Below are 144179 nucleotides of genomic sequence, written 5' to 3'. Positions count from 1 at the left end.
GGGAAAAGTATCTTACTATCAAGAGGTATCTAGGAATGAGGGAAGAGTGAAGAAATTCCAGTCGAAAAATGATTTCTGAAAAATTTGAGGTCATCTGAGCTGATATCTTATGTAGTGAAAAAAAGATTCATTTGTGAATATTCTCTCCAAATACACAGACAAGAGTTTTGTCTACTGACTGATGTTGAAGCATCATTTGTCTGCAGTTGTAAAGAAATACAGTTGTAAACAAAAATACCTTCTTATGTAGCAATGAAAAAGAAGTGTTTCATGATTTTTTTTTTCTAGTGTATGCACAATTTCCCTTTACCAAATTGATTACGGTTTATGAAATTAATGTGATTGTATTATTTGTAGGATATAGACACCTAGTATTTAGCTGGTTTGTATATAAACCCGTTCTACTAACAGTATTATAATGACAATATATTCTTTGTTTTTCTCACAGTCTCTTTTCCACTGCAGTGCATGTATTGTATGGCTGCTGACTTGGCGGTACAGAATATGATATTAAGCGTGATGTTTTATTGAGTTAGAACATGAATTCCGAATGACTTGTCTGACATAACGTGAAGTCATATTAAAATGGCATCGTAGTCGGAACAGGTTGTTGGAGGCTCTAACTACATACTGCCTTGATTAAATCAGGGAGGTGCGATTTATACTGTACTAAAATTGATTCTTAAGTTGTTTTTCTTTTTTATTGTGCAATGTCATTAAAGGCATACAACAAACTGCTCAATTCTTTCATTGATAATCGAATCACCAGACTAATGCAGTTTTCTAGTTTTGATCTGCGCTTTGCTATTCCAGTCTGTACTAAAAAGCTACTGTCGCCTTATTGTTCCTTGTTCTTTTATGTGCCATCTCTTGATTGTTTTCACCTCAACCTAATTCTTATTTCTGCACATGATAGCATATCGGGCTTCTTTAATACACATGATGATCATGACAGAAAATGGAAAATGTTCTAGCTTGATTCTGCTCCAGAATTTCCTGATTTAAATACTGATTGTGTTGTTTGTATTTGCTAACTTTGTAATGTTTGTCTCGGCTGCATGCAGCTGTAGGATACATAGGGCCAGTCTGCCACCAGGGCATGGCTCAATTGCAGTGGGTGTTGTAAACTTTTGCAGCAAATAGCCCTGGTTATTTTTCAGAATCTGGTGGATGCTTGCATTTTTGACTTCACATTTCTGGCTTCTATGTTTTATCTTGATTTTTTTTTCTTCTTTGGGTTGGATCGTTGTTGATGTTATGAAAATTATTTCAACTTTAACATGCGTTTATATATGTGGATACTGTGCCACACCTACAGAAAAAAAAAGAAATTTCTTCGGATGAAATATAATTTAGACAGTCCACATTACTCTTTAAAGCACCTATCAACGTTTTTTTTTTTTTTTTTTTTTTTTTTTACCAACAGAACTTTTATTTCCATTGTTTGATGATTCTGTGTGTTATGTTTTGTTTGGTTGAAAATTTTTAGCTGAATTTTGTTATTTCTTGATAAGATCATTTGACACAATTCAAGAGAGTAAGCCTGAAAGGTGATACTGCTTGCCAGTCTTATGCACAATTCGTGTTTATGATATGAATTTCAAGTTTTGTTTTTATTATGTCTGGAAGCTGGGTCTGGATATGGATGCTGTATGTAGCAAGCATTCATAAAATTTTGTAACCTGATTATCCCTTCACAAGCAGAAGAATATTCTATCAGGTTTATGATATACATCCTACTTTTTTTTTTTTTGTTCAAGAAATATTTTTCTATATTTTTTATTCCTTCTTTCTTGTCTCTCTGTTTTTCATTGAAAAACATTCTCTGGCAAAAATTTGAACAATCATCCCCCAGTATTCCTACTGATTTCCACTGATCAGTTACTAGCCATCCCCTTTAATTGCATTTTTTAAACTTCCACTTCAAACTGTCTGCTGTTTTTTGCCAGTGTCTGTGGATGTTCAAACCATTCATATAGGAGACAAAGTCTTTAAAAATATCTTTCATTCCCCTTTTGAAAAGCTAGACAGTAGATCTCTGAAGAGAAGATACTTGCAATGAAAGAAAGAAAGAAAAAAAAAGATCTGAAGGATTTGAAAAACAAATCAAAGTGAACAAAAAGCCTCTCAAGGTTCAAAATAGAGCTTGCCTGCACCACAGATAATCCAGCGGGTTTCTATGTCTGCCTGAAAGGGGTGAATGAATGGTTTGACATGCACATCTTTACCTTGAATGTGCACACGTATACATTAATGTGTGTTGTACAGTGAGGAACGAAGCTGATTGTAGAAATGTATATTGCTCGGAGGTTGGGAGTAAATCCGATTATTTGACTAGTGTGCTGCAAGGTCAGAGCACGTGTTATTAAATTCAAGTGCCATGATTTCTAGTTTTTGAAAAAGCAATAATTGAACTGTGCAATCATAGCAAACTTTTGTAGAAAATGTAGCGAGGGGGTCGGGGAGAAAGTCATTGGTACATCAGTACCTCTTCAGATCTTCTCGTATAAATTTTGTGTTGATTTTGTAAATGTCAGAATGAGGCTTGTTTGTCAGGTGTGAATCGGTACATCAGAAATATGATGAGAAAATAATGCTTAGCAAATCATCGCCCCAAATGTAAATGTGGATCGAGTGAACTCATTAGTATTATAGTAGAACACATCGTTGAAAGTTTGAGAAAAATCAAACAGTCGATTCAAAAGTTATGAATTTTTACATTTTGGTATCATCATCACTGGATAAGAGACTAGTGTACACTTCATGACATCATTGTGGACAACAAAATATAAAGAGAATTCAACATATTTTTGCATTTCTAACATTTTGAGAGCACTCTTGACTTTTTATCTCTTTCGGAAAGCAGGGGGAATAATATACCCTTAACATAAAATGTCCGTAACAAACTGATGGAATGTGTACTTAACATGAAAAATTTGTGGAATTCTCCTTGTAGTTTCTTGCAATATATTGTTGTCCATAAGGATGTTATAAATTGTAGTAGTCTCCTTTAAATCCATGCAGCGATGACAGCACCAAAACTTTAAAAATTCTTAACTTTTGAATCAATTGTCTGATTTTCCTAAAAATTTTCAATGACGTGGTCTACTATACAGCAATTTTGCTGCTTTCACTCGATCTACAAAATGGGTATTGGTCTCCTTTAAATCTAGTCAATATTAAGCATAAAAGCACAAACAGGTAAACAGGAAGGACTGTCAGGCAATTGCGTTGTAAGACATGGATACTTGTCAGAGCAGTAAATAGCAGCTTCTCATCGGGCAGGGGCTGACTGTTATGGCCATAAAATTGTTAGCAGCGCAAATTCGTGTTCATAGACCTGGTACACTATCAGATGCCAGATTTCTTCAAATGAGACAAAGCGCTGGAAGAGAAAGTCATGCCAGTAAAACCTTATCGATGTCACGACGGGATGACATGGCAATGAATGAAATGGGGGGAAAAAAAAGACACAAAAAAAAGACGGCGAAGTTTGACTGTCGTGTGGAAGTATGTCCATGTGTTCGGGAGTTCAGAGAGGTGAGTAATAGTCATCCTGATGGGAGTATGCCATGGAAAGACGTTTATAGACATCATGAGTCATTCCCATGCTGCTTGAGGGGAGCTCAAATCACCAGACGGGCTAAAAACAGGCCAATGGTGGGTCTCCGAGCTCCATTCAGCCTGCCTGCCTGCCTGCCCACCCATGGTAGAGACTGCCACGCACTTCTCCGCTTCTTGTGTCACTCTGGCATTTCTTTAGCTGTTTGTGTTCTTGGGGGACAGGTCCGGGAATACATGGAGGATATTGACGTTATCCATTGTTTACTGGCTCGATTTGGTGTTGCGCTTAAACGGCTTGGCCTCTAGAGGACAGTGACATCACAGTGGAGTAGTGCGAATTGTCTGCATTCATACACAGACCACAAGTGTAAACACGGTGGTGATAAACCACTCACTGGCACTTGTTGGAGTGAGGCTGATTTCTCTGTGGACCACACACCATTGAAGAATGGAATAATTGGAACATATCATTCATTGGTAAATGTATCATCTGTCTGTGATGATTGATCTTAAACTTTGTCATTCACCTTTTTTTTTTTGTATTGTCCATCAAATAATTTCTATTGCTGTTAAGAATGACTACTACAAGTGTATTGCTTCTTCTTCTGCTGCTACTACTACTACTACTACTACTACTACTACTACTACTACTACTACTACTACTACTGCACTACTACTACTACTAGTGATTACTACTACTACTACTACTACTACTACTACTACTAGTACTACTAGTACTACTACTACTTCTACTACTACTACTACTACTACTACTACTTCTTCTACTACTACTACTACTACTTCTACTCCATGTATGACTGTTCTACATTATACTTGCTGTCCATAATATACAAACTTGTATCCAGACTGAACTTATTTGTATGAAGGATATATACTCATCTCTAATATTTTTATCTACTATAGTTATCTGTAGGAAGCTGGAATTGGATGGTAACAATATGAAAATCATCTAGACTGTGTAGTAGAAGATATAAGCTCTATAGGTTGTATTTCTATGTTTATTTTTATAAGGGTTTTTTTTTTTCCGATGTACTGGTACTGAAAGAATGAGTAATGTGATATTCTCTCGCAGGTGTATAGCATGAAGCAATGCCAAAGTTTCTGTAACATCTTGTCTATTCCTTCTTCTTCTTAGATCCTGGTAGCTGTTTTTAAATTTGCACCAGCTTCCTCTTGCAAATTAAAAAAAAAGGAGAAATTATAAATGACATTACGTGTCATGAGTGCTATCATGTGATCATTTTGCTGTACATAAAGAACAGGAATTCATTATTTTTGGCTTGAAATGTACATATTTTCCTAGAAGTGGACTGAATAAGTCGGGTCAGAATAATTTGAACATCTACCGCCGTTTCAATATCATCTATGTTCTTAAATGATCATAGGGAGAGAAAAACAAGACAGGAAATTTACGTGAAGTCCTTCACTCCTCAACAATGTACTGTATCTGAGAAGTGTGAGGGAAGTTGGAGCCTTTACATCAAATTACAACTTCAGGTGTGAATGTGCCCGAACTCTTGGTAACCCTTGTGAGCTTGAGTGGCTTCTCGCTCCAGTGAGCAGCGCACTTCGGATAAAGTTCTCCTGCCATACAATAGGTCTGCTATCTGGGTAAATACAAACCACAGTACATCTACATGTCCCCATTGACGTATAGGTTACGTCTGTACGCACGCATGCCTCTCTTCCATATATGGCACCGAGCTTTGTTTAGGCCATGTGAATTGTGTAGCATAACAAAACTGAGCAACAGGACACGGGGCGTAGGTGTTCCCCCATACAATTGAGCTAAATCAGGGTGACCTGTGTCAGTAGGATTTGTGTGTTTGTAATTGTAGGACCGGTGATATGACTTCTCTGAAATTGTTTATGATTCATTCTTGAGTATTCTTGAGGGCACCTATTTCAGTCCCATGACATGGTGCAGTCTCAAACTGGTTTGAGGTATACTGTAATTTTAATCTGTGCTGGCTCATGATGTATATATTTATAGCAAGGATGAGCTTGAGGAAAACAGTTACCAATCAGTGCAAGGCACAATCAAGATGAGCTGACAATTACATTACAGAGTGGTTTGTCTAAAAAATTGGAACAACCAGTTTTGGATTTACACACGAAGTGACCCGGAGGAGTTTAGCTTAAGAGAAGTTTTGTGGAATAGTCGGTTCACTGTTGGCTAGCAGGCAAAATCCAGACATCAAATTTATGTAAGTAAGCAACATTTACCACTGCATGTAAGAGCACAGAATTTATGTTCTCTGTCTATAGGATAGTGAGAGATCACCGTAGATTTGTGAACACAAGTAAAGTCTGGTTGACATTGATAAGAGAAGTTTTGTAAGTCGTTTGATTTTATCATGTATTGGGCACCCAAAGAGAGATGCATGTTTTCAATTTTATTACAAATTTATTTAAAATCATCTTTGATTTCTCACTTTTCTTATCTTTTACTTGCCTGACACTAAGTAGGCCCTATAAAAAAAGATTAGAAATAATAATTTCTCAGTACTCTTAACAGTTTAGGCCAATTAAAGGCCTGTTTTTTTTGTTTTTGTTTTTTTTTATAGGTTTGTTACCGTACATACACGTATCTTGGGTAAAAGGCATGGTGATTCATGATTATTGATTTAGACATTTTCAAAACAAAGAAGAACAAAAATTTATGCTGCCTCACGCCATTAACACTCAACCCAGCACTATCTCTGCTTCGTATCAGGGAGATGAGATTCTCACCTCCCTGTTCATATCCATACATAATACAGTAGTCACATTGTGTGTGTGTTGCTTTAAGACATGCTTGTGATTACTCGAGGTTTGCTCTCTAAGCAAATTCTAGTTTCTACACATTATTGGCTCTCTTTTCCACACACCTTTTCTTATTTTACCCTCATTTATGCTCAGAATTTTTCTTGCCCAATTGGTCTAGTAAGGTTCAACCATTTTTATATATATATATTTTTTTTTACTTGCCGGACATTTTTTTTTTTGGGTTGGTAGTAATGACTTTTAAATGCAAGCAAATTCTGCACTCAGTTGGTTACCTTAGGGGAAGGTCTTTTCTAATTTTTTTATGATCGTAAGTTTACTTGCCTGTTCGAAGAAGTAAATTTCTCCGTTTTCATATTTTACTTGCCCTGCCCAAGCAGGAAAGTGCTAGTGTTGAGCTCCGGATCACATCCTGCAGAGTGATTATTTTGGTGTATCCTTTGAATACAATGACTATGAGGAAAAAAAAAAAAGACACACAAAAACTTCAAGCATTTAGAACAAACTTCAAGCTGTACACAATAACATTATAGGTGTAGTCATATGCTTGAAATTTGAAAGATTCTGTGTCTGGAAAGATCTTCATGCGATGTAAGCTCTATATTCTATGCATCAAAAACTGTCCCTATAATCATTACCCCCCCCCCCCCCCCCCACACACACACACACACACTGCAGTATGTGTCTACTAATTTAAGTAACATCTTCCACATCATTGATTGAGTAATCTCATAATTCAGGTGTGCAGTGGAGTGTTGATGCTGTGACCCTATGTGTTTGTGTAGACAGTGCATTTGTTGCCAGGTTTGGCGGTCTCTGCTCATTAGCGATGATTTCTATCGAGACCACCCGGTCCTGCATATGTCACTGTTATTGAGAAATGCGCAAGGAGTAGCATGTTGAGAGCATGCTTGGGACACTCTTTGGATGATTATTAAAGGTCCTGTTTACCTTTGGGAACAGTGATTTTAAAAAATTTCAAGATTTGAAATTTAATGCATATGTCTACGTGTAGGCCTGTTGTACTACTAAACATCCTTTCATATAAAATTTTCGCGATAAACCCTAAAATATAACGAGATATCTGTATTTTTCTTAATAAACCGTAACTGTATACGGTTTAGTCTGGAAACATTTTTATTATAAGTATTGTTCACATTTTGTATATTTAACAATACTTAACACTGATTTTACCGATTCAAATTTTTGCAGTGGTTGCTTCTATCCCTAACACACATTTTAGAACTATTTTAAAGCACTAATGCTGGGTTTTTGTTTCATCTGCAAATGGTAAATTATGCCTTTAAAAGATATTTAAGGATTTTACTCTTACAGAAGAACTCTCTCTTTTTTTTTTAATGACATTTCTTGGAGCATGTTTGGAGAGTAAAAACTCCAGAACAAATCTCCTTATTCTGACTGCAATGGTTATGTGCACATGGAATCAAGCACATCTTAACTAAGTAATATTTCTGGACCATGATTGACCAAACAATGAATGTGTATTGTGAGAAACATCATTCAAATTGAGATTTGGAGTTGCCAAAAAAAAATTACTCATGTCACATGAAATCTGTTTCTAAGCACTTCAGAGTCACATTTGTAGTTTCTCATAAAAGTGGGGGTATCATTTCCACTATTAGTATTGCATATACATTTGTTCCATACAGAAATAAGACAATGTCTAGAACTTTTTGTAATTGCCCATTAAAACAAATTTCACGAGAGTTCCTGTTGGATTTACTCCTTATATACTAGATAACTTTCAACTAGTTGTTATTGAAGTCTTGAGTTTTTTTTTTTTTATTAAAAAGTCAGAGAAGTTCTGAAGAGAACAGACTCATTTCATTGTGTGACAGCACACTTACAGTGTAATTCCAATCCCGTATGCATTTATCTTGAATTCATAATGTTGAAATGAATTGCATGATTTATTGAAAGATTTCAGGAAGTGCAGAACAACGAAAGTATTAATCATGCACCAGGCATTCTCATTTGTAATTTGCAAATTGGAGAGTAAAGATGACCCCACTTGGTGACAAAATAAAAGCTGTTATGATGATTGTAATGATGCAACTGACTGGCATTTTGCACCTGGAGCCATAATGGATCCTCGTGGTGGTAATAATGTGTAATATTAAATGGGTTAATCAAATACCATTTGTGTGATTGGCTAAACGCAGTCATGTGATGGAGGCACATTGGTTATGTTTGCCCATGGGCAGAACATTTTTGTAATGTTCTTCCATGGGAAAACATTTTCATGTAACAAATGACAAACGATACCAAACGATTGAAGGATCATTTTTTTTTTCACGCAATCGATAGAATAAATTTGCCTATTCCATATTACAATGTGAAAAAGCAGATGACCGATTATTGTAATGCGTACGAAAGTGTAATTTGAAGGACCCGCGCACAGTGAATTTGGCTCTGCGCGAGCGATCGAGTGCGTTGTATTTGACTAACCCATATAATTTAACAGATGATGACTTTTGTTGTCAGGAACATGTACCAAACGTTCCACCCTCAGGGTTTGAAATGCTATTTTGGGAGGCTGTTTCTTATAAGTCCCTCAATAGCATTTCAAACCCTTCGGGTGGAACATTCAGTATGTTCCCTCCCCACCAGTCATCATCTATATAATGTAATGCCTTTGTGTGTCGATTGTTGTTGAACATATATGTATTCTACAGTGTCCATTTCCCTAGCCACATCATCGATAGGAACAATTAAAATTCTTTGTTTACTTAATGAGCCATTCTTCCTCACCACAATGACTTGTGGGAACTCAGTAAGTGATGGCTACTCTATTTTGAGACTGTGGATTGCTTTGTCTTTGTCACCGGAACAACAAGAAGAAATCCTCTTCTTTCTTTCTTTTCTCTTGTTTAAGTGCAAGAACCATTTTTCTGACTCACAAGACATACAAAATGTACATTGTACAATGAAAGTGTGCTTGTGTTTATGTTTATGTAGCCTGTCCACAGATTGTGGAGATCCTTGTTACTGACATCTTACTGCTACAATGTACACCTGTATATGATTCATAATACTAAAGTGTACATGATAGTGTATAGTACTAAATAAGGTTAGAAATACAAAAACCAGTTAACCCAGAATTTAAGGTAAAGAACTTTGGGAGCTGCACCCCTTAATTCTTGCAATTTCAACCACATTTACATTTGTTATAAAGGATACAGTATGTCATCACAGTAATAGCCCACTTTGTAAAGGCAATAGAGGGGTATTAATATGTAAGCTGTGTATTAAAGTCCTGTAAATCTGTTCATTGTTAATGTTTCCTGATATGTAAACTTATTGCAAAATCTACTATCAAAATTAAATCAAGCAGCAAAATCTACAATTTCAAACACCTGAACCAGCTGCATTTCTTGCTGTGAATACATGTATTACATAATGAAGGTTACTCCAATCTTTGTACATGTTATCATATACAAATAATACACAGGTGAGAGTGCGTTAGTGGAGATGTAGCGTACTCGAGGATATTTACAATTGTGAAACATGCACTACATTGTAAATACCCAAGAGTGAGCTGCATCGCCACTAACGTCACGACCTTAAACCTGTGTATTATTTGATTTATAAAATGGGTCGAAAACTAACAGCATTTTTCATGTACCTTTGTGGGTCAATACCAGTCAGCTACATGTAGCACTCGCTCAAAAGTCAAGATGTCCGAAGATGTTCATCCCAAACATTTACACACGTCGCACTCGGAAATCGCGCACATGTACTAGTAAGTACGCCACATGTTATGCACAAGAAAGGCCAGCTGGCAGTCCGAACTTGGAGTTGTTTACAGGATTGACAGCGCGTATACAAAGTTGTAGTAGCGCGCGAAGCACTTGTAACAACTGATTGAGTGCGCACTGCTAGTGTAAACATTGTGACGTCAGTTACGCTTTCTCTGCAATGTCCCATAGGATAACACGCCGTGCATGTTAGTAAGAAAATCATGAGCGCACACGTTACTCATTTCAGCGTTTCCAATTGGCTACATTCTTGAACCCATTTTATAATAAGTTTTATCAATTATGTTTTTCTGTGTGTTTTTACAGTCTTTTCATGTGTCTTTTTACAATACTGTTAGGATTTTCTTAATACCATAGAAAGTGGATGTATTCTATATATTGTTTCAAATACAGCTTTGAGATTTTTTGTTGTTGTTGAAAACTCTAACTTTGTACATACGTATGTGGAAGAGATAGTAATGTCGATATTTTAATAAGAAATTAGTATTTCGGAACTATGTCATACTTGCATTCATTAGCACTGTAAAAACTCTCATATCTTATCTTCTGTTTTCTTTTTTTTTCCAATCAGTGCCGTAGGGTACAAGTGTCAATGTAACAAATATCATGTTGTGCCATTGACTGATAAATGAAGGTGAATCCGATTTTTTCATTTGCGAGTGGAATGGACGAGCTGGCTGCATTTTAATACAACCGTTACATTCTATTCCTTGAGGGCAGATTGAAGGATGATATGGTGGATGGGATTGATGTTGTAAATCACAGCCTTCCTGATCCCTGATTCTATGTTTTATGAGGCCAAGATATGATATGATCTATTTTATGCAGTGATTGTGAATGTCACCATTGTTGCCCTTAGGTGAAAATGTGAGGAACCTAGAAATACTCCACACCATGCTTATTATCTGCGCTTTTTGAGAGCTCTTCAATGAGATTGTCACTGTTACTTTCAGAGTTGCTATGTTTTTCTGTGAAGAGTACAATTTTATCTTCCCCCTATATCTCGCAATGAAGATATGAAGGACAGATTATGTGCATAATTAGATGAATTGTGTATTTTGCAAAGAAACTTTGATGATTTGCCCATCCTGATGAACTTCAATTTTGTTTGAAGACATTGACAAATGGTAGAAAGTAATACTCATGAATCAAAGTGTGTATTGTAACTATTATACATTTTCAACATATTTCATATTATACATTATTACAGAAAGACTTTCATTTGTGGAAATGTTACTCTACTGCATGACATCACTTCTGTCTGTGTATTGCTTCTCAAAGAGTATGAAACAAATCATTTAATGACGTTTTAATGAAATCTACTCCGGTTTACAAATACTCTACATTGTGCTTGATAGAGAGGTGAATATTCTTCAAAACTGGCATTGTGATAATAGATTGCTGCATCATTTTAGTGCAGTGCTGCAAGGAAACAGATTACAGACGTGAGAATGTCAATCTTGCTGATAGATATTGACTGATTTTGTGACGCGCTATGTGTATTTTTGGCATGGGCAGCGCCATTATGCGGTGTCTCAGCCGACCCCCCCTCCCACTCCCCACCCCTCTCCCTACATTAGCACACGCGCAGAACGAAAAACTGATGCATGGTTGCTTGCAATAGCCAGGGCTGCACACTGGCGCCGGTCCGATGGTCAAAGACCGGTAAAAGTCACTGTCGGACCGGTAACTTTTCAGGAAATCCACAAGTTACCGGTCCGACATGACCAGTACAAAAACAAACAAACAAACATTGGTGGGGTCAGTAGAAAGAAAAAGAGCAGCCCCGATCAGGGAGAAGCAGAATGCAAGATATCGCACTGTTCAACAAGTTTTACGCAAGTTTTCGTTTATGTCTACCGGTGCAATTTGTACAGTAAACGGGATTAGTTTTGAGCACTAGCAGTCGACCAGTTATCGGAGTCGCGCTAGCTTGCGCATTTGGCGCTGCTCACGCACTGCATGCAATGCAATACATGCAAAGCATGTATACAGTGTAACTGCTTTTCGATTGCTTGCGATCGGCGGTCATGCCAGACAAGAAGCATTGATAGAAGCGCACGCATTTCTGGGTCATTTTACTCATGATTTTTAACGCAAGATCGATCCGATCCCGGCCTCGCTGCAGCGTGGCAGTTATGTTAGAACTAATATACTAGTGTCGATTTTTAGAAAAAGTAAAAACACATTCGATATTCAGTGATACAGTAAATGGATCTGATTGCGTATATTTTCATCTTACACAGTCATTTCACAAATGAATATTTTCATTCGCTCAGAATGGTCTCATAATGAAGATAGGCGCAAAAAAGGATCACGAAATCGGCCCTTCCGTGAACTTTTTAAGAACGCATGCACAAAATGTGAAGAGATAATACTAGGGAGAAAAAAAAAATCATGAAATCATGGCAGTCCCGCTTACATATTTGAGGTAGAAATCGTCCCAAAAAGGATCATGAATTCGACCGGCCGCGTCGTATCTTTCAAAAGCTTATGATGTACGAAATGCGAAGAGATTATAGAGGAGAAAAAAAATAAAGGAAACAGTTTGGTGAGTGCATCATAAAAGATTACAGCCGAATAACAATTCATGAAATCAACGCAATCCCGTTGAAATTTGAGGAAATAATAGGCGCAAAAAGGATCTTGAATTCAGTCCTGCATGCCGTGTTGTTCATCAAAAACGCATGCACAAATGCGACGAGATTGTCGGGAGAAAAATAAAAAACACATTTTTACCCTTCTGGTGCGTGCATTACAAAAGATAACAGCCGAAATAATTAATGACATGTCGCAATCCCGCTGATATTTGATGTAGAAATAGGCGCTAAAAGGATTGTGAATTCGGCCGTGACGTATAGGCATGTACGCAATGCGAAGTGATTATTGGGTGAAAAATACAGGACACATTTTCAACCCCTTTTGGCCCGTGCATCATAAAGATTAGAGCCGAATAATAATTCATAAAATCATCGCGATCCCGTTGAAGTTTGAGGAAACGATAGGCGCAAAAGAATTATGATTTTTGGCCGTGTCGTGTATCTTTTAAGAACGCATTTACGAAATGCGAAGAGTTTATCGGGGAAAAATAAAGGACACATTTTCAACCCATTTTGGCGCGTGTATCATAAAAGATTGCATCCGAAGTTATACATGTAATCATCACAATCCCGCTGATATTTGAGGTAGAAATAGGCGCAAAAAGGATCGTGAATTCGGCCGTGTCGTATACCTTTCAAGAACGCATGTACGGAATGCGAAGAGATTATGGGGAGAAAAATAAAGAACGCATTTTCAACCATTCTAGTTGGTGCACGCATCACAAAAGATTACATCAATTCATGAAATTGCCACAATTCGGTTGATATTCAATGTAGAAATAGGCGATAAAAGGATCGTGAATTCAGCCGTGACGTATAGGCATGTACGCAATGCGAAGAGATTGTTGGGAGAAAAATACAGGACACATTTTTAACCCCTTTTGGCCCGTGCATCATAAAGATTAGAGCCGAATAATAATTCATGAAATCATCGCGATCCCGTTGAAGTTTGAGGAAACGATAGGCGCAAAAGAATCATGATTTTTGGCCGTGTCGTGTATCTTTTAAGAACGCATTTACGAAATGCGAAGAGTTTATCGGGGAAAAATAAAGGACACATTTTCAACCCATTTTGGCGCGTGTATCATAAAAGATTGCATCCGAAGTTATACATGTAATCATCGCAATCCCGCTGATATTTGAGGTAGAAATAGGTGCAAAAAGGATCGTGAATTCGGCCGTGTCGTATACCTTTCAAGAACGCATGTACGGAATGCGAAGAGATTATGGGGAGAAAAATAAAGAACGCATTTTCAACCATTCTAGTTGGTGCACGCATCACAAAAGATTACATCAATTCATGAAATTGCCACAATTCGGTTGATATTCAATGTAGAAATAGGCGATAAAAGGATCGTGAATTCAGCCGTGACGTATAGGCATGTACGCAATGCGAAGAGATTGTTGGGAGAAAAATACAGGACACATTTTTAACCCCTTTTGGCCCGTGCATCATAAAGATTACAGCCGAATAATAATTCATGAAATCATCGCAATCCCGTTGAAGTTTGAGGAAACAATAGGCGCAAAAAGAATCATGATTTTTGGCGGTGTCGTATATCTTTTAAGAACGCATTTACGAAATGCGAAGAGTTTATCCGGGAAAAATAAAGACACATTTTCAACCCATTTTGGCGCGTTATCATAAAAGATTACAGCCGAAGTTATTCATGAAATCATCGCAATCCCGCTGATATTTGAGGTAGAAATAGGCGCAAAAAGGATCGTGAATTTCGCCGTGTCGTATACCTTTCAAGAACGCATGTACGGAATGCGAAGAGATTATGGGGAGAAAAATAAAGATCTCATTTTCAACCATTCTAGTTGGTGCGTGCATCACAAAAAGTTACATCCGAAGTAATTCATGAAATCGCCACAATTCCGCTGATATTTGAGGTAGAAATAGGCGCAAAAAGTATCATGAATTCGACTGTGTGGAACATCTTTAAGAACGTACTTACGAAATTCGAAGAGTTTATCGGGAAAAAGTAAAGGACACATTTTCAACCCATTTTGGCGCGTGCATCATAAAAGATTACAGCCGAAGTAATTTATGAAATCGTCACAATCCCGCTGATTATTTGAGGTAGAAATAGGCGCAAAAAGTATCATGAATTCGGCCATGTGGTGCATCTTTTTAAGAACGCACTTACGAAATTCGAAGAGTTTATCGGGAAAAAATAAAGGACACATCTTCAACCCATTTTGTCTCGTTATCATAAAAGATTACAGCCGAAGTTATTTATGAAATCGTCACAATCCCGCTGATTATATGAGGTAGAAATAGGCGCAAAAAGTATCATGAATTCGGCCATGTGGTGCATCTTTTTAAGAACGCACTTACGAAATTCGAAGAGTTTATCTGGAAAAAATAAAGGACACATTTTCAACCTCTTTTTACGCTTGCATCAGAAAATATTACAGCCGAAGTAATTTATGAAATCGTCACAATCCCGCTAATATTTGAGGTGGAAATGGGCGCAAAAAGTATCATGAATTCGGCCATGTGGTGCATCTTTTTAAGAACGCACTTACGAAATTCGAAGAGTTTATCGGGAAAAAATAAAGGACACATCTTTAACCCATTTTGGCCCGTTATCATAAAATATTACAGCCGAAGTAATTTATGAAATCGTCACAATTCCGCTAATATTTGAGGTGGAAATAGGCGCAAAAAGTATCATGAATTCGGCCATGTGGTGCATCTTTTTAAGAATGCACTTACGAAATTCGAAGAGTTTATCGGGAAAAAATGAAGGACACATTTTCAACCCATTTTGGCGCGTATATCATAAAAGATTACAGCCGAAGTAATTTATGAAATCGTCACAATCCCGCTAATATTTGAGGTGGAAATGGGCGCAAAAAGGATTACAAATTCGGCCCTGCATGTCGTGTGCCTTTCAAGAACGCATGCACAAATGCGAATAGATTATCGGGCGAAAAATAAAGAACTCCTTGGAGCGCGTACATCAGAAAATTTCACAGCTAAAATAATTCATTAAATCGTCGCAATCCAACTGACCACCAAGAGTAGGTTACGCAGCAAGTTCGTGCGCCGATGTTTAGAAAAAGTCACAAACGCATTTGATACAATCTAATTTTGTTCATTATCATTTTACACTGTAATTCACAAACAAACATTCTAGTTTTTCCTATCTTTTTTTTTTTATTTCTTGTGCAATAGATAATGCAAGTTAAAAAAATATTAATCTGTAAAATGTACATGGGTAGGGGGGGGGGGGATACGTCCATAAAAAACAAGAAAATAAGTTTATTTTTTAGGTTGTCGTTGTTGACCGGTAAATTTTCTGTTGAGACCGGTAAAAAATGTTAAAACGGGGCATTTACCGGTCCGACAGAGACAGGTTGGACCGGCAGAAAAAATGGGTTAGTGTGCAGCCCTGCAATAGCCAATGGGCGTCTTGTACTGAGTGCGCGAATGCTTGCTTAGTGCGCGAACCTTTGTTACAGGTGCGCGATAAACATGTTGCCCTGGGGGTGGGGGAGAGCAGGGGGGTCGGCTGAGACACCGTAATTTGAGCTCATGGCTGTGCCCAGTGCCATAAAATGTCTGCTGCCCTCAACGAACCCGAATCGGTCAATAGGGAGAGAAAAAGACTGATGAGTACTCTCTATCATATATTGTAAGATTAACTGTGAAATACTATGTTTATCAATGTATCTCTATTGTGTGTATGTATGTTTGTGAATATGTATGCAAGCAAGGTTTGTCAACGACTAAAGCTTCCAATCAATCCCAGCAAGTTTCAGATATTTACAAGACTATTCATACCTACAGTATAAGCAGCAGGTCCCTACACTTGCAAAAGAAGTGATCATGACACCACCCCCCCCCCCCCCCAAAAAAAAAAAGGGGGGGGGGTCATCCCTTCAATCTGATCATATTGCTTGTGAAATACTCATACAATGTGTACATGGGCCCTGGAAGGATGAGACTGGACTGTCATTGTATTCGTCAGCGAGGCCCGGCCATCGCCATTGCTCATTAGTCAAATTGGCAATCATGTCTGTAATTATAGCCAGCTGTATGTCTGAAATGGTGTGCAATATTGTTCTTTTGACCTGTCAGTCGAGCCTAATGCAGAAAATGCCTGCAGCAAATAGAATGGAGATGAATCTCAATTTCAAGAAAATCTGGACTATCTGCCATCAAATTTAATAGAACCTTTTTGTATGACAAGTTCAGATATATTTAAAGTATTGTGCTTGTGTAATGTGAGAGTGCAGTCTGGTGTTGTGTCTCTGGTTTTATTAATCTCCAAAGAGCTATGAAGCTGTTTTTGCTCAGGGCAAAAATGAGCATGATATCTCTCTGTTTGTGTATGTATGTGTGTGTGTGTGTGTGTTTTGGGGGGATAGGGGAGGGGGAGGTAAATATTAATGGCTGAACAAATCCTGTTGAAATTTCTCCAGGGAGTTTGATTTTTAAGTATTACTGTTGTTTCTTTGGAGCTTGAGCCATTTGTACCTACATGTGTATTTTAGGTTTGCCACAATTCTTGGGGGGGGGGGGGGCGGGGGGGCTGACAGCTGACTTGTGAAACCATCCATTTCTGTAATGTGCTTCTGTCTCCTTCTTTCTTTTCTTTTTCTTGGGACCTTGCTATTGAAGATGCTGTTTTGTTTGTTTTTGTTTTTGTTCTGTGAGATACAATTTCTGATATTTATACCTCACTGTGGATATCTTGAATTGATTGAAAAAAAAGAAGAAGATTAAAGTTCTTGGCAACAGATGCATGTGAAAAATGTTTCTGTATCTTTTGAAAGATTTAGATTACATGCACATGATGATCCTACTTTAGAGTTGTGTACCGGTCAGGATATGAACTAACTTAAATTGAAGCAAGTTTTTATTTATAGTTAAGAGGCGTTTATGTAATTGGTGTTGATTAATAATTTTCTTGTTTGCTAGGATGGTGGTGAATGCTGAATTTTCTATATGTGCGGTATAAATACTAGGGGAAGATCCTAATAAATAAAGCTTGTCTCACTTCCTTATACCAAATAAAAATGATATCTGAAGGCTACATTCTAATATATACATGGGCAAAACATGATATGATGAGACAGGTTAAAACCCATAATGCATGTGTGTTATAGGTTGAGGAGGATGATAACAGACCATACTATTCTTTTTTATACTCCGCTGTCTATAGTCATGGAGTGCTGCTCTGTACTATACACAATATTATGTGCCCTAAAAATATGTGTGCCCAATGGTGTGTTTATCATTGTGTGAAAATTAACACACCATGTTTTATAGAGTCACATGTTTGTGTGTTTGTTCCCTTCTGCAGCAAAAATGTTTGTGTTACCTTCCACTGCTTGATTCAAAGTGTAAGTAATATCAGCATGGCAAAAACGAAATAGAAGTGGTTGTATTTCTAGGAGAGAAGCCAGAAAGGTAATGTTTCAGTATGGTAATTAGACAAAAGAAGATTGTGCAATCACAAATATGAGATGGACTTGACAAGGCAGTGTTCCAGTCATAACCTTCATATTTAGAAATTATGTAAGTCTTCCAGAATGTACATGATCCCATCTTATTCCATGTCCTGCTTTAAGCATATTTTCATTTTTTCTTTGTTTTGTTGTTGTAGTATTTTTTCTCAAACATTAACAGTTTATATATATATTAAAGTATTATAAGCCCAGAAAATGCTTAGAATTGATTGAAATACATAAAACTGCACTTCAGTGCACTTATTGGTTGCATGCTCCAGGGTAAAGGAGATCATGCCTGGTACTTAGGAGGGTGATTTGAAAGCGATCTAAATTGCATCCGAACCGTTTTGGTGCCTTGCTGATAAAACTCATCATGTGATATTAAAAAGCATGCATTTCTCTCTCTTCCTCACTCTCTATCTCGTTCCATGCTCTTTTCGATTGTGAGTTAAATTTCAAACTCACTCTTAAATCTTGCTCCCTCTCTTTGCAATATTCCCGTTTTTCCTCCACCTCATTTAAAAGCTAATTGTCATCATGCTTCCCGTCTTTAATCAAAGAAGTGCCGTCTGCAATTTTTTTTTTTTTTACCGATATCTGATAATTTACAAATTATGCAAAGTTCATTGCATTCAAATTGAGCGGGAACTGGAAGCCAAAGTTCACATCTGTAAGCGCTACCTTTGATCTCCTATTTTGCTTACGGACAGTCCACAATACCACAGCTACCATGTGCCGCACTGGCACAGTGATGCCAACACAGATCTCATGTTGAGATAGTTAAAGGACAAGTTCACCTTCATAGACATGTGGGTTGAGTGAATGCAGCAATATTAGTAGAACACATCAATGAGAGTTTTAGGAAAAATTTTATCAGACAATCCATTCAAAAGTTATGAATTTGTGTGAAGTTTCTGCTCAGTCATGGCTGGATGAGAAGACTACTGTAGTTTGTGATGTCACTTGTGTGTACAACGATATAAAGAAAGTATAAAGAAAATTCAACATATTTTCACTTTTCTCGCAAAGCAAAAGAACATTCAACTTCTCTCTTTAAGAAGGCAGGGGGAATAATATTATCCTTTACATATATATCAATAACAAGTCAAAGGAATGCACACTTTTATTCAAAAAGTAAAGTTTTGTGAAATTCTCTTTTTATTTTCCTTGTATCATTGTACGCATGTGACATCATGCACTGTAGTAGTCTTCTCATCCAGCAGTGATTGCGCAGATACTTTAAAAATGCACAACTTTTTAATGGATTGTCAGATTTTCCCCAAATTCTAACTGATGTGTTCTACTAGTATTGTTGCATTCACTCAATCCACATGTATATGAAAGTGGACTTAATGCCATGCATAAGTTTGCTCATCCTTGGCTGTTTTTCTCATTGCTGATGGGCAAACTGTGCTTTTTCTTAATCTGTTGCCGGTGAAATGTAGTCATTCCCCCACACGGTTGATTCGGTTTCAGCAAGCTGAGGGTTAAGTGTGATAGGTCACCGAGGTGATTGGGGTCTATTGCTTCAAGACCGAGTTCTGCAGTATTAACCTGCTCTAAATGCTACCAATCTAGCAAAAGCTCATCAGCTTTTAGGTTTTTGTCCAGTGACTAGAATAGATTGAATGGAATAGTTCAGTGCTAGTATTTAGTACCATTGTAAGTTGTCAGAATTGTGAATCTGTTCTATGAACAGTGGTACTGTCGTCGAGGATACTTAGTCCATTGCAAACTTTTCGAATAGCCACACCCACCCCCACCCCCAGCAGTAGAGAAGACCACCAAGCAGGAAGTGTTATCTCATAGGAGCAGAGAGGCATGATAGGAGAGCATATGTGTGAAATTTGATATCTTATTATCACCTCATTCATTCTTTGACACTAATGTCTAGAGGGCCTGTGACCCACCTGAATATGTAAAAATTCAATTTCTATTAAAAATGTTTATTTAGATGTTCTCAGTACTGAAAAATATACATATTTTCTTTCATACTACTTTTCACATGAAGGACACCTTTTCATTTTATCTCACCCGAGCCAAAGGCTTGAGCTACTGTGGCTATTGCAATCATACATTGTCAGGTGTCCTGTGTGTTTTTCTTCTTAAAGTGTGCTGCGTCTTTCTTCTTTGGTGGGCACTCTTTTGGTATATTTGGCTTATTCTTCCCCCTCGACAGATTTTCACCAAACGTTCACCAAACAGGAAGCATCCTTAAGAGTAATATTTGTTCCAATGGGCACAATGCCCCCCTCCCCCAAAAGTAGTATTAAAAAAAAAAAAAAAACGAGATATGAAACTCGTCAAACTGACGAGTTAGGTGATACGCTTGGAGTCATCAGATGTCGGTCATCTGTGATCGACAAGGAAAAGAATGTGATATAGGCACATTGAAGTTATATTGAGCGTGCATGCAAAACCGTTTCTCTAACCTCTCGGCCACGGGACATCCACGGAAATGGTAAGGCAAAAAAGAAATGTATAGATATTACAGGGAGAAAAGTCAATGCCCACTCAACCAACGTGGCCGCGTGAACATGTATTGCATTGCTAGACGGAAATGCGGCCTTGTAACTACTGATGTCGCTATGCCATTTCTGGCAACTTGGGAAAAATACGTGCCGTAAACATAAAACTTATAATCGGCTGGTTTTGATACCTTGCCTTTAATCACAATTTTCAGTGTGATGACGTCATCAAAGTACAAAACAATGACATGGGCCCCGTTGCAAGAAGGTTGCAATCAATTGCAAATAATTGCTAATTTTGAAGCAACCATTCTGATTGGCTCAGGGTCTGCCCTATTAAGAAGACATGCATGCAACGATGATTTTGATTGGCCAGTGAGAATCAGTTGCAAGTTGCGTTTAAACGCAAAGTTTCTAGTAACGGGGCCCTGGTCTTGAAAGACAATTGTTCAAAGTACAACACCTCCGTCGTCGTCATTACATACTATGATCGGTTTGACAAAGTCAGCCTGCAAAATTTTGCAGCAGTCGAAGCAATATGGTCTCCAACACAAAAAGGAGGGATATGGTGTGTGGTGTGTGTGTGTCTGTATGTGTGTATAGGTGCGTTTATATACGAATGTGATTTCTACATGGACGAATATGTAATACAAAATTGAAGAAAAAAAGTAAAATAGATAAGTATTTTGTTTCGTGATCTTGTGGGGTTCGAACCCGCACGTGTGCAACCTCACGTCTCTGAGACGTCGCCTTTAACCACTCGGCCATACGTCTCGAGGAACGTAAACTTATGTATGTGAAAGATGAATCAGGAATCGTTTTGTCCACATTCCATTCTAATTTTCAGTTTTAAACTGCAAAATTGTCAAACTGATGAGGAGATTTCAAAGAATAAAATGCATGATTACTGCAGCTTATTGTTCCTCTTAAGTTACAGAGGAAATGGAGCAAAATCAGCTGTGAGATAAAGGTGCTTAAACGTTGTCAAGTCAATGCACATTAAAAAAAAAAAATCACCTCCCATAGACATAACACGTAAACTTGTCTGATTTTGAGTCTTTACCTTTAATAACAATTTGAAGTATGATGGTAAGTCTTCTCGAACCAAGAGTGTGGAACGTAAGCTTCTACGTGAAAGATGAATCATGACGATCACCCGTGACCGACACATCTTCAAAGGGATCAGTTATTAGAAGTGGAAGCCCTCGTGCCAAGCATATTGTCTCAGCAATTCCAAAGCAATGATACCCTTACATTTAGACATACCATAATTTCCCTCTGAAATCAATGGTAGGTATTATTCATGTACAATTGCTTGCCTTGTACATAAACTTTGCTTTACAAACTTTCAGTGAAACGTGTCATAACATCATTCTGTAACTCCATTAGCAGTGATTGACTACATAAAGAAAGATATATCAAATTGAACGCTTAGCGCGTATAACTAAGGGGGATTTTAGCCTGATGCTCTGTTCTTCACTGCTCAGATACCAACAACACTCATTACCTACGGTTACGTATAGAGAAACAGCTATGACGAAAATAAGTTTTTCCTTTTCTTTGGCAGATAGACACACAACCCTTTTAAACCACACTATAATTGACATGGAGGGACATGAAAAAGTTCATTACTACTACTAAACAGTGATGCCTTCTACTCATGTGGCACAAGATACCTCTATAGCAACATAAAACCTGTCTACAACTCCGTTATTGCGTCAAACAATAACATCCTGGAATTTCAAAGAGATGAGCGAGACGCCATACACCTGGCCTAGAGTTAATTCATTCAGTTGCCATTCCTGCTCCAGTTGAGTTATGTAAATTATTTTCCGACCTGTCTTGTGACAGTGTAACAGGAACAAACGTAGAGAAAAGGAAAGAGAAAAGGAAAGGTGGCAAGCGGGGCACTGTACCAAGGGCAATTTAAACAATATGTATGATAAATGAAGCAAATCCAACCTCCAGCCTCCGACAAAAAAGAAAGGAACTTGAGTGACTGTGTGTCGTGGGGTAGTATAATTGATAAGATAATACGATAAATGACATCGATCGGAATAAAGCTGAACTGCCAAAAGAAAAACAAAGAAAGAGAGAGAGAAAAAAAAAATGATAGCGTCCTGCGGGTCTCGAACATCTCGTCCTAAGGTAGTGCATAATGACCATGCAGCGCGATAAGCGACTATAAAGCCACACGGCTGTACCGAAGATTGGATGTGAAATGTATCTTTAATATTTTTTATCTATATATATTATATATCTTAAATCTTTATACCATTTACAACATGAAAAAGTTCATTACTACTTCTAAACAGTGATGCTTTCCACTCATGTGGCACAAGATACCTCTATAGCAAAATATAACCTGTCTACAACTCCGTTATTGGGTCAAACAATAACAACCTGGAATTTCAAAGAGATGAGCGAGACGCCATACACCTGGACTAGAGTTAATCAATTCAGCTCCCATTCCTGCAAGTTATTTAAACGTACATGTTCCTACCTATCCTGTTACAGTATAACAATAACCAATGAAGAGAAAAGGAAAGAGCAAACGAAAGTGGGCAAGCGGGACACTGTAACAAGGGGCAATTTACAACATTAAGTGTGACAAAATTAATGAAGCAAACCCAATCTCCAAACTCCAATACAAAACAAGTGAAATAGAGCAGCCGCGTTCACGGGTTACGTACACTTGATAAAATAGTACGATAAATGACATCGGAGTAAAGCTGAACTGCCGAAAAAAAAAGAGAAAAAAAGAAAGAACGGATAAAAGTCCTGCGGGAGTCGAACCTCTCGCCTTCCGGTATGGCGTTATGAACAACCAGCGCGCTAACTGATTATGCCACATGGCTGTCCTGAAGATCGAGTGCGAAACTTAAATGTAAATACTATCGTGATAGTGTTGACTTGTGATGGCGCTATTCAACTTCCCACAAGTGGCAGCGTGGATTCGATCAATATACAGTTGCAAAGAAAAATTGGGAATCGTTCCGTACAGATTGCATTCTCATTTTAAGTATTAAACTACAAAATTATCAACCTGATGAGGAGATTTGAAAACATAAAATGCATGATTACTAAAGCTTATTGTCTCAGCTACAACATATTTATGTTTCAGAGGAAATGGAGCAAAATCAGATGAGGTAAAGGTGCTTAAACGTTGTCAAGTCAATGCATGGTTTGAAAAAAAATCACCTCCCATAGACATAACACGTAAACTTGTCCGATTTTGAGTCTTTACCTTTAATCACAATTTCTAGTATGATGACGTCATCATATTTCAAAACCATCACATGGACTTGAGAGGCAAATGTTCAAAGTACAACATATCTGAATTTGGGATAATATTGAGGTTAAACAACAGAGATACAAGCAAATGAATGTCAGAAACAGTACCTCAAAAAAATCAATTCCACTTTTTTTATATAAAATGACGATATGATGACGTCATCGCGTTTTCCTGGTAATATTGATACTTGGAATGTTATTTACAATTCATATGCTTTTGTAATATGCAATAGAAATATAGGTTCAACGGACGATTTAAAGAGCTATGACAAAATAAACAAAGACATGTTTTTCCACTATATTTGCAGAAAGACGCGCGTGCGGAATTTCAACTTTGACGCCTATGCATTCTTTTGTTATGGGTCGAAATCGATCGGAAATCAATGGATATTGTTACTCAAAGTATCAGGAATCCAAATCAGTCAAAAAAATTGCATTTCCATGTTGCTTACGTGCTCTGCGCGCGAAATTGCGCGGACGGACGCGCACGCGAGAAAATGTTTGAAACGCTTAAAATTGTCTGAAACTTCAAGATTTCCCATTGGGAAGTCGTTTTGAGCCTTTTAAAATTTTGACGCGCGCTTGCGCGCGCCTAATGATGACCTGGGTAACTAGCGTTAAAAAGTAAGATAGAGCGTGACCTGAACTTTATGTCCAGCGAAAATGATATAGAAATGACATCTAGTTATGAAGTTATGATCGATCATGTGACAAGGTCCGAAAATCACAAAATGGCGCCTAGATGACGTCATAGACATGTTACTGTCATGAAAACCTTATTGTGGCTAGATTTTGTCATGAGACATGTTGACTGAAAATGTCATGTTATTCCGTAATGTCATTCTTGAGATATTGACGACACAAAATTGTCCAGAAAGAAAGAAGAATAAAAAAAAATAAAGAGAGATTTTGACAATCACAATAGGTGATACGCTGATAGCGTATCACCTGAAAAAAACAACAACAGAGATTTGCTTTGTTTTTCTCAGGTATTGATAATGCATGGAAAGCGAACTTCCAATACTCAAGTGAGTGTTTAAGTACTACTGTGTCTCATGTTTCTCTCGATAAGAGCACAAGGTACAGAATGAGTGTGTCACTTTTTATTGCCCTCGTCATTTATAAGACCGCCCACGATGCTATGTAAGTGCTAAACTCTGAATACTTATGTTTACCCAATCTATATTTTTAAGTTGTTATCTTTGAAAACTCACTGTTTGACGGAGGTTCCATCTCCCTCCTTACTCAGCTTGACGCTACGTGGTTTAGCCTTTGTTAAAGGCACTTAGGCTGTAATGAAATTGTAAGATCACATGATCACATGAGACCGAGTCAAAGCCACCAGTGCTAGTGAGGAGCTTGCCCCAACTAGAAGAGCATGTAGGGACTTGTGCAAATCTCTGGATTTATGTTGTTGAATTACCAAATTTTGCTACCAGGGTTTTTGAGGCAAAAATGACAATTATAAATGGAGTTCTGTCATTTCACTCTAATTATGGTCTTCAAGTTTCAAGTAAAGGCCCAAATTGGCTTAATTGTATTCGATGTTCGCATCCTATTCAAGACTATTAACACCTAGACAAAGAGTGAATTTGATTCTCCTCAATATCTTAATTGAAATAGTAGTGCCCAATGAGGCACCTTATCATCCAAATGACATCCATCTTTGTTCAGTGTGCAGATCTTACGCAACTGAAGACAATGCATTCTGTTGTTGTTGGACAAGACACACATGAGTCTTTCCTGTGTGATTGTTAAATTATGTGATTTACATTTGAGATAAAACAATTGTCCTCGTGATTGGATTAAAGGGTTTCACGTCATTATACGTTTTTAGCTATGTAAGAATGTTGTGTTTGACACTATGTGGCATACTATTTGCAAAATAACATCACTTTGGAATGACATTTTCCAAATAGTATATACTACGTTGTACTTGTAAAATGATGTCATGAAGCAATTGTGACATCATAAAGCAATGCTGATATCACCCACTCCTTTGCATTGTCACTCTGAAATGTCACAATTTCAAAAAAAAAAAAAAAAAGATTGTGACTTCAGGAAGCAAATCTGACATTGTTGGCTGCTTCTCACAGTCAGTGTAGGAACGCTCCACATCATCGCATCCACCACACGACTTCTCCCCTCACATTTCCCCCCTCTTTATACCCCCGCCAAACGAAGTTTGAAGGGGGTATATAGGAATCAGCGGACGGTCGGGCGGTCGGTCGGGCGGTCGGGTGGTCGGTCCGTTGCAAATCTTGCGTCGCGAACTACTTCCTCAGTTTTCAACCGATTCCCATAAAACTTGGCACAGATGTGTGCCTTGGGTTGTAGATGTGCAAGACGTATTTTTTGACAGTACCCAAAAGTACGTTGCCATGGTAACGGCATATTATGGGCAAAAATGGGTACAAATCTTGCGTCGCGAACTCCTCCCACAGTTTTTGATCAATTTTTATGAAATTAGGTACAGATGTTCATCTGAATATGTTAATGTGCAAGACACATATTTCCGCAGTGGCAAAAAGTGCGTTGCCATGGTAACGGCATGTTATTGGTAAAATATTGGGCAAAATGCTTCATGGCAAAACTGCTTCATCAGTGTTCTTCCAATTCTCGTGGAATTCATATTGAATGTTTGTCTTAGGATATAGGTCAGCATGACACATTTCTTGACAGTGACAAAAAGTATGTTGCCATGGTAACAGCTCACATATTATGAGCCAAAATGATGGAAAATTTTGTGTTGCAAACTACTTCCTCAGTTTTTGCCCAATTTCCATGAAACTTGGTACAGATGTGTGCCTTTGGTTGTAGATGTGCAAGACACATTTTTCAACAGTACCCGAAAGTACGTTGCCATGGTAACGGCATATTAATGGCAGAAGATCAAGGAAAGATCTTGCGGATTTAACTACTTCCTCAGTTTTTTGACCAAAGCTTATGAAATGTTGTTTTGACCAAAGCTTATGAAATGTTGTTTGGCGGGGGTAGAACCACATTTCTAGTTTGTTATGCCTCCGCCACGAAGTGGTGCCGGAGGCATTATGTTTTCGGGTTGTCCGTCCGTCCGTCCGTACGTCCGTCCGCTTTCGTTTACGCGATAACTTGAGTAATATTTACTGGAATTTTACCAAACTTGGTCCAAGTATGAAGTATGATGGGGCAATTATTTGAATAGATTTTGGGTGAAATCGGCTGAAGGTCAAAGGTCAAGGTCAAATCATGAAATTGTATCCGTTTACGCGATAACTCAAGACTGGATGGAGCAAATTTCACCAAACTTTGTTGGAGGATGATGTATGATGGGACAATTACTTGATTTGTTTTTCAGTGAAATCGGACAGAGGTCAAAGGTCAAAGATCAAGGTCAAATCCTAAAATTTATCTGTTTACATGATAACTCAAAACTGGATGAAGCAGCTTTCACCAAACTTGGTCCAAGGATGATGTATGATGGGACAATTAGTTGAGTAGATTTTAGTGACATTGGCAAGAGGTCAAAGGTCAAAAGGTCAAGGTCAAATGTTGCAATTTCCCCCATATCTATGCAATGCCCGAAGGTATTTTCTTGAAACTTGGTGTGGACATGTACTACTGCGTAAAGATTCTCCAGAGAGAGTTTCATGTCATAAGGTCAAAGGTCAAAAGGTCAAAGGTTAGGTGAAAATGTTGCAATATTACTTTTCTCTCAAATGCTTCAATGTACATCTTCGTGGAACTTGGTACATATGCATGTACTGTCTGGCAGGGATTATCTAGGGAATTTAGGGGTCATGGGTCAATAGTCAGGGGTCAAAGGTCAAGGTCAACTCCTCAAAATTTTACTATTTCCCTCATATACTAGTATATTTGCAATGCTTGCATTATTAGTTTCAAAACTTTTACATTACCTAATGGAGATTCTCTGGGAAATTTCCAGCCAGAAGGTCAAAGGTTAAGGGTCAAAGGCCAGGTTTCAATGCCCCCCCCCCAAAAAAAAAAAAAAAAAAATTAAAAAAATTTAAAAAAATCAATTTTGTACCGTCATCACACTCTTTCTTCGTACCTTGGAAATTACTCATTGCATAAGCTTTCCCAAAATTCCCCAAATATGTGTACCTGCACTCTTAGAAAATTATAGCAAACCCAGTTCAAGACATTTCTGATAAACCTGTCATTTCAATATTTTGCCAGTTATGTGAAACTGTCATGGATCACACATTGTGAAGACATTGTACTATACGCCTATTGGGAGAATCATGCATTATGGCGGAAGCATCAGTCGCCATAGCGACATTTCTAGTTTCAATTTTTCATCCAAAATACATAACGAATATATTCTGCCTAATTCTGAGTGTCTGGTTAAAACATTAGGCCTCAGTGCCTTCAAAATAATGCTATTTGTTTTTGGGCTGTGCCCCTTAGTGAATGATAGTCGTTTGGAGTTACTTCTGCCTATAATTTAACCATAAACTCTCAAGGCAAAGTGCAGTCGCTATGGTATGGTTACATTTTGATGCATTAAGGTATCACTTCATCAGTTGTATTAAAAGTGTGCAATCCAAAATATTTGCTTAAAAAGAACATAGACACCTCTGTGCCCCAAAGTTCCCTGTGTGATAATATGAAGGACACTTGGGAAACGACCAATAATTAATTGCAGTGAATTGATGCACTGCTGGTAGGCTGCTACACTTAACATGAATGATGCAGATATTATGCGTTGTAAAATTATTCATTAATGCATGGTTTAGGGAGGGGAATTAGATGAAAGTCTGAAAAAACAATATGCAGTTAAAGGCAATATTTAACATTTGCAGATAAAACAAAAACCTTGCTTTAGTGCTTTAAAATAATAAAATGTGAGTCAGAGAGTAATAGAAACAACCAATATAAAAATGTTAATCAGTATAATCAATGTTAAGCATTGTTAGATTTAGTATGCAAAATGTGAGCAATACATTGTAGTTATGATAAATTTGTTTCTCGAATAAACTGTATACGGTTATTGTTTATTGAGAAAATTAGAGATATCTCCTTATATTTTAATGAATACAATAAATTTTTTAATTTGTTTTATATTTTAGGTTTTCTTGCAAAATTTTTATATGGTATTATGATCTGTAATACAACTGGCCTACACATCTGCATTTAATGAGAGAACTCAAACATTTTTTAAATCACTGCTCCCAATGGTAAACAGTACCTTTAGGCCTTCACCACTTGTTTTGGCATTCTCCACTGTGACAAACCAGTCTTGAGTAAGTCATGCGATGTGGAAAATGAATCTAATACCCCTTTCATAAACTCATCCTCCCATTATCCGCATAAGAATAATGCGGACAATTCAATAAAAAATGCGTTCACAAACTCTGAAAATAATCCGCATTATTTTTACGAGCGCCCGTCCTGAAAAAGGCGGATAATCGTCATGGTGACTGCACACGTCCCTCCTGCGGGAAAGACAGGTGACGTTTGACCGCACCCCGGCAATTATCCGCATTATTTGGGTTTGCGTTCATAAACTCAAAATCTGGTCCCGATGCTGCTATTATGCGGATAATAGAAGGGTCGAAATAATGCGCATTATTCTTTCCCCGCTCCGATTTTACGACCAAATGTTGCGGATATTATCCGCATTATTGAGTTTATGAAAGGGGTATAAGCCACTCTGCCCTATGATGGGAAGCAACTCTATAGGCTAATGTGTGACTCGAGCAGTTCTAGTAGTCAAAATGACTAATTTGATTAGTCAGTGCTGATATGCAGTAGAAATGATGCACAGGTAAAGCTCTCCCCTGGTTCATGAATAATAGTTTATGTGCCTGCAAATCTCAAAAGGAGCTAGGGCTGACGCACTAAAAAGCTTCAGCTTTGCAGTTTGATTCGCTCGCAACTGTTCATGCCTACAAAAGCATGAGAAACCTTTGAAAAAAGCTATTCATTAGGCAGTCTACATTACGATGAGAATAAGCCTTTCCAAATTTGGATTACTTTGTAACTGATAATGGAAACCATAGACATTGCCTTTAGTGCTTTTTTTTTTTTGTCAGCATTCTCTGTGGTGAGGGAAAGTCCCCATGGAGTGAAAAAAATTCACACTGGTGATAAAAAAACAAAAACAAATATTGAAATAGGATGTAGGTGTTCAATGTAGTCCAAGGGATAGAGGAAATACACTGTATAGCTTGAACCTCCTGCAGAAAAAAGAAAAAAAGAAAATGGGAAAACGTTTGATCTGTGTATGTCTGTACATTTACAACGTACCTAAATAGATCCATGTGTGCATTGGTTTGTATGTGTGTTGGCATGTATGCCTGTCTATGGTTATGTGTGTATATGTTTCTGTGTGTATGGATATGTCTGTTTGTGTGTGTATGCATGTGTGTGTACTGGTTATAATAGGGATAATGTTAGAGTAAAAATTAGGGTTAGTGTTAGGTTTAGGGTTAGAGTTTGGGCTAGGTTTAGGATTAAGTTCAAGATTAGGATTAGGGCCCAGGGGAAGGGTCCAGGGTAATTGACCAGGAGGTATTTGCAGTAGACTCATACTGTGACACATGATTACCAAAATGGTACTGGTAGTTTGTATGTGTGTGTGTGTGTATGTGTCTGTGTGTTGTTTTATAGGCCAGGCTGTGTGGGTTGCTGTCATCCTCGAGGCTGAATTTTCCTTCTTTTGCCCTTGACGCCTCATCTCTAGGACGGTCTCCAGTCTCCCGTGATGTAATGCTCCAGTTTTCTCTTTCAGAAGGTTAAAGGTAGAAGTATACACGTATTACACCAAAGTTTGTCATATAATGCTCTTGTTTTTCTCTTTCTAAGGGGTTAAGGTAATTCTGCCGCTCTGCACACCTTTAGTTTCAGTGCTCTTGTTTTCTCTTTCAAAAGGTGTGAGGTACAAGTAGACTTCGATCAAGATGTCAACTCTAGTGTTTTCTCTTTTGAAAGTATGGAGAGACAAGGAGAGTTTTACTTGTTTTTTTCTTTGAAGGTTAATTAAGGACAAAGGTTAGAGGTTCTAGTACACCTTTAAGATGTGATGAGCAGTGCTTCATCAATGGTAATGTCCATTTTATGATTTAGACAAATTTTGCATATATATTTAAATTATGTGCGAGAAAATGCATTAGGGCCTGAAAGGACCAGGGATTCTAGTATTGGGCCAAGTTATTAACTTAAAACAATCTGTGATGGACAGAATTAACATTGAAGATATTATGCATCATTTTTTTTTTTTTTTTTTTTTTAAAGAATAGAATAACAGTTGGTATTGTACCTTCAAAGAAATTTAGCACATGATGTGTTAAAAGGCTCTTATTCTCTCAGCACTGGTTTTATATACATGTATATCAGGAGGAAGGACAAAAACATGCCAGTGCATTTATGCTTTTATTGTGAGAGATGTGTATTCACTATATTTCAGGATACATGTACTTCTCGAGCTGTAGGAAATATTGTGTGTTAATCTTTTGTGGAAAATGTCTAAAGATTTCCATCTTGTATCCTACCTGTGTGTATTTTTTGTTGACTTTTATGGCCACCACAATTCTCTAGAGGAGAACTTTTGAATTATCTGGAAATAGCAAATAATGTGGCTTACTTCCCTGTGAATTATTCAAGTTCAGTGCATTACGTATGCCATGGCAATAGCTGAGCTGCACCCCAGGGTTGTGGTGTGATTTCAATACTGTTTTTTTTGTACCTCGACCCACCCCCCCCCCCCCATCTCCTTTCTCCATCTTCCCTACACCATCCCACCTCCCTTCCCCTCCCCTCCCCTCCCCTATCATCGATAGCTTGGCTCACAAAAGAACAATGCCATCTTAACACACACCGGCCTTCTTGTTTTACACATATTTGACACATATGTGGTTAACAGATCCCATCGTTGCATTGCAATGTACTGCTGACATGGTAATCAGCTATTTGGTGAATCAGGAAGCTGGTAAGGTTAGCGGAGGGGAAATCCGCAGGTACACTGCGCTAGGAGACTCAAGGCTTGAGCTGCAAAGAGCTGTTACCTCATTGCCGGTTGCCAAAGTGAAACGATTGACGGCAATGCTGTGCGGAAAAGGCCTCCTTCCTCTGCGGCTGCAGTTGCACCAACGCGCAAAAACACAATATTGGCGCAAACATTTCTTCCAATTACCATTCAGAAAACAAAGAACTGAGGGGCTGTCCCTCCTCATATCAAAATAAAGGTTTCATTATATAGCTCTGCTTCACTTTCTGTCAGTATCTGGGCCCCGTTTTATCAAAAGATAAAATCGATTTTAAATTTCCTTACCACACAGTCTGCCATAGACTTACAGTTGAAATCAACTTTATAATCGATTTTAACTCTTCATAAAACAGGGCCCTGGTCTCTTAAGTCCATAATCCGCAGTAAAAAAAAAAGAAGAAAAATGAGTACAACTTGCAAAGGAATGGGGAACTGAACTCAAATTTTGGTTCATTGGAAAACAAGAATTGAACCATTTAGCCTATGCTTATGACAAGCGCATATCTCATTTGTAATAACTGAGATTAGTTTAGGTATATATTCTATTCATCATTTTTTTTTCCTGCTATCTTTTTTAAGACACTATAGTGTATTGAAAGTTACGCTCTACAGCTACCAATGTTGCATTTTTTTTTTTTTTTTTTTTTTAGTTTGAGCACCTCTCTGTCAGTTTGGAGACCAATTTTATGTACTCAAATAAAGTGAGAGCTGAAGTTTCTTGAAGCAAATTACACTATATGCACCAACCTTTCAGAAGCAAAATTGCATTGAATGATGTTCCACTGTTCGACTCACCAGGCTCTCGTGAAAGGCAATTTTTCTTTCCCAAAATCTGATTTACTTCTTAGATGTGAAAGAGGCCCACATGCTGCTTGCATGCAGGTGTAGTCTCTCCTTCCCTATCATGATTATTTGAAGAATATTGTAAAAAAAAAAGAAAAAAAAGGAGGCATTTTGTGATATCAGCACAATGTAGCCTGTGGTGAGTCTATCAGGCAATAGAGAAGAGAGAGAGGGGAAAGGGATTTGTATCAAAAGCCCTCAGAATACGCCCAGTATTCTGCAGGTGTTCACATACTATTAACAAAATAGGGACTTGAGATATTGCAGGGCAAAAAAGAGTCACAGGAAATCAGTCACATGTACAAGCCACCGCCTCCCACACAAAGGAAGTCACAGCTATTTGTCTCCGTATGCAATTAAACATACATGCCATGATTGTGCAAAGCACAAGGGTGATATGTGTCGTTTTCACAATACCAGAGTTGATTTTTCTCAAATCAAGGACAAAAAAAAGAAGAAGAATCCTTGCTGCATGCATTACTTCATGATTACATTTATTTGCGTGGACATTTTAATAATAAAATATATTAGAGGAAGGAAAATTGCACTGATATGGTTTCAAAAGGACTTCATAAGGTTTGTATGTCTTTATTGGGTTTACAAATAATGCTTTAGGCTGGCATTTAATAAGTAGGGTAGTACAGTTCAGCAATACAGGCTATAAAACCTTCCCCCACACCCACCCTTGTACTGCATCATACGACAGAAGCAGAGGATGACAATTCAGCAAATTATTGCTCAGGTTTGAAAATGGCAAACAAAATTTCTAAAAGCTTGGGCAAGAAAGTAGATGTTATTTTTCTTCTTCTGTAAGCAACCAACTTTGTTTGAATTAATTTCTAATTTGCAGGGTAAGCAACAAACTTCTTTTTGTAATTATTTTTTAATCTTGAGGTTATAGAAACTCATCCTTGAAGTAATTTTTCCTGATAGAAAAATGATTTTTGTGAATACCTGTACTTGCTCACTTTTATTGATGGCAGTGAACACTGATATGAATTAGGCAATATTTGTTGACTGAACTGTCTGTAATTTTCACAGTTTTTTTGCTTACAAGATCACAGGGATGAACAGAAAAGAAATCAACAAACAGTTATTATTTTCCATAGGAGCCCTGACATACAACATTTTGAATGTGAAAGATGATTTAGTTTTACTTGGCAAGGATCCTGGCAACGGACTATGATTTGATTGAGTGTTCAGCCGCAGGTCTTTGACGAGAGAGCATCCAGTGAGTATCGAGGGTGATGGAAACTAGAGCAATTAAAAGCTTTGGGATGAAATATCCCCGAGGGATTAATTCTGATATTACACCCACATGATGGATTATGGCTAGATGGCTGTTCTATTTTCTGAAAGCTTCATGGGAGGTTTTATGAGTAATAGCTGTCCAGCTTCCAGAGTATATTATGCTCTTTTCCCCAGGCGTGCTGATTTTCGTATTTACTTATCATAGTAGTAATTACACATACTCTGGTTTCTAGGTAAAGCTATTTCTCCATGTTTGTTCCCAGGCACCAAATGCTTCCAGTTTCACTTTATGTAAGCACAAATAATTTCTATTAAAGTACAAATGACTACAGGGTGGTTAATTGTCATTAATAGAGGATACTTGGTAGAAGTTAATGCATACTGTGGCAAAACCATTATCTGTAAAATACTGTATGTGGTATCAGAGATATATCATTAGTTACCCTTATATTTTCAGAAGTCACATAATACTTTTTTGCCTGAAACGGTACTACATTCTACTTACACAGAAATCAAGACTTGTAATGTACTGCATGCATAAAATCATTATCTGTTCGTGCACCAGCCTTTGAAACGACTGTATTGGCTGATGATTCTGTTCCCTACGGAAGTGTGTTAGATTCATAGCAACATGGACGCAAATTTGCTGATGAGTATCGCGCATTTCATCCAGGCATGAATAATATCTTGCGATGGTGATCAAGAGCATCACGGAGCCCTGGACACATGTTGTTTCATTTTGTATGGAGAAAGAACAGATTTGCCAACATCGGTTTGGATGGAAGATAACCCAAGAAGCCGGCACTGCAGGCATCAAAACATCCATAAAAACACATTTCCTATACTACACATGCGACTTTGCTATTGTGACCTGGACTGAGGTGCACTGTGATTAGATGGTGCATTTTGTGCTAGAACAACGCAATTGCTTGTGAGCAAAAGATTGAACTAAAACACCTTATGTTTATACGATCATAATGCAGAAAATAATGGCGGCTAATTCAACCATGGAAAGGTGTGATTACCAGTGTCATTTCACAGAACCTGTTTAATTAATGATGGACAGATGAAATGCCTATATTTTGTCTAAATCATTTTCCGCCACGCCATCCTGCTTTCCTGGAAATCATGCAGACTTGTCAGCGCAGGGTTGATACATCTCATGACAAGCACTGCACAATGTACATTGAATCCAAGAGCTCTGTCCTTGCACATTTCTGATTGATCTGTTTTGAAAGAGCCCCCCCCCCTTAAAGGGAAACTCAATGAATACATTGTATGTGTGTGAAGATTCGCTAATTGTTGGAAGATCAATGATACACTCCATGTGGGTTAAAGGAGCATTGAAAAATTGGTAGTAGCTCAGTTGTAAATTCTAAGGTTTCAAAGTTTTGCTAATTTCATATGCCTCTTACTAGATGGGAATTCTAATATTTGTGTCTTCAGAATAGTCAAATGATAATTAGAAAATAAACAAAGACACTTGTTTATCTGAATTTGTCATGAAAATGTCATGTTCCTTGGCCCTGTATCTGAGATAAACAAAAGACTTATTATTGTATATCTCCCTTCTTAAGGAGAAAACTCTAATGCTGATCTATGGTGTATATTTGAAAAAAAGAAGAAGAGGTTTTTGTTAATTCTATTTAGTATTTTCATACATTATTTTGCAACTGTGAAATCACTGCATAATGGAAGATTTCACCGTAATGTCACACCATTGTCTTCGCTAAAAAAGAAAAGAAAAGAAAAGCAAACAAACAAAAAGAAAACAGGACATCTGAATCGATGATCTGATATTCCCAATATTTTAACCAGGTGTTAAATTTATCTTTTGTGCATTCACTGAATCCACTTTATTGGCCTAAATGTGTTTGGGATGAATTCCCCTTTCAATGAATCTGTTATATTGACTGAATCCACACAGATATGTTTTGGATTTTTTTTTTTTAATTTTATAAGTTGAAGACTTGTCCGTGCACTATAGGACGCATTACGTGACGAGCTCGATCCTCCCATAATGAGTTCTCCAAAGAGCTTTGTCCTTGCACATGGCTGATTGATCTGATTTAGATGTGTGTTCTCTCCTCCCCCCCCCCCCCACTTCATTAATGTCATAACCATTGCCCTAGATAGTTCTGTATTCTCATTTTAGCATCGAATCAGGTTGGCTCCTCTGTGGTCATCTTTGCAAATAAACTGAGACAGGTGGCATAATTCAAAGCCATTGAAGGTATCATTATGACTGAGTGCCTTGGTACCTTGAACTGTACAGTCCCTTTCACATACATCTGAAAGTAACGACCTTAAATACTCGTTTTTGCAACGTGATGCAAAAACTGTTTAATTCTTCTATGTGGACACACACCAAAAAATTGTTAACTCATATGAGATCTGCCTTGCAATGGAAGAATAATACCATTTTGATATCTGTTTGTTTCGTTTTTTTTGACAACCTCGGGATGATTTTTATCTGGCAAAGCATGTGTGAAAGGAGCATGAATAAAACTGAGTTTTTGACTCCATTGAATGACACAATTTGTCACTTTGGTAGGTCTGTACTCTAGGGTGCACAAGGTCATCACGCTCCATCATTGCTTCTAAATGCATGGCTGTGTGCAGAGATTTCAAGTGCCCCGCTTGCTTCAAAATGTTTCAGTCTATCTGTTTTCTTTTCTTTTCTTTTTTTACATGTGAGAATGATGGCAATATAAATTTTGCAATGCAATCCTAAATCTGAGTACTCATTGTGTGTGAATGAGCCTTGTACTGTGTATGCGAAATATTTTGCAAGGTTGTTATTTTCACAAATTTTGCGATCAGATGCTGTATATATGCAAATTTAGAGACACACGAAAATGTTCACTCGAATCCGGATACAAATGTGACCTGCGCATACACATTTTTCCATTTAGTACTGTACTCCACAATCGCAAATTTAGCCACTCGCGAAATCCTCGGGAAGTCCCAATTAATGAAAATTTAGACTCTCTAAATATATGCCGTATACAGTATGTACAGTTTCTAGGCTGTTTCTACAAGTATGGGTGGGATAGCAGGCAAAAGTGATTTATCTTTCACATTAATTCAAATGGATTTACTTAAAATTGAAATTCACTGTTTCACTGTATATATGTAATTTATATCGTAGTATAGATCATTCAACATTGCTAACATAACTTAAGGGATAAAAGCAACAATTTCAAAAAATAAAAGTGAAAGGCATCGTAAGTAATGAAATGTGACTTTAACACATGTAGGCATTTTTTTAAATATTTTAGAATACTGTTTTCCTGCATAATTATAGGATACTAGAGTCTTATGCAGGCAGATTTGCATTAAAAGAGGCACTTGTGGTTTTGATATATCAAGTGGTAGGCCTATCAAATGATACAGTGGACACCACTTGCACTTCATGAGACTGTGTCAAGATTGAATTCATTCTTGAAGGTGAATACTCCGCGCTTGTAATCAAAACTTGTCATTACAATAATATGACTCAGTGTATTTTCAGCTGGTGTGCTGGAGGAATAGTGGTGGGGTGTCATGTGGCATTGTGATACTGCAGCTGGTCAGGGATCAGTGACCAAAACTGACCACTTGTGATATATTTTCGTCCTCATTAATGCCAGCTTTGCTACAGTTTTGATGGTGTGGTGACGATGTCTTCTAATGCCCTGGAATTCAGAACATCTGTAGAATGTTTTTGTTGTGTTTTTCTTTCTGAGAAGTGACCCAAATCACACAATAACCCCCCCCCCCCCTCCCCCACTGTCACATTGTGATGAATTTCTGGACATTTCGTAAGAAGTTTGGAATTTGTTTTGCCACAGAAAAAAAAAGTTCTTATTCACCACGGTAAAGTGGTATTAGGACGATAAAAATGCTTTTGTGTTTTGCAAGACACAATAAATCATGTCAAATGATACAGTTCATTTTCTGAATGAATTATAAAACCTCTAAATGCCCATTGCAGTCAATACTGGCTATACCTGCATTGTTATTAAAAGAAATATCCAGAGATATGTGAAAAAGATAGAAAATAATTTTTTGGTTATCAGAAAAAAAAAGTCAACATAATGCTACTGTGCTTTCTCCTCCTGTATATACACTTTATTTCAAAGCATAAATTGATATCACAGGATATTCACCAGAGAGAGGATAACAAGTGAAACTACCTTTGTTGTGTGTTTAAAAATCACAACAAATATAGGCAGCCAAATCTATGAGCATGATGAACTCTTGGAAATAGCACAAGTTTTTATCATCTGTTCTTGAAAGATTGTCATGCACATGTAATACTACAAGCATATCTTGTAGCAAGGTGTTTTTTTATTTTTTTATTAATAAAAGCAAGGTAGTTGATATTCATTTGCAGAATATCATTTGAAAATATCGTTCATCTCGCCAGACCACCTCATAAGTATAGGTACCCACCAATGGACCTTTCAATTCAGGATTTTGAAATATTTGTTAAGATGTATTACATGTCAATATATTTCCCATCAATGCTGATAGGGAGGATAAAATCTTCATTGATATATTAAGATGTCATGTTGAGGAAGCTGCAGCAGATTTTGCCGATGACTCATCAAGTAAACATGCCACTCCATTTGAATCATTGCTCTGACACGCCATAGTATCCTTTGGAACAAAGCCACAAAATCCTATAAAATGAATAACTCCCAAATTTAACATGGCAGTTGCAGTACTGATGCCATTCATTCATTTCATTTTCATTTTATTTCAACACGGTAATAAAAAGGAAACTTGCTCAGCCATCGGCTGTTATTCTGCAAGTCCGTGCATGTATACATTATAACAGAACGAAACATAGATTCAGTAACAGCGTAATACATAGCGATGATTGAAATAAGAAAAAAGAGAAAAAAAAATCACGAAGAAAAGGAAAAGTATATCTACATATAACAGCATATGAATAAAAAAAAATACAGACATTGACAAGAGATTGATATAAAACAAATGTCAATAGTACTCATCGCGTAACATAATAGGAAACGTTATGATAATTGATATGATGTAATATGATATATAACGCAGTGGATATCAAACTAGAACTGCTGCTGTTTCAAATAAGACCTGAAATGATTAAAACTCATAATCTTGATATTATCTGGGAGATCATTCCACACTTTACATCCCCTGTACTGTAAACTCCTACGTTTGAAATTAGTTGAAAATTTACATAACTCAAATTTTAACATATTACATCTGAAAAAATAATTTGTATATTTAAATGAAAACAACTCACACAGACTTTGGGGGTAAACCCCATGAGCAATTTTATACATTGCATGTAACATTCTATATTTCTGTCTTATTTTAATAGTAGAAATACTTAACTGATCATATATTAATTGTGTTGAAAACCTCCAATTAACCTTCAGAACGGATGCCATTCAGCATCATTGAAGCTCCCTGTCAGATTTCAAATCATTTTAATTTCTTTATCATATGAAAATGAAAAAGAATCCTTTAAGTGTGCTGGTGCATTTGAGTGTTGGTGCTCTGTATGACACAACTCTTCCTGCTATATCTTGACATTCAATGACAATGCATCGAAACAGCTTCCGTATTTATGATAAAGTGTGTTACAAATTCAATTGATGGAAATCTGAAAACTCTTTACAGCTTTGTGATGAATGCAGGGATATTCTGCAAATTTCCAACGAAGTATTTGTGAGGTCAGAAAGAGTAGGTGGCCTAGACAGTCCAAAGTTTTAACACTTTCATGATAGGTAATACTCTCAATTAGAAATTGTCCAAGCATCAATCACGTGTACAGCAAAATACATTTGCTACAACTCTCCCAGTTCTGTGGAGAGAATGGTGGACAAATTTGACAATACCCACCGAGCCCAAAACAAAAAAACCCAAGCCCCTGCAGCAGGATACCCCTAATTATTAGTCCCTGACGTTTGTCTATAATTAGTGTGCGTGGATGAAGAGCTCCCACATGGATTGCATTTGGATGACATGCTCATCATCGATGAGTGAGGTTACATTCGGTGTTCTGAACTAATCTCATTGCCTGTAGAACTACTCACTTGATATTATTATCAATCTTATTAGCAGTAGTTTGGGGATTTTGAATCCATTTCTAGCACGGGATAATTTCACAAAGAATTGTCCGAAAGTCATACAAGATGACTGGTTATACAGTATGCACATGGCTAGAACAAAGTCCCATGCCTGTGTGAGAGCATTTGGACCATATTTAGTGGTAGAGAAAATGATCACCTGAATTCATTGGGAAGCTACGAATGCTGCTGAGGCTACTGATAAAGAAATACTGCTATTTTAAAATGTAGGGGAAAAAATACTGTGAATCAGCTCAGTACTTCAAGCTAATAACGAGAGTAGTCCTATCAACTGATAGTAAGCAAGAGCTTTAGACTATGTCTAGTACATTATCACATCAGTCAACACTTCAGCATCACACGGCTGTCATATGAAATCCTGCAGAAGATCACAGGGACGTAAAAGGGAATCTTTCCAATATTTATTTTGGGCGGCTTTTCCAGAAATATGCTTTGGCTTCAGCAAGGCAGTGCAGGGTTTTGGTTTCTCTTGGCTGACGTTGATAGCAAAAGGGAAAAAATCAAAGCTTCCAGTCGGCATATTTCCTCAGGTTGGAGTTCTTCACTGTATGTGGCCAATATTTTCACCAAAAAAAAAGCTTATCAAAACTAATTGTGTTTGTCTGTCGTATTCCTTGTTCCTTACATTGTATTTCTAGTTCTAAGATACATGTATTCAGGCTCATTCTGTTCAATTATTTGAGATCCACACACACACACACACACACACACACATGCAGAAAGGCTGTTTGTCTGTATTTGGTGTGTGTGTGTGTGTATGTGTGTGTGTGGTTTATTCTTGCATTCTGCACATTTTTTTTGCTAAACATTCAAAGTTCAGAAATTCTGCCATCATTGATACCTTGCCCCACCTGTCACTTTTCACAAGCTTGTGACATGTTTTGAAATTATACGTTCTGTATGTCTTTGTAGTGCTGATATTCTGTCATATATTGCCATGTAGCAACTCTAATGCAAGTACCTGTAGTGTGTATCAGTAAAGTTCAAACCACTAGTTCTCCAAGGGTCAGAAATCATTTGATTTTACAATATAGTATTACCAATCATTTATTTGCACTTTTCATCTTTATGACTATAAAAGTAGGTGTTTTTTGTTTGTTTGTTTGTTTGTTTGTTGTTGTTTTTTAGCTTTTTTTTTTTTTTATTGTGCCAGAGAAGTCACCTGTTTCATTTCTTGTTGGGTGTATTGTTGCAGCCATTGGTAGCAACAGAAATAGATGGCCAATCACTGAATGTCAGGTATGATTTCAGAATGGTCCTATTCAGCAGAATAAAAGGTAGAAGGCAGTCTAGTTTCGAGGTGGAGTGCAGAAAGAAAATGGATCTGAAATTTGTGGAGGTTTCAACTCTTGAATAGACTATTAAAGAGGGGAATTAATCCAAAATATTTAAATTCAGTAGAATGCAGAAATATTATGAGAAAACATTAGTGAAGTTTAAGGAAAATTAGATCATCTGTTCAAGAGTGATGAATTTGTAAAGTTTTTGTGTCGTCGTTTTACCGTCATTGTCTGATAAGAAGGCTACAACACTTCATGATACCACAGTAGTGAAATAAAAAACAATACTAAGAGAATTCTATATATTTTCATATTTCTAGAAAAGTGAATAAGAAATTCAATTTACTGCTATCAGAAGGCAGTAGGAGTGAAACCACTCGTAGATGTTAGTAACTGCACAGACCTGTTCTATGACCTACTGTATGTCCCCCTCCCCCCCCCCAAAAAAAAATTACAATCAAATTTTCGCATTGATAACACCCAATATGATTAAACTGTCTAAATGCTACTTCACGGTCTTAAAATATAACATCTTGGCTCTGTTTTGTAGAAAACCCCATTCAATTTGGTTAAGTGGTCACAGAGAAATGTGAAAAGTTGTAAAGCATGTCATGAGTCTGATTCTTCCAAGTTTAGCACTTTGATGCTTGTGTGTGTGAATACAATAGACGGAACTTGGAGGGAAGAGATTCTTGAAATCCTCTGCAAAATTCCTCATTTCTCTTTGACCACTGAAGCAAATCGAATGGGGTTTTCTGTAAGATGTGGGCAATGAGCTATACTTTCATACCCTGAATTTGTATTTCGATTGATTCACTATTTTTAAAGATATCATTGCGGAGGGTCCCGTTGTAATTTTTTTTTTGACATACGGTATATCTGCATTGTGGGAATGCTCATACTTGTTTGGGGTATAATCCTCTACATTATCTGTGGACATATTCAGCAGCTCATGATAAGTCTGTACTGACCACAGATTACCAGAGACGTCCGTAGAAATGTAGATTCTCTGCACAGCATTCAGTATGTGAGGTGGACATTGGCTCAGTGCACACAATACACATGATGCTGCTATTGGAAGAGAACATACAATGATAACATTACAGTGTTGTGTTGTTTGTGGGACTTGGATGCCAACACAGTGAGCCAGTTGTGCTTCGATTGTGGATAACTTCCTGGTTTATACAATATAAGTGCATTCACGTTAGAATTACCATGGTATTGAATACCACGGTAATTTGTAGGCATGGTTCGCATTGGCATAATTATGCCATGATAATAGATACAGCAGTAATTCACTTTGTATTGCTGTCCATCACGAAATGCCATGATATTTCCGGTAAGCATTGCGCATGCCCATATCTTGAATGTGAAAAGACACAAAGTGTTAAAGATATGCTGCTGTACAATTGATGGTTTTGTGTGGTTTTTGTCCCCGCCGAACGAGTTCGAGCAGGGGACTATGAAACGGGCTCCGTACGTGTGTGTGTCCGTGTGTCCGTGTGTCCGTCCGTCCGTCCGTCCGTGTGTCCGTCCGTGTGTGCGTCCGTGTGTGATCAAAATCTTCAATTTGCTACTTCTCTGTCATTTATGAACCAATTTTGATTCTGTTTGCTTTATATGATAGCACTACATGGGAGCTTTGAAACTTCTACACAGAATTTCAGTCGTGACCTTTGACCTTGACCTTTGACCTATATTGTACATTTTGCTACAAAATGCTACTCCTTCGCCATTTCTAACCCGATTTCGATTCCGTTTGCTTTATGTGATGGCACTAGGTGCGGGCTTCAAAACTTCTACACAGAATTTTGACCTTTGACTTCTTTGACCTTTGACCTTGATTTTTGACCTGTATTGTACATTTTGCCAAAAAATGCTACTCCTTCGCCATTTCTTACCCGATTTCGATTCCGTTTGCTTTATGTGATGGCACTAGGTGAGGGCTTCAAAACTTATACACAGAATTTTGACCTTTGACCTCTTTGACCTTTGACCTTGATTTTTGACCTGTTTTGTACATTTTGCTACAAAATGCTACTCCTTCGCCATTTCTTACCCGATTTCGATTCTGTTTGCTTTATGTGATGGCACTAGGTGAGGGCTTCAAAACTTCTACTCAGAATTTTGACCTTTGACTTCTTTGACCTTTGACCTTAATTTTTGACCTACATTTTTTGTACATTTTGCTACAAAATGCTACTCCTTCGCCATTTCTTACCCGATTTTGATTCCGTTTGCTTTATGTGATGGCACTAGGTGAGCGCTTCAAAACTGCTACACAGAATTTTGACCTTTGACTTCTTTGACCTTTGACCTTGATTTTTGACCTTTATTGTACATTTTGCTACAAAATGCTACTTCCGGCGGGGACATATATTACGCACCGCGTAATTTCTACTTTTCCTTGTTTTTTTTGTTGTTGTTGTGATCATATCATGTCTCTTTGATCACAACACCCACTCCCTTTTACATGATGACAGTCAACATAGTTTGTATTTAGCACACTGCATGTGTAGTGTTAAATTTGTTTCATACTGTTTTCAAGGGATTTTCACTCCCACACTTCTCAGAGATGCAAATGAAGACAATATGGTTTGTAAGTGCTTTTATTAAAGGTAGGGAATCCCATTTGCATGCCTTAAATGAAGAGTTGTATAAACACAGTGGTATGTTGAAGAGAGTATCATTTTAGAAACTCCCATAAAGTATTGAAAGTGGAAGGTAACATTTAGTACATTTTTATTGATCGTTAGATTTTGAATTGAATTTTTTTCGGGGCTCACCGTAAATTCCAGTACATTACTAGGCTACCTTTGCAGACCCATGCACTGCATGTGTGTCCATCATGTATATTTTGTGAAGAAAGTTCATCAAAACTTACAAACATTTCTATATACATTCTTGCCACACACTCTATATGTTATTACATCAGATCTTATACTTTTAGATTTGTGTTTATAGATAGAAAAATACAGAAGACTGCAACAAAAAGGCTTAAAGGGAAGGTAAACCCAAAGAGCAATGTGGATTGAGTGAAAGCAGTAATATTAGTAGAACACATCAGTGAAAGTTTGAGAAAAATCGGACAATCGATGTAAAAGTTATGAATTTTTAAAGTTTTGGTGTTGGAACCGCTGGATGAGGAGACTACTACAGGATATGACGTATGAGTGGACAACAATGCAAAGAAAATATAAAGGATATTCAACAAAAATTCACTTTTCTAGAATTATGAAAGAGCAGTGGACCAACCGCTTTCAGAAAGCAGGGGGAATAATTGCTACCATTAACATATGTCAATATCAAGTTGATGGAATTTGTAATTTTCATGAAAAATGGATTTTTATAGTATTTTCTTTATATTTTCTTGATATTGTAGTCCACTCATACATCATAACCTCTAATAGTCTCCTCATCCAGCAGTTCCAACATCAAAACTTTAAAAATTCATAACTTTTGCATCGATTGTCCGATTTTCTTCAAACTTTCACTGATGTGTTCTACTGATGTTGCTGCTTTCACTCAATCCACATTGTTCTTGGGGTTTATCTTCCCTTTAAGTGTGACTGACACACAGAACTACTGAGTAGTTGAGTTTTGTGCATTATTCAAATTGTAGATAACTGCTGACTTCCAAATTTCTAAGCAGTGACCTAAACAAGTTCCCTGAGGTTCATATCTAATGTTTTACTGCATTTTTGGAGTTCTGTAAAAGGTATCCCCTACCTTTAAAGACAATGTGACGATCTTTGGTAACTCTGCATGCAGTTTATGAACGTAATGCCTACCATTGGTAGTTTAACAAATCATATTTTCCTGGGCAGAATTTCTGTTTATACCTGTTTTGTTTTGTTTTGTTATTTCTTCAGTTGTATTTGACCACTGTTTGTACGAGTGTTGATTTTATTGTGTGGGTGTTAATACAGTTAATCTTAGGGTAATTTTGCTCCAAAAAGTATCTCTGTGATCCTGTTAAATTGACAATTTCTGTGAAATTTACAGTGTATCCTGTTTTATAGGAATGCTAGATGGAACTTGATGTTTGAGAGTTCGTTAAATCTGCAGACAAAAAAAAAAAAAAAATGTAAACAATAAATCACCAACCTGAGACAGACAGATTGCCTCTATTCTTCTGAGCTATGTTGCCAAATTAGTGATCAGGTATGGATGTAGTGATTTGGAGGTTTTTGATAGGTCTGCAACCATGATAAACAGCTGTAATGTACATCATGTATGACCAAATTGGGTTCAGGTAGAAGAGAAATCCTATTCCACTTTATGAAACAGCAACAATGCATGTTGTATTAAACAGATGCTGTGTGAGACCAAAGAAATGTGTTTTTTAGTAGATCCTTATAGGATAATGAATAAGACCTGGGATCTGTTCGAAGAAACACTGTAAACTGACCCCAGTCCTTGTCAAATGACTGAGCCAGCCCATGTTTAATTAGCTAATGTAATGGTCTCATCACACTCTACTTGCAACTTGTTTTTCTCTCTTTGTAGAGCATGTCTTGTATTTTGTATTAAGATGTGGGCCAGATTAATCATAACATCAGCATTAAAATCTGTGTCTTTGGATAACCATGATGTTCGATCACGGACTACAGATTGATTAATATTGGCCTAATCTGAAGAAATGAATGCACAGTACTTTCATATTGCTTCAACGGACACCATGGACTTGGATTTATATGGACTGCACTATACAAACAGTGATGGGAATGTGCTATGAATGTGTATACATTGCCAGGATGTAATGTGTAAATCATAACAGAACTCCGAACAACCCTTGCTACTTTGGAAAGCAAAAATGTTGACATTTTATATTATTTGTAGTTGACTCTATTTTTATAAAATATGTTGAGAGAAAATACTGGGAGACAGTACCCATAAATGTTTTGGTGTACAACAGAAATATGACATGAAATTGTGGGGTGACAAGAGAAAAACCATGATGAGTGTGTAAGTCAGAAATGTAGCCTTGAACAAATAAAATAAGTACTTGTAGGAGCTGAAATTTTCGCGGTGGTTTTATTTTCGCGAATTTCGCAAATCGCATTTGAACCGCGAAAATAACAACATGCGAAAATAACAACGCGCGAATAACTAAGTTCAGTTAGACCCTCGCAACCGTGAAATTAACAACACGCAAAAATGTCCTCCAAGTAGCAATTCGCGAAAATATCTGTACGCGAAAATTTCAGCTCGTACAGTAATACGTCCGAAAATGGTCACACGCAAACAGCAACATCAACCCACAAAATGAGCCTTGTATAGTATCATTGTATAACATGTCTATCTGCATGGAATCTGTTTCATCTCATTTTGCAGACAGATAAATTTGACAACATCATGTAAATATTGATTTCTTAAAAAAAAAAATCACATAGTGTATGATTTGTAGGTAATATGACTTGCACTATGAGGTAGGGAGAATTTTTTATTTTTTATTCTAAACAGTGGACTCCAGTGTAACCATTAAATATTCATGAGGGAACAAACAAAGGGTATTCAAATCATTAGATATTCCGCCTGCTTGCATCAAAACACAGGGAGAGAACATCCTCCGCAATTCCTGGATAGAGAGGGAGAGAACGAAAGAAAGAGAGCTCACAAACAAAGTTTTATGGCATTTGATATAAAGGGCAGTAGGAAACTGGCCAAGGCAAAAGCCCCAGTTTCCATCAGGAAGAATGGTTCCCAAACAGCAAGGGCAGTGGAGAACTGCCGTGCCATACCATAGACTGCCCATGTTACGAAGCCATTTCCTGCTCTGGAAGCTAGTCCCCACTGGCGTTTTTTTTTCTCTCCTGTTTTCCTTTTTTTTTTTTTTAAGGCGCTATTGAACAAAGGAATTAAATTTCACACCTATTGGTAGACAATAGTGTTATTTCTTCATATTTTCCTGGTGGACCCTCCCAGAGTTTTTTTCAGGAATAGAGTATATCAAAAGAATCACTTTGAGAGCACAAATATCTATTAGGAAGACAGAATTTCTTAGCTTGACAACAACAACAACCAAAGCATGTATAAAAGAATGGTTGAGGCTAAATTGTTTGTTAGCTATTCATGGACCATGAACATTGCAGGAAAAAAAAAAACAACAAAAAAAAACATGCTCTACCAGCATCCATTCAGCAGTTTTGTAATGTTGGCATGCTTTTGGGTGTAGTATGAATCCTTTAGTAGCAGTAAGCATTATACAGTGTGTCTCTAAAAAAAGTAAACCCAACTTCAACGGCAAATTTTCAGAAAACTATAAAATATTTACGCATTATTTTTTCATGGTTAGATAGTCCAATAAGTCCTCTGTCCAATGATACCACGTAGGTTAGATAATTCTCATGCATGACTGAGCATCATTCAACTTAGTGAATGGGTGTGAAATCATCACTGTGGCAAGTTCCGTGATCAGCATACATATGTACTTTCTCACATTGTACCAGATGGCTCTTTTTGTTGGAGGCTGCCTGTCGGGGAACTGCACCTGAAAAGCCTCTTGAACTTCCACGAAACTTCTTGTTTCCTGGTATTGAGTTACCAGGAATACTCTCTACTCAATTGTCAACTGTGCCATGTTTGGAAAGCATGTGAAGTGTGCCTGTGTCAGGAACAACCTTTGCTGAAGTTGTTATGTAATCATAGGCCTAACATGTGACAAAAATTTAACTTCAAATATGCCCTGAATGCATGACAATAGCAAGAAATAACTTGCCACAGTGATGATTTCACACCCATTCACTGAGTTGAACCATGCTCAGTCATGCATGTGAGTTACATAACCTACGTGGTATCATTGGATAGAGGACTTATTGGACTATCTAACCATGAAAAAATAATGTGCAAATATTTTATAGTTTTCTGAAAATTTGCTGTTGAAGTTGGGTTTACTTTTTTCAGAGACACACTGTATATGAAAGCTGTTCATCAGCATCGTGGAAACATTCTTCTCAATCAGATATATGGTTACAGCAGCGGGTCTGCTCAAAACAGACTACATACATGTACCAGTATGTAGATAAGACAAAGTCATTGGCAAGGTTGGCATTAATGGTATAGTGTTCTACTCACTTTCATGTTTGCGTTGAAAAATGTGTGTTCATTTCCTTATGTTGACACAACGGACTGCCTACTATTATGAATGGCATTCACTAATTTGCACTGTGTTTTCTTCCTGGTGTTCTATCATAACAGACGGCTGTGCAGGAGCGAACCTAAGCCAAAGCGATTATCGGTGTGCTGGGTGACGGAGCCCGTTGTCAGTCATGGTCTTTCTTCGCGTGAGAGTCCTGCAGGTGGACAAGCAGGACATTGAGCTCCCGAATCAGGCCCTCTTCGACCCGTTTGTAGCCGTGAATGTCAAAGAGACCGTCAAAGATACAAGTAAGATTCCCCTGGTAGGCTTTGTCAAAGGCATTATTTTACCATTTACAGATGAAACAAAAACCCAGCTTTAGTGCTTCAAAAGAGTTCTAAAATGTGAGTTAGTGATAGAAACAACAAATGTAAAAATTTGAATCAGTATAATTAGTGTTACGTATTATTAAGTATGCAAAAAAATGTGAACAATAGTTACAATAATAAGGTTTCTGGTCTCAACCTTCTACAGTAATGTTTTATTGGGAAAAAGTAGTGACATCTCCTTAATATATTCTAGGCTTTATTATGAATTTTTTACATGGCAGGATGTTTTGCAATACAACTGACCAACACAATTGCATTACATGTGATAGCTAGAACATTTTTGAAATCACTGCTCCCATAGTGGTAAACAGTACCTTTAGATGAGGCATTTACATGAAAGTCCAAACATTTTGTGTCCAATCTATGATCTTTTATGGTATAATCCTCCTTCACAATCACATAGTCTTTGCCAATTAATCCTGTAATTCTGTCTCTCCACTTGACTAGCCAGACTTATCTCTCATTCAGTTACTCTGGAAACCTCCATTTATTGTTACATATCACTCTTGACGAGTTTCATTAAATTCTCTGTGTGATGAAATACTGTACTCCAAATATTTCTTGAGGTCTTTATTTTCGTGAATTTCGCGAGTCAGGTGCTATTTGCGAAATTAAAGACTCGCAAAAATAATGACTCTGATCCCAATATGAATGTGATGCACACGTATACATTTCTCTGTTCAGTACAGTACTCCACGATATCGAACTAAACACTCACGAAATCAGACAATCGATGCAAAAGTTATGAACTTTTAAAATTAAACACTCGCGAAATCGTTGGGAAGTCCTGAAAATTTAGACATGGTAAATACATGTATATGGCATATACAGTACAACATCCTTACTGTATTCATATGTTTGTTTATCTGTCCATCTATTTCTATCTTTGAATGTTGTATCTGGTCAAATACAATAACCTGTTGACCTGCTAACCTACCTCCTACTAGTCCTGGTCCTACCAGCTACGTACATGTATATCATCCTTGTGTGGTAAACTTTCAGTGGTTTAGGAGTTCTTATTTCAATCACAATGTTTCATTTCCTCTTTGGAGCTAACTATATCTTAGGACAGTCCAGCTGTAGTGTGGGACAATGAAGTCTTAATTGGTTGTTTGTTTCTCATGTTTTTCTTTCCTGTGTGGGGGTAGGGTGGGAGAAAATGGTCACAGTAGGACAGGAGTTAAAGGGGTGGTATAGTATTGGTTGAGGTGAAGATTCAGCTTTTAACGTTCTGCAAGATATTTAGAAATGTCTATGAAATGTTAACCCATTGAGGATGGGCTGATTTTGCTACAACACGCATTTCCCATAGACACCTCGGGACTCGTCCTCAATTGGTTAATTAAGGAGTATACACTTCTACAAGGAATTCAAAGTTTATTTGATGAAAATCAGTTTTTGAATGGCTGAAATATCTAAAAACAAAGTGAAACAAAGTGATCCTAATGAAAGGAGGGTCCCACCTTTTATTAGGATCACTTTGTTTTGGATATCTCAGCCATTTCAAAACCAATTTTTATCAAGTAAATGTTGAATTCCTCTTGGAATTACATGCTCTTTTATATCTCATCAAAAAAGTTAGAAATCTGAAGCCAGGGCCCTGTTTCATAAAGCTGTTCGTAAAGTTACGAACAACTTACAAGCGACTGATGATCAGTTGTGATGTGCTATACTTATCAAAATTTCAATAATTCAGCACAAGAACTGATCACCAGTCGCTCGTAAGTCATTCGTAACTTTACGAACAGCTTTCTGAAACACCCCCCAGGTCTCAAGCAAAACTACCATCCCTCTAAATCTATTCAATCCCCAATCTTATGTGATTCACCTGCTAGTGCTATCTGTCTGTCTGTTTGTATTCTATGCATATTGATAATATGAGTGAATTCTAAAATCAAGCACAATATCACACAGTGCATTTGCATATGAACTGGATTGTTATTATAACATATCTGTACATGTGCTGGATTTCCACAAATGTCTAGGCAAGAGCAGAGACATAGAAGTGAATGATCGATCCATGTTTCAGTTGACTATTAAAGAATGAACAGAGTAATAGAATTGTACTAGTTCCATTGAGTGATTAGGCAATTTACAGATGACTTATGATCACACTTCCTCTTCATCATAGGTACATGGAAAAATGAATGAACCGATGAATGAATGAATGAATGAATGAATGAACTGATGAATGATGAGTGAATGAATGAATGAATGAATGAATGAGTGAATGGATGAATGGATGAATGAATGAATGGATGAATGAATGAATGGATGGATGGATGGATGGATGAATGAATGAATAATGAATGATGAATGAATGAATGATAGATGAATGAATGAATAATGAATGAATGAATGAATGAATGAATAATGAATGAATGAATGAGTGAATGGATGAATGGATGAATGGATGAATGGATGAATGAATAGATGAATGAATGGATGGATGGATGGATGGATGGATGAATGAATGAATGAATGATAGATGAATGAATGAATGAATAGTGTGTTCACAGACACACACTTTTTGTCCCCGCCGAACGAGTTCGAGCAGGGGACTATGAAACGGGCTCCGTACGTGTGTGTGTCCGTGTGTCCGTCCGTCCGTCTGTCCGTCCGTGTGTCCGTCCGTGTGTGCGTCCGTGTGTGATCAAAATCTTCAATTTGCTACTTCTCTGTCATTTATGAGCCAATTTTGATTCTGTTTGCTTTATATGATAGCACTACATGGGAGCTTTGAAACTTCTACACAAAATTTCAGTCGTGACCTTTGACCTTGACCTTTGACCTATATTGTACATTTTGCTACAAAATGCTACTCCTTCACCATTTCTAACCCGATTTCGATTCCGTTTGCTTTATGTGATGGCACTAGGTGAGGGCTTCAAAACTTCTACACAGAATTTTGACCTTTGACTTCTTTGACCTTTGACCTTGATTTTTGACCTGTATTGTACATTTTGCTACAAAATGCTACTCCTTCGCCATTTCTTACCCGATTTCGATTCCGTTTGCTTTATGTGATGGCACTAGGTGAGGGCTTCAAAACTTCTACACAGAATTTTGACCTTTGACTTCTTTGACCTTTGACCTTGATTTTTGACCTGTTTTGTACATTTTGCTACAAAATGCTACTCCTTCGCCATTTCTTACCCGATTTCGATTCTGTTTGCTTTATGTGATGGCACTAGGTGAGGGCTTCAAAACTTCTACACAGAATTTTGACCTTTGACTTCTTTGACCTTTGACCTTAATTTTTGACCTACATTTTTTGTACATTTTGCTACAAAATGCTACTCCTTCGCCATTTCTTACCCGATTTTGATTCCGTTTGCTTTATGTGATGGCACTAGGTGAGCGCTTCAAAACTTCTACACAGAATTTTGACCTTTGACTTCTTTGACCTTTGACCTTGATTTTTGACCTATATTGTACATTTTGCTACAAAATGCTACTTCCGGCGGGGACATATATTACGCACCGCGTAATTTCTACTTTTCCTTGTTAAACATTGTACAAACAAACATGCATCAATATGCCCATATATACACACAGATATGTACAGTTTATATTACAACCACCCTGCTTAATTTGGAGGGATCTGTAGACAAACTTTTCTCCCATTTAAACAGCCTTTGACTGTATTGATGACCCGTGCATATCATCCCACAAAACACTCTTATCTTGGCATTTACACTAAACCATGCACAGATATTTATCCCATTGGTATCCATGGCAATGAGTACACATGCCTGATAACACCTAGAAATGAAACAATGATAAGAAATCACACAACAGTCTCATACTATGGTTTGGGCAAATGTCTTTGCTGTAGTAGCAAACCTTCCGTGATTTTTTTTCCCCCCACAAAATAAACCTCATCGGAGTTCATGATACACATTGTTGATATTATACATCAAATTTTATCTATTGATGACACTGCCAGTGCCAAGATATAGGCAGCAGTGCTGTTGAATTTGATCGTGTTTTTGTCAACATGTGCACTATTGATGAAACTTACCAACAAACACATGTTTTGTTTACAATCTTTTTGCAATCATCCCTCTTTCTTTCTCTATATCACACACACACACACACACACACACACACACACACACTACTTTTACTCAGATGTTATGCACAGAATCAGAGTATGATCTGCACATGGGGAAGGTGACTCCATATTTTACATTGAAGTGCATATGAGTAGAAGATAACGGTGCTAGATATGAGTGTTACCACCAGCGCAGCACCCTACTGCCCAACGGTAAATGTTTAGACCATGCAATAGGCAGAATCTATCTTGGATTGCTCAGAAAATGTATACCCTTCTGGTATTCAAGGAAATGAAATCTCTACCCGTGATTTTTTCTAAGGATATAGTAATATTTTATTAGGCATTAATGAGGGACGATGGAAGTGGTTCAGAGACAGCACGACTTTATAAAACAGTTAAATCAAAATGTTTGCTGCATTGAATTTTGTTGCACATCGGCGGCGTTTCCACTAAAGTGGTTCCCGATTATTAGGTTAGCACTGTATTGTGATAACAGAATATGATCAATGCGTGAATGATGATAGACATTTCTAGCTACCTGTACTCATAGGCTATCATGGTAAGCTCACATAGTTGTCTGTTAACCATGAGTTAGCACATGTTTCTGTGAAATTTTGATCAGTGTACTGTAAAGGAATATCTGAATGATAGCAGGAAACTGATACCTAGAGCTCAGGATATTCTCCTGTTTTTACAACAGTTACTCTTCTGTGAATACTTTTATTATTATAGGAAAAAACCGCTCTCTTGTAAAATCATTTCAAGTATGTTTTTATTTGGTTAGTGTCTTTATAGATTTTGTTTGCTTTTAGCTATTTGAAAAATAAGTGGGGTAGAAATTGGAAAGGAGGGAAAAGAAATGGTTAGATGAAGGGAATTCATCTTGGTGATGAGAATATTCAGATAGAAAGGAGAAGTCTGTGGAGGGAGAAAGGATAGCTTGAAAAGAATACAGAGAGAGCTAAGAAATATAGGAGCTGTGTCTGCTCCCGCGGCTGGGAATCTCTTGACATTTGTAGCTTAGAGTACGACATACTGAAATGTGGATTTTTGACCTGGAGAAAGACACTGATTTTGAGCTCATTTCTCCACTTTCAGTCACCCTTATTGATTAAATTTAGACGTAGAATACAAAATAAATATGGATACTGTTGGGCAGAGTCCAGCTAAAAATATTGTATTCATCCATGATTTTTTTGTGTGTGTGTGACAAAGTGTGGATATGACAGTGCTTTAACCAGGAAAGCCAGTTTGTGGAAAATCAATGTCATATAGTGACCATGCATTATCCAGATTATTTCAAAGAGCATATAGAACGTTCAGTATTCCTTCAAGGGCATCAACTCCGATTCTTAGTTACTTCCAAGAGAGTGAGGGAGAATCAATTCTGCTATGTGCAGCCACATTCCATATTACTTGCAGTGCTTGCTCCTTTTCTGTTGTAATTCTCTGCGCAAATTTCTTAGACTCCTTTTTTCTTTTCTTTTTTTTGGTGCATATCTACATGCTGGATCATGCATCATAGAAGACTTTAATTCACAACATAGGGCCTATGTATATCTGCCACTTTGTGGTTTACTTGTAACAGCATCTACTGTTTAACTTTTTGAATTTCTTTCATGTGTTTGTGTAGGCCTTTCAGCAAAAGATTTCTAGTGGCAAGATATGAGCAAGATAGATATAGTGAGCAAGATATATTTTACAATTTATCGACCACAAAGTACAGTAACTGAAAAACCAGAAATATTCACAGCATGAAATTTTCATGTACATTGTCACTGGCATAACTATGCCTCTAGTTTTTGGAAAACAGCAATCACAACATCTCCCCCCCCCCCCCCCCCAAAAAAAAAACAACCAACAAACAAACAAACAAACAAACAACAACAACAAAACAAAAAACAAAACAAAAACCAAAACAAAAAACACACACACGCACACACACACACACACACAAACACACACATACACAGACACTCCAAAGTGTCTCTTTTGGCTCTTCATTTCAATGAAGAAGATGGTAGTCACTATGCAGTAAATTTCCCTGTAGGACTTGAAGTGTTGTTTTCACTTGAATAAAAAATATTCAAAAGAAAAAGAGTCCCTCATGATAAAATTTCTTGGTTTACTATACTACTTACTAGTATAAGTACTATGGTAAGTCATTTTGAAAGCCTGCATTTTTTTTTATTAGCAAGATTTGGTATTAGATTTATTAATGCCAGATGTCCTTAAATTCTTCATACTATACATTATGACTTTGCATCACTACAAAGTCACTTCAATAACAATTTCAGACATATTGTGTTGAGCTACATGTAGGCATTTGATCCCGACGGCCTCCATTTTGTCATTTGAAATCTTCTCTTAAATAGTATGATTGTTTTGGCTGTGGCTACCTATGAAGACTCTAAGATTAGCCACAGAGAGAGAGAGAGAGAGAGAGAGGAAAAAAAAAACTGTACACAAACCCTAGAACAGTAGCCGCATTTACACCTTTAACAGCTCGATTTTTAAAATCGCAATATTTTGGATCCACCGTTTACACTCGGCGCAAAAGAATGCGAAGTTTGAGCTTCATGAAACATCGCGATTTTTTGGTCAGTAGTGCGCATGTGTAAATTATCTCTGTTCAACACCGTAGACGAGTGGAAGCGCGGGCTATTCGTATTCACTGCAGTGCAGTCTATTTTGCTCACAGCTAGCAGGGAGGTGAGAGGAAACCTCCCTACAGCTAGCTAGCTGGTTGGAACGTTGAGCCAGGGCTTTTTATCAGTCCAATGCACACATAAATTTGTGTTTCTCCAGAGTGTAAACTTCGGCAAAACTGTATAGCTAATTGCTATATTAGATCACATTCGTAGCACGTGTGTAAAACTTCAGCTTAGTATGGGAAAGTTGATGAAAGTAGCATTCAGGAGGATCATGAAATTTCGCCGATATGACGAAAGTGAGAAGTAGGCTCATTTTTTAGGACTGGTATTTCATCAGGCGACAGCAAGAACTCACCATGTTTTACCGACACTTGTTACGTATTCCAAAATCAACACATTTCTGGGAAAACATTTCTGGGAGAACATCCGTTGAGGATGGACTGATTTTGCTTTTTAACACACATTTCCCATAGGCGCTTGCCCAAGTATACTCGGGACTCGTCCTCAGTGGGTTAAAGGTCCTGTTTACCTTTGGGAGCAGTGATTTTAAAGATCAGTGCAAGATATCACATTTGATGCATATATGTGTAGGTCAGTTGTATCACAAAACATCTAACCATACAAAATTTTTACAATGAAGCCTCAAATATAAGGAGATATCAGTATTTTTCTCATTAAACCATAACTGTAGACGGTTTAGTCTGGAAGAATTCTTGCAATAAGTATTATTCACATTTTGTGTATTTAACAGTACCTAACATTGAGTATTCAGATTCATTTTTTTTTTTACAGTGGTTGTTTCTATCCCTAACTCACATTTTAGAATTAGCTTAAAGCACTAATGTTGGGTTTTTGTTTCTTCTGCAAATGGTAAATTATGAAATTTGCCTCAAGCAGCCACAGCAACAAAGAATATTCTGCAGTTTTACAATGTTCAGATATTCTCAATAGTACATTATAGGCCCAAAGCATATGCTGTTACACACATTCCTTGTGGTTCTGATGTTGGTTAAGTTTGCACATATATAGCAGATCCTTGAGGATATGTGCAGAAAAGCAGGTGTTATATGCAGCAAAACTCCGTAGCTGTACCCAATGCCAGTGCAAGGTTCTCTGGACTCAAAAGACTTTAATACCAAGAAGCAACCAAGCATAATCAGGAAATGCAGAATGTCAAACATTTCTGGTTTTAACCCCTTGAGGCTGAATTTTGTGGGTTTTTTTTCAAATGCATTATATGCCTCATGTAAATACAGCTTGTGATGTAAAGGTACTAAAATTCAGCAGACAATGGGATACACTTTGTCAAAGTTGGTGTGTTCATGTTGCCGTAGTTCCATGCAGTTATTCCATTAGGCATGCCATTCAGTCTGTTCACGCACCGTGAACGCTCGCATCCGCCTTAACGCTTGCCTCACGTAGCCACGGGTGTGTCTGTCGTCAGAAAAGAAGGAATGAAACGAAGTGACAAGTTTGTGGAAAGAGGAAGCATCTGAATGTGTGTTACATTTTCAGGCTGTTTCTTCCAGAGGTACAAGAAAAAATGTGCAGACTCATTATTTAGCAGTCAGTAATTTCTTTTTTTAATGTATTCACCAGAATTACCTAATTTCCAAATAGAAAGGAAAAGAAGAAATATACATTCAGGAACAAGGAAAGAGATAGAGGCATCTTAGGTGATGATAACATGGCATGGCATTTCGATTTCTTTTTTAAGCTTTAGGGGCCTTGCCCATATTTGATCCAATTGCTAGAATTATGAGTCAGCCCTGCCTGTAAGTTTCCAAGGAATGAAAACACTCAGGATTCAAACATTGAGATAATATAACCTTAAGATCTGATAAAAGTTTGCATGCATATTTTCTTGAATGATATATTGGAAAGGCTAACTGTTTGTGCTCAAAATGATATGTTCGGTCTCAGGTACATAATTTTTCTGATGTTTGGCAAAGTATAGGTCAGTACAGCATGGAAACATCTCTTTAGCTCACAAACATTTAAATGGAGGTGGGTTTGATCTTACGCTATGGAAAGGATGAAATGCATGTGTGACGGACAAAGACTATGAAGGGAGTATATAACACACCTGTAAGAGTGTGTTTGTGCCTTGAAATTAGAGAATGAAGGTAGTACGTGCCAACGTGACTCCGCTGAGTATTAGCTGCGACATAATACATCCGCCCTCCTGCGGTATGCCACATCCAGCATTAATGTCGCTTGAGGCGCAAGGGCTGCATTCATGCATGTACACTGAATGTCTTTGTAGAGTGATTTCCCAACAGAAGTGAGAATCGACTCCGCAGTCACTCGTAAGATGCTGATGCAAGATTCAAATCAATTTTGCTTGCGTGAAGGGGGGGGGGGGGGATGTGTTGAGGAGAAATCCAACGCTAAACAAAAATGAACAAGTTTTGTTGTATGCTGTCAGCTGTGCCTTTGCAAATCATGCATTTATTTATTCATTTATTTATTTATCTTTACTTTGTAACAGAGATCTGTGTACAATCCAAATACTTCAAATATAGCTTCAATGAAGATTGATGTCAAAACAAGAAATCAGTTTAAGAGGAAACAGCCATTAAATGTATTGCAGGTTGCATTTTGTCTTGTGTAAATGAAGAGATTTTTGTACAGCAAGTTCTGCTCTCAGCAAGGAAGTTTTTATTGTAAGGAAATAGAAGTTGAGACTGTGTCAGAGTTGAGCACTACTCAAGTTAGGCATATCTTCAACAGACAGTTTCAAAATGTATTTCAAAGTCATTTGCGGATGAAGTCATTTTCATCCGCAAATTATCATTTGCGGATGAAACAAAAATGTGAACAATAGTTATAATAAAAATGTTTCCAGACTAAACCGTCTACAGTTATGATATCTCTGTATATTTTAAGCTTTATTGCAAAAAGTTTCTATGGTAGGATGCTTTGTGATACAACTGACCTACAGCTCCCATAGGTAAACAGGACCTTTAACATGTTATGACAATAGCCAGTCTGTCATTCATGTCTTTTTATTCTCTCTTGTGCTAGATGATCAGTATTTAAATGTAGAATTTTAACAGCAAACAATTCATAATCGTGGACATGTTTGGAGACAGTCTGTGTCAGTTGTTTGATATCACTTTGGATTTTATTTTAAAACTGAAATCTGATAATTACCCAGGCATTGTTGAAATTCAATACAGGATCTGATACCAAGGATTGAAAAAAAAAAATCAGTTTTGTAATGTCAATATTAGTAGGGCTTTGCCTACAGTAGAGTGAACTAGAATGAACAGACTGTTTATTCAATACTTCACTGTACTGATAATCAGTGTTTGATAAAACATCATAGGAAAAGCAAACATCCCAAATTTTTAGTAAAGGTCATGCATTATGAGGTTGATGTGATAGAAAATTGAATACCTGTCTTTGCAGTCATGGAAGAATGTTTGTGCAACAGTACTTGTGCCATCCATGAGACTGAGGGTATGCTTTGGGTTTTTTGTTTTTTATTTTTAACATACACTTTGCTTGAACTTCTTTTTTTTTTTTTCAGAGCAGTAAACCACCCTCTCACAAGCACTAGGGTAGGGGGGGAAAATGACATCCTAGGCATAGTTGATATCTGCCATGATCACCATTGATTTACATGTAGATTTTCCTTAACCCATCAAGTCAACTACATTTCTATGTCTGAGTGCTTCACTATGTAGGGCCTACTATTTACTGTTGGTATAGTAAATTGTAAAAAAAAAAAAAATAATGATAGTAATTGTGTTCACTTGAGCCCTTTGTTGTTCATATTAGGTGTTCAGTTGCAGAACTGTCTAAAGTCTCAATCATTGCTGGATTCAACCTATTTGTGAATTGGCAACGTTCCCTGATAAATCAAAGTTGCTGTTTTTCTTTCAAATTGGCATTTGTCGTCGATAAACTTCAGGCTGAATTTGGGTTGCAGATTGAATGAATATAACCAGTTTCATCTAATCTTTCTGATTAGAGGTGCCATTTCAGCAATGACAGGATGATTAATGGGTCCATGTACATTATGTAGGCAGATTGTGTGCTGTGTGCTAATACAGTTCCGTGTTAGTTTGAAATGTGTTCAAATATAATGCCATCTTTCTGAAGGTAATTTTTACTGGTATGACCAAAGTTCTGTGCAATGTAGTAGCTTGAATTACATTATCGTATTTACTATTTCAGAGGCAAAGTGATGTTAGTGCAGTACATGTATTGTGTAGTATCTTTTAGTACCGGTATCATAGATCACTCAATATTGAAATCTTCCCAGTTCAGAGTGCATTTTAATAGCAGACACAAATCTGCTATATGAAGAGAGTGTTTAAACCTTGTTTCAAAGAATTATTCAGATAGGGTGTATTGGCAGGCATTACAATTGTATGACCACTGTGATGTAAATGAGGGTTTTTTTGTATGTCTTTGCACTGCAGTCGTCGTGGAGTGAATTTGAAGAATCAGTGATAGTAGAGTGATTTACAAAAACATGACAATTCTTTATCTTACCACAGATACGACCTCTATCTCCCACAGTTAGTAAACTGAATCCTCTGAAGGCATGGATGAATCACTCCAATAGGACAACTCTTATCTCACCTCGATCAATTTCTTCACCACCATTGTCTCTGCCATCACCACCTGCACTGGAGTCAACCAATACCACTCCTACCACAATGATCACCAAATCCACAATCCTTGACTCGCCTTCTCTTCCTCATAAACTTTACTACTGTAGCCACCATTAATGCTGCTTTTCCTACCACAGCCATGACACACTTAACCACCAGCTCTCATCATCACCGACATAATCTTATACCACTTCTGCCACCTCTGCATCAGTCCTCTCCACCACTAAGTATATGAGATGTAAAAATGCTCCTACTTCTTACACACACCAACTGCTCTGTTGATAATTGCCTTATCAACAATATCATCACCATTGTGCCCCATCTGCTTGAGCTCGACACTAACTTTTTTGTCTGATAGCCCATTTGGGCCACTAGAATCTGTAAAACCGACATTTTGGTGGCCCCTAAAGAGAAATATAGTGGCCAATAATAAAAGAAAACGTAACAATCCATTTTGACTCTTATGTTTCCTATTGGGGCACCAAAAGATAGCCTTTTGGGAATGTGGTGGCCCAATACCAATTTTTAGTGGCCCCGGGCCACCACTTGTATGTCGAGCCCTGTCCAACCACTACTGACACCTTAGTCACAACTTCCATCACACCACATATCCGCCAGCGTGCTGGCATCCCGAACGATCAAAGATTCCTCGACGATAGAAAGCTGTCTATGCATTGATGCTCCTCCTCAATCTCTGTCTCTCTCACAGATGGTCAGACCCAGCTTCGGCAGCGGAGGAAGACAGCCTACGTGGAGTGGCACAAGTGCTTTGACTCCCATCTCTACGATGGCCGCGTCATCCAGATCATCATATACAACCGGCCCGAGTCCTACATCGCTGAGGCCAATTTCAAGGTCAACGCCCTGGCCGACATGTGTGGCATGGATGGGAAAATTGAAACAAAATGGGTCAGTGAATTTCGCACTTTTTATCAGTCCAAAGAGGTCGTTCATTGATAGTAGTTTTGATAAACATCTATAGTCTATCATCTATCTATACTCATAGCATTGATTTGGTATCTGCTAATTTTAGTTGAACATGATAACACAGCATCATTTCATATAGTTGTATGGCAGTAATGCTTCTTTGGGATGATGTGGTGCAATCTCAAGTGTCACAATAATGAAAAGCCAACAATGTTACAGTTAAAAGAGAGGGGAATTAGATGTGTATCACTGCGCTATTTAATTTTTGATTAATAATTGAACCTCCGGTCGTCATATTTCTTGTAGCTGTCTTGATATCATGAGCACCTCCTCTTGTAACCACTACTCACTTTGTGCAGAGAAAGGTGATTGTGCTAAATGACTACGAGCAGTAGAGAGAGCCTACCAAATATACCAAGTATACTCTTGGAGGTTCTACACAGTACAGGGAGAAGGAGAAGTGTACACTTTTAATAGACTGAATTCAATCTCATCAGTGGCATAATTACATCTCATTAAGTGATGAGGGTGACTCTCACTGGTGTCAAAATTAGCTCCTATAACCACAGGATTTATGACCTTAAAGGGACTTTCTCCCGTCTCTCTCTCTCCCCATCTCTCCATGTGTGTCCGTCTTTCTCTCACCATCTGTCTGTCTGTTTGTCTCTTTTCTCACTCCCTTTCTTTCTCTCTCTCCAGCTGGAATTAAAACCAAGCGGTCGCCTACAGGTCCAGCTCCGATGCTTTCCAGAGGAGGGATCCGGCGGAGGTGAGGGATCATGATAGATTCCTGGAGGGTGGGACTTCTGAACAGCCAGGCATATAAAATGTCTGCATGCTCTCCCATACCCCTAGCCCTCCCCCAGCTCCCCAACCCCCATCTCCCCACCCCCACCCTCCCCTCCCCCCCCCCCATCCTCCCACCAGCCCCTTGTGTGAATAAAAAGTGAAACAAACCAAACCAAAGCAGCGTAGGGAGAACAGTCAGACGTAATGGGCAGATTCAAAGAAAACATTTTGCTCCACTTTGAATAAATCATTTGCCAATACCAGGGACCATGAAGACTGCTGGAGTTGGTATAGTCATGTTTTCAGGAAGTGCTGTAGGAATTGTTTTGTCTGTCCACACAATGAATGGAGTTTACAACTCTCACTTTCTTCTTTCACTGTACAAAAAAAAAAAGAATCATTGTCTTTGTCAGCTCTCATCTCACCAGAAAGGTTCTGATTTACATTTCATGTAATTTTTAAGTGGAAATCTTTGGGCACACACAGCAGTGATTTCAGATCAGGAAGTTCAAGTTTGAAGAGTGAATGATTCCACTAAAGGGAGAGAAAGGGGGGGGGGGAGGAGGAGGTTGCAAAGGGGGGGGGGGGTAGGAGAGGAAGAATGTTACCAAACTGTAATTAGTGATGTACCCTTTGACTATAATAGTTTTTAATGACTACCAGTGCTTCTTTTGAATGCACTTTGGGCATTAAAGTCATTTATTGACCAACTCAAAAATAAGAAATATTTATCAGCTCCTGGAGTTTTTGTTTCATTATGATATTAGGAAACATCATCTACACCATGTAACTGTATTTTCTGAAATTATTCACCTGAGAAATTTTTGTGATTTTTTTTTTCTCAACCAAACCAGAATGTAGAGCAGAATGGGAATTTTTATTTTTTTTTTTTGGTGGACATTAAGATCTGCAAAATGGTACACAATCAGAGTTCAGGGAAACTGGCTGTTTACAAGAAATTAGTCATCATACAGTTTTCACTTTCACTTGACTTTTCTGGTGATGTTGAGTATACATATGACTATCACATTAAAGTGTCCATTCACTCTAATAACAAATGCAGCTTTATGACCTTCAAATACCAGTTGATCTTCTTTGGTGTTTACTCCTTTATTCTGTTGGTGCCATGAAAGTGATATTTCAATTCTAGCAAATTCTATCTATTGTCGTGAAAACTTTGTGAATCATTACTGTTAAATCTCCTTAGTTGTACACCAAACGTGTAATGTTACATTTCTGAGAAGTGTGCGTGGTGTGCATCCCATTTTGCTTTGCTGTTAATGACGTTTTGGTGCATCGGTCACTTTCTGCGGTCAGATGCCATGTCCAGTGTAAGAGCCCCGACTCGCCAAGACACCAGCATGGAGAACAAGGATGACACAGGTGGGCTGACCCGTCGCCGTGTGGCCATCCGAAAGGCCAAAGTTCACGAACACAGGGGTCATCAGTTCATCGCGCACTACTTCCGCTCTCCCGCGTACTGTTCCTATTGTAATGAGTTCCTTTGGTAAGTTGAATGATGTACAGAGAGGTCCCCAAAGCCATAAAAGAAGACATATCCTTAATGTGTACAAAAAGTAGCAGTTTTTTAGCGGGTCAATGAATATTTAGGCACAATACAGCCAGCAGGGCGTACAGGTTAATACATTGAATGTTGGTATTCACTGACTTTTACAGTATCATGTGGGATGTCCTCATTATCTCTCACTTATTTTTCTTTTTAGCATATCTGACCCTCACTGTTAATGGATGGAGATGAAATGAATGACTGTTAGATAATATTCAAGTGCAATTACATAGCAGAGCATGATCTGAGATGAATGCTAAAATTTTGAAGGCTCATGACACAGTATAAGGTTAGCACAAACTGTTCTAACTATAAAGAAAGAATGAGCCTGGGTAAATACAATTTGTAACTTCAATGTGACAGCTATTCAATGTATAGAATGTATTCAATGTATAGAATACCTATTTGTTGTTAGAAGATTTATAGAATACCTGTTATCAAGTTGAGAGTTTTCTCCATTCTGTGTTTTTTTGACAGGGGTGTCGTTGGCAAGCAGGGTTATCACTGCCAAGGTAAGACTTTTTTAAATCAATTCTTCAAAGCCTTTTTCTCTCCATCAAGGTCATCTTGTAACTTTGTTTATTTTTAAAGAATGTTAAGAATCATATGTGACTGCCCCACTCAAAACCCACAAAAAGTAGGCCAAAATGAACCTGCACTTTTGACATAGTTTAATAGGGTCAGCTCTAAACTTTAGAATGATATGTTACAAATGTAGTGCTCTATTGCAGCATCTAGTAATGATAGTTACATTATTCAGCAGCCAAGCAGCAACCAAGCAACCCAGAGAATTTGAGATGCTTCTGTGAAAAAATGCACTTTTCAGAATGTTCAATATTTGTTCATCTCTCTTTGAAACTGGCCTCAGATCTCATTTTCATATTTCAGTAGTATCTTGCAATGAAAACATTTCAGTGTGAAAAGACTTAAGAAATGGACAGTTTACTTTAATTGGTGAGAGTCAGAGTTGAATAACACAAATGTATGTTGATCCTATTACCTTGTTTTCAAGTGCACATACTATTGTCATATGGAAAAATAGCCACATAAGGTATATCTTACTGAAAGCGGTAAAAAACAGCTCGGAGCACAGCAACAACAACAAACACCTGCAGTTATCATGTTGTTTTGATGTGGTGCAATAAATGTTTTTATTCTTTCATGACTATTATCATCTCTGCAGAATGCGAGCTCTCCGTTCACAAGCGATGCTTCGATTCAGTGCTGAGCAAATGCCCGGGTACTGGCAAGGACACGATGGAAACAAAGGTATCGTCATGGAAACCATTCACGCACACACTCTAAGACTGCTCAATATGATGTGACGTGAGATGTGTATCATCAGATTACTTGAATATCAGAAAGATCTTTCCAGTCCATTTAGAGACCTCTATAAAGATGGTCTGGTGACGTTAACTTATGAGGTCATATTTGTGACTGAAGCCGAATAATAATAATAGTAATAATAATAATAATAATAATAATAATAATAATAATAATAATAATAATAATAATAATAATAATAATAATAATAATAATAATAATAATAATAATAATAATAATAATAATAATAATAATAATAATAATAATAATAATAATAATAATAATAATAATAATAATATAATAATAATGATAATGATAATGATAATGATAATAATAATAATAATAATGATAATGATAATGATAATAATAATAATAATAATGATAATGATAATGATAATGATAATAATAATAATAATAATAAAAAGGCGTTGAGACAATGTGACACAGTTTTGATAGTTGACAGTGTCCTCAATGCACATGGTGCACTCATAACACTGTCAAGCTGTGTTTAAGCACTCGGTGTTCTGAGACGTTTCCTTGATTCCAAACACTGCTTCAGAAAGAATTGCTAACAATGTGTATGAAGACTATCACTCACAACACATGATGCACTAACAGTAATAATGTAACAGTAATAAAGTGAAGAATAGGCCTATATGTGCTGGATATAAGCTCCAATATCTTTCAGCAAGCAGATAGACATCATGTGTATGTGTCACCTGAAAAGCAAGTTAGACTATTTTTCCTCCCAAGACCTTAATCCGTCAAAGAATAGTCCCGAGTATACTGGAGCAGGTGTCTATGGGAAATGCGTGTTGTAGCAAGATCAGCCCGTCCTCAGTGGGTTTAAGCATGTCAGTTGCCAGGTAGTCATCAGCTTTTGTGTGTTTATTCTGTTGTCTTCTTCCTCCCAGAAACTGAAAGAGAGGTTCAATATAAACATGCCGCACAGATTCAAGGTGAACAACTACAAGAGTCCCACCTTCTGCGACCACTGTGGGACTATGCTCTATGGTCTATTCAGGCAGGGTGTCAAATGTGAAGGTGAGCATATTGAGTCCCCCCTTATTGTCGTTACTTAATGTCAGAACTGGGCAATTAGAATTTTTATCATGGCCTCTAGTATAGCAAGGAGTAGACTGCGGTTCTTCAAACTTGCTTGTATTGAGCCAGAAAAAAACATTAATCAGAGCGCTCATGTTGTACATTCATTTTCATTTACATTTCAATCTTGATCTGACACAGAATCTTGTAGAGCCACAAAACATACTGTCTCTGATACGATGCCGCTTCAATTTCCATGAAGTATATGCAACCACGCCTTTGATATTTTACACAAGAGATCTTTCAAAGTACTAATTTCATATGATTTGTTGGGTTGAAGACATTGTCCAGAGGCTCCCCATTTACTTATACCAGTATATAGGATAAGAGATATAGTTTCAATTTATGAAAGAGTGTAGCTAGTGGCATGCCACACAGGTAGAATAATACAACTAAAGCACAGCAGTAGATATATATCAACAATGTGTCTGTCAGCAGAATGTTGATATGACCTTTTTTCTCTCTCTCCCTCTCTGTTTATCCATCCATCTATCTATCTATCTACCTATCTATCTATCTTGTCTATCTGTTTGTCTGTCTGTCTGTCTACCTGTCTGTTTCTCTGCCTCTGCAGTGTGTAATGTGAATGTACATCATAAGTGTAAAAGCAAGGTGCCCAACTTATGTGGCGTCAACCAGAAGCTACTGTCAGAAGCCCTCACAAGTATCGAGGTGAGAAAAACATGGCGTGTAAAGTGGTCCTTATTTGGGGGAATCCAAAGGTAGTCTGTTTGATGCATATTCATGAGGGAGATTGTCATGATAGTGTCGGCCTTATGCCAAAAGGGCCGTAAAGAACTTCCCCCGTTATGCCAAAAGGGCACTAATAGTGTACAAAGTCTATAGCATTAAGGGCCTTTTGGCATAACAGTGGAAGTAGTTTAAGGCCCTTTTGGCATAAGACTGACGATATGTTTTGGCACAGGCCACAGTATTGAATGATTGACATCTTTGTGACATGGGGTGCATCGTAGTCCAGATTTTGAACCTCTTGCTGGGAACATGACACAGTCTGATGCATTTGATTGAAAGAATCTATCTTCAGCTGACAGTAAGTTGCCTTCAACATGAATGAAACCATGTTGATAAATCTAACAAGTGTTTGTTTGTTTGTTTGTTTTTCAATCTGCTAAATATGACTGTTGTATCAGAGGACTTACAGCCCCTTTTAGTTATGGGAACTTCTTGGAGAAGGAAGGCTTTTCTTCTGTGTACGTTGTATATATTTTCCCATATGTATAAGCAGAGCTTGACATTAGCAGTGGCGCGGGGCCACTAAAAATTGGTGTTGGGCCATCAGATTCATCTTTTCATGGCCCAATTGGGCAACTAAGATTCAAATTGGATCATTATTTTGCTTTTATTTCAGGCCACCAAAATTTCAGATTAAAGATTTTAGTGGCCTGAATGCACCATCAAACAATGAAGTTAGTGTCAAGCCCTGATATATGTATAATGTGAATCATATGTAAATGCTACAGCGTTTAATCTACACCTGTAGATGAACTCTTTTAAAAAATGATCTGTGAAATGCAATGCATTTCCTCGATGAAGTTCTCCTCTTTTTTCTCACAAAAATATATCAGGATTTCTTCCTATGTAGAATTTATCCTGATGATTTTCGGTCTTAATCCTTTTCTGAGCTGTATTTTTCTGTTTTATGTTTTGCTCATATGGAATAGGTCACCAGATCTATGGTAAGAAAGTGATTCTGATATTTACATGTACCCCTATTTCACGTGCCTCATGAAAAAAAAAAATATAAATAAAAAACTGAAAGAACTTGCCACCCGTGTATCACAACTGTCACAGCAAACCAAAGCCATGCGAACATTCTTCAGTTTGTGCACTTTTGTGATGGAAATACATCCTCATTTCATCATTTCTAGGCAGACAGTACCATTTATTGAAGATGCTCGTAGGTATTATATCTGCTGGGCTGTGAAGGTATATCAGCACTTGGTACAGCATGACAATGCACACAATTTAACCGTGACATTACTAGTTACAAGGTGTCCCTGATGAAATCTTTGACAATGGATCCCGGCCAATAAAGATGCACAACTAACAGAGAAATATATGCAGCATATTGATATAATCTAAACTTGTGATTTTCAAAGAATGTTATGTTTTGGATTATAATTTGTTTGGTAGCTACAATTTCTGAAGTTTTGATGATATCATTTTTTATCGGTGAGAAATAATCCTGTGTTATGTATTTGTTTATTTATTTATTTATCTATTCATTTATTTATTTATTTATTTATTTATTCATTTATTTATTTATTTATTTATTTATTTATCTATTTATTGTAAGCTGTCATGGTGTACACACTATCAACTTTTCAAGCAGTGAAATTAGATGATATGCAAAATTTGTTTGAATGAAAGTTCTTAAAAGAATCCAACCTAAATGCACCCCCGATTTCCCTTTAAAAAAAATGAACATACAAACATCTCAAGAGAGTCCATTTTTTTTCAGATAGTTATCACTACAGTCTGTTCAGCTTTTGAATCAATGACCATATTAATTAAGTGATCGTACATTGTAAGTATTGCTTTTGGCAGCTTGACATAAGGCAATTGGTTTATTTATTTTGTTTTGTTTGTTTATTTTACTATTAAGTTTTCATTTAAAGCATTGTTGTATCTGAGTCTACCTGATAGCTTGACAGTTGATATTTCATACTTTTTTGTCCCTGCCGAACGAGTTTGAGCAGGGGACTATGAAACGGGCTCTGTACGTGTGTGTGTCCGTGTGTATGTGTGTGCGTCCGTGTGTGATCAAAATGTTCAATTTGCTACTTCTCTGTCATTTATGAGCCAATTTTGATTCTGTTTGCTTTATATGATAGCACTACATGGGAGCTTTGAAACTTCTACACAGAATTTCAGTTGTTACCTTTGACCTTGACCTTTGACCTACACGTGTATATTGTACATTTTGCTACAAAATGCTACTCCTTCGCCATTTCTAACCCGATTTTGATTCCGTTTGCTTTATGTGATGGCACTAGGTGAGGGCTTCAAAATTTGTACACAGAATTTTGACCTTTGACTTCTTTGACCTTTGACCTTGATTTTTGACCTGTATTGTACATTTTGCTACAAAATGCTACTCCTTCGCCATTTCTAACCCGATTTTGATTCCGTTTGCTTTATGTGATGGCACTAGGTGAGGGCTTCAAAATTTGTACACAGAATTTTGACCTTTGACTTCTTTGACCTTTGACCTTGATTTTTGACCTGTATTGTACATTTTGCTACAAAATGCTACTCCGCCATTTCTAACCCGATTTCGATTCCGTTTGCTTTATGTGATGGCACTAAGTGAGGGCTTCAAAACTTCTACACAGAATTTTGACCTTTGACTTCTTTGACCTGTGACCTTGATTTTTGACCTATATTGTACATTTCGCTACAAAATGCTACTTCCGGCGGGGATATATATTAAGCACCGCATAATTTCTACTTTTCCTTGTTTGCTCTGAAAATGTAGAGCAAACTCCCTTTTCACTTTTTTTTTTTTTGTTGTTCTAAATAGGACTCCTGCTTAAACCATTATATATATTTTTTGCCTTCTATTGTGATATGATAGCTTAACTTAGTAGTATGTACCCATGTAATTTGTGTTGGTGTTTTGTAAGCAATTTTCATACTGTTAAGTGCTATTAAACAATCACTGTATGCATTTTTTGCCATATAAAAACATATAGTTTACTAATGAAAACAGAAAAACATAGACAGTGCTGTATAAAACATTACACCACATTCTTGTGTGTTTCATGCCATAATCACAAAATATGGCCACAAATATCAAACTGGTGTTGCATACATTTTCATTTCACAGAGAGAAAGAGAGAGAGAGAGAGAGAGATAGAGGATGATATTTGAAATGATAGAGGAAAAGTGAAAAAAAAAATTGAATGACCCACATGTAGCTTAATTGACAAGAGGATTTCAGAAAAAGAAACAGAGGTAAATGATATGCTTTAATTGCTATTAATGCCAAATATGCTTCAAAGGCATAATTGAAACCATTATCAAAACTAAACAGATGTGCATGAGTGTTCAGTAATTGACTCCTAATCAAAGGTGGTACAGAGAGATGGCAAGAAACATCTTTTAAAGGGAAGATAAACCCCAAGAGCAATGTGGATTGAGTGAAAGCAGCAACATTAGTAGAACACATCAGTGAAAGTTTGAAGAAAATCTGACAATCGATGCAAAAAGTTATGAATTTTTAAAGTTTTGGTGTTGGAACCGCTGGATGAGGAGACTACTAGAGGTTATGACGTATGAGTGGACAAGAATACCAAGAAAATATAAAGAATATACTATAAAAATCCATTTTTCATGAAAATTACAAATTCCATCAACTTGATATTGACATATGTTAAGGGTAGCAATTATTCCCCCTGCTTTCTGAAAGCGGTTGGTCCATTGCACTTTCATAATTCTAGAAAAGTGAATTTTTGTCGAATTTCCTTTATATTTTCTTTGTATTGTTGTCCACTCATACGTCATATCCTCTAGTAGTCTCCTCATCCAGCGGTTCCAACACCAAAACTTAAAAAATTCATAACTTTTGCATCGACTGTCCGATTTTCCTCAAACTTTCACTGATGTGTTCTGCTAATGTTGCTGCTTTCACTCAATCCACATTGCTCTTTGGGTTTACCTTCCCTTTAACCTTCCACCCATTCCCCCTCCCCTTTCCCTCCCCCTGCCCCTCCACCTCCCCTCCCCTTTCCCTCCCCCTGCCCCTCCACCTCCCCTCCCCTTTCCCTCCCCCTGCCCCTCCACCCCCTCCCCTTTTCCTCCCCCAGCCCTCCGCTCCCCCCTTCCCTGCACTGTGAAAAGAAAAAGCTGATAATGATAATCAGTCAATAAATTAAGGAGGCACAATTTTCCCTGTGTTTATTTGGTTTATGTTTTGCTTGTTTTTGCTATAACTCAGAATTTCTCCTAGATATCTATTTTTAACATCCTTCCCTTGATCCCCCCCCCCCAAAAAAAAAAGAACACCTGGTAAATAAAGGATGGAATAGCACAAATTGCACAAGGTACATAATTTGTTACTTACTAATTTTACACGTTGCATGAATTATGAGCTGTGTCAGTCTCCTTAAAAGTGAGACAGAGTTTATCTTGCTGCAGCTCATATGCATGAAATTGAAAGGCATGTTTTGATTAAAACCACATTTTAAGCTGTAACATGGTATTCTAGATCCATTTTAAATTTGTTTGTGACAGACCACCATATATAGGGTATAATTAACCCTTTTACACACACACACACACACACATCACGCACACATTCTTGATATTTGTGATGTAGATAATTGATGTGACAGTTCATTGTTTTGTAACTGTTATTTTGTATTTACCATGGTAACATACATCCACAAGAGATGGAAGGCAGCTGTGTGTATTTCCACTCAATAAATTGCTAGAGAGTACCAAAGTGATGATGTCATGGTCTTTTGTTATACATGTAGCTTGGGTTTGAACCAGGTGCAAGCATGGTTAGCAACAATAGTTTTCTCAGATATTCGGGCCAGGTGAGGTTGTCGGGAACCAGATTCCATGGCTATGACGTCACATTTTGGTACTCTTGTGCACTGCGTTCAGACAACCTCCCACTTTGTGGGGAATGTCCCGTTTGCTAGGACTTTCCCCGGCATTCCCATCGTGTGAACGCTTGGTGGGACATTCCCCGCTCCCTTGGCAAGCTTGTCGAGTCGGGCAACAAAATTCTGGCGGGGGACTGACCTTGATCTCTCGCGCAGCTGTTTTCCTCAAGAAAGTGTGCATGCTCGTAATGTGGTAGCGAATCAGCCAATCATATGAATTGGCAATCGCGTGCCCTACAGCGCCAGGTACGATGACCTAACACACAGCTGAAACCACCAGCCGTGATTTTGTCCCCTTTTCAGTGTGGGATTTCAATGCACATGTGGACGGCCGACTGTAAAAAAGATACAATCTCTCCAAACTTCCCCCGCTTTGCGGGGGATCATCTGAACGTAGGAATAATGACATAAAATGAAGCATCAGCAACTCCAAGAAGTCTGTATGATTACAGGCAATCATAGTTGAGGAGTGTCCTTGAGAGCAGATAACATGATGGGAGTGATCTCATCAAGTGACGATGGCAATTTCATCAATTTCATGTTTACATTTGTCTTCCTCCTCAACTCTTCAAAAACATTTTAGTGTGTACACTTTCGTAAATCGATCATTCTTTTTTAATAGTCTAAGTGAACATTGTGTATTAGTCTGTGTCCATGGCATTATCATGATGTGCATTGCGTAGTGCGCATTCCATCATGTATATTTCATCAAGGGCATTACATCACAAGCATGTCACTTCGAGTATGTAATTGCCGTAGCTCCTCGACTTTCATTTCGTAATGTGATGGCCTCATTAGATCTAGTTTGTCGGCATTGAAACACTACTTATTCAACAGATTCTGGTTCATCGCCCCATCTGTAAAATGTGTAAACTCTTGATGTAGTCGCTGCTTTAGATTCAAATCATTTTCACATGTTAGAGACTCACCATATGATGTCTTTTGCTCATTTCAAAGCTGAAAATCGTATTGCTTGTGCCAGTCAATTTTATAAGAGATTGTTCCTAAAGCTGGAAAAAAAAATGTTTGACTGTCTCTAATGCAAGGTACACCAGTCATGTTGTTGGCCAAATGTATGGACAATGCAAGTGTATCTCACAGTAATGAAGAAGAAGAAGAAGAAGAAAAACAAAACAAAACAACAGACCCCTCCCCCCCCCCCCCCAAAAAAAAAAAAAAAAAAAAATACCCAAAAATCATTTAGCTTTGATTTTAAAAAGTCAGAAAAAGTCCAATACCAAATATACTTTTGAATTTAAGATGTCAGGAAAGTCCAAATAGACATGAATGTTTTCAATAACTTATAGCAATCAACCAAAGTCCTGTAGATGGTACATACTAAACTCCAGGTGAGTAGTTCATTGTCTCCAGGAGGTAAGTAAAAATGCTACATCAGTAAAGCTAATGAGACAATAGTTTGGAATGTGTAGGAAAGTGACAGGAAATGAGGATATGACAAAAGACCTCTATCCTGTTTTTCAAGTTATCCAGTGTATGGAGAAACATCAAAACGATAACAGTTGTTGCACTCTTTTGCTTGAATACTCGCAGAAAGCAAGAAAGGTGGCTGGACCCGGGGCCGCGGGCAACGGCCAACTCACATTCCCCCAAGTGGATCCTGACGACGATGAGGATCTCGATGAGTAAGTGTGATGGCAATGTGAATGCAATTGGGCAGGGTCATTTACTGGGTGTGTGGGCTGTGTAGTGTGGGTTTACTCACTGGTGCTAACCTCTATCCCTCCCCCCTCCCCCCAACACACACATGTTGTATAACTTCATCTAAATATACTGCAACACATATTCATAAAGTTCCCTTGTTTGTTTGAACAAAAATTATCATCAAAATAGGTCATTTGTGAGAAGCTTTTCTCTGGTGTTTGTAAGATTCTGTTTAAAATTGGTGCAAGTTACCTCCTGGATGAAACGGTATTTCTCGGTCCATGGACAGACCATCCTTGTTTCAATCAATCAGTTATTAATCACCTAAAAGCAAATTGAAATTGTTACTAGAGGGAGACATGTTTTTATTCTCATCTCATTGATTTATCAACCCAAAATGTACTATGCACTCATGTAGAGACTAATGCTTTATTGATTTTCCATCCCTCACCCCTCCAAACTCCCACCCCCACCCTCACCCCCTTTTAACTCTCCAGGGCAGTGTATGAGCCTCTATGGACCACTGATGGGCCACCTGACAAACCTACTAGTCCACCAAGGAGGTACGCCATTGAGGACTTCCAGCTTCTGAAAGTACTTGGAAAGGGGAGCTTTGGCAAGGTATGTGTGGTCTTAGTCTGGTCTAGCTGTGAGATACATAAGGGGCAGATACCAGAGTCCTGTCCTTCTGTTTGTTTTTTGTTTGCTTGTGTACTTAGTAAAGTAAATTTCAATTCGTTTTTTAATTGTTTTCAAGTCAAGTCTGGATGTACAAGAGTGCTTATTGGAGGCACAGACTTTAAATATCTGTGACAGATTTCTTGACATTTGGAAATGTATTATTACATCTGCCAAGGAGGTTATGTTTTTGTCAGCATTGCAGGGTTCCCACAGTCATGGAAAATCCTGGAAAGTCCTGGAAAAATTTGTGGTCATGGAAAGTCATGGAAAAGTCAGGGAATTTGGAAAATTTGTGAAAAGTCATGGAAAAGTCATGGAATTGCATTTACCTCTTGGCTATGGCAGCTTTCCAGTTTGTCGTGTCTCGCAACTCTCATACTCTGTGATCATACTCTGCTATTATAATTGGTGTTCATGATTTCCATTTTTTCTAGTTTTGTGACATCCCAAATTCTACATAACTCCCGGGACATATACTAATGATAATAGATGTACGTGACATGAGTAAGATAGTGGGTGGAATGGATGGCTGTGAGGGGAGGTGGAGGCCATCATACATGTAACGTGTCTGATTTTGGAAACCGTGCCAGAAAGGAAGTCATGGAAAGCAGCAATTAAGTCATGGAAAAGTCATGGAAAAGTCATGGAATTCTGTTTTCACATTTCTGTGGGAACCCTGGCATTGGTTTTGTTTGTTTGTTTGCTTGTCTGTTGCAAAATAACACACAAAAAATTGTGAACAGATTTGAATGATACTTAACAAGAAAAGTTGATAATGACCCGAGGAACAGATGATTAAAGTTTGGTAGTGATACGGGAATTTGTATAAATTTTTGAAGGATTTTCTTAATATCTTTTGGCAAATAGGGTCAATGAACTTGGGAGTTCAAGCTGCGCGTATTTGAGGTTTGCATACGCACACTAAAGCGCGTGCTGTGCTCGAGGCGCCATGCAGCATGCAGGAAGCTGATGAGGTAAACACAGGGCTTCTTTGGGTAAATTGGGCGATATTCAGCATACATGTTTTGGTGGAAATGAGCTGCATGGTGGAGATCTGCGCTCTCCGAGTGCTTTTCCTAGTTGCGAGTGTGATAACCCTTTATGAAGAGAAGGTACATGAGATATTGATATTGACCAAACATGGATGAAAAAAATGTCTATTTGGTGCTACTGGTTAAATGCAACAGTAACTAATGTCACTGTATGGACGGTATTCCATAAATCTCCATGCCGAGATGTAAACCTTGTGGCCATTCACCTTCAGAACTCTTACACTTTATTTTGTGTATAACAAGACATAGACATGGTTTAAATGATACTTCGTGTCATTAGTGGATTTTTGTCAACCATTTGTGATAGTACATGACTGAGTTTGTGTTTGTTTGGGTTTTTTTTTGTGTAAATAATGTCCTATAAAATTTCCTTCACCTTGAAGTGAAGGAAACAGAAACAAAAGTACACAGTGTTGTGGCTCAGTGGATAGGATTGAAGACTCCCAGATTTGAGGTCCTCTGTTCAAGTCCATAGGCAGCAGCAATAATTCCCTGAGCCAAGATATTTTATCCCTGCCAGCTGGTCATTGGGAGGAGTCTAGCAAGAGACATCAATTCTGTGATTTTCTTGCTGTTTGATAATCACTTGATAGCCTCTTTACTTGAATGTATAAAATGATATCGCAATCCACTCTAATCCAAGATCAATGAAATTCGAGGAGAGAAAATAATGAGATGGATTATAATGAAGTGGCATAACCAATGTGCAGTGTCATATTCCGCATTTTTGTTTCATTTTTTGCCCCCACAGGTGATGCTTGCACAGCAGAAGGGGACCAGCAAGTTCTTTGCCATCAAGGCCCTGAAGAAGGAGGTGGTGCTGGAGGATGATGATATAGAGTGCACCATGGTGGAGCGTCACGTCCTGGGCATGGCCTGGGCACACCCCTTCCTCACGCACCTCTACTGCACCTTTCAGAGCAAGGTCAGCCCCCCTTTGCCACCTTTGCCACCTTCCAAGATGATTCTGTCTGATCTTAAACTTGAATAGGAATCATATTAGGGGAGAAGAGTCGAGACTTTCTTGTGTCTACTGTATACGGCAAATATTTTGTGAGGTTTTTATTTTCGCGAATTTCATGAGTCAGGTGTTCTTCGTGAAATTAAAGACACGCGAAAATATTTACTCTGATCACGATATGAATGTGACGCACATATATACATTTCTGTGTTCGGTACAGGACTCCATGATCGCAAATTTAACCCCTTGCAAAATTGTCAGGAAGTTCCGATTCACAAAAATTTAGACTCACTAAATATATGGCGTATACAGTATACAATTGTATGGTGTGATTCAAGATGCTTTTTCTGGCAGGGTTCATTAATTACTTATTTTCATTTGTTGTTTTCTTTTTTTCAGAATTTGCCCATACAGAATGCATGGAGTTTCCCATCAACTCAGGAAATGTGTATAAAGCTCAAAATATAATAGGATTATGTTGTGTTTCAGTCTATGTTCATTCTGCCATTACTTACATAGAATGTTGGGGAAAAAAACAACTTAAATTGATGGTATAGTTTTGGTTGAGATTGAGCTTCAGGTTTCTGAAATTTTTGTAAGATGATGAAAAATCATGGCACCTATGAAATATGAAAGAGCATACAATTCTAAGTGGAATTCGAAGTTTATTTGATGAAAATCAGTTTTGAATAGCTGAGATATCACAAAACAAAGTGGTCCTAATAAAAGATGGATCTCATGCCATGCCGTCAATCCCTCGTTTGAGGCGAGACCCCACTTTAACGAAGCTAACTGGGGTGCTATACCCCCCTAACGATCCTTCGTTTGAGAGTTGGGAGTCGAAGTACTTGTCCATTGCAAATTAACTTTCTGCTCAGGCATGACAACCCTGGAGGCCAAGCCGGGTTTAATGACTACAGCAGCTGTCGTATTACGTAAGAGCATGATAAGGATATCTGCCTGTGGCACACCATTCAAAGTGAACTCCATTTTCTCTATCCTTTCTAAAGTTTTCAATTTTATATTCTATTGAGAAATTCTATGGTCATCCATTTTACATTTCGAACGAAAAAAATTGACCCGTAAATAACGAAAATACAGGAATAAGAAGGAGTGCATTGCCAGTTTGCCGGTGCTGCTCACTGTTGGGGATAAAGTACAAGCCCATTGCCCATTGCATAGCCCATTGTAGTACCACATGTAGTAATATGTATACTGCAGCCTTTTCATTGTTACACTCAGTAACAGACCCCAAAATAGAGGTGTATGTTAATGTTGGAAGTAATATGTAATTCATGTGTGTTTGCGTAGGAGTTCTCAAGGAGTTGGGAATCCCCCTTTCCTCCCGTAATTACTAAAAAAAAAAAAAAATCACGGCGAGACTGCGTCCGTATAATAGAGAGATCCGGATAAAGGGAGGCCGGATAAGAGAGGTTCAACTGTATATAGAATCTTATCCTCAAAAATATTCCAAGACATAAATGTTTGGGTTTTTTTTTTTCCCTTCATTTCTGCAGGAGCATCTGTTCTTTGTTATGGAGTTCTTAAACGGTGGTGACTTGATGTTCCATATACAGTCCTCAATCCGATTTGAGGAGAAGAGAGCAAGGTGAGGGTTGTACCCTGTGGTAAGCTGTTGGCTGTTTTGAGATTTGGGTACAGCCAAAACAAAGCACCATGACACGGTCAGGACTGTGTCTTGATAGTGGTACTGCTTTAGATTTATGCAATAAATAGAAACATACCAACAGTTGATATTTCATCTTAGTGGTTTGGGATAAGACTTATTGATGTAGGGAACTGGTCAGTTTTTTTTTTTCTTTTTTACAATCATGATAATAACATGAGACAATTTGTTTGTTCTCTGTGACAAGTTGATTGAAAGTTCCTTGATGCTAAGAAGGAATTTATCAAAAATATTATGGAATATTTCTTCTCACCACCAGAATTGAGAAGCAGTGGGATATTTATTGTAGGTCTCTCTATTCGGCAAGTCAACCAAGTTGTAAATTGTCAATTTGCAACCTGTGAGTAAACTCTTCAAAGACACTAAAAGTGCTCTTAGTGAAAGAGCGTCATCTGTTAACCCGTTGAAGACTAGTCCCGAGTATACGCGGGCAGGCGTCTATGGGAAATGTGTGTCGTAGCAAAATCAGCCCGTCCTCAGCGGTTTGAAGAGCAGACAAAACTTTTACAAGCTTTAAGAGCCAGAATCCATTAACCCTATTCTAACTGGGCTATTTGAGACCAAGTTTTTACTGAGGGGGGGTCAATTTGACCCCCCCTTCAGATCTCGGCCGCCGATCGCGTGATCGCCGCGAAATTTTGCCTTAAGATAGAGCTGGATGTCAACTACAAGATTACATCATCATACAATAGAAAAATATTGCCTTTCTATTTTTAATAAATTAATTATGCAAATTTGTGCATGAAATCATATTTTCACCTATAACTCCATTAAAAAGACTGGAGGATTGCTAAATTTTTGTGTCAGAATTCTTCAAGACACATCAAACAATTTTTGTGTAAAAAAATAGCTCAATTGAAATTAATTTCTTTTGTTTTTTATTGTTTTGTTAATTTCTTATGTATTTTATTGTTTTTTCAACCTTTTGTTTTCTATTTTTTTTTTGCCAAAACTTGTTGCAGGCACTTTTTCAGGCTTATCTACACTAGAATTGATTAATTTCAATGGTTAAAAGTTGAAATAATCTAATTTATATCAATTTAACCAAAAAACACAATTTGCATTGGATTTGCACACGATATCATGAATTTGAGCTGTTTTTTGGTTGACATGCATATGCAAAACATTACGTAACTTCAAAACGGTGTACCCGTACGTCGCAAATTTGGTCTCAAAATATGCGGGAGACTTCAATGAAAAAAGTCGTGAAACGACGCGGCAAAAGCTTTGCGCGTTGCGAAATCGTGGCGTGAAACGTCGAGGGGGGGTCAATTTGACCCCCCCCCCCCAGTTAGAATAGGGTTAAAGACATGAGAGGATAGTTAAAGATATATGGTGTTAGAGATAGAGAGGGGGGTGCAGATAATCAGAGAAGAGAGAATATTATATACTGTAAAACACGATATATTCACGGCATGAATTTTTCGCGAATTGCCACTGGCATTCAATCTTTATAGTGTAGACAAGAGCTTTCGCGTGCATTTTACAGTATTTCTTCATCTGCCACAATGACAGATTCTATGCAGCTGAGATCATCTGTGGTCTGCAGTTCCTGCACAAACGAGGCATTATCTACCGCGACTTGAAACTCGACAATGTCCTGCTCGACCGAGACGGACACATCAAGATCGCAGACTTTGGCATGTGCAAGCAGAACATCCAGGGAGACCAGAAAGCCAGCACCTTCTGCGGTACACCGGACTACATAGCTCCTGAGGTATGAGAAAAATCGCTCAACTCGTTCTTAGTATTTCCCCTTTGCCAAGTGGCTGACATTACCTCACATATCATCCTGTCTTGTCAACCATAATTCAACATTTTGGTCTTGGGGATGATTGCAAGTTGAATAGTCACTCATTTTGAGTGGTAATGATCAGCTGGATTCTCAGTTAGGTTTTCATTTTTTTGTCTCTGATTTTTTTTTTTTCATATACAGTTGTAGGGATTGCCAAGCCTTGCTTATATTTTGTCTATGTAGTCAAATGTTTATATTATATTGGATGGCTAAGAATGGGATACCAGGGAATGTTGCATGAATTGAAGACAAGTGCAATATTAGCCCTAACGGGTGCAATATTCCCTGGTATTCCATGAATTAATGCCATCCATCCAATATAATTATTATCATCTCCAATTATGTAGAGAAAGCATAAACTGCACAAAAATACCATAGGCCTACTTCTACTCGTCTTAGAAGTTGACTCAGCAGTCCCATCCCAGCGCTGAAAAGGGGAAGCCCCTAAAACTGCATATGAAGTAAGCAATTAGCAAGATGATTGCGCGCTTGTGAATTGTAACAAAATTCCACGCACTAGTAGCAAGCGTTTGTGCACTCAGCAAGCGCTTGTGTAACAGATGAGACAAAATACAGTGTATTCTTGAACGGCCACGAACAACAGGAGCCTATGGGGAATTAATATGTTGGCCTATGCGTTTCGTCCAATATGCTCTGATATTGAACGGTAAAAATTGAGCTGACAACAATACGCGTTTTTGATGCGCTGCTAAAACATCCTATATAGATGATATTCTTGAATGGCAAACATTCTTCTTTTTCTTTTTCTGTTTTAGATTCTGAAGGGCCAGAAGTATGCTGCCTCTGTAGATTGGTGGTCATTTGGGGTCCTTCTCTATGAAATGCTGATCGGCCAATCTCCGTTCCATGGCGAGGATGAGGACCAACTCTTTGACTGTATCCTTCATGAGGCGCCGCACTACCCCAGATGGCTGTCCAGGGATGCCCACTCTTGTCTCCTTCAGGTACGGCCGAGATGGAGGCTTAGCTTGTCTGTTGTTTAACAGTGTCTCGGCACACAATATTTTGCGTACAAGTGAAGAATCCCCAACCTTTATTCAATTTCCTCTAATGAAACAGTGGGTTGACTGCATGCCAGCAATCTGTGTGAGTTGACAATCAGCTACAACCATCAATTTCACAGTTGCCCATGGTTTCTGATATCTCCTACATTGAGCCAATTTGCATCATACAGATGGATGTCATGATAGAAATGAAACAGCACAAGAATTAGATCTTTTGGATTGTAATGCAGTGAGATTTTTTTTTCAGCTTATTTGCATTTTTTGACCTCTGTAAATATGTGTTAAAGATGTTACATCACGACAGAGTAGAATACTTGTATATACTGCATATAATGGATCATTCTATCATTTTATCATTGCAACCAGAAGTCTTTCCATGCCTTGGTTACCCTCCCCCCATCCTACAATGGGTTGCACCCACAAAATCCATTCTTCTGTCGATGTTTATCAATTTGTTGCTTCTCTCTGCAGTTGTTGGAACGCAATCCAGACATTCGTCTTGGAGTGAAGAGCCAGATCCGTGCGCACCCCTTCTTTAGATCCATCGACTTCGACAGGCTAGAGAAGAGGGAGATTCCGCCCCCATTCAAGCCCAAAATCGTAAGGAGTGCCTCTCGCCCCCCCCCCCCCCCCACATAACAACAACAACAACAAACACAAAGCACTCAAATGAAAGAGTTTCCTTTTTAGTCTACCTCATGAGACATTAACAATGAAAAGTCAAAAGTAAGATAATACAGTGGGTGATTTCAAGTTCGGTGCTAGTGCTAGTGCTAGTGCTAGCCCCCAAATAACAGCACTAAATCGAGCTCCAACACCGACGGTCAGATTAACGAGGCGATACCGATCAAAATTAGCGATCACCAGCACTAGGTGTTGGAATCACAGCACCGCGAGCTCCGCGGGAATTGCGCAACGAAAAAAGTGATGGCGCGTGATTACAGTCAAATATTAAAAGATGTAGCCAAAACTGCTTAGTTTAAGACACATAATGAGGAAGACAGATTAATTAAAATGCCACAAATTTCATCCATTCCCCAAAATACAACTATCTTAATTTTGCTCCCAGGCGCAGATTTATATAGCCATGTCTGGAGTGTTCGTGTACGTTACGTGGGCAACCATTGCATTAGCATAGACTTTGCACGTAAAACGTGCATCTATATGGAAGTGAATACGGGTCTCGCACGGCAACGCTAACACCAGCACCGAACTTGAAATGAAGAAAATGATAATCCCTAGGGGCTAGTGTTGGTCAATGGGAAAAAAGCACGTAAATCGCTAACACAAACGGCGAAGCTCGATTCAGCAGACGACATTCAACACCGAGCCCAGCACCAACTACCGGAAATACGTCACAATTTTTGAGGTCAACTCCCAACACCGACGTGATTTCAAGTTCGGTTTTATCGCCGGTGCTAGTGCTGAGATAGCACTAGCACTAGCACCGAACTTGAAATCACCCATTCAGCACCAAACCAGAGAAACATTGCTTTGGTGACTTGATCCTTTGACAGAACACAGTTCCCTCCACATATTAAAGTACTAAGACGGGGTTGTTATTTTCTTTTTCTATTTTGCTGGTTTGCTTTCTAAATCGCTGATGTGATATCCATCATCGTCTCTCAATTTGTACATATTACAAGGCAGTAAAACTAGACATACAGTTGAACCTCTCGTATCCGGACAAGTCGGGACCGGGACTCATCCGGATAAGGGTTTTGGCCGGATACGGGAGACTCAATGCTTTATACATGTACATACCGTATAATAGAGCTCTATGGTACATACACATACACATGTACTGATGTAGCCCATTGTAGTACCACATGTAGTAATGTGTATACTGCGACCTTTTCATTGTTACACTCAGTAACAGACCCCAAAATAGAGGTTCGTGTTTGCAAGCGGAAATCATTTTCTTTTATAAATTCTTGGGATGATTTACCTAAATAATTATTAAGAAATGTATCAAGTATATGTAATTCATGTGTGTTTCCTCCCGTTGTTATTAAAAAAAGATAAAAAAATCACAGCGAGATTGCGTCCGGATAATAGAGAGATCCGGATAAAGGGAGGCCGGATAATAGAGGTTCAACTGTAATCAATCCATTGAGTAATGATTGTGGGCAAGAAAGAGAAGATTTGGTTGTGTTATTTCGATTTAATGTTCACTAAATTCTTGCGACTCAAGAACTAACAGGTATCAAGAGGAGCCATGATATGAAACTGAACTTCATTTCAGCTACCGGGTACCATGTACTACACCAGTTCTGGTGGAAATAAAAATTGTGAATATATGGATGATGAGAGTAAAAATGTAGCAGTGGTGTGGTTGAGTTTCAGGGACATGAAGAGGAGTGGAGATCAGAGGAGAAATTAAACTGGTCTGTTAATGACAGTGACTGAGATGATCATGATAGATAAGATCAACCTGTCACTACACTATGATCACAAAGATTTAATCAGATACGGAATTGTTATTATGGTCTAATTATTTAAACATTACACATTGTATTTTGACACATCTGATTTTCTCTCTGATTTTGTTGTTGTTGTTGTCACCAACAGAAAGGTGATGGTGATGCGGGCAACTTTGACCCAGAGTTCACCATGGAGAAAGTGGGCCTCACCCCGACGGATACGTCCATGCTGAGTTCCATCAACCAGCGCCAGTTCCGTGGCTTCTCCTTCACCAACCCGACCATGTCTTGAGCAGCGAGATGGCCAGTGTCGCCTCCTTTGCTCCCCCCGCCCAAACAAGCACCACATGCACTATTTTCTATCTTGTTCCCCCATCCCCCCCCCCACCCCACCCCACCCCCTGCAGCGCACTTGTAACGTGGAGTGGAAACAACACCTGCTGTGCATTTCTGGCCATCATGGAATGCTGTTTCCCTTTTTTTTCCTTTGTGGGAAATGTGGAATTTTTGTGGCTCATATTTTCCCAGGGAATGAGGGTGTTGACATCTTTTCCTGTTGATGTGATGATACATGTAGAGTGAGGGGAGCAGGACCCGGCAGCTCAGCTGAACCATCCTTCGCAATAGGACCTAGACTCTTTCCGAACGCGTGCCACACTGCTGTTGGATGGATATGTAGCTTTTCCACCATAGTTGGCAGGAACCTGTTTCGCATCTTCGCTAATCTGCCAAGGCCGGAGTCGCCAAAGTGATAAATAGGTATATTGGTAATGGAGTACGGTGTACTCTGCAATCTGCTCGTGCTCAAAAAGGATTTTCCAAAGCAGTGAATGTTTGCATTGTGGGAAGTGGTCAGGATGGATTATACAGCGTACTTGTACCAGTCTGAGAACTTACATTTAAAAGGAAAAGTATGATGCATATTGTTTGTAACAATTGTGTGTGGAGAGATCATAGATATTATGCCATATTGTACATAAATATACTATCAAAATTTTGTAAAAAACTTTAATTTTTTTCATGACTTACGAGACAAAATGTCAAGGTGTCTGTTTATTTAATTCAATCTATCCTGCATTGAATCTATCAATGAGTTATTTTCTTTTCACAGTTTTGAATTTGAACATGAAAATCAGCTCCTCCCAAACAAAGACAAACTTAAAAAAAAAAGATTACACCTGCATAGCGGATGTCCAACAGAGAAATCAGTAGACTGAAAGTGACAGTGTGAAAAAGTATAGCCGAATACCGACTGCCACTGCTGAAGTTGGGTGCCTAAACTAAGAATTAGAAAAAGTATTAAGATATCGCAGTTGGTAGAAATTTTAAGGGACACGTTTATGGCAGTGGGAGAATCTGCCACATTGCGTACGCACAAAATAAGAGGACTAGGGAGAAGTCGAGGATAAGTGTGTGCAGAGAAGTTCAATTGGTTGCCAGTTCTTGGCTGTGTTTTGTTTTGACTATAAGTACAGTGTGATTTTTGTCACTAGCTGAAAAGCTCTTGCAAATCCACATAAGGGAAATTGTAGAAAATCTTCAGGTGGGGAAATCGAGAAGCACACCATGATCAGGGAGATGCTGATGTTATGTGATGTCATTTCTAGTGAAGACAATGTTCTGTGGGGAGATCCATATGAGGGAATGAAGATTTATTGTAATGAGATACAATGCTAAGAGTTGTCAATGGAGCGCCCGTTTCCTGTCATTTTTTTTTTGAAATGTAGGCTACTTCAGTTCAGCTCTACTGCTCCTGTGTGAGCGAAACAAAAACATACTGAGTCAGAAGTTATGCATTTGTTTTCTCATCTCGCAGGAGCACAAATGTTATGTCTTTATGTTGAGAGAAGTTAAGGTAGCAAATATGTAGCATTTTGATAATAGCATTTTGTGTGTGTGTGTGTGTGGTGGGGGGGGGGGGGCAGTGTTTTCTCATGTTTCTCCGGAGACGTCCATTCACAGTGCAGACATCTGCCCGGTCCTTGACTTACAACTAGATTTGATTGTTTTTGTTTTTGTTTTTTTTTTGACATGCGCAAAATATGCGGAGATGTCCCTCCCTGGTACTTTGTTTTTTGCTTGCCTATTACTGTAAGACAAGGTGACGGCCTTTAAGAGATGTATGATGAAAACCAGACACCTATTGATGCCTCTCTATTATTCAACGACCTTCGTTTACTCAGGTTTTGTGATATTATGTGTCACTCCTTTGGCTTGTGCATCTGGTATTTTTCTTTTTATCAACGATACCATGTGTTCATACATCATATACATGTAAGTGTGTACATATGCAGTATATATATATATATACCAATATATTTCATAGGTATAGGTGTATTTGTATACATGCAACACTGATTATGTCTGTTGATCTCCCTCAAGCCGTGAACCACTTGACACGACTTTGCACGCCGGACTAAAATTACTTTGATGTATATCTCTCTTTGTTAACCCGTTGAGGACGAGTCCCGAGTATACTCGGGCAGGTGTCTATGGGAAATGCGTGTTGTAGCAAAATCAGTCCGTCCTCAACGGGTTAAGAAGGTGAAAGGTGTGTTGTGCTTTCTTAAATATGCCAAGCACTAGATGTCGCCAATGATGTGTCTTGCATATCAAGAGGTTGTTGCAGAAATATAAAGACATAAGAAAGCTGTGATGTGGGATCTGTGTAACACAGAAATCAGAAAATGGTTGAAGGATTACATTTTTTACCTTTCTCAGAGTTTACATTTCAATTTTTGTATGCTGTCTCGTGACTGTTGACCCTGGAAAAAGTGCCAGGTGAATGCAAGCTGAGTTCGCTAGCTGCCACAACTCATTACATGCCATACAGGGTGAAAAAAGAGTCCAAGCAAAGTAATGATGCATTTATACAGCATAGAAAAGAGGCTTTTGATTTTGTTGAACTCTTATGTAAAGGACTGTATTGTTTTGCTTCTTACCTGTGGATGTCCTGATGCATTTTTAATTTTTCAGGGTGGACAAAAAGTTATTAATTTCTTGTTATTTATCTCAGTTGACAGCTCATGGTTTGATCAGTTGAATGCTCCAAAATCTTAGGTGATGCAGTCATTATAAATGGATCGCAGGCAAAAAATATATATATTAGTTTTTTTTTAGCTCGGCATCGAAATCATTACAGATCTCAAATTGTCCTTAGCCCATCATAGCCATGTGCTTTGATGCAGTCATGTTCACATACAAAAATTTGTAACAGTAGCAGTGGCAGGTAGTTCTTAAACAATTATAAATATCTGCCTGATTGTGGAGTACTTTCTTACTCTATGAAATCATTTTGCCTGCATCTATAGGAATGACAAGACATGCCAGAATCTAGAATCCGGCATGTTTGAGAATGCAGTCTTTTGCATGTGTGTGCCTTGAAGGGTGTAAATCACTGTGGTCTAGGAAAGCAATGAGATCATGGAATTATCTTTAAGAGCAAATCAAATGCAACATCCAACATTGACAAAGTGTCTTAATGGACAAGGTGCTAGAGACTTTTTTTTTGATTTGCCAATGTGTATGTCTTGTTTTTGTAAAGAAAGTAACATAGAAGCAACATCCATGGACATCTTCCCTCTAATTGCTTTTATTTCTACTGTACGCAAAGCCCTTTCTATGTTCAAGTGTGTGATTCATTTGATGAGCCTACATCGATTGAGATGGATGTTATAACTATATAACCAGGTAGTTGCGATAATCGAGCCTCAAGGGAAAGCAGTAATCAATTTGAGACTGATTTTATGCTCTGTGGAGATATCTTGTACGATAAAGTACTGGTATGCATTCCTTTGGGAGATTCCCTCACATATTGTTATTATTTCTTTTTGTGTCTCTTTCTTTCACATTATCTTCTTCGTGTCTGTGCTAACCTTTAATGTCGAGCCTCATCACTTGTATTGTACATACATTGTAGTTTAGGATATAAGTATGTGTGCCTTTTGTGTCACATACTATTTCAGCTAGTGCAACATCACTGATGTGTGAAGGATCTTGGTCCATTTCCCGTTTGTTTTTTCTTTGTGATGATGATATTATATGTACCAGTACACTAATTTGATGCTGTGTATAATGAGTGCTGATAATGTGGAAATTATCGAGGTATTGTTACCGACTACCGACACAGGTGTCGTACTGATGCAAATAATTACTACTGAATATCTGTGTGTATATAATGTATCAACCAGAATTTGCACATACATAAATTTGAATATAAGCCACCACTAATGATTTGTCCAGATTGTCACATAATATGCACATAATCAGAAACACTTCAGACTTCAGAAGGGGACATGTAGATCAGTCTGTTTAGATGTAGAAGTTCTATGAACTGAATAGTTGTATTTTATATATCTGTACATTTTGAACATATATAAATTAGCAGCAGTATTAGATATATATATATGTATGTATATGCATATATACAGATCAGTGTGGCTGCATTTGAGATGTACTTGAGACATTGGATAAGAATATCTTAGACTGAAAAGAGAGTGTCCCAAATTTCTCACAAATGCAAAACATTCTGTGTTTTGTCATTACAATTGGTATATTCATGGCAGTGAGCACTTATGAGTGGAGAACTCTTTATGCATCTGAACTGAAAAACGATCAGACAAACAAACAAACAAATAAGCAAACAAACAAAGGGTTGGGCTGGATGAATTCTCAGTAGATTTCTGATTATCATCCTGCTAAAAAGTTGTGCTGATGTTATACGTCACAGTCTCCCTGCTACCCACTTTCCTTCTCGATTAGACTACGTAATTTCACAAAACTATGAAAACTGCCTGATGCAATTGTGACAGGGAGTTTTAGCACTTAATCTTCAACATGCAAAATTGTTAAATCACAGGAGAACTGAAATAGGCATTAACTCCACAGTACAGCCAGTGGAATAATTTCCTTTTTTTTTCAAAAAATGTCATCATAAGATACGAGATACATGTAGGAAGACAAATTGTGCTTATGCAGAATTTGTAAACTGAATAGATATTTTGTGATTGCATATGTATATCAGACTTATTCCAAAGGTGGCCAAGATCCAAAATGTCTACTTAATGTTGCAATGATATAGTTTATTTTTTGATGATGCAAATTAAAAGCTCCTTTATTTTCAGAGGTGCATATTCATGGAAAAAAAAATGTGATTACTGTGTATAGATTCCGCTTACAAGAAGTATGTATTTTTGAGGAGGAATATATTTGGAGCAGACTAAATGTTGTGATAGAGCTCTTGACCTCTCTTTTCATCGCACTTTACTATGTACTTAATATGCACACCCAGGAAAACTACAAGCTGTCGGGGGGGGGGGGGGGCTTGACCTTGAGCTGAAAGTCATGGATATGAAGAGTTAGGTCATCAAATCTTGGTGAGAGTGCCTGATCAGTTAGGTCCACTAGGATGTCACAGATATGGCTAAAATATCTTTAGAAGCGAACGGAATCTTGATGTCAGTATGCCTCAACGAACACTTGGTCATCCTCCAGAAAATTCTGGAACACTCTAGAATGATATGCTTCAGGAAAGTACCAGAAATCTAATCAGTGGATGCATATTTAAAGGGGAAATCCATTCCAAATATAAGTTAGTCTGATTATTGAAAAAAAGAGTAAAATCGTATGAGTTCAATGATAAATATTTAACTGAAATTGGATGAAAAACAAGGAAGTTATGACATTTTGAAGTTTTGCTAATTTCTGCATAACAGTTCTTGTACAGTGGCTATGAATATGCAAATGTGTGAGCTAACCATGTCATACCCTCACAATTTTCTGTTGGTCGTGTAAAGAAAAAAAATGATGAAAAAGTCTGAATCATGATGTTATTCTTGGTTGAATAACTTCAGAATAGTGATCAGTTAGATATATCAGGATTTGAGCCTCGGGCATAATTGCGTTGGAATGAAAAACTGGAAATTTCAAAATTTTATCTACAAATTATTGTGGGTTTTTTTTTTTTTGTTTTTTTTTTGTTTTTTTTTTGTTTTTTTTTTTTTGGAGGGGGGGGGGGGGGTTCTTTCACAAGAACCACATGTCCTTATCATGATGTTTTGGCAACCCCCTCCAAAACTGCACTACCAATTCCTAGCATACAGACCAAAATCCTCCCTTTCCTTAAAAGTTATGATCCCATGAGAAGCAAGCAACCAGTGTACACCCTTTTCAGCTCACCTGAGCCGAAGGCTCAAGTGAGCTATTGCGATCGCTCTTCATCCGGCGTCTGTCGTCCGTCGTCCGTCGTGCGTAAACTTTTTACAATTTCTTCTTCTTCTTGAGAACCCCTTGACCGATTTTCACCAAACTTGGCAGGTAGCATCCCTAGGGGGATAGGATCTCAATTTGTTCAAGCGGGCACCATACCTTACCTGGGGGGCCCAACCCCCCCCCCCCAAAAAAAATTAAGGAATCTTAAAAAATCTTCTTCTCTAGAACCAGAAGTGATAGAGCTAAGTTAATACTATGAATTAGTACATTGATGACTGTAGTTTCAAGTTTGTTCATGGCGGAATCAGGGGTGCCCCCCCCCCCCCCCTTGGAACCCAGGGGAGGGGGTGGGGAGGGGTCCTAATAGGGCCCAAATTGTACATTTTCATATTTTTCTTGAAAATGCCATTATGAATTTTCACCAAAGTTGGCAGGTAGCATCCCTTGGGGGAAAGAATCTCATTCCCATCAAATGGGCACCATGCCCCACCTGGGGGGCCCCAGGGGGCCTAAATTTGGACCGAAACTGTAAATTTTCATCTTTTTCTTGAAAACCCTATCACAACTTTTCACCAAACTTGGCAGGTAGCATCCCTAGGGGGATAGAATCTCAATTCCATCAAATGGGCACCATGCCCCACCTGGGGATCCCAGGGGTCCCACCCCCTTCCTGTAAGGAATTTTTACAGGTTTTCTCTGGAACCAGAAGTGATTGAGCTAAGTTGATACAATGAGTCAATATATTGATGACTGTTGTGCACCCCTATCCCCCCCCCCCACCCCCTTGGGACCCAAGGAAGCGGGATGGGATGGGGGGGGGGGTCCAAATGCGTGCCTAAATTTTCATCTTCTTGTTGAAAACAACATAATGGATTTTCACCAAACTTGGCAAGTAGCATTCCCATGGGGATAAGATTTCAAAGTGTTTGAATGGGCACCATGCTTTCCTTGGGGGCCCCAGGGGGTCCAAACCTCCTAAATTAATGAATATTCAATACTATTTTTCTCTAGTTCTAATCAGAAGTGATAGGGCTTTAAGTCTTTTTTCCCCAAGCTGCATAATCCAACATTCTATAAAGTACAGTGTACTTGGTAGGTATTTTTTACCAGTGTGATGGAATATGTATGGACCCCCACTCTCAAAGCTACCCCCACCATAAGTTTCCAATGTTCTCAGGTAAGAGTCTGCAAGAATGCATGGAAGGTGAATTTGCGATACTCAGGTGAGCGCATGACCCTTGGGTCTCTCGTTTCTTTTCTTTCTTTTTTTTTTTTTGAAAAAATCAACCTTCTTCCTATTACAATTAGCAAATAACTGTCTGTAGTCAAGATGCAAATTACCTGTCCATTTGATGCTGGTATCTCAGTCTCATTGTACTTTCGCTTCATAATATATACACTGTATGATCTAACCTTGGACAACTCCAAAAGGCTGGTGTGGTATTGGGTGAATTTTTTTTTTCTTGCAAACTCATCTGAAAATGAACTTTATACAGTTGCAAGACAGTTCACCACCCATTCATTCCTTTCTTGAATTTATCTTTCATGAATTTAAGAATATTGATTGCCTGCTCAACCAGAGATGTGTAAAATGAATGATGAATTTCTGTGAATTAAATTCTCGACTCCTAGCAGTGTTGATATATATATTTGCAACCATGTACAGTATTTTTTCGTATGTATTTAAAAAAAAAGATATGTGGTAGCTCATATTTAGAGAAAATCCCTTCATCATGATCATGTATTATTTCAAAACTGAGATGGGATATCATCGGCTGTATTAAAATAAATATGATATACATGCAAGCATTGTTATTTGATCCTGTTGTTTCGTCTTGGCCTCATAGTCTCCTGCTAGAAATTATGCGACATAAAATTCTATGAACTGTGGCACACGGCAGTGAGAGATTTAAACTGCAATTCCACAACACACAAAACGATTTGGTTTCAGTAGAATGAGTAAAATTAGGCTGAGAGAACAGTCGGCGTTTTATCAAACTGGGACGTAAACTAAGGAAGTCATGACATTTTGAAGTGTCAAGGAAACTGCAGTATCGGTTTCAAGCACATACAGTCCAACCTCTCCTATCCGGACATATCTGGCTGGACTGGCGCTCATCCTGATAAGGGATTTGGCCGGATTTTGGAGACTCGATGTTTAATACATGCAGCTGCCTACCCAATGATAGCTACATGTACACATGTACATGTAACCTTTTGACGGTAGCCTATACCGAAACTCTGTCTTTGCTATCAGTGCAAGATTATTAGCATTTGTTTTTGTTTGTTTTTGTTTTTGTTTTTTTACCAAAATGAAATCAATTTGTTAAGAATAATATTGAGTTCATGTGAGTTTGTGGAGGAAGTTTCTTTCGAGTTTGAAATCCCACTTTTACCCATAATTACTAGATAGGACAGAAAAAAAAATCACGCCAAAATCGGATCCGAATAATAGAGAGATCTGGATAAAGGGAGGCCAAATTAAATGAGGGATTTGTGTCATTGCCTAAAGTCTCTCATACAAAAACCAAAGTCACTAAAATTTGTATCCTTGAGATGAAATGTAAAAAAAAAAAAAAAATAAAAATAAACAAATTGTTAAATGGCGGTAACCAATGATGATTTATATAGGAAACTGTTGTAATTGCTATAATTAAAATCATAACTAAAAATATGACTTTCACATTATTTACAAACTGGTGCACAGTTTATAGAACTTTTACCATTCCGTTTGTCAGACTTCTCTTTTTTTTCTTTTTTTTTTTTCATTGAAAGCATGGTGGGATAAATGCATACAAAAAACTATCAAACCAAAGTCAAAGTTGATAAAATAATAAACACAACAGCAAATCTTTTACATTACTTCAAAACTGTCCCATTTTATTCAGTTGCTCAAATTGTATGTACAATTGTACATTTTCATATATTCCCACACAACGTCTTTCCCACTTCCCCTCCTCCCATCTTGTGTTTCCCTTTGTCCCCTGAAACATCACCCCTGACCTTTCATTTGCCCATCCAAAATCACCTGTTAAGGGACTGCTATCTCTGAAAATCTGCAATCGGTATTCAAGTCACACCATCTGTACACATAGGTTTCCACCTTGGAGGAATATGATACAATGTTGACTCGTGATGCCACAGCGGTGATAAGCAACCATGTGCTCCCACTACCGCAGTACACACATGTATGTACACTTCACGTGAAGACACATTATCTAAACATGAATTCCGAGCCTTCTTCAATTAGGCAACAACGGGAATATATATAGGCCTATACTCCTGAGCGCTTCCACAGCAATGTGCTTAGGTCTGCAAGAATCTAGTTTAAATTTATACACTCAGAATTAGCTACATCAATTACATTGCATAATCACGTTGCCGGAAAACCTTCCCGACTTGGAATTATCTTCCAGTACGCCAATGAACATGGATTTCAGAGTGGAACAGAACAATGTATAGATAAACTCTAAACTTTCATATAAATTCAGACTTTTAATGGTCATACATGTTACCAGTAATTCAGAAAAACAATCTTGTTAGTTCCAGGTACAGAAGTACATTGGTATTTTCACACTTCTGGCCCAATTGCTATTGAAGATGAAAATGTTTTTGCGCATTGAAGCAATTTGATTTACATATCATAGGCATACAATGTCATTCATGTCATAATTCATCTTATATAGGATTATTTCAATCACTTCAAAATTTATAGGCCTTATCTGTCAACTGACATAGACTACGGAATATTGCCTTTGTACATTTCCCCTGTCTAACCTTTAACTACATTTTAAGTCTTATAAATATCTTACTCTCATAAAAATATACCATAGACATTTGTATATATATACATGTGTATAATGCATCTTACATGGTTTGCAAATTGAGCTTCATATAGAAATAAATCAAACAGAAGCCTAATTGTTTTCAAACTTAAAAAGGCTCGCTTAGTTAAATCAAGGGTCTGAATTCTGTGCACTAGAGTTTAACACAACCATAACATTGAACCCAACAACCTTCATGTGAGGAGGCGTACTCACCAATGAAAGGCAACAACATATTTTGGCACTTGTATCCACAGAGACCCAAACTATACAGCCACTACACAATCATATTCAACATTTAAAACAAATTGACAAAAAAAAAACAAAAACAAAAACACAAGTCTATGTCTGATATAGTCCTTACCCTTTTTACTATAAGGACTTCATTTCCCCTACATTCATGCAAACCTTTATTTCAGGAATGCTTTCTTCATTGTATCTTGCAACAATTGCAGACGGTGCAAAGATTTCACTGCTCAAGGCTGATTGGCTGCTTCTAAATGTGTCATAGTAACCACAATTTGTGTAGGTCATGACTGCAAATATCTACAGTCAACTTCGCCTAAGTCGAATCTAAAGGGAACAGAAAAATCCTTTGACTCAAAGTGAATTTTGACTTTAATACGCAACAGAATTAACACAATGTTTTTATATACAGCCGTTGTAGCGGTTTCTTTTGACTTGGCCAACTTTTCCATTTGAGCATGGTTGATGTTGGCAAGGTTGACTGTTCTTATTTTTAAACAGACCTTATATCATCTGATGGGCAGAACAGAACCCTGTCTTTCATGACCTATACAGTTTTATGCAACACTTGATTAGAATGTAGCTATCCGATTGGTCGATTGCCCATTACATGACGAAAGTTCCATCGCACACTGTGGCTGTCAGCTGTGCAATTCTGTTTGAGCAAAAATGGATAGCGCATGGCTGACGTCACCCATTCCATTGACTCCCATGTTAAACTCACGATTGACCCCTAAGTTTTTGTTCCATCGCACGGCTTTGATGTCACAATAAACAAACATTTGCCGCACGCATTCAACAATTACAAGTGCGCTTACAAATGCGTATTTTTGTCTCTCATTTTTGTAAACAACTCCAACCGATTGTCTTTGCATACGTACGTGTAATACGGTGACTGTGCGGCTACTCATTCTCTTTCGTGGAAAATGGTTGCCTCTTTTGAGCTAAATTCAAGAATCTTTGTGGACCACATCTGTTGACGTTCGAGGTGTTGTATAAAACAAATAGTGTATGGTCTTTACTTGTGCAGTGGTGGAACAAGATTTCGCACTCAGTGAAAGATGAGGCACACTATTCAACTCGGCTTTGCCTCGTTGAATAGAGCGCCTCTATCTTTCACCTCGTGCAAAATCTGGAACCATTGCACTTGTGACTAGTCACTATTTGTATACTAACAGGATCAGTGGCAAAAAGCTCTACTGGTGAAAGAAAAAAAAACAACCCACTGCAACAGAAGTCTGGAAATCACAACAAATACAGAAGGCCTTACTTCACCCTTGTCCAATAGCCACTGAACTTTCACCTCTGGGCTAACAAGACAATTGTCTACTTAAAACTTCGACCTATGAACATAACCAGCATGGAATTGCAGCTACACACTCGCAGAAACTGGTTTCAAAGATAGATTCACTACATGAAATCACAGCAGGGAGAGTGATAAATTCCTGGGACGATTCATACATTACTGCCATGCAAAGCCAATGCAGTTCTTCCATTTCTTTGCAATAAGCCATTCAACTTGCCAATTTTTTTCACTCAGAATGCTACACATGGCTAGTACTACTGTGTGCCCAGTACTATTACTTGCCCTAGCACTTTGAGAATCAAAGTGAAAAATGCTTACACAAGATTCCTCTTTTTCCAATGGTATAGCAGGCAAGGTTATGATGGCCATCATCTTTGATATCACCTTTAAAAGTCAAAACACATCCTGAAGAAACAATGTTTCACATTGCAAGTACAGAAAGAAAATAAACATACACTACGAGTGGATATGTCTTCCTAACACATACGATGTACATATGAAGAATTGAAAATATACAGTATTAAAGTTTGTGCACAGCATACAAGGTAAATCAGCATGAATGGATAGTAGATTCTGTTTGGAGAAGTGATCGTTATTTATCTTACCATCCATGCAAAGAAAAAAGCATATTCTTACCATGTGTATCTCATGAAAATACCTCTAACTTTAGAATTATGTCACAGCATTGCCACTTGTCATCAACAGACTGATGATTTCTTCGTGATTTTCTGAAATTATATTTGTTCCTATATCACAAAGCTAGCTTGCTATCAAAAAAACGGAGAACCCATACATCAATACCAAAATCACCATCAGACATATTCATAACTTCCCTAATTTTAACAAAACAATAATCCCTTGTTGAATATCCACTTACATTTACTCTATCAACAGCTTGAATCGGTACTGAACAAATATACCAGGGTCTACAGAAAGATGTCATGATTTTATGGCCACTATGGATCTCGATCATCCCACTTTCATTTATTTAGACTTTGTGAAGGGCATTCAGAGAGAAAGATATTCTGATTACTATCCCAAAGAAACAGAATAGACAGAATTTAACTCTACTATCGGTGCAAAGTTAAGAAAGGGGCCTTCTGAGAGGCACACACACTGAATAGAAAGAATGTGTGTGTCACAGAAGATTGCCTGCATTGTCTGCATTTTGCATTTCTGAACCATCTTTGGAACTCATAATTCTGACTTGGGTTTGTCCTTTCCCTTGAAGTTGAGGGAGGCCGAGTTGATGCAGTAGCGCTTGCCGGTGGGCTGGGGCCCGTCTTCAAACATGTGACCGAGGTGAGCGCCACACTAGGAGAGAGAGAGGTCGGGGTGGAGGGAAGAAGATGACATTCAGCAACAATCATAACAACATTTCATAATAACCAACCTACTTTTGTGTCAGCTGAATCCTTGATATGTAAAGGATGCACAGATTCTTTATTCATCTTCATTCTGACCCACTGACATTTCTTTTAAGAAGGCAGTCAGAAAGTAACAACAAAATTGCCAACAAAAGAAACAAAAGTAATTAAGTATTTGTATATCAAACTCATCAATAAAGTTTAATGCAATTTGGACAATCTGTAAAAAAAAAAAAAAAAAAAAAAAAAAAAAAAAAAAAACATTTATAGTTTTGGTTAAATTCATGTGCTTTCATTACTAGAGAAGAAGGCTTTAACAGTTCATGATGGTAAAGTTAAAGCAAAGAATGCCACATACTTTCACTTGACTTGAAATGTAACTCCATCAGAAGACATACATGGTTTTAATACAGAGTTTAATGCTTCGTAACTTTACAGCGACTTGTCAGAATTTCTTCAAACTTCACTGCTGTGCTTCAAGGACAAGTTCACCTTCATTAACATAAGGATTGAGAGAATGCAGCAATATTAGTAGAACACATCAGTGAAAGTTTGAGGAAAATTGGACAATTGATGCAAAAGTTATGAATTTTAAACATTTTTGTGTTGGAACTGCTGGATGAGGAGACTACTAAGGCTCGTGATGTCATATGAGTACAACAGTATAAAGAAAATGTAAAGATAATTCAACATATTTTCACTTTTTTCGCATAATAGAAGAGCACTTGACTTGCCTCTTTGTAAAGGCAATGGGAATAATATTACCCATAACATATGTCAGTAACAAGTCAAGGGAATGTGTACTTTTTTCAAAAGATGAAATTTTGTGAAATTCTCTTTATATTTTCCTTATATTGTTGTACGCATGTGACATCATACACTGCAGTAGTCTTCTCATCCAGCGGTGACTGCACAAAAACTTCAAAAATTCATAACTTTTGAACGGATTGTCCGATTTTCCTCAAACTTTCAATATTGCTACATTCTCTCAATCCTTATGTTAATGAAGGTGAACTTGTCCTTTAACCCTATAAAGCCCAAGCTATTTTGACCCCTTCCAGGCCCAAGGGGGGGCACATTGTGCCCCCCCTATATAACTTCTTTATTATGTGATGTATGACCGTCATATTTGGCATGTGGGTAGAGCAACTCATACTCTACATGACCCAACATTCGAAATTTCCCAAGGTCATCCACTGAGGGCGCTATTTACCAAAATATAAAGAAATACATAGGAAATACGCTAAAATCGTGTTTTTTCTTTGTATTTCTTTATCCCCAGTATATATGTTTTTATTTTATATCAATCATTTTCATATTTACCACAAAGGAAAAGCAAGTCAACTTTCACTATTTGTTATGGTTGAAATTTCTCAAGGTCAACATGTGGGGGCGCTATTCATTACAATATGAAGAAATATATGAAACCTATCATGTATTGCTTGGAATGGGTACATAATATTGGCATCACATTTCATATTTCCAAAATATTGAAATTTTGAGTTTGGAGATTGATAATATGATATACAAATGATATTACCAGCAAAGCTCTTGTGAAAATAACACAAAATAAAAGGGTAGTCTTTGGAAAATGCTGTATTTTCGATTATTTCTATTATATCTATTGTTTGATGCCTATGTCATATAAAAAATAAAGGAAATGATAAGAAGACCATTTCAGGGTAATTCACAACCATAATTACTTCACAATTTGGTCCTTCAGCAAATTACAGCCAAGAAAACCCCCATTTCATCCATTATTATATTGTTAACTGAACTTGGAACGGAAAATCATGCAAAATCTGACGAACATGGCTGTCAGTTTATGGTTGCCATGGCAACCAACAATATTGGACATAGCTAAATTATACATCAAAATGTTCGCAATAAGATTTTAGGAAAAGTCATCAAATTTGGTTGAAATCGGGTGAAGGGTGTAGGAGTGGCAAACGAAAATATGGTAGGGGGGGCACAATGTGCCCCCCCTTGGGCTTTATAGGGTTAAACCAAAATATCTGCATTAACTGACTTCAAACTTATGTTTGGGAGTCAATCCCTCCCCCTTCTGAGATCACTTTGGCAAGGAAGTCCTCTCTCTCAATGCAAGCGAGGACTAGACATTCATCCCCTCCTCACCTTGGCACAGACACTCTCAACGCGATGCATACCATGGGAGAAGTCCTCCTTGCTTTTCACTGTCCCAGCTGCTGCCATCTCTGAGAAAGAAGGCCAGCCTGGAAGGGGAGGATGGAAGGAAACACGTTACCCCCAAAACGACGGAAACAAATTAAACACTATCTCATTTTCAGTGCATACCGGTATTACAGAAATTAAGTAGGGCCATCATAGGAATGAAGTTAGTTTGAATAAGACTGGCTATTTTTCATTAATCATATCTGTGAATGTAAAGTTTGTACATTAAAGTCATGTGCGAGCAATGTGAAACAAAAAGATGAATGAAATTATCTACCATTCACACACATGAAGACTTATATATTTTTCATTTCTTCAGCAAATTTTGAACATTTGATGAGCAGTAAGCTGGGTGAGGTAGATAATGGGAGTTGCACCGACACACTCAACAATCATAGCATATAGAACAGTGAGGCCATTTGTGCCCCAAGCACTGACGATTAATGAATGTTACGGCTTTTTTTAAAGTAAAAGTCATTTGTGTTGAGATATTACTTATCGCTTGCAGTGTCACAAAAAGGATGGTACAATGTAGTTGTTCTGATGGTACTCTAAAAAGTGTAAACATACAGTGAATCATATATCATGGATTCGCTGTCACCCGGAATGTAGTTCCACTAATGACCATCTCTGATTGATGATGATGATGATGATGAAACAGCATTTATATAGCCCCATTTATCTGGCTCTTTGTATCCAACTTGGAAAATGGGTCAAAGCAATATTTACATTTCACATGGATTGACAATCACAATGGGTAACGAGACATGAAAACTCGTCACATTGAGGACGAGTTAGGTGATACGCTTGTGGTCATCAGATGGCGGTCATCTGTGATCGACAAGAAACGAATGTGATATAGGCACCTTGAAGTTATATTGAGCGTGCATGCGAAACTGTTTCTGTAACCACTCGGCCACGGGTCATCCACGGAAATGGTAAGACAAAAAACAACAACAATGTATAGATATAACAGGGGGAAAGTCAATGCCCACTCAACACAAAAAAGAGGGATATGGCGTGTGTGTGTGTGTCTGTGTGTGTGTATAGGTGCGTTTATATACGAACGTGATTTTTACATAGACGAATATGTAATACAAAATTGAAGAAAAAAAAACAGTAAAATAGCTAAGTATATTGTTTCGTGATCTTGTGAGGTTCGAACCCGCAACCTTACGTCTCTGAGACGTCGCCTTTAACCACTCGGCCATACGTCTCGACGAGAAAATATGGGGAACGTTATGGACTTGAAAGACAATTGTTCAATATATAACACATTCATCGTACGTTGTCAGTTTGCTATTGACATGACGATCTATCGCACGAATATGAGGCAGACATTAGTACCTGTATGAAATTATTATAGGCATGGTTATCAAATTCCCCTAAAATTTCCTTATAATTGCCTTATTTTTACACACAGTTATGCTATCCCTTTAAACTCATCACAGTTTAATTAGAATCATTAACATCATACATCAGTACCATATTCAGTTCCATAGCTGATCACGTTTGCTAATTAATTAAGATTATTTGTCTAGAATGTGTCATATGGCCAACCTGTATACACACGTATATACACACACAATGCTAAATGCATGTATCAAACATCTGTAACACAACTTTGAACTAACTGTAGGAATTATCGCTGCACTTATCATCCATACTTTTTATCACTGTCTGAAACTCCACAAAAACCACTAATTGACAAATAATCATCAATACAGAAGACTGACTTAAAGGAACAATGCAAATACCTTTTTTTACAATGTATAGCTTGTTACATGTATAAATCAGCACAAAGTAACCACGACTACATTGTGTTACTGAATTGGTATGAACAAATTTCATTTTGTTACAATATACTATATCAGTTTAAAAAGCCCAGCCTCCAAAATTTTGCAGCAGTCGAAGTAATGCAGTCTCCAACGCAAAACAAAGGTATACTGTGTGAGTGTGTGCGTATAGGTGTGTTTACATGCAAATGTGATTTCTACATGGACGAAAAGCCCAGCCTGCAAAATTTTGCAGCAGTCGAAGTAATGCAGTCTCCAACGCAAAACAAAGGTATACTGTGTGAGTGTGTGCGTATAGGTGTGTTTACATGCAAATGTGATTTCTACATGGACGAAGGTGTAGTACTCCATTGAAGAAAAAAAAAGTAAAAAAAAAAATAATTATTTTCTTTCGTGCTCTTGTGAGGATCGAACCCGTACGTGTGCAACCTCACGTTTCTGAGACGACGCCTCTAACCACTCGGCCATATGTCTCGACGAGAAAATTAGAGGAACGTAAACTTATGTACGTGAAAGACGAATCAGGAATCATTTCGTCCGCATTCCATTCTCATTTTCAGTTTTAAATTGCAAAATTGTCAACCTCATGAGGAGATTTCAAAGAATAAAATGCATGATTACTGCAGCTTATTGTCACAGCTACAACATACTTAAGTTTCAGAGGAAATGAAGCAAAATCAGCTGAGATAAAGGTGCTTAAACGTTGTCAAGTCAATGCATGGTTTCTAAAAAAATCACCTCCCATAGACATAACACGTAAACTTGTCCGATTTTGCGTCTTTACATTTAAACACAATTTAAAGCATGATGACGTCATCAAGTTTCAAATCTATGACATGGACTTGAAAGGTAAATGTTCAAAGTACAACATATCTGAATTTGGGATAATATTGAGCTTAAACAACAGAGATACGAGCAAATGAATGTCAGAAACAGTACCTTAAAAAAATCAATTCCACTTTTTTGATTTCAGATGATGATATGATGACGTCATAATGTATTCATGGAGATATTGATACTTGAAACGTTATTTCCAATTCATATGTTTTTGTAATATGCAATAAAAACATAGGGTAACCAGACGTTTTAAAGAGCTATGGCGAAATAAACAAAGACATGTTTTTCGCTATATTTGCACATAGACGCGCACACGAAATTTCAACTTTGACGTCAACGCATTCCTTTGTTATAGGTCAAAATTGATCGGAAATCAAAGGATATTATTGCTTAATGTATCAGGAATCCAAATCTGTCAAAAAATGTGCATTTTCATTTTGTCTACGCGCACTACGCGCGAAAATGTGCGGACGGACGCGAACGCGCGAAACGCTTAAAATTGTCTGAAACTTCGAGATTTCCCATTGGTAAGTTGTTTTGAGCCTTTTAAAAGTTTGACGCGCGCGTACGCGCCCGTAATAATGTCCTAGGTAATTAGCATTAAAATGTAAGATAGAGCGTGACCTGAACTTAATGTCCACCGAAAATGATACAGAAATGACCTTTAGTTATGAAGTTATGATCGATCATGTAACATGGTCCGAAAATCACAAAATGGCGCCTAGATGACGTCATAGATATGTTACTGTCATGAAAACCTTATTGTGGCTAGATTTTGTCATGAGACATGTTCCCTGAAAATGTCATGTTATTCCGTAATGTCATTCTTGAGATATTGATGACACAAAATTGTCCAGAAAGAAAGAAGAATAAAAAGAAATAAAGAGAGATTTTGACAATCACAATAGGTGATACGCTGATAGCGTATCACCTAATAATAGAGCAGGCACGCCGAGATCATAGTAGTTCCCAGCACCTCCCAATGTGTGGTCATATAATATCTGTGGTCATCCTAAACAAGAGAAGGAATCCAATGAACTAACGTGTTGGTCAGATGGTCACACATCTAAAACGTAGGATTGCAGTCTTATCTCACAATGCAATGAAATAATTAGGTGATCCGAGTATCCTCTCGGATCACCTTCTGTTTTTGTACGGATTCTTTCTTCTTCTTTTTCTTCTTTCTCCCCAAAAGTTGTGCATCGATTAGCTCAGAAAGTCCTCTTCCTATCAATTTCAAACTTATACCATATATGTATCGTCTCGAAAAGACGGCAATCGAACTAAAATCAAAGTGATCAGTCGACCGTGACGTCACTATGACGTCATTATATGAAAACACATTCTCAATCATATCTCATTCATGGAATGGAATTTTTCAATGAAATTTACGTCACATATATTTCAAGTCAAGCGCATTCTATTCATATTCTCAAAATTCATCTATACCTTAAAACGTGCGCGTACGCGCGCGTTTAAATATTTGTATTCTCAAATCGAGCTCAAATTTTTTTTGCACACGTTTCAGACCATTTAGAGCATTTTTTGAAAAATTGAAAAAAATTTACGGACGCGTACGCGCGCGCGCATATACGCACGCACAGCTCATATGCAATAGAAATTTCCCGTTTTTTCACACTTATCGCCTGCCTGAAATGTTAGGGAATATGTCTACCAAGTTTCAAGTCAATCCGACTCAATATGACGTCATACGGGTCCGTCAAAGTTGAAATTCCGCGCGCGCGTCAATGGCGATATACAGTGCAACAATGCCAAAAAACCGCCAATTTTAAATCCGATTTTACTCGTCAGGATGGACGGTGACCCCCCATTTTCTTTACATATTCTGAAAGCTGATGAGTTGTACATGTCATTTCATGGGTTGGCGATGCTGGAAAAATGATTAAAAGATATCAAATTTCTTAATAAAGTAAAAAGAGCAAATTTTCAAAATTACGTCATCAAATTACAAGTTCACTCGAGCGTATCTCACTTATCCTTGGCCAATTTTCACCCAGATTTCAGTATGTTGTAGCTTACTAAATGCTCTTTCATTAATATAATAACACCATTTTGATTAGATGACGGCATCACCTCGTAATATTGGATTGAAAGTAATCTTGTCAAATTTGACCAGTTTACGTGTTATCTTAATGGGAGTGCAGTTTTTCTGGAAATGAAAATTGACATGACTATCTTTTTCGAGCACTAGCTCACCTATGCTTCGGTGAATTTCTCTAAGATTTTAATATGTTGTAGCTGAGACTTTGGGCTATCTTAAGTGTGCCCTTCATTTTTTCATACGGTATCGGGATCACGTCCAAAAACTTGGTTGAAATCAAAGCCTATCTTCGATGTATTTTCATATTTCTTTCTTTTTCCAACTTTCTTTGCAATAACTCAAGAAAAACATACTCTATCACCACCATATTTTGCACATGTTTAGTTCATGTCACGCACATTATTTCATAAAATAACAACTACTTCATCAGACGCCATCTTGGGTATGTAAATTAGGGTCAAAGGTCTTAAATGTTTCATCCTGTATCTTGACGAATACATGTTCTATCTTCCCCATATTTTGCACACGTAAAGACCGTGTTACAAGGATCATTTCACAAAATAACTACTTTTTGCTCAGATGCCATCTTGTCTGTGCAGATCGGGGTCAAAGGTCATATGTATTTCTTTCTTTATCTTCGTTATGACATGTTATCTCTATGGGAGGGAATTTTTCTAGATGTGAAAATTGACATGATTGTCTTTATCGAGCACTAGCTCACTTACCCTTCGGTGAATTTCTCCCAGATTTTAATATGTTGTAGCTGAGACTTTGCGCTATCGTACATGTTCCCTTTGTTTTTCATATGGTGTCGGGATCACGTCCAAAAACGTGGTTGAAATTAAAGATTATCTTCGATGTATTTTCATATTTCTTTCTTTTTCCAATGTTCTTTGCAATAACTCAAAAAAAAAATAGCCCCTATCAACCCCATATTTTGCACATGTTTAGTTAATGTTACGTACATTATTTCATAAAATAACAACTACTTGATCAGACACCATCTTGGGTATGTAAATTAGGGTCAAAGGTCTTAAATGTTTCATCCTGTATCTTGGTAAATACATGTCTTATCTTTCCCATATTCTGCACACGCAAAGACCATGGTACAAGAATCATTTCACAAAATAACCACTTTTTGCTCAGATGCCATCTTGGGGGTGCAAAGTGGGGTCAAAGGTCAAATATACTTCATTCTGCATCTTTGATAGTGTATACGGAATTCGGTACCCAAGATGGCAGGTCTGACTCCCTTTTCAAAATGAGAATCCAAACATCACACGACCAATGTCCGTAATCTCAGGTGAAAACTCGAATCATTGATTTTAAAAAAATCGGATCACCTAATTTGTCAGCCACTTGACAAATTCCGAGTCTAGTTTCATTTTGTTCCAGTCTGCTTCTGACATTCGATAGGGCTGTGATTCCATATCACAATAGAATGTTGGACAACTTGACTTAGGGTGCGTTCGAGCGCTCTAAAGCGAACCAAAGCGAACTGAACCAAAACGTACCGTACCAGACTGTGCCAGATTTGAAGTGTTCGAGCACTCTGTCAAGAAAGCGTACCTCACGTGTTATTTTTACAAAAGGTCACGCATTTTTGTAGCAAGAATGTCATCCACCGGGCGCTTGAACTACTTACAGCTGTCCTGAACAAAGAGAAATGTCTTTGCATTGTGACGTGTGCGCATGACATGCGCATGCTTTACAGCAAACTTTTGGTACGCTTTGGTACGCTTTTGGAGCACATCGGGAAATGGTCCACTTTTAGCTCTGTACAGTACGGTACGGTACACTTTAGGAGCGTTCGAGCGCTCCTCTGGTGCGGGTACGGTACGGTACAGTTCGCTTTAGGAGAGCGCTCGAACACACCCTATGATAATCTAAACATATTGAACCATTGACCTTACCTGACCCCGAGTCATACTTGTCCGAGGACCTGCAGAAAGTGGGTGGAGAAAAAAAAATGATTTTAAAAAAAATCTAAAAAAGGGCAGAAAATGATTTCTTGGAAAGTGTACAGATATCAATCTGATAACATTCTAAGATAAAATCTTGAGGTAAGTATACAGTTGAGAATTTGATCTTCTTTTAAAATGATATGGGAGAATCCTAAACACATCATACTTATACTGAATCATGCTATACATGAATAGCAATCTGAATTAAAACAATGTCAGCTTGGACATTATCAACCATTCAATTAAATAACTTTTCCTGACCACCATCACTCAATTTAAACAAATTAATGAAAAAATGCAATGCATAGTCCCTTATCACATTCTTTCAAATATTATTACTTAAAAATCATAAATATACACTGGTCAGGGACTTGATAATACATACGAGTACACACTAACATCTAAAACTTTAGAACTTTTTGAAATGTCAAGCATGTCTGGTCTGAGCTTCTGCAAAAGCTTGGTTACCTGAATATATGTGTAGTGATGTCATTGTGATTGTTGCTATGTCTTCTGTTGTGACTGACATCACATTCTTTAAAGTTGCAAGAAAAAAAAAAGCTGCTGAAAACTGCTTATCCAATAGTGGTGAGCCAATGGAGTAAAATGGAGTCAAAAGGGGCCTTTAAAGTACATAGTCTATGAGTACATACATATTGTGCAAACACATTCATCCTCACGCTACAGGGCACAGAGTGTGTTTAATTGACAGGAAAAGCAATGCATCTAAACTTTTAGCTATGTCTCACATTACACCAGCTGACACACAATTATATACATTCTCAAGTACACATACTGTATATCCATTTCCCCAATGTATTTTTTTTTTCTCTACAAGATGCCAATTGGCAAATATTGCAGAAAATACTGGAATGTCTACAAAGATTTGCAAATATCACAAATGAGACAGAGCCACCAAACAACAGAAACAGAGGCAGAAAAAAAATGTCTGCATATTTTATAACATCAGTACCCAAGGTCTACAACCCTCCCCCCCCCAAAAAAAAAAAAAAAAAAAAAACAACCCAACAACCTCAACAAGCACCTCATAACAGCCAGATTATAGTTACAACTAGGTGCTGATTCCTGTTAAGTATGCCTAGACAAAAGTAGACTGCAATTCAAGCAAATTTGATAATGATTCAAACAAACTCTGTGAGTATAATTGATGAGCAGAATCACAAAAAGCTGTAAAAAGGCAGCACTGCAGTCACATGCACTACAGAGCTTGCTTTAGGACAGAAACATCTATCACGTCTGTCTGACAGATGACTGTTCGCTCTTATATCTGCAATGTGAGCATGCTGATTACGCTCCAGCGGTGGGTATGTGTGTAAAAAAGCCTTCGGAGGAAGCAGCCGAATACTAAGTACAAATCATTAAGGCTGGTGACTCACCTAAAGAGGAGGGCGTCGCAGACGATGCAGTGGTAGTCCCCATTAGCCTTCATCTGGTAGTATTCTCCGGTGAAGGCCCTTGGGAGAGATAAAGATGCACATTATGGTCACATGACCTGAATAGAATATCAAGTCTGGTAGGAGTATGTTATGGACTCGCAGTTAAATGTCGCACGTCTATAGCAACCTACTGCAGAAGGGGGTCTGCTTATCAGAGATCAATCTGAGATGATGAAATTTCTTAAACTGACTATGCAGTCAACCTCCCCCAAGTCGAATCCACAGGAACTGGAAAAAATCTTTTTGACTGTATCATCAAATTTTGTAAAAAAAACATTTATATGCATCCAGGGTATGATTTCTCTTTAACATAGGTGGCCAATGGTGCTTATTGTTCAGTGCATTTAATTCATTTTCTTTGTACTACATCTACCTATGCCAAGAACATTCTTACAGTTACAATACAATGAATGATGAATAAAATTGTGCTTTGCCAAGATACCAGAGACCACCTCCAGAGAGAATCAAAAGCAAGATTGTGAAGTAATGTCAAATTTCTTTAAATAATCCACATTATATCATTAAAAGGGCAAGTACTTATTCTCAATATCAGATTTGTAGGAATAAAATCTTATAAAATATGCATGAACCTAGTTGCTCTACTATTAGTTTGTCATGTTATCGTGCAATTTTCTCCCCCATCCTATATACATTAGTTTTACTGCAATATCAAACATATGACAGAGCACACTGTGCCTGATAAACTGAAAATTTATACACAAAAACAAGCATCTATAGATGCGTACTTCAAACGACTTTGTAAACACCTTACTCATTTCATCTTTTCTACTGACATCATAATTATCTCAATTTTTCTTTTTCTTTTCAGAATTTGTGTCTATCATCAGCCCTTCACTCTCATCTTCTCATTACCTTTCGGTGCCTTTCTCCTGTGTGACTTGATATTGCATAGGCGTGAGTCTTTCCCTGAGTTCATCTTTGTTCACCTTCACCTCGTAATTTTCTGGCTCTGTACTTCCTGCGGAGGACAAGAAAAGAGAGAGAGAGAAAGAAAGCAGCAGGAGAAAGATAGACAGAAGGAGAGAGAGGGATAGAAGGAAGGAAGGAATAAAAAGTGAGAAAAGAAAAAGGAGAGAACATCTCAGGTTATTACGTTGGAATGTTCAATGTCATATGCACTTTCATCACTGTGAAGGTTTTTAAATACGGGGTTTGTACTTTCAATCCAATACCTTTTCATCATGTTTGCAAAAAGGATGTGGGTATATTCTCCTCATCAAATGGTCATCATGCAGGGATTTAAAGGTGGCGTTGTTCATGAGCAGACCTTGAGATTTCAACAAACTTTAATATGGGAAATGGATCAAGCGACATTTGTACCATATGATAGATAACTGACGTCATCGTGTATGTTAGAAGACACAACCGCTCAGTGATTGAGTTGAGAAATTTCCCTGTGTTTATGGCTGGATGCCCTGCCCATCTGTTTGGTTGTTGTTGTTTCTTTCACTATGTTGATGTGTCTTTATACTTGAAGCATCCTTTTAATACTCAGCACAGGATGAGAATGTTACAATTCCTTGATGCATACAGCGTATGTGCAGACTTTGGAGCAAAATAGTATCACATGTTTACATGATGAGTCATAATTTCATTCTCCTTCTCTACCGAGCCCCAGTCTGCTTCAGAATTGAGATGATGTATGATGGGGAAGAAGGAAGCAGGTCTACAAACTCGTTGGGGAAACAGCTCTGGGTAGAAGGCAACCCCTAATGCTTAGCTTGGCCTCTCGTGCAATTGATACAACTGAAATCCATCTGGCACTGCACTCTAATTAGTCTGGGTAACGAAAACTGTGTCTCAAGAATCCAGAGAGAAAAGAGAGAGAGAGACAGACAGACAGACAGAGAGACGGAAAAATAAAAGAAGCCCTGATTTTCCATCAGAACATTTCCAAACATCTCAAATAGAAGACACAGATATCAATCTGTGATACTCAACAGAAAAAAAAAAAGAATTTCGTTTGAGCACATCTCTCTGTTGAGTTGGGAGGGATTATCACGTCCTGCCTTCCAGTGACAACACTGTAACACATCATAGATAGAAGCCTTCATAGATGGCAGAATAATCCCCGCATAGAAGTGAACAAATATGAATTAAACTTACGACTTGCAGGCTATTGTTACCGTACCATTCCATTCTTTGGTCAGATTGTCACATTTGCCTGACAAAGTAGAATACTCTATGCTCTTGGAATAACCAGGAAGACATACATGTAGCCTACACCAAATAAAGAATAATTAAAACACACACACATTAGTAAACATTGAAATTCTAATTGCCTAGTACCTCCTTGTTTCAACCAAGGAGGTACTAGGCTTGCCTAGTACCTCCTTGTTTCAACACGCAATGGTCAATTTTGATAGAAATCAAACACAACATTTGGAGTGACAGTGTTTATGTAAAAAAAAAAAAAAAAAAAAATCCACAGATCAGTTTGGAGTGTTAATGGCTAAAGTGATGGGTGAAGAATTTAGGACGTTCCCTTGAATGCAATGTATAATTTTATCACAAAATGTACAAATCATGCTTTAGATTCTAGCCATTGCACTTTAATTTCTATTACGCCTTATACCACTAAATGATACTCCATTATTACTCTACCAAAAATATCACTATAAAGAATAAATTACTAAATCCCTCAAAAGCACAGGCAAATGTAATTTAAACCCAGTCAGTCACTCTGCTATATCATTGTATCACATAGATCTATCAGCAATATCCCAGTCACAAATCATCTTCAAGCTGTCTCAAACGTATCCTATTTTTGTAATCTTGTATTTCACGAGGCTGGAGTGGTCCTTTAAACTATCTGCCCTCACTTGGAGACACAGCATGTGGACTTTATTGATTTTACTTCCATCTGCATTCCCCACACCACTCCGCAAAATTAGATTCCACTTCCGACCTGTAAATATTTATCTGCACGGGGGCATGGTGGAGTTCTACTACGCAGCACACAACATTGTATTGGTTATTAGTTTGTATTTGAACAGCCCTAGCAAATACTGAAAGTAAATATTGAAGTCATATACTTTACTTATTGGGCTTCAAACACACAGCCTCCAATCATAATCATGTACTTGTTTCTTAGTACACTGATCAATAACTACTTGATTGAATGTGGAAGAACCACAGTGTCTATTACATACAAGGGCATCGCTGCGTATAGGCCTAAGGTTTTTCTATCTTTTTCTTTATTCTGCCATAGCCAATCCCATTCTACGGAGATGCAGGTTTTGTGATAACACAAAGGACATGAAGCTACAATCTGTAGTGAGTTCAACAACGTACACACATAGTTAACATACTCCCTTTAGTCTCTGCAACACCACTTTCTATGCTATAAAGATACACTGTAAAACACACTTTACACAACTAATGACCCATGACATTATTATCACATAATTTGACAGAGCTTTGTCTAGCCAGAGATCATTGGATACTATGCCCATGTTATCTCATATACAGAAAGTACAACATTTACACTTTATATGTACTTCTAATCTAAACAATATTGACATTTGCAGCATATACTTCCAAGAAGTAGCTGAACCTAATCAATCAGAGAGTAAGAAAATGAGACACACTTCAGCATCAAATTTGACTAAATTGCCAAACATTTGAAAGGCTTTTTAGCAACTTCCTGAAAGTTGAAAACTTCTCAGAGAATGTCATGCTCACACAGTTTCTGTTGGGGTGTGGAGAAAATTCCATAAGGATGCAGGCACAGTAGAAGGTTTTCAGAATTCTAGAAATACAATTATGGTTTGGGAGTATCGAATCTTAAATCCACTTATTACACACAGCAAAGATGGAGCACACACAAATGGGATTTTGTGGACGTATGTGTTTAACCCATTGAATCCTAGAACCCGCATTTCTGTAGTTAGAGACTGCATTTTATTTTATTTTATTTTATTTTTTGCTGTTGAAAGTTATTATGTTAAAAAGGTGTGATATATGCAATATGCTTTTATATAACCTCCATCATACAGTTAAAAAGCATAAACTGTATATAGATACAGTTTGGATACAAATGTTATTGGCATATTGTTTTTTGAGTGATCCACATCTTGCAAGCTCCGCTTTTCAGTAATATCACTCTTTTTCCATCGCTATACTCACTTTCGTCATCATTGCAAAGTGCAGTACATGCATTGTTTCTCTCATCATCTATCATATTCATTTGAACATATAATTTGTATTACACTTTCTGACTTATACTTCTAACAAATTGCTTTATGATATAATTTGTCAAATGCATACTTTGTATTATGTATCCTTTTGTTGCATGGAAATAAAGCAAATTGAATTGATTCAAAAAAAAGGTGGAGTAAAAAAAAAAATCATTCGGACCTTTTACAGTTTTGCTTTGGTTGCAGAATTTTCAAATTTTTTTGAACATATAATTTGTATTACACTTTCTGACTTATACTTCTAACAAATTGCTTTATGATATAATTTGTCAAATGCATACTTTGTATTATGTATCCTTTTGTTGCATGGAAATAAAGCAAATTGAATTGATTCAAAAAAAAGGTGGAGTAAAAAAAAAATCATTTGGACCTTTTACAGTTTTGCTTTGGTTGCAGAATTTTCAAAGTCTCTTTCGATAGCCCACTTTATAATAATCCTTTAATTGACATCACATTGCAAAAAACTCAAGCTTCTGTTTTCTCCAATCTTGGAAAATGTATGTATATTCCTTTCTGATTCGTCTCTGTGCAAATGTAACAACTTCATCCAGTTCCACCCAATCTCTCTCCAATAACAGACACAAAGGTGCTAGTGCTAATTTTATGCTAATGATGGCAGGAAGATATATGTCTGCAGCCAAATTCCCCCAGGAATCAATGGGTTAGAGAAATGCAAGTGGATGCAATGCTTGGAGCGATTGAGGAAATGAATTGTTATGTCAGACTTGTCAGACTTGACTGATGGCTGTGGGCGGAAAAGCTTCAAAGGCAGAAATAATCATGTCTGAACATCACATACGCTGTAGGCAAGACTGATCTACTCTCATTCCTTTTTTTCCAGTCATCTGTTGTTCTTCAACAACATCGAGCTGTGATGATATTACGCCTTTCTGTTGCATAAGCACGTATCTACAGCTCGACTCAGAACAATCTAAGTGAAGTGAGTAAAACCTGTCCTGTGTCATAACCACTACAAGATCCGTGACTGGACTGGCTAGATGATGCCAAAGCATGACTTAATCATGAACTGCGTGTGCATGCTTAATGCAGAGTCTAATACTACATAGGATGTCTGATACAGATGGCAAAAACTGGCGCAGATCAGAACAGAGCTCTAACGAGATTGAGTCATAATGGTAGTTGATGAAAAACTAACACTTACAATCATAAAAACATCAATCTGAATGAGGAGAGGAAGATGGTAAAGAAGATGTTGAAGAAGAACTAAGACTGTACCGTATGTCCCAAAAAATTACCACGGGACCTTCCGCAATGATATCTTTAAAAATAGTGAATCAATCTAAATACAAATTCAGGGTATGAAACTATAACTCATTGCCCACATATTAAAGAAAACCCCATTCGATTTGCTTCAGTGGTCAAAGAGAAATGAGAAATTTTGTAGAGGATGTCAGGAATCTCTTCCCTCCAAGTTCTGTCTATTGTATTCACACACAAGAGCATCGAAGTGCTAAACTTGGAAGAATCAGACTCATAACATGCTTTACAATCCACATTTCTCTGTGACCGCTTAACCAAATTGAATGGGGTTTTCTGCAAAATAGAGCTAAGATGTTATATTTTAAGAGCCTGAAGTAGCATTCAGACAGTTTAATCATACTGAGTATTATCATTCCATATCAATGCAAAAATCTGATTGTAATTTTTTTGGGGGGGACATACAGTATAGACTTGAAATACTCCAATCAAGAGTGTTCCTTTATTAGAACTGTGAGAATACTGCTCAAAGAAGAAGCAGGAAATTTGCATCCTGAATTGGGATCTGAGAAAAAGACTCAAAGAGAGATCTTGTGATCTGACAAACATATATTGTAAAATGAGGAATGTTCATGTGCATTTTAATTTCGTGAATTTCGCGAGAGCTAAGAGTCGCGAAATTAAAATGCATGCAAAAGTTCTAGTCTACACTATATACATTGAATGTTAGAGGCAACTCGCAAAAAATCTATGCTGCGAAAAAAGGTCATCGGCTCCAATTTGCGAAAATTTCAAGCCACAAAAATATCGTGTTTTACAGTATAACATTACCAGTAAGAATGATAAAAGTACTTGAAGTAATAGTTCATGATTAAAGAATTAGAGTGAAGATAATGATTGTAATGATGATAGTCATTATCACAGAGAAAATCATTACCATAAACATCATGACGGGGGAATTCTTGAAACATGCTGTGCCCATTATATCTAATGCCATTCCTGGAACTGGAAAATGTCCAGGGGAGGGGAAAGGGGGGGGGGCAGCATTTTGTCTGATTTGTTTTTTTCTGATAAACTGTAAGCTACTGAAATCCTTGTATTTGACTAGTTGAGAGCAAAATTTGTTGGACAAATTTGTTGGACAAAACGCTTTATGAAATGTCCCCCCCCCCCAACAATACCACATTGCAGGATATAGGTCCATGATATAACTGGGTTCAGCCTGGAATATGAGCTGATTAGTCTCCATTCTAGGTGTGCAATGTGGCAACCGTATGACCACATACAAGTCTCATTCAGTGATGCATGTACATACATATATTTGGTGTTTCATGTGTGCATTTTAATGTTCTTCTATTTTTCGGAGTCCATATCAGTTTCGATTCAAGGACATCTGGTGCAGGAAAAAATCTTTTCCAGATCAGTCTTCTACATCAGAAGGTCCAGAGCCAACGGAGAACTCCATCGATAATCTTCCTACCACTCCCTCCTGTGGGATTAGCCAAGTGCAAACAACTGTCCATCTGAGTTTACACAGAAGATCGAAGTCACGGTTCAACTGGACGACCGGAGGACACGATAGAAAACAGCTCCAGCATTTGAAGCCAGGAAGATGACGTGTGCGCACGCGATGTCACGTCACATTGTGCCACTGGGACCATAAATGTGGCTATGTGGCAGAGTGCAGCCTATGCTTTTACTTTGATACAACATGGCCCCCTGCGAAAAAAGTGCTTGCAGCTTTCTCCCCCATATTTGTTCATCTTCCTATTTACATATTAATTTTAATCCATTTCTTCATCGATCTCCCTCTCTATCAATCTCCATGCCAATCTTTCTTTTCTTCATCTCTGCAATCCCTTTCTTGCTTTTGTTTCATCCATCTACTTTTATCTGTTGACATTGCTCACGGAGATTCAAAACACACACATGTACTTTTTTCCCCCGACATTCAAATGTATGACTTGTGCGCTCACATGTCCAGAGTCCAAATACCGTGCCAGTACACCTGAACTTTACCTGTCTTTTTACGAGTTATGGCTGCCCAGACAAGAACGATTTCATGATAGATCTGTAGCAACATCCATGCAGCTTTCACAGATTCTAGCTTTCACAGATTCTTCTCTTTCTACAAGTTGCACATGTCAGGAAGTAGAAAACTGTCAGCACTCATCCATCCATTTTGCATACACCTGTCTTAACACTTACATCTCTAAAACTTCCCATCTCCCCTCCACTCTATCATTCCAACTACAGGTATCAATCTATCAATATTTCTTTGACAAGATTCCCAGAACATTTATTGATGTAATTCTTTCTAGGAAACATATGTGCCTCAACCAAGCAAGTACTAGTAACACAAATCTTAAAATGTCTCCAGATCCTATGTAAATAACGCAGATATCGAGAATAGAAATGTGTGTACTCTAGGTATTTGTGCAAATGATGTATCATATTAAAGTGACTTTAATTTCCAGCTTTACAGTGTAACAAAGGTGTTGTTTAGTATTCCAACATATTTGCTTTGTGTGTGTGCCTGATCCCAACCTCATTTGTCGACAAAGATGACAGATGTGCAATACAGTGTATCTTATGATGTCAAAAATTCATGTTCCATGAATACATGATGCAGAGACTCCAACCCCAAGCACCTTCTGATCGGGAGATTCTCCCGCCTGAAACCCCTAGCAAACGGGAGACTCCAATTTGATGTGCGCGAAGATCCTTGCGGCCGGGGTCCAGGGCCCGCTTAAGGACCCTGGAAGCTCTAGGGTTTTAGATGCTCTCTCGTGCTATCTAAGGCTTATTTTTCAACATACAATGATATTAAGTAAGAAATCATTTCAAGCGGGAGACACAGAGCCAGGGCGGGAGAAATTAAATCTCAAGCGGGAGAACGGGAGATTTTGCAAAAATGGGCTTTCGGCGGGAGATCTCCCGTCGAAAACGGGAAAGAGTCTCTGATAATGAGGTGGGACAACATAGATACTGAGATGCCATGCCATCAGCAAATTGAACAATCAACGAAACTAGCAGGTTTAGACATGGAACACAGTTGTGTGTGTCTACCCAGAACAGTATATTTGCTCTCATGTGTCACTGCACTATGCAAACATCATTTACACACACTGTCGCTCGATACTGATATTGGCGACTGCGGATCCATCCGTTGCTGGACTGATCAATGCTGAAAATGTCCTATAAGCTCCGCTAGTCCGTCCAGCCCATCGCACTGCCGTGCTCGCACAGCAGCCTGCTACCACAAGTCCCATCATCCACACAAATGAAAACACCCACTTCATTAATGCACCGGATTACATGTGGATGACCGACGATGGATACCGCTTCTGTTGTCACGTGGGATAATCAATCAAATACAACACCTTGCATTCATTTCACAGAAAGCTATGACCCATTTTCCATGCCATCATCTCTCTCCCATCAAATTATGCGAATATCATCCTAACAACATTGGATATGGCTCCGGATACATCGATGGATTTGTCCTCTTTCTGTTGTTACAGATGCAATGATGTCCTGAAGAGATATGAACGAAATGTGGCAAATTTGGGCAAAATGATAAAGCAAGTACATAATAAAGCAAGTACAACTTGTAGTAGGCCTAATGGATGATGGGGAGGAACTACTGATTTCACACTAGCACTCTTCATCTCTAGCACAGGATGGAATGGCAAACTGTATGGGATTGCACTTTTCCATGTATATAAAAACCCAAGGCACATATACTACAAGGAATTAAAAAAACAACAACCACTTTTTAAAAAGAAAGCACAAAAATATGACTCCAAAATAAAAAGTATCTTTATTAACAAACTCTGTAAGTTATGAATTTTGATAACACTATGTAACACAGAATAGTGGGTCAAGTACAAAGAAGAAGAAGAAGAAGAAGAAGAAGAAGAAGAAGAAGAAGAAGAAGAAGAAGAAGAAGAAGAAGAAGGAGAAGAAGAAGAAGAAGAAGAAGAACAACAACAACAACAACAGACAGACAGATGGAGAGAGAAAGAGAGGGAGAGGGTCGAGCTATGACAAGTGGGGGGGGGGGGGGATATGTGGAAGGACATAGACCATGAACACTTTCTAATGCACCACACTGATCACACATTTAAATGTTTGAATCACCCAGAAGTAAACAAGAAAATCAATAGCTATATAAATCTATCAAAACTTCAATATTTCTAGTACCCTCTAGCATTCATATACTCAAGTCTAAAACTTGTGGGTCAGTGTGTCATATACAAGAGACACTTTGAAAACATCCTGCGGATCCTTCATTGCTGAGAATATGACACCTACGTTTAAACAGCCCTCCCACGCTATGAACTTCATCCCGATGCACATACCCACAAGGCCTTAATTGGACCCGGGCATTCTTGACCGTCCTGTCGCGGGGATTTTAATTAAATCAGAAATGAGAGATGTTCTGAGAGTTCTGCATAACACCACCATCTCCTTCCCAAGGGACGAACCTTTTGATTACACATCCTTGACACCTCCCTATTCAAACGCACACGCACAGCCACAAGACAGGCATCACCCCCACCCCCACCCCCCACCAGACATAATGGCTACCACACTAACAAGGTGACATTAAATATGAGATACATCCATACTGCATCAGTACGCGATAAACAAGAACTCTTGGGAAGAGTGAAGATGCATCAAGATCATTCTACTCATGTACCACACTCTTGTGAAGTATGCACAAAAAATATCCTGATCAACCCACAAATGCCAAACCCTATGGGAGAAAATCACTTTATTTCTCAAAATTATTCTGGGTACGTCGCTAAAAACAGAATGGGACAATGCACGCTTATCTTGAGTTCTGCATGCTGGGTAATAGCCTGCAAAGGCAATCACTCTCACAACTTACAATCCTCCACACTGTTTTCATCAAGATGTTTATAATTGAGTATATGAATATAAGAACGACCCAAGAGCATGGAAGACCATTTCGAGTAAACTAAAAAAAACTTCATATCTTTTTTATTTGTCCACTAATATTCTATCTAACTGTGATGGGAAGGCAACATTGTATATAACATACAAATAAGAACATATATTCCTATGACAATTAACATTTACATTAATTGTGGAGAGGCCATTTTGTGTGGTGGACTTGGGTCGTTCTTTGATTCATACGGACTTGGGTCGTTCTTTGATTCATATACATGATATTCTGCTATAGAGATGAGAGAAGGATGAGAGAGGGCGCTATTATATGAATGCAAGAATGACCCAAGTCCTTCATTCTTACATTAATATAAGATTTAACTCATTCATTTCAGGCACTTCCGGGGGTAATTAGGATTTATCATTTATACACAAGATGAGTCCATGCATAAGCTACAATTTCCCATGTCAAACTGAATTTGGCCAAAAATTGGACTTGGGTCGTTCTTATATTCAGATCTTCAATTCATTAAATGCATTGTGATGCAGAGGCAGAGCTGAAGCAGAGGGATATAACCTGGAAAGAAGTAGAAAGGGCATAACCTCAGAATCGTGTCCGGCAGAGGATCGTCGTTGATGGCCTATGATCTGCTACGGAGGAAGAGGCCAAATGAATGAATGACACAATGAAGCCACCCCACATGAATGTGTTGTCTTACAAACCCATTGAGGATGGACTGATTTTGCTACAATACGCATTTCCTACAGACACTCCTAGAGTATACTCGGGACTCATCCTCAACGGGTTAAACTCACAGGCCCGAATTCACGAAGGTGGTATAAATGAAACCATGGTTTAAACCATGGACAAAAATCATGGAACGCCAAGTGTCGCATGGGGTATTTCGTTACGAATTCAGTTATTTCGTCGATGAAATGATTATCTTGTAACAAAATGACAACATTTTGTAACTAAATAAACATTTCCTCCACGACATGATAATTTCATTAAAGAAACGGCTATTTTGTCGACGAAATGACCAATTTCGTAACGAAATATTCCGTGCGACACTTGGCGCTCCATGGTTTTTGTCCATGGTTTAAACCATGGTTTCATTTGTACCACCTTCGTGAATTCGGACCTATATGTGTGGATGGTCTCTGCCCCCACCTAAGGAAAAATCTTATGATCTAATGCATGTTGTAACTTTCAGTTCAACTGCAACTGGGAAGTGCATTGTAAATGGAGAATTGCAGTCATACTTGGAGTCTAATCATGGTGAGAAATATGGCATTCAAATTCTACTGCATATATTATGTGCATTGTATTTATTTGAATACTGTATGTGCCATATATTTAGTGAGACTAATTTTTCACGAATCGGCACCTCTCAACTATTTCACAGTATGATGGTTAAATTCGCGATCATGGAGTATGTACAGCAATGAACAGAAAAATGTATGCATGCACGTCACATTCTTGTCAGGATGAGAGTTAATATTTTTGTGTGTTTTTAAATTCGCACAAAGTTATAGCACCCACAACTCAAGAAATTTGTGAAAATACAAACATCGTGAAATATTCAGCATTTACAGTATTAAAGTGTCAAGGGGGCATTAAAGTACACCACTCCCCCATCTACATGTACTAACATTTCTGCCAGGCGAATAAAATGGCATGTGTGTGTATTTATGTGCACATGTGGGTGTGGGTGTGCATGACAACACGATTGTAATGTGTTTTATAGCAAAGTGAGCATTTTTTTTTTCCCCTCACTGGGCTGCAAGGTAATCATTGGAAGCTTGATGATAATGTGAAACGACAGGTCCATATCAACAGCTTTTCATTCCACTAATTGCCCGATAATGCGCATGTATTTTCCGACTTTAAATCGATTATCAGCACTTCCATTCCATCTCCTTCCCCGGTGGCGGGGCATTTATTGGAATGCTCAGCTACCGCTGGTCTCATTAAGCACTTGGAGCAGCTGATCTAAGCCACGGTAGCCAGAGAAGGTGGGCAACTGAGGCCTTGACATACAATGTACAGGGAGATTCACTTTGAACACAGCTTTTTTCTTCTTCTTCCTTGGAAGGGTTACTTTCTGATGAGAAAAACAGCACTAATCACACATGGGGCAATTGAGGTAGGGCCTACACCAGAGGAGCCAAAAAGGTTGAAATATATAAATGCCAGGCTCTGCTGGAAAAAAAAAAATCATTGCTAACCCGAGCTTCAAGCAAGAGTCCATAATGACTGAAGCTTTTAATACCTCTTGCCACCCAAAGTGAATGTACTCTACATATCATATCATGCCAAAAATGAAACCGGTATCATTTTCTCAGCAGTGTCGTTTTGATATGGTGAAATTTGATGACTGTAGGGCTTGGATAATACCATCTGAAAACTAGTACATTGCAGACATACCATATAAGACTTAACACCCCAACGTACATCAATTTTCAAAGTGCTATAGCATGTCAGTCTGTGGTAAAGTCTTCAAAACGGCCATCACAAGAGTGAGACAAATCAAAACTGCTGAAATTTATTCAGAGATCATCAGTCCATTTTAAATGTCTTGTTCTGGGGGTGATTTCCCTGTATCAGTGCTCCGATACAATATCCCATGGCACAGGGCCAGGCAGAAGTGAAGACCCCATGGAATAGGTCAACATCAGCTGTAGATCATAATAGCTGCCCCCTTTTCACCCTGAAAGTATCACGCCACCCAGTGCCCCGCCCCACCACAAACCTCAGAAAATGTTCACCTTTGACCCCCCTAGTGCCTGAATTCCAGTCATGCCAGATGATCAGCAACTGACGACTCGCATGTGACATTGATTAGATATAGAATACCTTCCTTGCCACATAAGCTCACTTGTTTCCTTTCGTTAATGGAGGAATCGCAGTATGCACACTCCCACAGCCCGTAATCTTCAAACAATCTCATACCGTATGTATGGAGGAAGCTCTTTTCCTCTGATTAGCACTGTGATAGTGAAAGCAGATCAGCCATACTCTGATGTAATGAATTACTACCTTGTTTAATGAGTCACACATGATACAATGCAAACTAAACAAGGCTCACAGCAACAAGCCAGTTTATACTTCACAGTTTGCAGTGGTCTGCAATGACCACTGATCAAAAGATTTTTCAAAACATTTATTTCTTTTTTTTATTTCTTTAAAAGAAGAGTCTGTTATAAACAGCTAATAAGTAGTACAAAGGAGGTACTATGCGAGCTCGTCTAGTACCTCCTTGGTAGTACTTTCTACAGACATATAGGTACATACTATACTGTGATGTATGAATAGTTCTAGTTGATAAGATGAAAAATACATATAATTCACTTAGTATAGTACATTCCTACGTGCACCTAGTTCATACAAAATGTATATAGTTCTAGTTGATAAGATGAAAAATACATATAATTCACTTAGTATAGTACATTCCTATGTGCAGCTAGTTCATACAAAATGTATATAGTTCTAGTTGATAAGATGAAAAATACATATATTCACTTAGTATAGTATAGTACATTCCTATATATGCACCTAGTTCATACAAAGTGTACATGAGTATTTACAACTTTAAAAATAGTTTTCATGAGGTACCTGTCCAGTTTTAAAACCCCTGAGTCATGAGTCAATTTCAAGAGGTCTGCAAGGTCCCTTTACTACATACGGCAATGCATGCTCACTTTGTTCTGTGAACTGGATTACACAAGGAGAAAAAAAAAAAAAAAAACTGGATATTTTGCTAAAACTGCCTCAAAATGGGAGATCTCCTGCCAGAAGCGGGACAGTTGGAATCTCGGAGTTCAGCGGGCCTGGGCCCTGGGTGCAAGGGGCATACATGATTATGTACAATTGTATAAGGCTTGTAACGATTTGAAGCGCACATGCTCACATGATCAAAGTGTCCAGTTTGCTAGGCGTCAAGACAGGGGGATCTCCAGTTTACAGCATGCTTGGAGTTGGATCCCAGTCTTTGTAAACTCAAAACATCAACTTAAGAATAATTCTTAGTTTCTCATAAGTCTAACAGCCATGACCAGAGTTTCAAGACATAGAAGTTCAAATGCCTTATTTCTTGATGGGCTATTCAAACTGGGGGGGGGGGGGGGAGGGGGAGGGGGAGGGGGAGCATGATAAAGCATGTTTACAGGCAGACTACGGGAGTGTTCCCTCATCTGTCTCGCTGTGTTACAAGCTGAACTGCATTGATCACACACGCTTGATAACGAGAATTCATCATTCACACAAATTCTTCTCGCCCAGTCTTACTAGCGCATCGTCTGTTGCCATTACTACTTCCTCAACCCCTTTTGCACAATATGTGGTGTTGGATGCTATCACCACCTTTTTGACCAAAATGACCAGTCTAAAAAGTGACGATATTGAGGACTGAATTCAATCTCATTTGCTTTTGGCTCTAAATTTGTAAATTTCAATGTTTTGATGATACAATCAATGAATTAAAAATGGGAATACAATACCATGCATAACCACCATGTAATATATAGAAATTAACTGTGTCCTGAAAAAAAAGCAACATTTTTCTGTTGCCCAAAAATATCAAATCTTCCCAACAAGACAAGAAAAAACAAAATGGGGGGGGGGGGGAGTCAGTTGGATTCTGTTTAGAAGACTCAGTCAAAAAATTTTAATCCATGTAATTCTTAATTGTAATTAAAGACACACTTATAAGGTGCTATTTCTTTGCATACAGATATTTTGGGGAATAGGGTCACAGACGTTTTCACCAGATGTTGTTTTTTTTTATGATTTTGACACCAAGGCTTATAATAGAAGCATTAATGCCTGTCATTTCTAGATTTTTTTTTTGTGTGTGTGTTGTTAAATTGGTGGTCCAACAGCGATTCAGGAAATTTGCGAAAATGAAACCCTCACCAAAATAACAGCTCACTCAACAGTATTCAGATGAGGCACCATGTGCACCCCTGACCTACCCATACATGTGTACAAGCAAACTCATTGAGTACTGTAAAACACAATATATTCGCAGCATGAAAATTTCGTGAATTGGAGCTAACGGCCTTTCTCATGGCATGAAATTTTCACAAATTGCCACCGGCATCCAATGCATATTGCGTAGGCAAGAACTTTTGCATGCAATTCAATTTCCTGAATGTTGGCACATGCGAAATTAAAATGCATGCAAATATTCCTTGTTTTAAAGTATGTGTGTATCAATGTACAGATGAACTGTGATGAGTCTACACGGGGGAGGTCTATACAACATAGAGCATCCATGACAAATCTATGAAAAAAAAAAAAAAAAAATCTTCATTTCTAATGTTAGATTTTGAGTTTGTTTGCTTTTCAAGGAAAACCCACAAGGCATAATCACAGTGCAAATTACAGTGTGCAATTTAGGCCTACTATACAATGTATGTGCAAAGGCAAGATGCACATCATCGCATGATGAATCATGCTGTATGTACATTGTATTAAAGTGACAGCGGAAACTGTCTTGTATTATAATTTATACCTTAGGCACATATTTCTTTGTAACATTTGCAGCATTGCAGTCCATTGTAGAATTTACATAGTTGATATTTTAGGGCTATAAGAATCCAACTTTTCTGTTGATGTGGTTGTTGTTATTGCTGTAGTATTCTTAAGATTTTTGTTATGAGTTTGACCACACAGGATTGTTAGATTTGTATAAAGCCCTAGGGCACAGTAATCAGATAGAAAAGTTTCGCACTGACTGACATTAAGATCTTCAGCTGATCATTTTTGATGAAGAAAAAAAATAATGCTTTTAACAGGGTCTAAAAAGACAGCATAAAACAGAGAAAACCAGTGTGACTTCACTAACTCATATGCTCCCAAATGTGACTACCTCTTTTCTTAATTCTGTACCCCCTCCCTCTATCTATCAATCTCTCACCATCTTTCATTTACATTGTACATTCATCTTGTCCTGTGATACAGAAGATACAAGGCAGAGATCTGCTATGTCTTCTTCCAGTCTGACAAAAATAACAGTGTGCGCTCAAGCTCTCACTCAAAATACTTTGCTGTCTGCCATGACAAGCTGTGTTTGACGAGAAACAAAAAAAAAAAGTGAAAAAGCGAGAAATACTGCTCGGCTATAACACTCGCATACCACATCAAATCCCACAGCCCACATTCACAGGATTCCATTCCTTCACTGTTTAGTCTGTCTCGTTCGGTTCAGTGGGAAATGCACTTCTACAACTGTACTAATATCACATTTTCTGTCCCACGATGTATAATTGCTCTATAACCTCCATCAAAAATATACACTTGCCTTAAATGGATTTACATGAACTTTGGTGTTTGCACACAGCATCCAAATCCAAATAAAGGCCCAAGAATGCATAACAATCATTCAATCTATTATCCATGTCAAACTTTGTTAGATTTAGCAGACAATCATTCAAAGATTTCTATTCTGCAATAAAGTCTCCCATTAATACACATTCATCGGGCAGAAAAAGTGTGTCTTGATAGATGATTATTACATGTGTGTTGTTATGTCTAATGAGTATGAAGTGAAAACTCTCAGGGTACAGCTGTATTGAAGGTCTCCCATATCAGTGACACTGGATAGGCCTACGTTTTACCATGTTTAAAGAGATGAACAAGCATGAAACAAGTGTATTTTGACCCATGAGAATGAGGCAGTAATAAAGGGAAACCTAAATTATCTAACACTAATAAAGTCACATGATTAGCATACTTTGATAACTGATATTGGGCAATTCCACGATAAAGTGGACATGACCATCAAATTTTCAAAATAGTCAAATCTCACTCATTTTGGTATCAAATGAAAGCTTAAGGACTGAATTTTTCATATTTGACCATCTTGTTAAAAAATTACATCATTTACTTTGCTAAATATATGCATAAAATCAGCATAATTAAATTTGACATAATTATCTGAAAAATATAATGAAGTTAAATGAATGTAGCATGAGAAAATGAAAAAGGAGGTAAAAACTTTGCCTTTGTTTTCAGAGTTTAAGGGTTGAACATCATTACCAAATCATCAAAGTACAAGATTTTCTATGTGTTAAGCTTCAGCGAACATCGTAAATACGATCATAGATAATGTCACGGTGTTACGGTAAAAACTGATGTTTTTAGTATTGTTTGAAAATTACAAACACAAAAGGGTTTATTTTGATAGCCCAAATCATGACCACATGTAGCTACCATATACAAGTACTAAAATGATGGTAACTCATTTTGTTAATTAATTAAAGCTGATTAAAATGTGTCACGGTGTTACAGTAACTGTAACACCGTGACTATAACACTGTGACTTGCATTGCAATAACACAGGACACATACCGGGTTACACATGATAATTAACTGTTGAAGTGACCATCTGATTTCTCTGTCACATTTACTCAAAGGATAGAGGTTTTTCAAGGATTGTTCATAACAGATGGGTCAAGCTATATCCACAAAGATTATCCCTTGTACTCGTTGCCAGCATCATGCAATTTTAACCCTTTCTGTGCCAAAAGTCGAGAACTGTGTTTACAATGCAGTGGGGTTTGATATGCCAATCAACACTCAGAGCATATGGTGGGTTAAAATGGAAGCAGTCCACTCACAGTGTGCCACCTACCAGATTCATACCTATCCAGAGCAAACATTTCTGAAGGTTTTGAACTTTTAATTACGGTAAAGGCAACAGTTTCAGTTGAGTTGATACCCTTTGTTTAATATTTTTATCATAATTGACCATTTTATCACATGGTTTGACTCTTCTTTTGTAGACTCAAATGTGTTCCTAACATGATAAACAGTCTGAAATCTAGCTGCAGCTTCCCTGGTATCCTAAAGAATTACTTAGGGCATACTGAAGCTAGATTGAGGAGTCCACCAAAAGTTAATCTCACTGGAATACTACTTTCCTGTGCATGGTGCTGTGCACAATCTTACAAGTTTCACCATTAAAAGAGCCACACTCACTAGGATTTATGTGTATGAATGAGATTTTGCACTGTAATAATTTTTATGTACAAGCTCATTTTCCAGCACATCTTTGAAAAAGAAGAATAATTACATGTATGGTACATTTTGTACCACACAAATTGCTTGAATGATTCTTTTTATTGCTACTGAAATTGCTAAGTGGGTTCACCTGGCTTTGTGACCAAAGGTATTAAAATCAAAGTTTCAAATTTGTATGTCATCTTTAAATATACAAATTGGACTTTTAAAGAGTAGTTGTAAACCCTAAAAGTTCACTCAGAAATATTTATCAAGCTTTCAATGATGATAGAGTGAATTATGTCTCAAAACATAGAGTATATTTTACTGAAAGAGCAGTGTTCCTGACTGTAACATGTACAAACGTATATGACATGTCACGGCGTTACAGTGCAAAGTTTATCTTTACTTTGTTGTTTTTGTTAATCTGTTAAGATTTCAATAATTTTCTGTTTTATCTGGAAGTGTTATACTGTGATGTCAAACATTCATCATGAATCATCATTTCATTCTACCTAATAGAGAAACACTATGAGCTGAAAGTAAGACAACAGGATTCTCCATAGGTTTTCTACACACATTTCAGAGGTCACGGTGTTACAGTCACAGTGTTACGGTGCACTTATTTAAAATCTATGTCATAGTTTTCCTGTCAATTGATTCTTTAATAAAATTTTACTTCATTATTATCATTGAGTCTCTAGTACATCCAATGAACACATCCACTTATCAAAATGTTCATTAACTTCACAGAGTTTTGTCAGTAAACAAAGTGCACAAAAACCCATGTCCATTTTGCGTCACGGTGTTACAGTGGTAATTAATCGTGCATAACTCATTTACCACGGCAGTTTTTCTTCCTTTCTTTTGTTTTCAAAATTGCTTATGACGATATACATAGATACACAATAAAGATATTTTCTCGAGTGTTACATTTTGATTATTATTTACATTTGATCAGTGAAATTATACTCAAAAGTGTCACGGTGTTATCGTGGAATTGCCCTATTGTAAGCTCTGTCTGATGTCAAGCTGTAGTTCTCTGGAGGAACCTACCAGTGTATATCAAAGTGTGTTTGATGTTGCTAGGGTAGTTTTAAGATGCACTCGTGAACATCGTGAAGTGTCTAATTTGCACAACTGCTTATAACTGCATGTGTGTGATGATGTATTAGTCAGTGTGGGTTTATTGCAGTAAACAGACTCATAAACAGGTTGTTATTCCACAATCCCTGCCCTACCTTTGCAATCCCTTGAATGAGATTAAAAAAAGCCAATAATGGCTAAGTGAAGGAGACCACAATTACAGCAGATGTAAACAGCATTCAGACAGGATGTAATGTTGCCGATACTATTTACAGCCTTTTTAGTAGATGATACTGATTCAACTGCTCTGTAATCATACCGGCTAGCATATTTTACTGTGCTTTACTACAACTGTACCAACATGCACAACATTCCAGACCATTCAAGAAGCCAGGGTATTACTTAAGTCCCAAATTCTATGCTTGTAAACTTGCAAAACTCTGAGTGTGTCTGTGTGTGTGTGTGTGTGTGTGTGTGTGCATGTGTGTGTATGTTTGTACAATAATGACTCATTTGCAAATGTCACAAGTCTAGCCATACAGTGCCTGGAGTCCATGATTCATGCTGAAAACTTACACGTCATATTCAAACATTCCATGGAATGTTACCCGACCTTTCAAACATTCAGTTTAATATATTCTGCCTTGAAGTAACTGTAGAAGGCACCTGTAATTCAAAATCATGAGAACAAATGTAAATGAATTAATAAATAAATACAGTTTGAATTAATCCTAAGAATCTTTAAGCAATTCTGAGCCTAGTTACTTGAACATGGTGTGATTTTAAAATGTAGGTAAAATTTTACAACCTAGGCCTATATTTTGTGCCTTACCTGATAACTTCATCGGAAGTTAAAAAAAAAGTTGAGAGGGCTTACAATTGTACATTAAAGAGGTGCTACATATTACTGCATGTTTCAGCATTATATGGTTAAGTTAGTAAAATGTCAAATTGTACGATGTATTTAATTAAACACGGGTCCCTGTGAAAAGCTGAAATCACTGTCTACAGATGTTGAGTCTGTAATAAGAAGCCCTCCAACATATTATACGTTTAGAATACTAGTATGAACACAGTGTATCAAGGTATTGTAGCATCCGTCCAATATGAAAGATACTGTCATTTTATGATAAATATCACCATGATGGAAAATTCTTGGTGTCTACAATGTGTAACTTTTATACAGAGAGAAAATACTGAAGAGCTCTGGCTATTGTAACTATCATTAACTCTGCATCAATGACAATGAAAGCTGTCAGTATGAACACCTCTTCTTCCTCTCATAAAGAGAGAAAACATCTCTTTCTACACAACAATTACTTTGATGACACGCAAGAAGTGTAACAATTTCACCAGAGAATTGGTGAGGTGCTGTGCAAGAGTGGGAAGGATGCCAATTTTGACAGGATAAGATCGATAAATTTTCAAACATTTCTCCCTGAAAAACAAAAGGGCCACATCGACGGCACATCCGTACAGTTTGCCTGCAAACGAGTTGGGGGAAAATGTCAGACGACTACGGCGTGCTGAATTGCACCATATTCTGGATGCTGCCCAACACACCGGGCACTCAGTGTCAACATTTTGGGGGTGGACAGAGCAAACAAAGTGGGGTCCTTAGAGCGCGACGCTCACTCTTGGTTGTTGCATTTGAAAAGATGGGATATTTAATGGCATTCACACAAAGAAATGAATGTCTGAATGGTATTGATCAAGAAAAGAAAGCATATCATGTTGTACTTATACCTTACATACACTGTAACAGTCTCACAATGCAGTATGCATGCTATATTTCATTTTGGTTAAAACCAAAGTTACCTGGTACAGTAACTCTTCATGTCCAAGAAGAGTTTGTGGCAAAAATCATGATTAATTCTAATTTGTAATCCACTGCATATCATATTTTGACAAAAGATTGAGTTTAATTGGTTACAACAAATATATTCAGTGTATATGAAAAACAAATGAAATTGAAAACAAATTTTTTCAAAGTTGAGAAGGAAATATGCATTTAAATCTTCTGCAATGCAATGCCAATAAAAAAAAGTCAGTTAGCAACACAGAAGATTGCACAACCACCCAGACTACAAAATTAATTGCAGCATGAAGTTGCTTGCACACAATTACAGACTTCACATTTATTATTACAAAACGAACAAAACGAATCCATGGTGATGGAATGTCATCTCTAAATTCAAGGTGAAGGCAGATGTAATGAAGAGCATTACTTAGATAAGGGAAGTGCAATTACTCAACTAATTGTCTCGCGACGTAGCACGACAGGTCCCCTGCAAGCCCTTTTGTACTGGTGAGCATTCAAATGTGGCCAAATGACAATGTTTACATTGCACCCACTCATCTATCTATACTAATGGATTCTTCATTGTCACAGAACAATACCTGTCTCCCAAGGGTGGTTCAATCAGCTCATCTGAAGAAATGAAGTTCTGTCAATGTTGTACAGAGCTTGAATGATCTTACTCAATGAACATTGTTAATACATGTAGTTTTTTTTTTCTCTCTTGTTCTTCCATGATATGCTCTCTTTGAAATACTTACATTTTTTACATGGTAGCAGATGAAAACATTATGTATGATAGATTTATCACAGCTAATACTGCAATTATGGACTTGACACACCCTTTGAAAAAAAAAAATAGGTTTAAGACATGCTGCATGTTGCCAAATGAAAAAAAAAAAATCAATCAGTTAATTGTACCAATAAATACATGTATTTCACTGCCTTTATTCTCTGTCAATAGTTGCCAGCAAATTGTTCACAACTAATAAAACTCAATCAAAATTTGTATTTTGGGGGGAGTTTGATTGTGCCCTGCTTTATTGCAATCATTACTCTTGGAGGGGACAGGTTGCAAAAGCACTCTGTTAAATGTAATATTTCTCTCTTTTTTTTTTAGTTCTAAGAAATATAAACACAGAGAATACAGAATATTTGAGTACTTTCTTATTAAAGGTCCAGTTTACCTTTGGGAGCAGTGATTTCATAAATGTTCAAGATATCACATTTGATGCATATGTGTAGGTCTGTTGTATCATAAAACATCCTACCATATGAAATATTTGCAATGAAACCTAAAATATAAGGAGATATCAGGGTTTTTCTCAATAAACCGTAACTGTACACGGTTTAGTCTGGAAACATTTCTATTATAACTATTGTTCACATTTTGTGTATTTAACAACACTTAACATCGATTATACGGATTCAAATTTTGACAGTGGTTGTTTCTATCCCTAACTCACATTTTAGAACTATTTTAGAGCACTGATGGTTTCATCTGCAAATGGTAAATTATGCCTTTAACATGATCTTGCAAACTGAACGAAAGGAAACGTGAATCAATTTCAATTATGTAGAAAGTTGTTAGATTATGATAGAAAAACACATTTTAGACGGGAGACTATGCCTACATACAATTGCTAACCTTTGATCAGGGAAGCACCTCCCTGCTTTGATGATGGCAACAGACAGGTCAAACATTGTATGTTCACTGTGTGTGCATGCTTGACCTAGTTCTGCTGACAATCAGATTCCTCTTGAAAGTCCACCTGTGCATCACTGATTACCCACGTCAAAAACCAGCTCTAGGATTGTCCACTCTATACCAGAATTCAGCACTCTGTAAAACAGCTGCTCCTTCAACTCTCTTCTTCCTTCATATGCCTATGATTTATAGTACTCTCCTTCTCTCTCATCTGCCTATGATTTATAGTACTCTCCTTCTCTCTCATCTCTCTCCCTCTTTTCTCATTCTTTCTCTTTTTCCCTCCTCTCTGCAATTTCTTGTTCTCTCCCCTCCCTCTCTGTCTCTTTCCCCTTTGCCTCTTATTTTAAAACATTTACCCCCCCCCTTTTTTTGGGGGGGGGGGGGAGGGTGGAGATAGAGGTTGTGTGTATGGTAGGCCTTCAGTAAAGATGACAGTGCAATGCATTTGGTCCCATGCATGCATTTTTCAGGACTGCCATATTTCAAAATCAATTAATGACTCTGCGAACATTTCTGGGTCCCGTTTCATCAAAAGATATAGTCGATTATAAATTTCCTTACCACACAGGCTGCCATAGACTTATGATAGAAATCAGCTATACAATCAATTATAACTCTTCTTAGAACAGGGCCCTGGTTTAACAGTTAACAATTTCTGTAGGTTTTACTTTTTGTTTTCAGCCATCAGATGTCAAGTTTAGTCAAGCAAGTGTCAAGCAAACTGTAGGACAGCTATGAGGTTGCCATGGATAGCATTAGTGTGAAAGAAAGATGGACTGTAATTTGAATTTTCTTACCATTTATCCAGACCTGGGAGAATTTCATTTTAAAAACTATAATCATATACTAATTGTCATCATTACATTGGCACCTTTGAATTTTACTGCATATAGGAGGAAGATTGAATATGCACAAAAACTGCTAGAAATATTTTAGAAAAGCACTTAGACAGCGCAGACCTCCATGAAGCAGCTCATTTCCACCCATACACACAGCTGAAAATCACTCAATTTCCCAATATAGAAGCATTTTGTATGTATACATCATCAGCTTCCAGCTATGCTGTGCCTTACTTGAGCAGAGCACATGCTTAGAGCGCATATGTATGCGCAAACCTCAAATACGTGCAGTCTGAACTCCTACGTTCATTAATGATTAATCCTTCAAAAATCCACAAAATTCCTGGGTCAATATCAAGATTTAATCACCTATTCCTTGTGTCATTATCAACTTTCCTCGAAAGTTTCATTCAAATCCATTCACAACTTTTTGAGTTATTTTGCACACCGGGAAACAAACAAACAAACAAACAACCAATGGCAATGAAAACATAACCTCCTCCCTTGGTGGAGGTAATTATTGCCAAATTTAGACAGAAACTTATATCTTCCATAAAGATCTTAATCACAAAGAAACTACTAGTACAAGGATTCTAAAAATCCTCCAACCAAAATAGATGTAAACATAAAAAACAAAAATAGCTAAAAAATGAAAGAGTTGTTGTTCTATCTTGTGTTTGAAATACTAGCCATAAATTAGTAAAACTTATAACAACAAGATCATATCACAGAAATGAGGTTTAAAGGACCTCACCAAAGCACAACATGAAGCTGTCTCTGGAATGTGATGCTTTGGCATTTCAAACAAAATTAAGGGAAATATGTTGGTGCAAGAGTCAAAATACAGAGCAATCAATATAATGTGACATCTGTATTAAAGGCAGTATTTATCAATGACACTTTTGCTATGTTAAAGGGATGGTAAAGTGTCAGTTGAACTGGGGCTTCAGGTTTCCAACATTTTTTTAATGATGATCTTTGGAAATAATGAGAAACCTCTTATGAAATATGAAAGAGCATACAATTCTAAGAGGAATTCAAACTTCATATGATGATAATTGGTTTTGAAATGGCCGAGATATCCAAAGAAGAGCAATCCTCTTAAAAGGACCCACCTTTTATCATGACCGCTTTGTTTTACAAGTACTGTATTTCTAGATATCTCGGCCATTTCAAAACTAATTTTCATCGAATAAACTTTGAATTCCTCTTAGAATTGCATGCTCTTTAACATTCTATAAAGTGGTTTCTAAGTATCTTGCAAAAAGTTAAAACCGGAACTCTCGCCTCAACCAGTACTACACCATCTCTTCAATGTAAGGTATGGTAACATAAATGTTAATGACACCTCTATTTTGCTTTGCTTTGCTTTAGTATGAAAAGGTATAGTGGTAGACCTACATATTTTCTTCTAAACATTTGATTTGTACCCCATCGGTAATATTTCCATACTCCGCATGAAATAAAACTACAGAAACACCTGAGAAGTGCATCAGCCAAAGCATATGAAGACTCCTGCCATCTGTGATACACCAAACTGAAAGCTTCATCAATGCATGATGGTTCTAACTATATATACACACACTTTTATTTCTACTATTCAAATTCCTCTCCTAACCAATAATGATGACTTTAAAAATTCTTTATCTCAACTATGGTTACTTAAATATCCCATAACGTAGTAGGCCTACAGCATGAAATTTTTTATTTATAATAAGAGGGAGAGAGAGAAGAAATATTATTCATGCATCAAAAGTCACAGCTTTATATCTGCTTCAATATGACTATGTCAATAAGTCGAGGAGGTCGCTGGAGTTGACACTACTACAATACAACACGAGTGGTACGTCATTGACTGCAAAAATATGGGTGCGAGCAAATTAAAGAGGGTATTCCCAATGGCCTTTGAAATGCTAGCACAAAGCAGTGCCAGCTTTATTTGCATCAAGGAAGTACATGTGCAGTCCACCAAAGCCTGGCATTATTTGGTTGCCCTACCTCTGTTATCACAGAGAATGACATAAAATGATCAGACTTTGTCAATGCTGAGTACAGCACTGTTATGAAGCACTAGATGCATGAATAGGTACATAATGTCCATGTGTAATAAGCATATTGTGAAAGGCATGCAAGTTTGGAGGGAAAAATATGTGCTGTGCAGATTAGGCAAAAATGATCACTGCAGCAAAGTGCTTCTCACATCATTAACGACAAGATATCCGGCAGATGCGACACACTACCGACTTCAGCACCACGTAGTGCTGTGAGATAGGGGAACATCTCCAGACATTGCGAGATAAACAGTAATAATATATTGCCAGTATATGTAATATACACTGAATATCACCATCATCACAACATGTGATCATCCAATGGCAAATGCCAAAAAGAGGATCTTTCTCTACTCACGGAATTTTCGCTTCGGGACCGGTTTGCCTCCATCGGGCACATCCACGATGTAACGAAACATGCTAATGAGCGTCACGACGGTGACATGGACAGCAGCAGCAATGCAATGAGAACCTCAGAGGCTCCTCACCGAGCAGAGGAGGAATGCCGGTATAAAAGAGGCAAGCAGGAAAGACAGAGCAAGAGAGGAAGGAAGGGAATGAGAAGAGGGAGAGATGAGACTTGGGTGGAGATATATACGGCAGGAGCGCTGGCTCTGTGTGATGTGCCTATTGCACACTGCACTGTCCTCCAGACATGGTGTGCACAGAAAACAGGGACTGTGCATATCTTATGCAGTGTGTGTATGTGTGTGTGTGTGTGTGCCCACACCTTTTCGTACAGAAGTCTCTTCTCTCCCCTCTCTCTCTTTCCCTCTCTCTCCACTAGATGAGCCTTTAGATTACTAGTATCTGGCGAGCCCGGTTCACTCATGCATTATTATGGTGACGTGACATGACAGTGTTTACTGAAACATACACATGGCTGGGTTTATGTGCAAGAAAAAATGACAGAACATCATTGGGGAAAATAAGGAAAAGGGAAAGAACAAAAAGAACAAAAAAGGATAGGAATGAATATGGAAGAAGATATATGAGATGAAGAAATAGAAGGACCAGTGAACAGGTATATTTGAAGAATCAAAGAGGAGTGATACAGAATAAAATAAACAGAATTGAAGGAGATATGGAGAAATCATTTTGTTACCTATACCCAGATGTTGGATGGATGCTGGCAATCTTATCACATTAAAATTTTGAATTTGTTGTTTAGTTTTTTTCAACCACAATGAACATGATGATTTAAATATGCCAGCAAATCATTTTGTTACCTATACCCAGATGTAAGATGGATGCTGGCAATCTTATCACATTAAAATTTTGAATTTGTTGTTTTGTTTTGTTTTTCAACCACAATGAACATGATGATTTAAATATGCCAGCATAGTTGGGATACAAAAATTAGCTTGACAATCAAATCTCAAGACAACAATCATTTTTATTAAAAATCATACAGTTTGCAATTATACAAGTTTAAAGACCTAATAAAATGGTTTAGGCATTTTTTTCTCAATGATGCAATAATATTAAATGTTAAATTCTAAGTAATTCTATGGTTGTGCGGGGTTTTTTACTGTTCTGAATTTTGCTCTATATTTGTTAACATAATGGATGCAATTTCCTCGGTTTTGGAAAACTTGCTATACTTTCACCGCATGCGGCGCACTATCACTTCTAAATTGTGATGACGTCTAAGAACGGAGTCGAGTCGTTCACGACCAGTACAGTCTAGCCGTAGCCAGCGAGCTGGCAAGGCTATGCTACTAGCGCAGCGCAGCGACAGCCGGCCGGCGGCGGCTGCACTGGCTAGCGCTGGCCGGGTAATGGCGGGGGAGCGAGCTAGCGAGCGCACAGCAGGTGCTGCGCTGCACTATTGTAATTGGCTAAGCCTTTAGACAAAAGAATATTTAATGAACTGTATCGGATTTAATACTGCCAATAATACAGATTACAACTGTGGTACGCTTGGATATCCATTATTTTCGGCAAACTCGTGAAATAGGCCCTACCACTGCGTGTCTGTACTAATAGTAATACTACGGCGACTCGCCTGTTTCAGCCCCACCGTGTGGCGTTCATCTCGGTAGGTAAGCACGGCGGTGCGGCGGCCTTCCACAGTGAATACTCGTGAATGCGGCGAAAATGACTTCATAATATGGCCCTCGGCTCGACTAATTTAACGACCAATCTAACCATAAATACAACCCTACCTAACCTTAATCCCTAGGAGGGCCTACCCTTGCTTGCTATAAACGCACGGGTACGATGCACGCGCACTGCGGTGGGGCCTATTTCACGATAGCCCCACCACCACTGCGTGTCTGTACTAATACTACGGCGACTCGCCTGCTTTATAGGCCTAGACCTACTCGTGAATCCAGCCTAGCCCCACCGTGGCATTCATCGGTAGATAAGCACGGCGTTTGGGCTTCCTTCCACAGTATGATTTTTAGCATAAAACAAAAACTACTCGACCAAAATTGACGATCATTCTTGGTATCGTTTTTCTTAGAAAATGACGCATCTAAATTACTGATCATATTGCAGAAACTGACTAGAATCTATGGGAAACTGGTAAGGCCTTTTTGTTTTTTATTTTTTTTTTTTTTAGCCACGACCCACCCTGTAACAACATATCCCCCTAAACCGTTAGGCGTTAGAGTGTAGCCTTTGTACTACTACCATAGATTCTGCTATTACTACTTACTAGTCTACTGGACCTAGTGCCGTAGTGGTAATAGTACTACTACTAGTAGTAGTACTAGTAGACTACTACTACTAGTAGACTACTATAACTACTAGTAGACTGCTACTAGATCTACTACTAGACTACTACTGGTAGTTTAACTTGTAAGCGCCGGCCGACGGGCCAGGCCACGGCCGGGACGCTCCCGCTTGCTTGCTGCGGCCGGAGTAGCCGCTCACTTTGTGAGCGAGCTGGGCCTGTTCTTCTAATCTACTTACTACAAACTAGACAGTTACAACTTACAATGTCAATCATGTAGAATACAGTATATCCTTTCTAACGTTAAACTATATGGGGCATACCAGACATACCGCTCTGTATTTCCCAGGCGATCGTTTCCGTGAGGTCTATTCTCGGGCTTGGTGCCATGTTCATACGCTCTTGCACTGGCAGCGGTTACCGGGTGAGATGCAGCTGGTTCATATCGGTAAGGTGCAGCCCCACGATAACGTTCTGGTTCATCGGCTGCCTCTCCCTCCCCATTTTCCCCTTCAACTTCATGTGCCTCCTCTTCCTCTCCGCTATCGTCAGAGCTGCAGTCTTCATCATCATCATCATTGTCGAAGTTTACCCATATAGGGGAAGACATTATGCTCGAGGTACCAGGTATCTGTGCAAGCTAACTTAGTGATAATGTACGTGGTAATGCGTACATGTCGACAGTCAGTGTGTCGACCGGGAGCGCACATCCCGCGGGGCCCGGGCCTGGCCGGGCTAGCTATCGTGTACGCGCGTGTACCAAGCTAGTAATCTGAGTGCTTGTGCTGAGCGGCGTCTGCTAACTGAGCACAACTCCGTGCTTATACGTCATCAATCCGTTCAGGGGTGTTGGTCACGTGACTATCTTTTTCGCAAAAGCTGCAACGGGGTCCTCCAAAAATGTGATATTTGGGGGAGTTTCTAGAAGCGATGAAAACCGGAACGACACTGACAACATATTTACATTGATAATCATGATATATATTTTACATTTCTTTTGCATATTAAAAAATTTTACAAGCATTTTATTAGGTCTTTAAAACCATATTTGCAGTTCAGAAAACTGACATTTGTTTTTGAAATATCACATCTTTTCCTGCACTTTTGTACACGATTGTATTTGCATTATTTTTGTGAATCTATGAAATGCCTTAGTCACAAAACTGGATATTGGAAGTTGCAAGTACAGTTGCACCATACCAAAATTCAGATATATTTTTTGTGAATTTAACTGACTCAATAATTTTCAACTGAAAGATAGAAATTAGCAAACATTAACAAAACAGGAATCAACATGTATGTGTACATGTGTACAATGTCAATAACAAAGTGTGTTTTAAAAAATATAATATTCCCTTTTAACATTTACTTTGAACTTTTACTTACATATGTGCAAGTTTGAGCAATCACCAGTCAAAAATGGAATGATTTCAAAATTTGATGATATCAGGAAATTATGACTGGTTGCACCTTCAGACTTTGCTGCATACATGTAAATTTAGAGAGAATATGCTCACATTTTACAATTCAATGATCATGTGCCAGATTTCTCGGACTCGCTTAAGTGCATCAAAAGGTACACGTATTTCTGACTTTTGACTGCTTGTCTGATGTACACAATATCAATGACTAAAGCAGGGAATAGATTGGAAGTACAACTCTTGTGGAAAATAATGGCTATAAGTGAAAAGACACAATGTAACTGACAAAATATATCTAAAGCCCCAGAGCGTGCACAGGTACTCAACAACAATAACAAGAACAACGCAATAGCCACAGTCATCAGTAGAGGGCAGCAGAGTGAAAAGTCATTTCCTCCTGTGAGAGCTCAACAGCTCTTTATCTGCCTGAGAAGCCAATGCTTCTCTTTGGACATTTAGACCTGGTTGGCTGGCTGGTTACATGCAATGGAAAAACTTCACAATACCATTCCATTTTTCATAACAGACTTATGAAATGAAATGCATGCCAAAAGAAAAGACAAAAACAAAAACAAAACAAAATAGACATCCTGTTACAGGATTCAGAAAACCTGGACTCTGACATGAGAAAGTGGTACAGAGTTGAAAGTTTTGCACATTTTTTACAATCAGTTATTGGCAGCAATTACAGTGTACATGATAAATATGATTATGATGCTATCATTCCACATTCTTCCACTGACTTACAAATAGATATCTTCACTAAATTTTTTACTTATCTTTGTTTTGATATCAACATAAAAAAGGACAGCAACTAATCCTTTGCACCATTTATTTGTTATGATACGATACATAACACAGCAATAATTACAATGTAACTTACTGTATACGCCATATATTTCGCGAGTCTAAAATTCCGCGAATCAGGAACTCCCGACAATTTCGCGAGTGGTTAAATTCGCGATCGTGGAGTCCTGCACTGGAACAGAGAAGTGAACACGTGTATGTTACATTCACATCGGGATCAGAGCCAATATTTTCGCGTGTCTTTAATTTCACCAATAGCACCTAACTCGCGAAATTCGCAATAATAAAAATCTTGCGAAATATTCAGCGTATACAGTATTGGTGGTATTAGGGATGTTGTAGCCAAGTTTAAATGGGCAAAAAGAGTTTCATACTTTTGTGCACAAACCAGTTGAATGTGAATTAATGACATTATCACCTCAGCTAACTTTCATACCATTTACCAAACACCAATATCCTTATTAAGTACAGACACACGAATACTGTAAAAGTGGACATTTTTGTGCGGCTAATTTTTCGCGCTCGGCTAGACGAAAAGAGTTTCGCAAGTTTTTAATTCCGCAGAATCAAGACATCAACCACTGGAACATACCGCATGCAAAAATATTCACGTGCTTTTATTTTCGTGCTTGTTTCTGGTTGCGCGAAATGCGCGAAAATTTCATCACCGCGAAAATTTCCACATTTACAGTATGAAACTCGAAATTCCATAACTTTCTTTCACTTTATCTACATTGCATATCATTTCAATAATGTCTATCATAGTATTTAAATAAATCTTTACTTTTTGCTAAAGTCAATTTAAACGTACAGAAAATCACGGGGAATCATACTTTAACTTCAACTTGTCTGCAATTCTGTAGCTTAGTTACTGCTTATACCACAAAAAAAAAGGGACTGAGTTTTGCCCGCCACCGCAAAAATTAATGAATGCAAAATAGGTATTGAACTGTTAAAGCAAGAGGAAAATGTTAAATGGTTACATTGATTCCCCTGAATAATCATGGGGAAATATCTGATGTAAATGTTTCTGTACATTCTTGGCACTTAGGCCTCTCCATTGCATTCCATCAACTTTCATCTATGTATTGCATTAATGCCATCAAAACGTAATTCTCCATATTTCTTTCCAAACCTTTAAATCAATTTGATCACCTTTCGGGACACCATATTCCGGTTCTAATTTTCTTTCACTGTTCACGCAAGGCACATTTCTGCAAACTTTATACTCTGTAATACAGGTATCTATAAAATTCTCATCATGAGCCTGTACTTTATAACAAAATGAATAATGGTTATCATTAGCTCCCCTTGTGCATATCTGATACAAGGTATCGAACACTCAAAGATGTATTGATAGAATTATTTTCATGACTAATTATCTCTAAGGCTCTGAATAATGCCAGAGAATAATTGCACAGGAAATCGGTGAATGTTTCAGATTTCTGTTTCAATTGTGACAAGGACACTTCCTTATCGTACTGCTAGTGCTGTAATACCACACAAAACATTACTGCAGTCATCAGACTGATTTGGCATCAAAACTACTCGGTCATGGTGATATAGCTGATTGAACACATCCTGTTGGTAGATCAAAGGTTGGATTGAATTGATCAGGAAGTGATATAGAAAAACTGAATTGCACTATTGCATGATAAAAGAGTGCAAATAAGATGTGTAATGGCACTGCAGTACTTGGAAAACTTCGGACATTGCTCTTTACAAGATACTTTTAGTGAATTAAATACTGAAGAGGTACAATGCTCAGATCACAAATTTCGTGGTAGAATTGACTTCAGTACATAAGAAACTTTCTCATCCACTGGAAATTTTAATTAAAACCATTTTTCCTCATGAAATGACTGGTTATTAGAATGGTCATTTCAAGAATTTTATAAGTTGGCCACAGACAGAAGCTGTCTGTAGACTTCAGGGAAAGCCAGATAAGGACACAACATCAGAATACGATTTAGACAGCATGAAGGTGACTGGCTTTCCATGGGTGTATAATCACCTCTTTTTAGGATGCCTATTACAAAGTCCACAGGTTTAGTGTGCATGTAGGCTGTGTGCTGTGGGCCCTGCCAGATTAACACGACAAGGTTTCTGCAATTGGTCCCAGATAAGACCAGTTTGGTAAATCTTCTCTGTGTGGCACCTTATAGTACAATGAGCGCCCCTCATGATCTTTGCAGGGACAATGCTTTGGGGGATAAGTAATAATAATGACTGTGTAGGGCTCATGTTCTTTCAGCTCTCTGGCAACTCAAAGAAGCAGACAGGGCAGCACACAAGTTGCTTTGATGAAGTCTCCTGGCCAGCTACATTGTAACAATTTGTAGCCAGGTTTTTTCATGGGCTGCGTATACAACTTCAAATTCTTATATAAACATTCATTAACCGACTATCATAACAAAACATGCAAATGAGAAGACAATAACTGAAATCAAATATTCATATTATGTGAATAGTTGCATAAAAGTGAGATGAACAAGTTTCCAGTACTATAGGGCCAATCAGTACGGAGTGAAAAAGCGGAAAATGCAAAGCTGTGTCATGGGATGTGCAAAATGTACGCAGGGTGAATGAGTGTCTGCATTATGTGTGTGTATAAGTGAAAACCACTTACATACAACTTGTATATTGTGCGTGTGTACTGTAAAACATGTTATTTTCGCGGCATGAAATTTTCTTGAATTGGAGCAGACGGCCTTTTTCGCGGCATGAAATTTTGGCGAGTTGCCTCTAACATTCAATGTGTATCGTGTAGACAAGAACTTTCAAGTGCATTTTAATTTCGTGAATCTGGCTACGTGTATAAAAGGTTCAAAATTAAGCCCTCCAGTTACAATACTTGATCATCACTCAATCTACAATGTGGACATGAGAGATTATTAAAAACAGGAAAAATGAACGTCTATAAAGATACATCGTAAGATGACAGAAAATACATAGATTGGAGCACATGACTGGCAGGGTACATGGAAGTAACATAAAAAGAACAAACAAAAAATTGCATCACAACCACAAAAAGGGTAGATGTGAATAAAAGATGAACATGGTTTCAAATTGTCATCAATGAAGATGATTCCCAAAATCTGGCATTGAATAACATATACTGGAGACAATGATTGAAAGGTTTGCTGATCTTCAAGTTGAAATGCCACAAAAAGGTGTTTACAAACAAGATTTAAATGCAAAACTTGAGCTATAATGTCTCCATGGATAAAATACTTGTGGATAGCTGACCTGTCAATTCTTAGGAACCACCTGTCTAAAAGTAGCACATTTTGTCACCAGCAAGACTGAAAACTTATGAAAGGATAATCCACCTCTCCTTCTTATTCACAGCTCCATAAGCCATTACTGTGCTTTCGCCAATATTAACTACATGTAGGCCTACTTTGCATACTTTGCTAACTTGTGCTGGAAGTTCATGTGCTATATGAATGTAAGATTGTTATCATACTATTACAATTATTACTATCATTATTATTATTATCATCATCATCTTCATCATCATTATTATTATCATTATTATTATTATTATAGAACTGCATGACGGATAACTTAATATTTGGAGTTCTATAGTCCAGAACTGGTGTATCAAAAGAACATGCCCTAATTTTTATAGTAAACAGGTCCCCCTCGATCTGTATTTTCCGTAGGTCTAGGCCCTAAATCTAGTTACTCACCGTACTGATTTCTTGCACTCAGAGTTAACCGGAACCTTGCTTATGTATAGCGCAACGCTAGTACAGCCGCGTATGCGTATTGCATGTGCAGAGCAGACTCGCGTATAGTAAACTGTTACATTCTGCGTCCAGTGTTCTATACGTGCGCATATATATGTTGAAATGCTTGGCCTTGTCCTATTACATCCCTCGCTGCGCGAATCTCTGCGGACATAAAGCGTATAAAGGCACACTGTAAGCTTTCGGTAAAGTGGCACGCCGTTCACTATACCAAGGTTTCTGCACAATCATGTGATGCAATCCAACCAATCACAATGCAAATTTCACTCTACCTATTTACTTTGTAAATAAAACGTACGGTATACATCATGAATGTGTGAGTATTCGGTTCCTGGACACATGAAGAGTGAAAGTAGTTACTGTGGCCTATAGGTATGATGTCATAGAACTTCTCATCTTAAAGTGAAGCGTATTGAAATATGGTGAATGTACACGCTGTACAGGGCAAGTCCAAGGAAGGCAAAATTTCATCTTTGCTCAATATTGACATGTTTGGTATCATTTTGAAGCTTATGAGTTGAAGTTATGATTTCCATGGAGGAAAAAATGATATTATGTAAGTTTATGCAAATTTCAAGGGCTTCATTTGCATAAATGTGAAACACAGCGTTACGTATGGGACATTTATAGAAATTCATATTTATTCAAAGGAAAGCAAATGATACTTGATTAATTGTGGACATAAGAAGTTCATCAAATAGTTTAACTTGGCATAAAAATGTGGAGATTATGCAAATGATTATGCAAATTAGCTCGTGTCCTATCATGAGATGTCCCATACGTAACAAATTGAGGTCATTTTTTGAGGTTTTTTCTGAAATTGCTAAGGATATTTTAATGCCCTTTTGGAAAGTTCTAATTTATTGTTTAGAGAAATTAAATACCATAGAAAAAAGAAAAAACAGTAAAAGAAATATATTCTATTAGGCATTGAAATAATGTTACGTATGGGACAAATGTGTTACGTATGGGACATCCTCATACATATTGCATGTGAATGCATGTAACTAGTGGGAAGGTCTCTCAGTACACAAATGGTAAATCATCCTGAAGAAAGCATCCAAACATTGTAGCTACTTTTTGAGTTTTAGACACTTGAAACAATGCATGCACTTGACTGAACAATTTTCAGAAAGGGGGAGGGGAAAATGGCAAAATGCAAAATGAAAAATCAGCATTAAAGGGATGGTATAGTTTTTGTAGAAATGGGGATTCAGTTTTCAACATTTAATGAGATGATTGGAAACCAATTATATGAATTACTAAAGAGCATACAATCCTAAGACTAGAGGAATTCAAAGTTTATGTGACGGAGATCCAATTTGAAATGGCTGTGATATATACAAAAAAATATATATATATAAATTAAAATGATTCCTTTTTATTGCAAATGATACACAAATTGTCCTTATTCAATTTCAATAGTAGCCACAACAAAATTCATGGGTATACATATTGAGGTGTGACTCGAATCAATGACCTGACTGCTAGACAGACATCATATATCTACTCGATCACTGGGGTTCCACGCAGCAGGTATTGCTTATTTATTGATATTAATATTTCTTGTGTCAAGTCATTTTTTATTGAAACTAAATGGCAAACTGCCCTTCATCAATGGAAGTAAACACTTTAAACTATTCAATTTTTCAGTAGTAACTATCCTGATAAATATAGGGCATACATACTCAGGTTGGTCATAAAAAAAATATAGAATATGATTAAATATGATTATGATCGTAAATATACTGGGAATATTGTTCCCTTGTCAATCTGGAACAGCATTTGAGTAATTTCAACTGATTCTACCTCAATGATTATGCAAAAATTTGTTTATGGGTATTTTGCAAAATTATTTTGCAAAATACCCATATAAACTTTGTTCTCCACACACTAAATGAATGGGGGACAAAGGGCGTGCATACTCAGGTTGGTCATAAAAACATAAAAATATGATTGATGATGGTGAATATTTGGGGAATAATGTTTCCTTGACAATCTGGATCAGTATTTGAGTAGTTTCAACTGATTTTGCTACAATAATTATGCAAAATACCCGTAAACATGGTTCTTCACACACTAAATGAATGTGGGACAAACTGTCCCATACGTAACTGTCCCATACGTAACACGTCATGTCTGTCTTTAATTAGAACCTGTAATTAGAGCTTTTTGCCTAATGGCATGAAACTTACCTGTGATAATCTTGAGTGTTGTGACTTTCATCACAGTGAGTTACAAGTTGTAGATTGAAATACTTTCAGAGAATTTTGAGGTTGGAAAAAATGTTCAAAAAAACAAGAGTTTTCTGGTCCCATACGTAACGGCACATATTTTCTCTTCCAGAGTATAATTGTTAAGGTCATTTTTCTCAATTTTTTACATGATTATACTTCTCCTAGATATCAATCACCATGATGAAGTTCAATATGATCAAAGGCCATTAACACTATTTTTCAGGTCATAAAAGTCTCTGAATGTCCCATACGTAACGCGCGCATTATCTTGGACTTGCCCTACGACATTCAGTCTCTCTTTTGCAATTTTTTTTTTCCCTGTAGAATTTCAATGATATGGACTAACACTATACTATACACAGTCCTGAGGCTGTACACAAGTATCACGACATGCTTGGCACAGCATCTGGTTGGGGCTAGATGTGTGTGGACAAGCTTCTTATCTAAGGGTGCATAATACAGAATTTGTCTGAAACAGACTTATCACGATAAAGGACAACACATCTCAGAGGGTGAATTCTTGAATTATATGCCTTTGTACAAGGCAGGACTGGTGTTACTTCTCACTGAGCACTAGCAATACAATCATTATACACCTTGTAACAATAGGAGAAGGAGAGGAAATTCAACTACTATATTCATTGAATTCTCAACTTGTCACCTCCTCCCAAGAATGAAGCAATAATGACAAACATAATACAAGTTAGATCAGTAATCAATGACAATGCTGAAAATGAATAAAAGTCACATGTACAATATCTTGTGAGATGGGGTATCTGATACATAAGTTACTGGGTTAAAAAAAAAGAGAAAGAAAAATACAAAAATGAGAGAGATGTGTCTATTATAATATGTCAACAGAAATTAGAGAGAAAAAAACACTTCATACCTTGTGTGTTTCCCATCCTTGAATTCATAGTTTGAAATGAGTTATAATGCACTTTTAATACTCTCTCAATGTCTAGTAGGAGAGGTTGAAATGCTGTAAAGGTTGAAAACAGCAGTGATACTGGTATATTCTGGTACTGTTGAGGAAAGTCGAGGTTGGTTGTCACCACTATTGACTCAAAATTGAAGTGGGCTCCTAGCTCCTGGCTGCAATCTCTTCCACCACTAGTTTATACTGCTGTAATGCTGCAGTACTCAGTAGTCACAGATAAAATCTCTTCCAACTGTCTGGTCTCGTGTGCAAAATTCTCAATTCATGAGACTGGTATTATAATGACACTGCAAATTCACTGCATGGTAATGCATGCCACTTGTTATTAGTGATCCACT

At 37.8% G+C, this 144179-nt stretch overlaps 2 protein-coding genes across 2 annotated transcripts; one reads left to right on the top strand and one right to left on the bottom strand.

The window, feature by feature from the left end:
* Nucleotides 1-48653: 48653 nt before the first annotated feature.
* On the top strand, nt 48654-84028 carry LOC140245973 (protein kinase C delta type-like). Its single transcript, XM_072325424.1, has 16 exons — nt 48654-48836; nt 60969-61168; nt 61886-61955; nt 63293-63482; nt 64020-64054; nt 64726-64811; nt 65780-65909; nt 66544-66641; nt 73157-73248; nt 73765-73888; nt 75752-75925; nt 77479-77570; nt 79164-79365; nt 80220-80408; nt 80940-81068; nt 83040-84028. Exons 1-16 carry the CDS (start codon nt 48719-48721, stop codon nt 83181-83183), a joined length of 2073 nt encoding a protein of 690 aa, XP_072181525.1. The 5' UTR covers nt 48654-48718; the 3' UTR covers nt 83184-84028.
* Nucleotides 84029-92576: 8548 nt separating this feature from the next.
* On the bottom strand, nt 92577-132487 carry LOC140246295 (peptide methionine sulfoxide reductase MsrB-like). The gene is made up of 6 exons (XM_072325762.1): nt 132357-132487; nt 107027-107132; nt 106094-106171; nt 104646-104674; nt 97981-98078; nt 92577-95791 (listed from the first exon to the last, which is right to left on the bottom strand). The coding sequence occupies exons 1-6, from the start codon at nt 132415-132417 to the stop codon at nt 95672-95674; spliced, it is 492 nt and encodes a 163-aa protein (XP_072181863.1). The 5' UTR covers nt 132418-132487; the 3' UTR covers nt 92577-95671.
* Nucleotides 132488-144179: the final 11692 nt, after the last annotated feature.

This window comes from Diadema setosum, chromosome 2, assembly GCF_964275005.1.
Source record: "Diadema setosum chromosome 2, eeDiaSeto1, whole genome shotgun sequence".
NCBI lineage: Eukaryota > Metazoa > Echinodermata > Echinoidea > Diadematoida > Diadematidae > Diadema > Diadema setosum.
The sequence above is the reverse complement of the archived record's forward strand: the minus strand, read 5'-3'. Positions and strand labels throughout refer to the sequence as shown.

Coding starts and splice junctions, on each gene's coding strand:
- LOC140245973 (XM_072325424.1), top strand. CDS start 48,719: ATGGTCTTTCTTCGCGTGAGAGTCCTGCAGGTGGACAAGCAGGACATT. Junction 66,642..73,156: donor AAGCCCTCACAAGTATCGAG/GTGAGAAAAACA, acceptor GAATACTCGCAG/AAAGCAAGAAAGGTGGCTGG. Junction 73,889..75,751: donor GAAAGGGGAGCTTTGGCAAG/GTATGTGTGGTC, acceptor TTGCCCCCACAG/GTGATGCTTGCACAGCAGAA.
- LOC140246295 (XM_072325762.1), bottom strand. CDS start 132,417: ATGTTTCGTTACATCGTGGATGTGCCCGATGGAGGCAAACCGGTCCCG. Junction 107,133..132,356: donor GGTCCCGAAGCGAAAATTCC/GTGAGTAGAGAA, acceptor TGTCCTCCGCAG/GAAGTACAGAGCCAGAAAAT. Junction 95,792..97,980: donor TTGAGAGTGTCTGTGCCAAG/GTGAGGAGGGGA, acceptor TCTCTCTCCTAG/TGTGGCGCTCACCTCGGTCA.